Source organism: Miniopterus schreibersii (genome assembly GCF_964146895.1).
Source record: "Miniopterus schreibersii genome assembly, chromosome: 22".
Taxonomy (NCBI): domain Eukaryota; kingdom Metazoa; phylum Chordata; class Mammalia; order Chiroptera; family Miniopteridae; genus Miniopterus; species Miniopterus schreibersii.
Window position 1 is genome coordinate 10,999,309 of NC_138124.1, and position 121,896 is coordinate 11,121,204.

The following is a 121,896-nucleotide window of genomic DNA, read 5'->3' on the forward strand; positions in this document are numbered from 1 at the left end:
AATAATTTCCTTGTTCTTAGTTCATCTTGAGAATGTACCTCTGTATTTTTTTTTTTTAGGAGCTGTACATGTACCTTCCTGAGCATGGGTGCCCTAATTTTGGACCCTTCTATTCATGCTTTCTTCTAATATAAACTACCATGTTCTTAGTCCCTCTTTATCATGTATATCATTGGTCATGTAGAATATCTGAACATGTACTTTCCTGATCATGGAAGGCCTGAGTATAGACCTTGCTAAGTACATACCTTCAGACCATAGACCCCCTCTTATGAGCATGAATCTACAGTATAGTCCTTTCTGAATGCCCCTTTATAACAGAAAGCTTCTGAGAAAAAAAACTGAGTATGGACTCATGAGTGTGGAACATCCCGAACCTAAGGGCTCAATGATTATACACTCCTGAACATAGATTCCCTGGCACAGTTAGTGCTAAACAGCAGCTCAATAAGCATGGAAGCATATGATCACAGACTGCAGTAAAAATCAGCTTTCTAATCTTAGCCACTTTGGATCAGATACTCACTTGATTGTTTTACCACTGTACATGTACCGGCCTGAGAATCAAAAACTTTTTCATGGAGCCTACTGACCCTGATATGCTTCAAATTTAATCTCCCTTGAACATAGTGCCATTTGAGAATATGCCTCCTGGCTATATTTAATACTTGAACATATAACCATCTTTGCATGGAAGTGTTTGAGTAAAGGCCCACACTGTTAATGGAACACTCATGAGAATAAACAGCCTATCCATTGCTTCTCTTGTGTGAATAACTTGAGGATAAACAACGTGAACACGGAACAACCTGAACATGGAATCAATTACCACAGTGACATCTAAGCATGAATCTAAGAAGTGTGGACCCTTCTGTTCATGGAATTCTGTAAGTATGAATTTCCCTGATGGTTCTTTACCTAGAGAATGTTCTTTTGTGATTTTGTGTAACTGCTATACCTGTACTGCCCTGAGCATGAGACCACTAATTGTAGACTCTGCTGATCATGCCTTTCTTTGATGTTAATCAACCCAGTAGATAGCCCCCCTTGAGCATGTACTCTTTTGATTATATGTTTTATCTGAACATGTGATTTTCAGAGCATACAATCTGCTGAGAACAGAACCATTTATTTCGGACACACTCTGAGCATGATGCACTTCGGAGAGTGAAACCCTCAGACCTTGGACTGTTTCTGTGTGGAACATCCTGAGCTCAAACAATGTGAGCATGGAATCAAAGAACACAATGGCTTCTAAGCATGTACTGAAGAATTGTGGAGAGTTTCGTTCTTGGGATTCTGTAAGTGTAAATTTCCTGATCCTTTTTCACCTTGAGAATGTTCATTTGTTATTTAGTGTAACCCCTGTATGTACCTTCCTGGGCATAGACCCCCTAATTATGGACCCTCCTAATCATGTATTCTCTGATTACATACTATCATGATCTTAGCTGCTTTTGAGCATGTAATCCATTGATTGTGTATATTTCCTGAATATGTACTTTTCTGAGCATGGAAGACCTGAGCATAGACCTGTCTGACTATGTTCCAGCAGGCGATAGACACCATTCCCCTTGTGAGCATAAGCCATCATGAGCATGGATTGTTCTGATTTTTAATTTCCTCTGATAATGCGACTCTTCTGAGAAAGAACATGTTAGCATGCACTCCAAAGTGTGGAATATCCTGAACATAAGTGCCCTTGAAATGGACACTCCCAAACATGGAATCCCTGGGTGTAATCACTTCTAAGCAGTAACCATGTAGGTGTCGTTCTTCTTGTTTATAGACATACCTGATTTGCCAGTTTCATGATCATAGCCTTTTCTTAGGATGTACCCCCTAGATAATGTATATATGCTGAATATGCACTCTCCTGAGCAAAGATACTTTGAATGTCCACTCTCCTGAGCAAAGACCTTTTGGGTATGGTTCCAACTCTCTATGTCCCCACACTGCCCATTTCATCAACACCACTGAGTATAAATTTCACTGAGCAAGGACCACTCTGAGAGGAACACACTTCTGAGAATGCACCACACTGAGGATGAACTCTCTGTGTGAAACATACTGAGCATGAAGCTCCTGAGCTTGGAACCTCCTGAAAATGGTATCACAGAGCATGATCATTTCTATGCTTGGAATCAGTGAGGAATGCAGACACTTCTAGTTATGGAATGCCCCAACAATTAATTTCCTGATCATAGCTTATCCTGGGCATGTGCCCCCCAGATTTTGTTTAATCTCTGTATACCTGTACAATCCTGAGCATGGAACCTCTATCTGGAAACCATGCTGATCAAGGGCTCTTTGATTATAAACTACTCTGACCTTAGTGCCACTGAATCATGTACCTTATTGATCAAGATAAAAGACTGAATATGTACTTTCTGAGCACAGTAGACCTGAGTTTGGATCCAACTGACTATGTTCCCACAACCATAGAACCCCCACCGAAGCCTAGGCCAACTTGAGTATGGGCTCTTCTGAGAATGGCTACATTCAAAGAACAAAACTCCTCTGAAAGCACCCTAATGAGCATGGACAACCTGAATTTGGAACATCCTGAGCATGAATGACCTGAGCATGGACCTCCCCCGACCATAAAATCCTGGGTATAGTCACTTCTGAGCATAGACATTCCTGATCATGGCCTAGCCCAATAATCAACTTCCCTGGCCATAGCCCTGCCAAGTGGAAGCATAAACTAACCACCCTAAGAAAGTTTTAAATATTTGTAAGTTGATGACAGTGGCCGAATTTCCTTCACTGAGAAATGATTTTGCAATAGGAGGACTCTCTACCCCATGTGGGTGTGTATGCCTCTGAGCAAGTTTCCTGGGCAGATGTTGGTGCTGCACATTGCTGGGTCTGAGTTCTCAACTGACCCAGTTCTCTGGGCTCGGCTACGAGACCTTGGTGGTGTGATCGCAGAAGTTTGAGAACATCCCTATGTCATAACTCATAGCACCCTTGTGTTTGTGTATTATTTATAATAAACTCAAATAATCTTCAAAATGAAGGCATCCAGTCACCTCCAGAGACTCCCAGGTCATGGGAACCAGGGGGCTGGGCTTGGCATGGCCTTGCATCTTGAGGAACGAGGGACAGTGGCCACGTGTACCCTTGTACCCAGCTGTGTGGCATGCAATGAATTGGACCCACAATTGTTATCCCAAATAGGTGGAATCTGGTCTCAGTTTGACCCTGGTGAAGAGACAAGTGCCCCTTATTCCCCATGTACTTCTCAGAATTTAGCTTATATCACATGAGGAAATAGAAACAGGAGAAGCCCAGGCAGCGTGATTCAAGCACATGCACTCTATCTGTATTGTTTGTTACCTCTGTGCACCTCCTGTTTCCCAGATGCTTCTGTGGTAGGGGCAGAGCCCACACACATAGCCAAAGGTGCTGCCAGCTCAGGCCACAGGCTACGAGCCTTTGTGTCCTGAGGGCGGGGGACATTTGTGAAAACACAATAACCTAAAGTGGGGCTGCATTAATCTGGCACCTTCTCACTTTCTGTGGCCAGGCAGGCATGGACAGTGCCCAACCCAGGCAGTGGGCATGACACTGAATCCTGTGTGAGGCTCTTGTCCTGCCCTGCCATCAACACTCAAGTCTGGCTTCTCTCAGTGAAGCTGAGGAAGGGACACAGGTCCCAGAGCAGGGGTGGTTGAGCCCAGATCTGCCAGGGATCCCCCCAGACTTCAGGAGCCTGGGAAGAAGGTCCAAAAGGCTCTGATCATGAGCACAGGGACCCCAGTGGACATGTTGGACCTGTTCTCACAAAACATTTTTCCAAATGCCTGTCCTGCTCTGAGATGGGTCTGGAGCACCTGACCTGGATGCCTGGGGAAGCTCTGCTACCTGAACCAGCATCACTGGGGGGAGAATTGACTCAAGTACAGGCCAGGACACTTGGGTACAGGGGAGGCTCAGAGATGCAGAAGTGTGGTCCCTCTTCACACTGGTTGTGTGACAGTGAGGCTGGGATGACTCATGTTGTGGCCTCAACCCCAGGCCAGTGCACACTCCACACAACAGGTAGCAGCTCTGCTCCCACACACTTGCCCCCTCCCATGGGAACCTGCCGCCCCAACCCCTTTATGTGTTCCATGTGAAGCTGGTCCAAGGTCGGCATCCCGTTTCCTCCTCCCGGCTCAGGTACTGTGTCACCAGACTCCCCTTCACACAGCCCATGTGCTTCCACACGCTCCAGTCTGCCACCTAAACACAATTGAAATAAGACGCTGTCCTCTGATCACCATGTCTTCCTCTCTCCTCCCCTTCTCAGAAAACAAAACGAACCCTTTGAGTGTCCTGTCCTTCCTTGCATTTCCAGTTCTGTCTACACATGGCTTCCCCAGGTTTTCAGCCACAGAGCAGCTCTCGCTAAAACACCCACCACCTTCGCCTCCTCACCCAGGGCCCTTTTCAGTCCTCAAAGCACTCAGGGGTGTCGACACCTTCTTTCAAGTGCTCTATTCCATGAGCCATCACCAGGAACACCATAGTCACTTTGGGTACTTAGGGGAAATCCTCAAGGAGGGCCTTAGAGCCTTAGGAGTCAGCCCAGTAGAACCTGTGCCCAGAGATGGGTGTTAGGGAGCCCTACTGCCCTTGGGATACCAGAAGCTTACTCTCAGAAATTCACTCTCAGAAACCTACCCCCAGGTTCTCACACACAGGTTCTCACTACCAGGGACTCATCTTTAGAGAGACACCCTCAAAAGCCCACACCTAAGCACTCACCCCTGGGAGACAACCCCTAGGAAATTTCTCACATGCATCCCTTTATCTTCTCAGCCACTGTGAAGCAGATGTGATTGCATGAGGCTGAGTTGTCTGCTGGAGAGGACTATTATGTTGGCAGTAACCTGGGCTCCTGTAGAAATCAAGTTGGGTGCAAATATCTTCATGTCACAAGTGACTCAGTTCGGGCCTGCGAGGTGACCTCTACCAGATCAGCTGTTGGGAAGATTCCTGAAGATTCTGATGTCACTCTGACCCTTGATGACCACAAGTTTCTTGTCCATAGACCAGCAATTGGCAGCTCGAGGGCCTAGACTCTCACATCTGTTTTTACTTGACATTGAATTGAAATAAGCACTAAGACAAACACCATGGACTCAGAGATGAAAAACCCAGCATCTGTTTGGCAGAGCAACTGACCTTGATAACCTTGCAGCCCTGTGACTACACATCCTATCCTGAGGCATCAGAGGAGACCTAACTCCACGTGGGGCTCACAGAGAAGGTCATGGTTTTCTGAGATCAGAAGACACAGTGGAGTCAGCCAGAGGAATGCTGAGGGCTGAAGAAGGTTCTAAACACCAAATGGTGTGTGTGCTGAAGACATGGAGCAGGAGAGAGGGATGCTGTGTGGTAGTGAATACAGGGGTGCGTGCATGTGTATGTGCACCTGTACATGTAGATCTGTATAATTAAGAACTAGTTTTACATTTCTTTTGCAGAGGGTTTCTCACATCTAAAAATATAATTTATTTTTCTAAACACCTGTTGTCTCTTGGATTCTACTTTTGCAAGGGCACAGACGGGCCAGGGACATGCGCCTGTGGGGGTGGTTTCTCCTGCACTGGACACCATGGCTGCTCCCTTGGGGCTGTTACAGTGTGGGCAGGCATGTGAACATTGGCAGTGTCCTCCTCTCTCCTCCTGGTAAACTCCAGACTCATCAAGGTGGGACTTCTTACCCTCTTCAGCCCACAGCAGTGGGTCTAGAAGAGAGGAAAAAAACTAGCTCTTTGTTGTTTTGAACTGAAGTGCATCATGTGCTGCTTTAAGAACAGAATGAGCGCTGGCTGGTGTGTCTCTGTTGGTTGGTCATCCCATTACAGCAACATATACAGGAAAGTGTTGCTCTTTCAACTCCCATTGAAGGCACATGCCCAGGTTTTCGGTTCTTTTTCTGATAAAGGTGCCTGTGGGAGTCAATGGATAAATGTTTTTCTCTCACATCCATGTTTTTCTCTCTCTCTCTCTCCCTTTTTCTCTAAAAATCATTTAAAAACACAAAGCAAATCATCAGGTCACCATGGTGAACCACAATCTTTTTGTAGTGGAAGTTGGTGGTTGTGGCCATGGGGTCTTTAGTTCCCAAGTAGTTGCATGGCAGGGACCATATCTGGCCCATATCCTATGCCCATGAATAGCTGTGGTGCCCAGAAAAAGGTGCTGCATAAGGGATTCAGCAAATAGGTGTCTGCTCTCTCCACAAACTGGTATCTGCTGTGGGTTTTAGGGATAATGAGAGTTTGAAGGGTGCATGTGACCTGTTCAGGCCCCATTTCACACACACTGCAGAGGGGGAGATTTGGGTCCTAATTTCATTTGTTACAACAGTCCCAGTAGGAAAATATCGAGTGGGAAAGGCAAAGGGCAAAGCCAGGTGTTTACATCCCTCATTTCCTCCCACCAAGGGGAAGAGCACAGTGCATGCGGGTCAGGGCAGCCCCCTCAACAGGAGTGTCTGACTGCATGGGGCTGCGTAAGATACGTTCAAAGAGGCAGAACAAAAGATTGAGAGGCCTGGAGATGAAGAGACAAAGCTCAAGAGAAAGAGAGATGGGGGCAGGGAGAGAGAGTCTGAGCATCTGAGACAGAGCAAGACGCAGGTGGAAAACATACCCAGACCTAAAGGAGTCTGACGCAGACAGTCTGACGCTGTGCTGAGAACAGCCTTATCCACACCCCAGGGTGGCTGTCCCCAGGCTGGGGTCAATCATCCTGGAGCCCCAGTAGAGGAAGGTGGAGTCTGCTCAGATTCTTTCCCTCATCTTGCCTGCAGGAAAAAGGCACACAGGCACACACACACACACACACGTGTGTGTGTGTGTGTGTGTGTGTGTGTGTGTGTGTGTGTGTGTGTGTGTTACGTTTGCACCTTCCACCTTTGTGTGCTGTGCTTAGTGGGGATCTCTGCACTGAGACACAGGACCCTGGCAGACCCAGCTCAGGAAGTTCACCTGTTCTCTGATTGCTTGTTGGTCAATTTCGTCTCTGGTAGGTCCACCAAAGGGAGGAGGGACAGCAGGTGTCTGAAAGGAACCTTTTGCAGACAGAGAAAAAAGGTCAGGAAGCAAAACTTTTACCACCAGGCATCCCCAGGGGTTCCCATCCAGTACTAATCAGGCCTCAAACTGCTTAGCTCAGTCTGCCTGGGAACGCCCATGGGCCCAGCCTGACCCCAGGCTCATCAACACTGAGGACCTAGAATTGTGCTTGCACTGTCCTCTGGCCTCATGGGCCAGCCCTTTGTTTTCCACTTGACATCCCCTGTCAGGCTCCAGAGGTTGGGGATGGGGTGGCTGCCTGGCTTGGGATTCCCTCTTTAGAGAGGGGAAGATGGGGCCTTTTGCCAATTTTTCCAGGCAAGACATTTCTCTTGATATTGATGTTTTCTCCATAGCCCAGGTGGACACCTCTCCAGGCATGGAAGGAGCCTCGCTTTTAGGGTGCTGTGTTCCAACAAAGCAAGGAGGCTCACTCCCTAGGGCAGGCTGAAGAAGAAGCTTCCAGTGCACTTTTGAAAACCCCCTTATCTGACTGGAGGTCCCTTGCTTTTTCGCAGTGTGTTAGAGGAAGCTGCAGGCACTAAAATCGGAGCCACATTTCAGTTTTAGCTCCCACTTCCCCTTGTGGAGGCAGCAGCCTTTTAGCTATTCTGGAAACTCCGCCTGAGGAAGGGGTCCACAAAGCCCTTGCTGCAGGGCAGCCTCTGCACTACTTTTAAAACAACATCCCTTGGAGGGAGGGAAAACTCCTTTACCCCCAGTCCGGTGTGTGTACCTCTTACTCTACTGTGGAAACCAGGACACCAAAGGGTGTTGCCTCACACCTTACCACCCTGGGCTGGAAAAAGAGCACCTGGCTTACTTTGGAGACCTGATGCCCAAATTGGAGGCCATCCTTAATCTAGCTGGGGAGGGTCACCCCTACAAAAGAAATCCCCTTGATATGGAGGCATCGCACCCACTCCCAGGCACCAGAGACCTGGCCCCTGCAATGCTTTGAAAATATCAAGCTTTCTATCCATGTTCCCCACCCCACACCCTCTTCTATGTAGAAAATGCTGTCTTAATACCTGTGAGACTCCCTAAGCCTAAAGGAGGGGTAGCCTCATGCCCACTCAAAAGAGGAAAACCCCATGCTAGAGAACGAAACCCAGGACCCAAAAGGGGGACCTGGCTCCTCCAACCCTTGAAGAAGTCAACTTATGTGCCAGGGGAACCCCATGTTCTGGAAGGGAGATTTCAGACTTCCTCCTGGAAAGGGAAGCATCTCTGCTATGGCATAAACCCCGCACGTGGAGAGGCCCACACTTGATTTTGGAAGTGTGCCCTTTCCAATGGTGCTCTGAGAAAATCGCACCCATAACTCTTGCTCAAACACGGTCTTACACCTAATACATTCAGAAGATGCAAGAAAGCAGAAAAGGGCATTTTGCAGTGAAATTCAGACGAGCATGTACAAAAGATCATTTCTATAGGTTGCAGAGAGCTAAAGCATGAATTACTTCATGTTGTCGATGAAATCCTTACATTTCCATGTGCCCTGAAGAAGGACTTTGAAGAAAAAGATGTCTTTGTATGTCAATTTGCTTTAAGCTTCCTAAAAGAGCTCTAAGGTGTGTATTCAGTGCTAGAGAGTTACACACTCTATATATGTTAAGCAGCGTTTGTAGACCACCAACATGCTTAACAGGAGCCTGAATAATTGTGTGCATGCTCTGGGTGGCACCACTTATAGTCAGTCCCTGGAATGAAATGTAGGAAGACTGTTGGGGAAACATGTTTATGATGTAATTTTAGGAGAGACTATGATTTAAATTATGTAACTGATGGCATTTATGAGAAAAAAATGTATCTTGCATGTGGACAGGGATTAAAAGGGAACATACAAACATATAATGAATGTCACTGTTTTGGTGGTGGCTTGGATTGGAATTTATTATTAAATTTTCTATCCTTTCTGAAATCATATTTCCCCTTGCCACACACACACAAAAAGTCAAGATAGTGTGGGAAATATTAGCAAATTTAGGTGTGGAAAAGAATTTTTTGAGACCACAGGAGCCTAGAAGCAGTGCCTCAAACTTTAAGGTGCATGCCAATCACTTGGTGGGTCTGGTGGTAGATTTCTGCCTCCTCTCTGTCCCCCCCCCCCCCCCAAGATATTTTGAACCTCTAGGTCTGCAATGGGGCCATGATTTTGGATTTCCAACAGGCTCCTCAGTGTTCAGATACTGCTGTTCCTTCATCACCATTTGAGTAGCCTGGCCCTAGGGAATCATGGTTTTCGCTCCTGAGAGGTCTAAAGCATCTCCAGGTGAAGTCTCCAAGATCCCTCCTGTCCCTTGGATCTCCCAAGGACTGGTTGGGAGCTGCTTCAGATGGGCTTTTCAGGGAAGTACTTGGTATTTCTGAGGTAGGCTGCAGAGCGAAGGCCTCTGCTGGGCCCAAGACAATGCACCCTCCCCTTGCACAGAGCCTCCAGTGTAGCCTGGTCCACCGCCTTTGCCAGCTGCCCCTTTGTGTACCCCACAGGGTGGAGGGGGACAGCTGGATGTGCCCTGGAATGCTGACCAACAGCTCGGGCCTTGCTCACTCTCAGGGGTCACCTGGTGGCAATGGTGCTTTGAAAACCCATTTCCGAGGTGGCCTGGGTTGGAGTGGGACCCACACCTGGGACACAGGTGATGGGGCAAGTCTCTTCTGTCATGGACAGTGGATGTGCCTTGGAGGGATGGACTGAATGCTTTCAGAGGATTGGGATTTCAGGTGATCTTGTTTAACTTCATAGCTAGTGAGTGAGAACTGATGACAATCACAGTGACATAAATTAATAGACACCGCCTCTCTTGAGGTCAGTTTGCTGTGAGCATGGCTCTGACTGGGGGCCCTGGCTGGCAGGGTTGGCCTGTTGGAAGTGGTCCTGGGAAGGTGAGGAGAACCAAGGTTCCAGCCTCTGCAGGGGGACCCACAGCCTCGGCTCCTCCCAGCTCAGACCTGTGGCTTCTCCTGGGGTGGTGAAATCAAGAAGGGACACTAAGGTTTGCCCGTGTTCTGTCATTCCATCCTCACAACAGCCTTGTGAGGTAGATGTTATTGCCTCATTTTTCAGATGAGGAAATTGGGGCTCAGAGAGGCTGAGTTATTTGGGGTCACATAACAAGGAAGTAGAGGAGTTGGGACTTGGCACCAGGTTTGTGGGCTCTGCTCCAACTTTCCTCCTGCAAAATCATAGATGTCAGTGATGGGGCGAGAGGCGGGGGGGAGGGGGGAAGCTCGAGGAGGGGGTAGAAAGGCGCCAAGAGACTCATTAGCAATAACTTAGGCTTTACCCCCACACACACACATCTCCTTTCATTCAAAGCACCCCCTCCTATTCTTTCATTCCCACAAGGTCTATGCACAGAAAAACCCAGGCTTTTCCTCTCTGTGATAAAACGAGGGAACTGCGGCACAGAGAGGTGGAGTGACTTGTTCATGGTCACACAGCCTTGGAGAAGCTGACAGGACCAGAACCCAGGTCTCCCCATCCATCCATCCATCACTCATGTCATAGACTGTGCACTCTCAAGACGTGCCTAGGTGAAATAATTTTGTGTGAGGAAAAATCAGCAAAAGAATTAAATGTATGACCAAAGAAGATGATTATTAAATATGACCTAGCCACCTGGTGGGATTCTCTGCAGCAACCAACGGTGACAGGTGTGAAGAGAGTCTGACGGAGCGGCTATGTACACACACTGTAGTGTGAATGGTACATTTTCACGCATGCGGTGTGAATCTACATAAAAAATATGTGTAAAAAAGGCTGGGAGAATATTTCCGAATGGCAGCTTCTGGGAAGTGGGGTTCTAAGGGCTGTTTCATGCCTTTCCTTCTATTTTTCTGTATTTCCCCAAATTTCTAAAATGCACATTTATCGATAACAGGAAAAATATACCCCTCTCTATTTCAGTTTAAAAAAATACGGCTGGGAAGCAGCCTCTGTGCCTGCCCTGGGTTGCCAGGGCAGGCACCGCCACCCCCTTTCACACTGGCCCCCTGGGCGGGGCTCCAGTTCCAGTGGGATGTCTGTGCTGGAGCCAGGAAAGGTGACTGTCCCATAGTCACCATGATCCCCAGACCTGCCCACAGCCGGAACCCCCGCAGCACCCCGAGCATGTCACTCTGGAGCAGGCGAGGCTAAAGTGAGTCTTCTCCACCCCCACCCCCCGGGGACCGAGGCCCTTTCTGCGTCTGCGGGCTGGCAGGCCGGTGGCCAGGGGACATGGGGGCACATCCCAAGCAGCCCTGCGCCCTCGCCTCAGTCGTCCAGGTGCTGCTCCTCCCAGGTGGATGTGGGGATGGCGCTGTAAGGGTCCATGATGACCTTGGCACAGCGGATGATCATGACAACAAGGAAGAGGCAGAGGAAGACGAAGCAGGCCAAGGTCAGCCCCTTGTCCACATCCACGTAGACGGGCTCGGGAGTGGGCGCCTCCATCTCCGGGCGGCGGCTGCAGGCTCCTCCGGCTCCAGGCTGGCTGCTACCATCTTCCACCCCTGCGGAGAGCCACGCCAGGGACACTGCACTAATCTGGCTACTATTTAATAGGAAAGGAGGAAAGGAAGGGCTGGATGCTATAGGCATGCCATGGATGTAGCTTTGATAACTGAACATCCTCCAAGTCTGTTTTTTGTTGGTTGATAGGGGAAGGGATTGGACAATAGACACATGTCCAGCAAGGTCTGAGTAATATGGAAAAGGGACTCCCTGTCTGACAGTCACACCTGGAAACAAATTAGTGGCCAAGATAGGCGTGGCCACTGCAAGGGTGGGGAACCTGAATATTTAAACTTCTGAGCAAAGGAGTGGGCTTTTGGCTCTTGGCCTTTGGCTCTTGGCCCTCTTGGGACTCCCGTTGCAGGGAGCATGCTGTGTGGACAAATGGACTTTTAATTAGCCTGAATGCTGAACTGGACACGGCTGCAACATGGAACAGAAGCTCTGGACACGGGCAGGGAGGGTCATGCTCACTGGCCTGGGGCAGAGGCAGGGCACCTATTCCCCCTCCTTATCTGCCTCTGCCCCCTGGAGTAACAGCTGGCTGCTCCCTCTCACCCCCCACCCCCAACCCCACTCCCGGAGCCATCATCAGCACCTCCGGCCCTGAATTCTTGGAGCACTAAGCTGTATATTACCTCCCGTCCAGTTAGTTATTTGATCCTCATGACAGCCTTGGAGGCAGGTTAGCCAGGTATCAAAATGACCACTTTATGAATGTGAAAACTGAGGCCCAGGAAGGGGAAATGAGGTACCCAAAGTCCCACATCCCCAACCCCAGGCGCCTGCAGGCCTCTCCCTCCTCTGCTGGAAGCAGTGGGGATCCACCTCCCCCACCGCCTCTGCAGCTTCAGGATGATACCTGGGCAGGTCCTGGCATACCTGTAACTACAGGGGACCACGCTGTCCCCTTACCCAGGCCTTGTCTCCCTCTTCACCTGTCCCTGGAGGGCACTGACCTGCTAGTTGGAGTGGTCACCTCTTCACACTGGCCACGGGATGGGCTGGCACCCTGGGTGGGGCTGCAGCAGGAGGGACAGGCGGTGGCTGGACATCGCAGTTGGGAGCCGGTGAGAGGTGAGAGCAGTGACCTTTCACCCAGAGCACAGGGGCTGAAACAGAGCAGGACAGAAGACCAGTCACCGCCCCAGATGTCTGGCCCTGGATATGACCTGGGCTGGCAGGAAGGACTGGGCTGCACAGCTCCTCCCTGGGCACGGTAGGGGTAGCCACACACTGTATTCTAATGCTGTTTTTTTTTCTTTTAAAAATGATAACTTAAAAAAATAATTCTAGCCCAGCTGACATGGCTCAGTGGTTGAGCGTCGTCAACCCATGAACCAACAGATTGGGGTTCGATTCCCAGTCACGGCACATGCCCTGGTTGCAGGCTCAATCCCCAGGAGCTGCCTGGTGTTTCTATCTCTCCCTCTCCCTTCCTCTCTCTGAAATCAATAAAGACATATTTTTTAAAATTCTGGTAACACATGAATAACAAAATGTACCATTCTAACCATTGCTAAGTGCGTAGTTCAGTGGAATTAAGTACATCCGTATTGTGCGCCCATCACCACCATCCGTCTCTAGAACTCTCTTCATCTTGCAGAATGATTTTCAATATTGTGCATATGCATGTGATGGGGTGGGAGGGTAATGTTCTCCCTGTCAAGTCAAAGACCTGCTGCTGCTGTAATTGAGAAATTTAAGATGTAGAAAAGTACAAGCAATATTACAACAAGTGTCTGCACTTCCACTGTGCAGAATTTGCAACAATTATTTGCTTTTTTTTTTTTTTTTGCTTTTTTTTTTTTTCAGAACTATATCATCCTATTGTAGCTCCTGCCCTGCAGAGCCATTTTCTCTCACCCTGTGCTCTGCGTTTCTCACTGTGGGCATCCACACAACTTCTTGGGTTCCTTAGACCCTACTTAAAAAACACAGGCCTGGTCCCCCTCCCTCCATTTCATAGATGGAGAGACTAGAATGTTGGGGAGGAGGGGTTTTCTCAGCATCTCAGAGCTATGGCGTGGCCAAACTTGGAGTGAACCCATGTTCCTGACCCCAGCCAGGCCTGTGCCTGGGGCCCCGTGATGCTGATTCCACAGGGTTATCAGGGGCTCTCGGGGAAGGTTGAATGGGCCAGAGTTTCATGCTCCTGAGTTTCAGAGCAGGACTGGTCTGGCCTCTCAGACCCTGACTCTGAAGCCCCAGGTCCAGGGTGTGCCTTGGATTCACAGTGGGGTGTACACCTGCGCGGATTGTACAGGTCAGACCCAGAGAGGTTGCCTGGCGACTCTCCCCTGTTGTCATGGCACCAGGTTCTGGTCCTGTAACCTGGTTGCAGACCCCAGAGTGAGTTACAGTGTTTTCCAGATCCTTCCAGGCTCCAGGGTGAGTGCCAAGAATGGAAACTCGGAGAACAGACACCCCGTCCTGCGCTCCAGATGGAGTGTGCCCACTAATCTTAATCACCCGGCAGGCACAGTCCCATCCGGCTCCTTTTGAAAGTGAGGACAGGACACCGAGGAGGGAACACAGCTCTACCCTCGGCTGCCATTCCCTGGGAGCTGGGGGGCCAGCCCTGTGTTCCCCAACATAACTGCACTGTCCTTCAGCACTGAGGCTGCACAAGCCACATGTTCCATCTGCCAGCTTCTTGGGGCGCCGGACTCGAACTTCCTTCAGAATCAGGGATGCTGTTCTGGGCGAGTGAATGACCCCCAAGGGAAGTGGCCGCTGGGCAGACCCTGCAGTATTAGAGTAGGAGGGAGCAGATCCTAGCAGAAAAGGCCGCGAGTGGGAGCATGCAGCCTTTGTCACACAGGCAGGTCGTGAGCCTTGGACTTGTAAGAGATGTCATCTGTGACCACAGGCACTGCAGCTTCCATCTGCCAACACTCTGAGTCCTTTCCGCCACCTCCTCCTCACTCAGGAAAGAGGCTGTGCCAAGTGCCCTCGCCCACTTCCCTTGACCTGCCACCCTGAACAGATGTCGGTCAGCACAGCCAGCAGGGCCTGGATTTGGGAGCCTCTGGGGCCTCCTAGGTGACCTGGTTGTTGGGGGCTGTTGTAAGCTTGGTAATTGCAAAGTTGGATTTCTGCAAGGTGTTGTGGAAGTTACACTACTCCAGTGGTGCCAAGACACTTTACCACCCAGGGAATGCCCTTCGCCTACCACCACCTTGGGGTGTTCTCTGAACTGGGCCCAGGAGCCCTCCCAGGGGAGGCATGGGTGGCCGACTGAGATGTGAGTGTTAGGGGAGGGTGGTGGGACCTGCAATAGCAGTTTCTTCACAGGTTGTGTCCAACGGCTGCAGAAAATGCCTCAGACTAGAGGCCAGAGCTGTTCTCTAGGGTGAGGCAGGTAGGACACATGAACAGAATCCAGATTCTTTAGTATCATCATCTCCCTTCTTTCCTGCAAAATTCTGGGTGCAAAAATATCTGCCCTTGACCCTCAAGGGTAAATGATGCCACTGAGAGCCAGCGAGGCGAGGTAGAGCATGTGGACTAGGCCGTCTCCAACTGGGCTTAGCCCACGGGTCACCAGGGCCTTCTCCTGCTAACGGCAGTGACACTTGTCTCCCCAGGTGGTGTCTCCGGCACAGCAGTAAATATGGAAGATTCTTGTGCATGAGCAGAAAGGGCTCTACGGACAGCCCCAGGAGAGAGCAGTGGGTGTGGAGGAGAGATGCCCTGGGCCATCTGGAGCGAGGAGTCAGGGCTGCTGGAGTCGATCGAGGTGCACCAGCTGCACCACCCTGCCGTCCTCCGTCTTCTCCGCAGAGACCAGTCACTCAGCACCTGGCTGAATGTCACATCCTAGTCACCAAGGCTGTGGGGCTGGGAAGATCAATACTGTGTGATATTATTAATTACCCTTCTCTGTTTGGAGTCCTTGAAAGTGTCTGCCTGTTTTCTGCTGAGCATAAAGCCTTCCCACTCATACTCTGCTAATGCTTCCTCTCCCCTGAGCCCAGCAAGCAAGATTCAAATGAACAGATGAGGCCTGAGGATTTATGCGCACAGCCCCACACTCAGGACAGTGGGGGATGCCAGTGCCAGATGTGTCGAAACCAACAGAAGCCAGTCATCCTTTTAATCTTGATAAACAGAACCACAAGGAGGGGCTGCCTGACCCAGGGTGAACCAAGGGAGCTGGGCCTGTAGAGGTCGCTGTATGCTCCCAGGAAGACGTGCAGCCTAGTTGAAGGTCTCCGTTTCAGGAGAAGGGAAGCATCGGCCTCGTTGAAAATCAGGCAGACTCTCTCCTGAGTCTGTGCAACAAAGGTGGATGCAGGAGAAACAGTGGGCAAGGCCCTAGGTGGGGGCCATGCACAGTCCTGGCCGTGAGTCAGACCCAGATGCTGCCCTCTGCTGCTCTAGCAACCGTGACACAGTGACTAGGAATCGTGTTACTAATAGGTCTCCTGGTGGTGCTGCTGCTGCTGGTCCAGGATCTTTCCCCTCAGACAAGAGCAAGGTCAGTGCTAATGCTGTGAGGCACTGACCCCTCCAGACACACATTGTCCTCTGAGTTCTAGCCGCCTCCGCGGAGATAGTGTGTAGGTGTGAGAGGAGGGACTGGTGCCAGTCCTTGTTTTTTTGTGTGTCTTTTTTAAAAATTTATCTTTATTGTTGAGAGTATTACAGGTGTCCCATTTTTTCCCCCCACTTGACCCCCTCCACCTTGCTTCCACCCTTTCCCCAGGCCTTCACCCTGTTTTTGTCTGTGTCCATGGGTTATGCATGTATGCATATAATTTCTTTGGTTAATCTCTTCCCAACCCCCAACCCCCTTCCCTCTTCCCTCTGAAATATGACCATCTGTTGCATGTGTCATTGTCTCTGGATCTATTCAGTTTGTCAGATTCTTTTGTTCATTAGCTTCTTCTTAAAGAAGATCCTTCAACATTTCCTGTAGTGCTGGTCTGGTGGTGATGAACTCTTTTACCTTTTCCTTGTGTGCGAAGCTCTTTATCTGACCTTCAGTTCTAAATGATAGCTGTGCTGGGTAGAGCAATCTTGGTTTTAGGCTCTTGCTTTTCATCACTTTGAATATTTCTTGCCACTTCCTTCTGGCCTGCAAGGTTTCTGTTGAGAAATCAGCTGACAGTTGTGCTCCCTTGTAGGTAACTAACTGCTTTTCTCTTGTTGCTTTTAAGATTCTCTCTTTGTCTTTAACCTTTTGCATTTTAATTATGATGTGTCTTGCTGTGGGCCTCTCTGGGTTCCTCTTGTTTGGGACTCTCTGTGCTTCCTGGACTTGTAAGTCTATTTCTTTTACCAGGTAGGGGAAGTTTTCTGTCAACATTTTTTCAAATAGGTTTTCAATTCTTGCTCTCTTTGTTCCCCTCTTTCACCCCCCATAATGCAAATGTTGGGCTGCTTAAAGTTGTCCCAGAGGCTCCTTACACTATCTTCATATTTCTGGATTCTTTTTTTTCTTTTTGCTCTTCTGGTTGAGTATTTTTTGTTTCTTCATGTTCCAAATTGCTGGTTTGATTCTCAGCGTCCTCTACTGTTGATCCCCTGTATTCTTCATTTCAGTTCGTGTAGCCTTCATTTCTAATTGGTACTTTATTATGTCATCGATGGTCTCACTAGTTTCCTTAATAGTCTTACTAAGATCCTTGAGCATTCTTATAACTATAATTCTGAACTCTGTATCTAGTAGCTTGCTTCGTTCTATTTCATTTAGTTCCTTTTCTGTAGATTTCTTCTGTTCTTTCCTTTGTGACATGTTTCTTTGCCTCCGCATTTTGTCTGCTTTTGGGTGTTTGTTTCTATGTATTAGGTAGAGCTGCTATGTCTCCTGGAATTTGTCCAGTGGCTTTGTGTAGCAGGTGTCCTGTAGGATGCAGTGGCTCAGCCTCCCCAGTCACCTGAGCTGGGCCTTCTAGGTGCTCCACTCTGTGGGCTGTGTGCACTGTCCTGTTGTAGTTGAGCCTTGGTTGCTGTTGGTGTCACTGGGACAAATTCACCCCCAGGCCAGTTGGCTGCAACTACAGCCAAAGAGCTTCTGTACTGGAGACACCCCTATGGAGCAGGATTTACTTCAGGGGAGCTTTGGTGTTCACCCAGTATGCCCTTTGAGTGTGTCACTTGTGGATGTGGTAGGGTTGTAATCCAGCATGGTGGAGTCTGACCACCAGGTGCACTGTCTCTGGGGCCTCTGGGGAGGTACAAAGTCAGCTTCTTCCTGTCCCTTGCCCAGGGCCACCCAGCATGAGCTACACAGCAAACCGTAGTTGGCTGCTCCTTGTGCTGGGCTTGGCGTTGTCCAGGAGAGGCCAAGCTATGTGTCAGTGCAGCTGCCGCTAGTGCCAGGCCTGGGGCCGCTTATCAAGCTGTATGGGGCCCGCTGCTGCTTGTTTGAGAGATTTTAGGAAAGTCCTAAGCATGGGGCTCGAGAGGCCACTTGCACAGAAAAGCCCCTGGAAATGGCCTGGATGAGCTGCAGGTGGGAGGGGCGGGGCCTCTGGGAATCACGGGGCGGGGCCAAGGGTGTGGGTCAGGTGCTGGCGACTCAAACATGGCGCCTGCCTGCCGGCTGTGTGCGGGGAGGACTCGCCACAGGAGTAATGGCCTCCGCCAGCCCTTCTGCCCGGGAGGAAGCCGCTCTCCGCCTCTCGCCCTGACTTCAAGCAGGTTAGTTCCTCCCCGAGTGTCCCGGGTCCCTTCAGGCTGCTCCCGGCGCTGGGCTCAGGGGAGCGTCCGAGTGAGTCCATGCCGGGCCCTTTGAGAGGAGCTGCTGGGGCTCCCGCAGCCTCCGCGACCCTCAGCCACAGTCCCCGCTGGTTTCACAGCCCAGAGTTGTGGGGACGTCTCTTCCTGGCCTGGAGCCCTGGGCTGGGGGCCTGCTGTGGGGCTGGGACCCCCGCTTCTCCGGGAAACCCCCACTGCCGAGATTCCCTCCTGGGTTTACCCCGAGGCGCCAGGTGCGGGCCCCCGGCTGCATCTCTGGGATCCAGCCCCGCCTCGCTCTTGTCTCCGCCCCTCCTGCCGGTCTCGGTGCTGCTTCAGTTTCCTGGTTGTAGGGCTTCTGTTCAGCCAGATTTCAGGAGGCCCCGAGTGACGGCGGTTCTGTATTTTAGTTGTGATTTTGATGTGGTTGTGGGAGGCGGCGGGGCCACGGGTGCTGCGCCGCCATCTTGCTGCACAAGCGCTTGGGTCTGGGATCTGAGCCTGATCGCATTTACTAGCAAGGCAACTTGGGCAAATTGTTTACCCTCTCTGGGCCTCAGTTTCCCCACAGGTGCAATGGGGGTGACAGTGAGAGCCCCAAGATCGCAGAGTCAGGGTGGGGATTGGAGGAGGGGTGTCAATAAAGCACGAGAGCTGTCCCACGGAGGTGACGGCGCAAACCTGGTGGCTGCTGCTCTCCCCTCCGCACGCGGGGACTAGAGGCCCGGCAGCTTCAGGGACCCAGGTCTTCCCGGCTCAGACCCCAGCCAGCCCACCGGGCATGTTGCCGAGGCAATCGTGTGTTTACCTCAAGACTGAAAAGACAATTCTGGTTATTTATTCATAAACAAATCGTCGTTTTGCTCACTAATCTGGTTTAACTAGTGTGGGCTGGGTGGCTGTCACTCTCTTGGGGTCCTGACCTGCAGCTATAGTTGGCTGGTGGTCGGGGCTGAGTTTGCAGCTGGGGCTGGACAGACAGGCTGCTGAGGCACCGTCCTCTGCACATGGCGGCCTCAGGGCAGCTGACCCCTGACACGTGGGCCCAAAGGTCTCTGAGCAAGTGTCCCAGAGAGTCCAGCAATAGCCAGGTGGCCTTTCCTAACCTAGACTTGAAAGTCACGAAATGTCACTCCTGCCTCACTTTATACATTCAGGCAGCCACCAGGCTCGAGGGGAGGGGACGTGGACTCCACCTCTCAGTGAAGTGAGGGTCAAAGAATTGGGCGTATAGTTAAAAACCACCCTGGGGCTCTGACCCTGCTGCCAGGACTCCTTCCTGCCACCATGCTCTGTACCTGAAATGCCACCTGCCTACCTCTGCTGCTCCAGTTGCTTGTCCCTCCTGCCTGTCGCCACTGAACCCCATAGTCTCATGTTTGTGATCAGTTTACAGGGCTTCCTTCTCATGGGTTCCAATTACATAAACAAGCAAATAAAAACACCAAAGAGGTATGTATAGGGGGAAAAAACTGAAGGAACCACAAAAATGATTGTTACCTATAGCTGGGGTCATAGGTACTTGTCAGTTCCTTCTTTTATGTTCCTCAGTATTTTCCCCCCAACCCTCCACGAAGTACAGCTATAACTTGAACAATCAGAAAGATATTTTTTTTCCCCCAGAGCAAATACACTTAAAACTAGATGGTAAATGTTTCTTGTACTGAACCCAAATCTTAAAAACTCAGCTGTTCAGCTATTAAAGCCTTTGCCCTTCAAAGAAGCCAATTGTCTGCCACTCCAAAGTCACTCTACAAAAAGGTGAAAAAATACCGTAAGACAGATCCAAGGTGAATAGTAATACTCTCCCTGACGTACAGATTGAAACTGGAACAGTTCTAGATTTCTGTGGTCAGAGGGTCATGGGTAGAAGATGCACTTGCATCAGATGCACTTGCACAGGTCTCTCTGCTGTTTTTCCTTCTGTGATTTCCCAGGGGGTGTGTGCAATGAACATTGAGGCCACATCTGCCTGGCCAGTGGAGCTTTGGCTGCAGGCAGTGCTGCCAGCCAACTGCATTGTGACTTATGTGGAAAACAAAAATAGGGGGCACCCTTGTGTGAAGCCCATGTGGGAGTTAGCGTCTCTATCTAGGTCTAGAGGAGACAGAGGGCATGCACGCTCCCGTTCAGACAGATTGAGCTGTGGACGTTGAGAGTCAGAGTTTAAGTCAAGCCTACGTGCAGACTGTGCTCATTTCCTAAGCAGAGTCGGTGATTGTCAAACTTTATGCTCTAAGGTTTAGAGTGCCTGGTAATTTCTTTCAGAGATGCTTAAAAGTGTGCATTGCCAGCCCTGTGCAGGGAGGATCTGGTCCAGGGGTATGGGGCTGGGCCTCTGAATCTGCATTGCACACTAAGCCTCCCTGTGATCCTTCGCGGATTTCTCTGGGTCATTCACACCACATGACGATGTATGTTTTTACAGTAAGATTCACACCCCAGCCTGTTGTGTGATCATCACAGTGTTAGCTAATGTCACATAGTCTCCTCTGTGAGCTCCTCTTAAAAGTTAGGAGGTCAGTGTCCATCTCTCCATCGGACCCATGAGAAACCTAGCTCAGAGGAACCAGGTGACTTGTCGGTGGCCACACAGCTGTCAGTGGCGGAGGTAAGATCTAGAACCAGGTAGGGGGAATCTGACAGCCAAAGGCCCTGGTGCTCCTGGGAGGAATATCTCCAAGGTTCTATAATTGGTGAGGTCTTGATTCCTGGGCCACTCCCTCCACCATCCTTGTGCCATCCTGGCCACATTCCACATTAAATTGCCCCTCCTCCCCCACCACCTTGGCATCTGAGATGCCCCCAAGAGGGGTAGCTTTTGTCTGGTGAGTGGTCGCAGGGTCCCTTCTTTGGAATCCCAGGTGGCAAAAATCCTCTGGGAGGGATGTTGTCGGCACTGGGTGGGTGGGGAGCAGAGCATTAAGAGGGGAAATCAACTCTGAACAGTGGTGTGACCCCTGAAATACTGCAAATCCACCCTCCCAACACTGACCTAGATACCTGTGATCTTTCTAAGGCATTTTCTAGAAATCACAGAAACTGCTGAACGAGAAGAGGAATGAATGTTAGGAGAGTTAGACCTCATTGGGCCTGTATGCTGATTAACAATCATGCCTTTGCTCACGTGGAGATGGAACCCCCAGGGAGAGGCAGGATTTTCAAAGCTCAGTTTGCGAAAGGCGGCGATGTTTCTCTCTTCTGCAGACACTGAAGATGAATGTATTCATATTTTAACTGGGGCACAGGGAAGTAGAATACGTGCTCTGACTCTCACTGAACAGTTCTGCCTTGTGGTTGATGATGATGAAAACCAGGTCCTGGCAGTTGAGTCCAGAATATCCATGTGTCCGTCCATTGGTCCTGGGAAGAGAAGCACCCCTCCCAAACATCCGTCATTAAGAGAGAGGAACAGCCAGGCCGGGCGTGGCTCAGCAGTTAGGCATCCAGGAAATTGAGGTTTGATTCCCAGTCGGGGCACGTGCCTGGGGTTGTGGGCTCCTTGATCCCCAGTAGGTGTGCAGGAGGCAGCCAATCAATGACTCTTGTTGATGTTTCTATCCTTCTCTCTCCCTCTCCCTCTCTCTGAAATCAATAAAAATATATCTTTTTAAAAAAGAGAGAGAAAGGGACAGACTATTTCCAAGGGAAGGGTCATCTTGGAAGCTGAGCAGCCCTGCTATCGATGGAGGTTAAGATACAGGTCCATTCTTGGCCTCCAGGGACCTGGTACTGTGGCTGTTCCCAGTCATGGGGTCTCACTGCTGTGAGACCTATGGCTTAGAGGACGAGTCTGGGGGAAAGGGGAGGGGCTGTCATCATACTCCTGTGACTTAAAACTCCTCAATGTCTTCCCATTGCCTACTGTACCCAATTAAAGGACACTTCATGCCAACACCAGCTGGCTGTTGAGAGGGACTGAGGCCTCACTCTGGCTCTGTGGGGAAGGTCATGATTGATTAGCGATGTCTGCTCTGGGCAGGGAAGGGAGGCTTGACAGACGTGTGCCATCCATTTGCAGTCTTCTCACACACAGGGAGCTCCGTCTGAGCCAAGGAGAAGTCAGTGTAGCCAGAGGGAGCAGGACGTGATGATAAAGGCCATACAGTACCAGGCCACTTGTTGGCTAGCAGTGCCAACTGCTGGATGACAAACAGATGTCATCATGCCTGCTAACTGTGGTCAAGTCGTCACAGCCACCTGAGCATGAAAATTCACACCCATGGGCAGAGCATCATATTTCAATCCCCAGTGTCTGCTGTAGGCCTGGATTGTGGGAGTGGAGGCATGATTCCTTATTTTTCTGACCCTGCTGTGATCTCTTGGGGAGAACACAGGGTTCCTTTCCATCACAACACGCCAAGGACAGAAATGAACTGCCATTCTGGAGTCCCTGGGGTGCTAGGAGCCTGGCCTCCCTTCTGGGGGGCACACACACCACTGAGGGTATGGGAGTGCGGCCCAGGGTGGTGTTGCTGGTGGGCTGCCCCGCTTTGTATGAAAACAAGGATGTATTATGGGGTGGAATAACATACTTAAAAATAATGTAAACATTAAAAATGAATAATTAAAGAATAAAAATTATTAAAACTCCCACAAGCATAGAGTATAAGCTATACGTGCCTTGAGGCCAATCATTTACTGAGACTCCGGGACCACATTCCCTCTTTTGTCATGGGGTCAGCCAGTGGGCAGGACAGGAGGAGAGAGGCTCAAGCCAAAGCTGTAACCACCTGATCTCTTCCATCTGGGACATTGTCCTTCTGTGTGTCCTTTGAGATAAGTTTCCCAGGGGCTCCACCTGGAAGGCAGGCAGTGTCATTGTCCCTGGGGACACAGCAGGCACCCTCCAGGAATGTCCAGCTACAGCGACATGTATTCAGAGGAAATCTGTCCACAGTGGATGCAGGAGTGGACTATGGAGGGGGAAGTGCAGGGGGACTTTGTAAAACACCTACTGTGTGCTAAGCTCTCTTGTATGCGTCGTCAGTTGTGATTTTCCCAAAAACCCAGCCAGGAGGCAATAATTCCCTGACTTCACAAACAAGGAACCTGAGTCTCAGGAAGAGGTAGGGGCTCCCAGGCAATAACCAAATGCAGAGAGGCCAATTACCGTCCCCCATTGTGAACGATGTCACTTCATCTAATCCTCACAAAGCAGAACTGGTAATCAGTTTGGGTGCTGACTCTAAATCAGAGTGTTTTCCTCTGAGCTGCCTCATATGAGAGATGCGCACAGAGCATCAAAAGCTGATGAGCCCAGCCCAGGCTGGTGTTGCTCAGTGGTTAGAACATTGGTCTGTGCACCAAGGGTTGAGGGTTCGATTCCCAGTCGAGGGCGTATGCCTTGGTTGCAGGTTCAATCCCCGGCCCTGGTTGGGGTGCATGAGGGTGGCAACCAATAGATATGTCTCTCTCTCATTGATGTCCCTCCATCCCGCCCCCCTCCCTGCCACCCTCTCTAAAACTCAATGGAAAAAATATCCTCAGGTGAGGATTAACAAAAAAAATCCAATGAGTCCAGTTTGGAATACTCCAGCTCTCCTATCCTGAACTAACCTGGGGTAATGCAAGGTGCTTCTCTGATCATCAGGTTTCTCATTGGGAAAATGGGGATAAGAATTGTTACTTTGGGAATCACATTGATATATAAAATGCTTGGCATATAGTAAGCATTGGCTTTAAAACTGAGAGATCTGAATCTCCAAAGGGCAATTCAGTAAGGTCACCTGAGCAGTGGTAGAGCCAGGACTAAATGCTGACCTGCCACCTGGGAACACCAGGGTGCTTTCTTCCCTCTGGACACCAGATAACTGACTGTCACAGGGCTAGTCCTGTGTTGTTGGGAAACACACCCATTCCCATCACCCAGCTCTCTGATTATGGGAAGGCTGTGATGCGCTTCAGGAATATTTCCTCCCAAAACAATTCACATATTTGGAAACACTGTCACTCTTAAAATTTTAATGTGGACTTCAGTTATCTTAAAAAAAAAATTCAATGCCATGGACCAGTTCCACAGCTTTTAATGCCAAAATTCAATGCATTATGGTCTTCCTCCCCATCAGAGCTTGTTAGAAGCACTGACCTCAGAGCCTTGGAACTCTGTCAATTTTATAAACACTGTTCTCTCTATTGTGGCCAGATAGAATAATTTAAGGACAGTTCCTTGATGCCATTTCATTTTCCATTTAAATCATGGAAATAGTATTGAATTTGAATGATCCACATACCACCCAAGGACTGCAGATTTTGAGTGTGTGCTGTAAAAGTGTGGCCTGGTAGTGTAGATATTTGTTGGAGAAGGATCAGCAAGGCAGTCTAGCCTATTCAGAATGGCTACCTCTTTCATTAACTCGGTAAAGGAAATAAACTGGAAAGATATTGGGTTCTCTCCATCATAACTTATAAACTCACTGAGCAGCTTCTAGCCGAACTATATATTTTTCACAGGCTAAGTGAGCTTTCTAGTCTTTTTTTAAAAAAAAAAACCTTATTCCACCACAATCTTGTTTATTTTAAATTTACATCTTAAATATATCATGGCTAGAAATTTGCCATTATTTTCCAGACCCATTTGAGTTCAGAGACACATTAAACTCCATGCATTCATTATTTGCATTTTGTTCAGAAATTTAAAAAAAAATGCTACTGGAAAAAAGTGGTTGGGAAAGTAATCGTTCGTAACGAGACCATACAAATGTGGAGATGGCATGGAATAAATGATCAGCCAGCCCACAATTTGTCTTTTGGATAAATGTGAAGTCACTGGTCTCAGAACAGCTTTTCAAAGGTACGTTTTTGCCTGCATGGTTTTCCTTCGGATGTGCTCTCCAAGCTGGTGTGTATCTTAAGCTGAGCCATCCCTGAAAATGGGGCCTTGATCCAAATCCAATTTGTAAATCACCTCTAAGGCCTTGCTGTTTGGCTTTATGATGTCCTAAATCCGCTTTGCAAGTTGGCAAAGACCACAGACCAGAGAGGGAGGGCCCAAGGCCACCCAGGCGGTGACCTTACTGAGCATCTAGGGAGAAGGTGCATCACCTCGGTCTTTCCCTCTTGGAACTTTCCCTTGAGCAGAAGAGGTTCTTATAACATCCAGTTCTAGAATATATTCCCCAAAATAATCACCCAGAGCCATTCTCCACTTCTCCACGAATGTGGGGTGAATTATTTGAAAGGTGTGTTGGGCTTTTCTTGGCACATCAGAACAAAATCTCGCCGAGACCTGACGTTTAGAAAGACAGCCACCGACAGAACTTTTCCCTGAAGTTCCATCCACTGTGACCTTCATCGGCTACGCTGAGAAAAACTGGTTGGCTCTGTGTGACTGTCAGCCGCAAGAAGGAATTGCATTTTAGGCACTGAACTTGACAATTTCTAACTTTGACTGCCTGACAACTCACGCTGCTCAAACCCCTCGGTGGCAGAGGGGCGAGGATCCCCCCGCCCCCAGAGGAGAGGTGATGGCTCAGCAGCGCGATGGAGCCTGAACACAGCTGCACGCCCGTCAGGTGTGGAGACCCGCCTGGCGCACAGCCTGGGCCACTGCAGCGCCCGCCGGCCAGGGAGGCTCCCCGGGCCGCCCAGGGCTGCGGCGACCTGCCCGCCCACCCCCACCGGGCGCATCGGGGCGCAGCGCCCCCAGGAGGGGTCTCGGCCACACTTCGGGGACCGACCCTTCGCCTGCGGCCAGGGATCCCCGCGCCCTCCCACCCCCGCATGCGCGCGCCTCCCTCGCAGCGCCAAAGACGCTGCGCCCCAGCCCGCAGGCGACCGGCGGGTCCCCGGAGCCCCCGCATCCTTACCTGGCGAGCCCGTGCGGTGCGCCTCGGGGCCCCGGCGGACGGCTGCGGCGGCTCCGGGCGGGGTCGCGGGGCGCAGGGGGCGCTGCCAGGCCCTGCCGGTCTCGCGGCGGCCCGGCCGCGGCTGAGTCAGCGCCCCGGCGGTGCGGGCGCCCGGGCCAGCCGCCGAGAGGGGGCTCTGAGCGCGGCCGGCCTGGCATTTTAAAGGCGAGGCAGCTGGATGCCGTTCAAGCGGAAGCGCAGGAGAAAGTTCACCCGCAGCCAGGCGGGGCGTGGGCCGCGCGGAGGGGCCGGCGGGCAGGCGCAGGCACCGCCCCCGCCCCCGCCCCCGCCCGCGCCCGCGCCGCCGCCCGGCGGGGGTCCGATCCCCGCGTTCCCTTCAACTGTTTCAGTCACGGAAAAGCAGGCGCCTCGCCGCACGCCTCTGCCTCCTCATGCTGAATGTCCAGACGGGCACTGCCGCTGAACTTGGGATCGAGACCAGGAGGCCGCCGTGGAAACCCTGGGCAGCGCCCATGAGAGAAAACATGGGGCAGAAATGCTGAAGCTGTGCCTTTGTGAAACATATATAAATTATATATAGTTATAAATGTATATATAGTTATAAATATATATAGGTATATATAAATATGTGTAACTATTAAAATACATATATTTATAACTATATAAAAATATATATAAATAAAAAGTTAAAATATATAAATATATATTTTAATATACATTTATATATAAATATACATTTATATATTTATATATTATATAAATGTATATTTATATAAAAATATATAAAATATATATTTCTATATTTCTATATAAATATATATTTATATAAAAATATATATTTATATATAACATAAATATATATTAAATATATATTTATATATATTCATATGTATTTATATATATATATATTTTTTTTTTTTGCTTTTTTGGTTTTAATTGGCGAGCAGGAGAGAAACAATTACTACTTGCAGCAGATAAACACACCAAACTAGCAGTGTTCTTGTGCTTGCTGCCCACTTAAAAATGTGGATGGAAAAATCCCATTCTCGCTCATAGCAAAACCATTTGTAAATAGGAATATAAACTCATCAGGGAATATGTCCTACTGTGTATATGAAACTTCTAGTCTCTCCCCGGGGGACGCAGAAGAGGTGAATGTGTGGACACAGGATCCTTACTCTCAAACAAGGATGTCACCCTATCAGATCCTCTTTGCCTGTAAATTCAGTACAGTCTCCATCAAATTCCAAGGAGAATTTTCTTTTTGATTTGACACAATAATTCCAGGTGTCACGTGGAAAGACAACGCGAGGACAGACCACAAAACCCTGATAAAGGCGAGTGTAAGGGAAGCAGCCAGGCCGGGCATTAAAATGAAAGAAAGCACCTGAGGGTAAGTGAAGTGCAACCCCGACGGGTGCTCCTACCGAAGGAAGCGCTGTGTGTAGTAGTGCGTTTTGTCGTCCACACAGCCCTGTGATGCAAATACTAATATTGCTAACAGCGAAGGAAATGGGGCCCCAGTAGGATAAGTATCACACCCAAAGTCACACGGAGGGAAGGTGGGGTGGGCAGGAATGGCCTGCGGGCACCCTGCCTCCAGGGCCTCTGTTGCAGACACTGCCTTTATCACAGAGCAGCTGTCCCTGAAACAGTGTTACCAGCCCAGAGATGGGAAGGGTCCGAAATGATAAGAACATAAGAAACTGGTGTTTAAGGTGGCACTTCCAACATTGATAGAATAGATGGATCTTTCCCAAAAATTGATCTTGGAATAACTGAAAAGTAATTAATGGGAGCTCATTGTCTACTCACTTCCCCAGACCAAAATAAATTCCCAATCTATCCATTATTGATTGTAGAAAAGGAAAAAATGAAGCCAAAAAGTAATTATGTAGATATATCGGTATTTGTCATAAGTCTGGAATTGTGAAAGCCTTTCTAAGTATATCACAAAACCATAAAGGAAAAGACTGACAGATATGATTATGAAAATGTGAATAAATTTATTTATGAAAAAAAACACCAGAAACAGAGTTTAAAAGTAAATGACAAACTGGGAAAAAATATTTGCTATGTAATTTATAATTATATTTATTTTTAAATATTCAGAAAAATTAAAAAAAAAAAAAACACACAAAATCATGGGGAGAAATCGCTATTTTGTGAATCAACCCTTCAGCATTTTGTTATTCTAGGCTTTTCTCAAGCTTGCTTCTCCCTCTGTGTTCTCAGGGCTCAGATCGCTGGCCTGCAGGATCCTGCAAGTTCTCAGCCCCTGTGAAATCCCAGGCAGCCCTGCTCACCTCCCGCCTGCCCTCTAGCTGAACAAGGAGGACAGTGCACTGGACCCAGGGCTATCACAAAAGGTGCTGGGAATCTCGGCAAGTCCCAGCCATTCTCTTAGTCACCTTGTCAGGGGTTGAAAGGGCCTTGAAGGCCACCCACGGTGTTTCATGTAAACATTTAAGGTATACTATAATTTTCCTCAACCTATTCTGACACTATTTTACTTTTTCCATATACTGGCAACCTAAAAAAAAAAAAAAGCAATTGGTTTGAACCCCTCTCAACAATGAGAGGCCAGGCCAGCCCGGCCGGGCGTGGCTCAGCGGTTGAGCATCAACCTAGGATCCAGGCGATCAGGATTCGATTCCCGATCAGAGCACATTCCCAGGTTGCAGGCTAGGCAGCCGATCAATGACTCTCTCATCAGTGATGTTTCTATCTCTCTCCCCCTCCTTTCCTCTCTCTGAAATCAATAAAGATATATTTAAAAACAAATAAACAAACAAAAAAATGAGAGGCCATAGCAATTTCTATTAATCAGCCATCAAGTATTCAAATATTCATATAACACCCACTGGGTGCAAGTATGAACAAGACATAAATCATGCTAATTAGACATTTCAGTCATTTAAAAATAATTTCCTACCCATATGGGCCCTGTTGTTTTAAGTTTCAACAGAATGATACAACTTGTCATTGGCGGTCATGCTGTTTCCACTCCCCTGTAAGTTGCAGCAGCCAGGACTTCTTTAAAGAACAGGAAAGGTTTGGAGTCTCCATGTTGATGGGGTGGGAGTCCCTGGTTCTATCTCCTTTCTTCCTTCCATCCATCCATCCATCCACCCACCCACCCATCCACCCATCCATCCATCCATCCATCCATCCACCTATCCATCCTTTCCATCAAAACAGGGGCCAGACAGTTTCTCCTCATGGGCAGTGAGAGAAGTGGATTTGGTAAGAGATAATCTTAACTCATGTGGAGGGGCTTGTCCCAGCATCACCTGATGCTGGATTAGTGGCAACAAGGGGACTCACCCTTGGGTTCTTGCCTCCTGCACACTTTCCCATCAACATCTGAAGTCTGTGTGACTCTCATCCTGCTCACGCAGGTTTACAGATAAGATGCAGTTAGCCTTGGCCAGCTGGAATAGCTGAGGGACAGCAGTGAAAAATCTTCCTGTACTGTGCCATGAATTATCAGTAATGGATGATCCCCTGCCACACTGATTCCGCTGTATCATAAGAAGCAATTTCTGGTGTCAAATGAGGTGGAGAATGAATGTGAGTTTTCCTAAACTTTCTCCTGCAGTTTCAACCTGATACTGCGCTCAGCAGAACTGATTTATGGGAAGCGACTGGAGACATTTCCTAGTCTATGAAAGAAAGGTTAAATTTGTCAGAAAGACAAACTGAATGGGTTAGGAATTAAAAATATAAACTCAGCAGATAAAAATACGCAGCTACGTTTATCTGTGCCTTGTTGTCCGTGTGGCAAGGAAACTCTGCGTTGGAAGTTGTTAAATTCCAAGCATACCATGCTCTTCTTTGGAAACTGTTTCCATGACCAAGAAAGGCAGGCTCAACAGCCATAGAGTGACAGACAGTGACGGTCAACGGTAGTGTGGTCATTTGGCCTTTACAGCCATTCAGTCTTTTACATCTGATTTTGAACACAGAGAGGAATACTTCAAAAGCACAATACTCACTTGAGATAGGAAATAGAAAATTGAAAAGACATGATTTGTGCCCCAATAAGAGTGATTCATGGGCTGCTTTGTAGTTTTTAATTTCCAGCTAGCTTGCCCAATCTCAGCTCCAGTGCCATCGACTGAAATATTAAGTGTGATTTCATCACATTTATTCCTAGTGATATTAAATAAAACGAAAAACTCGACAGCACATTAATATGCACTCAGAGCATGGTCTGCAGCTTAATAGACCTAATTTAAGAGAACTCAGGCGTGACATTTATCTTTTAATCAAATAAGAGAACTTGGATGTATTCTCTTGAGCAAATGCATCTCATTTTAAATAAACCTGTGTGTTTCTCTCCAGCTGTGTGCTATAAAAATGCATACCTCCTAAGGCTTCTCCTTTGGTTTCTAATTCTGTGATCAATAATGTACAAACATAAAGCTCAGGTTGTCTAGATGGAAAAATCACAGGATGCCTAAATGTCAGGGACTCAGACGTCATTTCAGCCCTCCTCCATCTCACAGGCACTGTGTTCAAACAAAGGCCAGCACAAAATAGAGCTTCTCATTCAAACGCTGAAAAGGTTTGAAGATTATAGAGCAATTCAGGAGTAAGTTTCCTTTAGAAGTACATAGTTTGTTTTATTTGAGGCCATTAGTCTTCCTTCTGTAAAACTCAAGTGCGAATTTTATATCCTTACGCTGAAACAACCAGCTCCTATAAGGTGCCAAGGACAAGAAGGATGTTGCAGTCTACCAAGTCCAGTAAGATCATTAATTATTTTCCTGACCATTCTGAGTTGATTGAAAAATTATGGGCTAGAGGAAAAACAAGATGGCGGCATAGGTAAGAGCTGCACCCGCCCCCTCCCGCAACCACATCAAAATCACAACTAAAATACAGAACCACCATCACTCTGAGCCTCCTGAGATCTGGCTGAACAGAAGCCCCACAACCAGGGAGCTGAAAAAGCACCGAGGCCGGTAGGAGGGGCGCAGACATGGGCAGATCCCGGCTGGATCGCAGAGACATGGCCGCGGGCCAACCCCCGGTGCCACGGGGTAAACACGGGAGGGAATCTCGGCGGCGGAGTTTTCCAGGAGGAGGGAGGGCGTCCCAGCCCCACAGCAGGCCCCAGCCCAGGGCTCCAGGCCAGGAAGAGACGTCCCCACAACTCCGGGCTGTGAAACCAGCGGGGACTGTGGCTGAGGGTCGCGGAGGCTGCGGGAGCCCCAGGCTTTCCTCTTAAAGGGCCCGGCACGGACTCCCTCGGACGCTCCCTCTGAGCCCAGCGCCGGGAGCAGCCTGAAAGGACCCGGGACACTCGGGGGGAACTAACCTGCCTGAAATCGGGCGAGAGCTAGAGGGGCAGCTTCCTCCCAGGCAGAAGGGCTGGCGGAGGCCATGGCTCCTTTGTCGAGTCCTCCCCACACAGCCGGCGGGCAGGCGCCATGTTTGAGTCGCCAGCGCCTGACGCACACCTTTGGCCCCGCCCCGTGATTCCCGGAGGCCCCGCCCCTCCCCACCTGCAGGCTCTTCCAGGCCATTTCCAGGGGCTTTTCCAAGCCTCATGCTTAGGACTTTCCTAGAATCTCTAAAACAAGCAGCAGTGGGCCCCATATGGCTTGATAAGGGACCTCAGGCCTGGCACTAGGGCAGTCTGCACTGGCTCATAGCTGGGCCTCTCCTGGGCACCTCCAAGCCCAGCACAAGTAGCAGCCAACTATGGTTTTCTGTGTAGCTCCTGCTGGGTGGCCCTGGGCAAGGCACTGGCACAGGCTGACTTTGCACCTCCCAGGAGGCCCAGAGACAGTGCACCTGGTGGTCAGACTCGACCATGCTGGATTACAACCCTACCACATCCACGAGTGACACTCAAGGGGCACACTTGGTGAACACCAAAGCTCCACTGAAGTAAATCCTGATCCATAAGGGTGTCTCCAGCACAGCAGCTCTCTGGCTGTAGTTGCAGCTGGTCCTCACAGCTGATAGGCCTGGGGGTCAATTCCTCCCAGGGACACCAACCAAGACTCAACTACAACAGGACAGTGCACACAGCCCACACAGGGGAGCACCTAGAAGGCCCTGCTCAGGTGACTGGGAAGGCTGAGCCACTGGTCCCTACAGGACACCTACTATACAAAGCCACTCTACCAATTCCAGGAGACATAGCAGCTTTACGTAATACATAGAAACAAACACCCAAAAGCAGACAAAATGCGGAGGCAAAGAAAGATGTCACAAAGGAAAGAAGAGAAGAAATCTCTAGAAGAGGAACTAAATGAAATAGACCCAAGCAAGCTAACAGATAGAGAGTTCAGAATTTTGGTTATAAGGATGTTTAAGCAGACTGTTAGGGAAATAACTGAGAAAATCGATAACATAATAAAGTACCAATTTGAAATGAAGGCTACAGGAACTGAAATGAAGAATAATGTACAGGGAATCAACAGCAGAGTAGAGGATGCTGAGAATCAGCAATTTGGAACATGAGGAAACAAAAAACACTCAACCAGAAGAGCAAAAAGAAAAAAGAATCCAGAAATATGAAAATAGTATAAGGAGCCTCTGGGACAACTTCAAGAGGCCCAACATTTGTATTATTGGGGTGCCAGAAGGGGAAGAAAGAGACCAAGGAATTGAAAACCTATTTGAAAAAATAATTACAGAAAACTTCCCCTACCTGGGGAAAGAAACTGACTTACAAGTCCAGGAAGCACAGAGGGTCCCAAAGAAGAGGAACCCAAAGAGGCCCACAGCAAGACACATCATAATTAAAATGCCAAAGGTTAAAGACAAAGAGTGAATCTTAAAAGCAGCAAGAGAAAAGCAATTAGTTACCTACAAGGGAGCACCCATACGACTGTCAGCTGATTTCTCAACAGAAACCTTGCAGGTCGAAAGGGAGTGGCAAGAAATATTCAAAGTGATGAAAAGCATGGAACTACAACCAAGATTGCTCTACCCAGCAAAGCTATCATTTAGAATTGAAAGTCAGATCAAGAGCTTCTCAGACAAGGAAAAGCTAAAGGAGTTCATCACCACCAAACCAGCACTACAGGAAATGTTGAAGGGTCTTCTTTAAGAAGAAGCTAATGAACAAAAGAATCTGACGAACTAAATAGATCCAGAGACATTGACGCATGCAACAGGTGATCATATTTCAGAGAAAAGAGGGAAGGAGGTGGAGGGTGGGAAGAGATTAACCAAAGAAGTTATATGTATAACCCATGGACACAGTTAATAACAGGGTGAAGGCCTGGGAAAGGGGTGGGAGGGAAGTGGAGGGGATCAATCGGGGGGGGGGGGGAGGAATGGTATACCTGTAATACTCTCAACAATAAAGATAAATTTAAAAAGTAAAAAAAAAAAAAAGAGAGAGAGAAAGAAAAATTATGGGCTAAATGATGGGATCGTCAGCATGCCCTGTGTTGGGAGGGTCCATTGTTCATGTGCTGAGTGCGTCCCTAGAACTCAGAACACCTCTGCATACTTGTCCCTGGATGTCATCCCTGAGCATCTTCCCCTTGCGGTCCTTCTAGGTGCTCAGCCCCCAGGACTGTCCACACTTCTAGGATATGGACGGATCTCTCCTTGGTCTCCAGGTCACTTCCTACCTCTGGGTCTGATACTCACTTCAGACGACCTCAAACCAACTCACAGGCGAAGCCCCAGGAAACCTTTTCCTGAGAACCCCAGAAAGGGGCCCCTGTCGCTCAAGCTCCACACCCCTCCCAGCTCTGTTCCCAAACAACTGTTCTAGACAAACAGGAGCTGCCAAAGAGAACCAGCAAGGCCGGTCTTGTTTTCCTGTTTCCTGCAGTGCAGGTCTTATCAACCTCACCCTGAGATTCCTCACTGTCATAGAACAGCCCACGGATGGGACTTGAACGCCTAACACTTGGCAAGAAGCCCCCCACCTGCACCCCAGGCAACCTCAAGGCTTTTTTTTTTTTTTTTCAGAGAAAAAAAAGAAACTACCAAAGAAGAAAGGACATCTGAGTAATCACATGGATTCTCCCAGGAAGGACTCAGCCCCAAGTAGGCCCTTTTTCATTTTTGAATCAGAAGCAGCCCCCTTGGCCACAGGAGTGGACAGTGCAGGTGAGAAGCAAGTGAGCCTGTGCTGAGCCGGGAGCAGGAGCAGGTCAGTGTATTGAGCACCTATGATGTGCCAGGTGCTCTCCAACTTTCTGGAACTATGGCCATGAGACCAGGCTGGTGTCGGTCCCCAAGCTGCTTACTGTCCATTTTTAAGGAGACAGATGTGTGAATGGGCCCCTTTCGTAAATCTAGAGGAGTGTAGTGACAGGGATATGGGACTTCTGATGGCACACAGTGGGGACATCAGCTGGTCTGGGCACCCTCAGCGAGCTGTGACCTATGGATTAACTGTAACCATGGCCATCACGTGCTCTGATTCTGTCACAGTTGCTGTTCTAAATGCTTTACGTGGATGGTCCTCTTCAGCCTCTGAATGCTGCTGGCAGGAGATAGAGTCCTGTCCATTTTGCAGATGAGCAAGTGAGGCGGGGGGAGGCTGACTTGCTGTCTAAGAGCACAGGGTCAGGAGGTGGTGGAGCAGGGATCAACTTCAGGAGCATGGCCAGTTAGCTCTCTCTACCGCGTGCTCACCATGGGGACAGACAGGGGAACAGCCTGGGAGGAGGCTCAGAGGCAAAGGAGACATGAGAGGGGTTCAGAGCAGATATTGGTGACCAGGTCTGGAGAGAGGAGTTTTAAACAGAGTCCCAGGAGAGGTTTGGGAGAAAGCAACAGCCCACTCCAGTATGCTCTTCCCTGGAACCCCGCAAAGGATGGGACTCTCCTTGAGGGCAGGGAAGGTTCTAAGTCATTCTGTTACATAATCATAGAACCTTTCCTTGCCTGTCCCCCAGTTCTCGCTTCAACAGTTGCCATGTTTCCTTGTTGCCACGTTTAGGTTCAGACTGGATCCCCGGAACTGAGCTATGTCAGCGCTGACATCACACAAGACCGACCCAAAGCTTTGCAGCTCACTCAGAGCCCAGCTCTTCTGGGAGAGGCGGTGGATCCCAGCTCTCCCTGTGGGACAGCACCTGTCGGTGGCCGGTCCCAGGAATTCAGGCCTAAACCAAAGAGTCCCCAAACCAGGAGAGGCCAGGACACTACCTGAGACTGGAGGAGGGACAGAAACCCTTGGAGATCATACTTTTGGCTCACTGTTGCCCAGGCAGGAAGAGAACTTTCTCTAGGAGTCCAGGTGAGGGGTGAGGGGTGCAGGAAATGGTCTGATGGGCAGGAGTGGGGCAGGAAGGGGTCTGACTCCCCTGGACAGCTGACCAGGAGGGTGAAGGAGAAGGATTTACCGTGAGGGAAGCTGGAGAGGAGCACGGTGTGGTCATGGCCCCCAAATAGAGGTGAATACCCTGGGAGGCTCTCAGAGGGTGGTGCAGGCAATGCCTCCATCCTGGAGAGAAAGGCCACCCCCAGTGTGGCCTCTGGGTTCTGTCTTCCCTGGGCGGATCCAGGCAGGGGTGTGACCGCCCCTCCCCTTTCTGCCCTGGGTGACCACACAGCACACTGACCTGACGACCCTCCACCACCATCCACCTCTTGTCTCATCATAAGTGCTGCCTCTTGGGCAGCTACAGTCTGAGCTGCTGGGGTCCGGTCCTGGGTCTCCCTCTCAGCCGCCCCTGGCTTCGCCTCTGCGCGGTTGGTGCCATGGGAGCTGGCAATCTGGGTGGTCACAGTGGGTCACAGGGGGAAGAGGCCAGGCTCACAGTGGAAGCGCCTCCCCAACCACCAAACCCAGCCTCCTGCCTGTGGGTTCCAGTGGCCCGCGTTGGGATGGGCCTGCGCAGCCGGGTGCCACTGACGCCTGCACAGGTTACCTCCAGCAGACTCAGGAGCTGATGGGACTAGCAGAACTGGCACTATCAGAAGGCAGTGTGTACATGTGTGAGAGATCCAGCCAGGGCACCTGGATAAATGGCATCACCGCAGCCCAGCAAGAGCACCCTGGGCAAGAGCAGGTGTGGGAGGTGGGGAATGGAGGTCCCGTTTGGCCATGACAATGTGAAGATCCTCTTAGACGTACCTGAAGGCGTTCGGTGGGCAGTCGGGTTTAGAAAACTAGAGTTCAACGAGTATGCTCTTTACATATTAGCCACTTAACCCTCTCAACAAACGACGGTACTTACTCCCATTATCCCTGTTTCACAGATGAGTAAACTGAGGCACAGAGATGTTAGGTAACTTGGAACACTTCAGGCCGTCTCTGAAGGCAAGGGGACATGACTCGTAAAGGGGGCAGGTGGGAGAAGAGAGAGTTGTCCCCACCCAGTCACTGGAGACATTGGCTGGATCAGAGGAGTGACTATTTGGGATCCAACCCAGGGGGACGTAAGGCACAGGTGGCAGTTGAATTCACGTGTCCCCACCACTGACCTTTACCACCAGCATATCTTCACCACAGGTCGTGGACAGGACCTACTTCCCTGGCTGGCGGCCCAGAGGAGAAATGGTTCCAGCAGTGGGACCTTCCCCAGGGCCACCAAGCCCCAGAATGAGAGGGTTTGCTGAGATCTAGGAGCCTGAGAGACCCCCCCCCCCCAGTCTTCTTCCAGCCAGCTGTCTCTGAAGGAGTGGTAAGCTCATTAGTGAGGACCATAGTCTTCCTCGAGACCTAGGCGTCCTCTTACTTAGAAAGAAGTTGCTCCGGAATCGGAAGGAAAGGCTCCTTCCAGCAGTCTCCAGACTCCTGAGCCGGTCCCTGGCCTAAAACCACAGGAGGAAATAGTAGAAGGAATACGGCTCCCATCCTGGGGAGCTCTGAATCGCCTTTTGTGTTTCCCATAATTGTATTCACACCATTCACTGGACAACCATGGAAACCGATAGCAAAGGCATTTTTATTAAGTTCTAACTCAAAAACCTTAATCACATTTTGGCAGCTTTTCTCCACGACACAGAAGTATAAACTCTGTTCTCACCCCTTTGGCCCCTGAGGTTTGCATCTCAGGGATGTCCCTGGACAACATCGCAGCCTTGAGAAAGACACCCCGAGCTTCCTGACGCTTTGCTTGGCTGCGCTTCCACTCTTTGTGCGAACTCCAGGGCATTTTACGCTCACAGGCAGCTTCCGTGGGTCAATATCTTCCCTTTGAACCTGGAAACAATCGGGGAGAGTCCTGTGAAATGTAATTCATGAATAAAATATGTCCTGATTTCATTCATTTCTTAGGGTGCCAGGTCCTCCTGCTCATAGAAGTGAAGCTGGCAGCAAACGAGGGACCAGGAAGGTCCAGCGCAGGCCACCCCAAGCACCCCAACCCGGAGCAGGCGGTGGGGCAGAGGCCAGAGCAGAAATGGCAGAGGGTCAGAGGTGGGCCATTTCGAGAAACCCATGACACAGGGACAAGGAATATAAGGAAGAGAACAGGGCTCCAAGGAAAAATATAAAAAATCTAGCCAGTCGAGCTGCTAAACAGTGGTGCGCTGTGTCTGCTCACACCGGCCTTGGGAGCCCATTGTGAAATCCTCAGGATTCTTGTGATCTTGTTGACAGGACCCGTCCGAGGTAACCCAGCTGGTAAAAGGTGCAAGCTGGGTTTCACACACAGGCCATTTCCAGTCTTGCCTGTCACAGATCCGAGGCCAGTGAGCAGATAAAGACATTATGTCGCATAAGCTCTTTTATCATTTAAAAAAAAGCGGATTTAATTTTGAAAAAGAAGTCTCTGCATTTCTCACAAAAGCGGACTGCTGCTTTCATAAGGAAAGGCAGTGCTGTTCTAAGAGTTGCTCAAACAAGAACGGAAGGCTCCGCGTGGTCCTGTTGGCTAACCATTAATGCCACAAGCCACAGAAGAGCACTGGGCAAAGGCCCCAGCTGCACAGAGAACAGGGAATTGGAATGAGCCAGAAAACCTGCATTCAAGCCTGGCCCTGCACTTAGAGGCTGTGCATCCGTAGAAGACTCATTTTACCTCCTTAAGTTTCTGTTTCCTTCTCTACATAGTGAAAGAATCTTAGCTTGTGGGCTTATTTATAAGGAGTCAATGGTACAATTTTCAATGAGCGCTGGCCCAGCGAGGGCAGGTAGGTGAGTGGCTCCTTCGTCATCTGAGTTCAGGTGGCACTTGTTATTCCCACGCCCCTTTCTCATCCCATGGTGTCGTAATTGTATATTGCTGGACTGTTTTCCCTTCAGAGCACAAATTATTTAGGACTAGAGAAGGTGACTTCTGTTTTTCCTACGTACAGAACCCTTGGATCATGGAAGACCCTGGAGATGACTGTTCAGGGAATGAATGGATTGGGTGGGTGGGTGGGTGGGTGGGTGTTGCAAACTTCAGTGGGCCATGCACAAGGGATGAGATCTGGTGCAGCATTTAGTTAGCATCTCCCTGCAACCCGGGTTCACAAAGCCAGCCAATCCTGCACAGATTTCAAGACTTACCCTGAACCTGAAGTCTGCCGTCTTGCATTGCAACCCCAGCTGCTTTCCAGTCTTCTAATTTTTAAACTGACTGTCTCATTTCATGAATAAGACCCAACGCTCATCACCACTCCCCAGCCTGGTGGTTCTCAGAGCTGAGTAATTAGGATCCCTTGGAGAGCTTGTTAAAATGCCTGCCACCAAGACCTGGAAAGCCCTCAGATACACAGCTCTGTCTCCCCTCTCTTTTTTCCTGCCTATTTTTTTTAAAAAATATTTTTTATTTTTTAATTACCATTGACCTATAACATTGCGATTGGACATTTATATAACTTACTAAGTGATCTATTTCATTCTCATCTTTCTTCCATCAGTCTTTCTGTGTCTCCCTAGGTGCAGGACTCACAGCATTTAAATGTCTTCCTTGAACCCCAACAATTGGAGCAGAGCTGCCTCGCCGTCCACCGGTGAGGGGCGTTCTCAGGGAAAGTGACTCATGGCTTGGGAAAGGCCACCAGCACAGTCAAGTTCTAGGTTGGGACAAACATGGGAACACAGCCTTTGCCTTCAAGAAGCTCACAGTCCAGTGAGAGAAACACCTCACGTTGCACAGATGGGAAAAGAAATTGCAAAATATAAGCAGCACTGAAAGAGTGCAGATAAGGTGCTGGGGAGGCCCAAGTGACAAAGCGTGACTTCAGGCTGGGAGGGGTGGAAGAAGTAGAAAAGTACCGTGTAGGCCAGCAAAGGAAGTGGAAGGAACCCCCAAACCAAAGGGTGGAGGGACATATAAGCGATAATCAGACCACAGTCACGGAGACCAAAACCGAGATGGAATGAGGCACCAGGCGTCGACTGAGACGCAGTTCAGAACGAAAGCTGGGAATGAGCCTGTCCTGGTACTTGCTCTCCGTGATGGGCACGAGGAACTTTGTGATCCTTCAAGGGGTTTCTCAGTGTCTGTACCTTGGGTAAGTCTTCGACAAATCACCTGCATCTTAGCCCCATAGTGGCCTCCACATTTTACCAATACTGTCCCAAATGGTCCCGTGATAGAGCAATGAACTCAATGTCATTGCTTCCATTTTACATGTGAGGAGACGGAGGCTTGCAGGGGGTAAGCAAATTGTTTAGGGTCACAAGGTAAGTGACAGATGCGGGACTGAGTGATGCCAACCAACACCTGTGCTTGTTGTCCCTCTAGTGTCTGTTGTCCACGTGTTCTGTCTCTTACCTGTCAACTGCTGAACTGTCACAAACATTGCATTTTCTGCCACTAGTAATAAAATCCCCAATACTCGCAGACTGCCTCAATCGGCTGATCAGAGGCAGCTGGGGATGGTAAATCCAAATTCCCAGGAAAACTCTGGTACAAAATACAGGATGAGCTCAGCCTACAAAACTCCCGCCAGGTTTTTGTCCACTTTATGCCTTTTGGGTCCAGAGCTCTTGACATTGGCATGGCCGCCTTTTTTCATTGGGAAAACTTCTCACAATGGGGTTTATAGCTTTGGCTGTTAAAAGCACCCGAGCAGCCACACTCAGCCCAGAAGGTCGCCGAGAAACCTCTATGTTCGAAAACATGTGCTTAAACTTGACTCGTGTGAATGTGAAGATGAATTGAAGCACTTTGGTGTCAACAATTCCAACCTAATAGATTAGAAACAACTATAGTAAATGCATCTGACAGCATTTGAACCATACTTTTTTGTGTGTCTAATTATAAACTGTGGGGCTGAAACCATTGGCTTTGATTTACCTAATTTCCTGTTGTCAAGTACTATGTCCATGCGCGATGTGATGATGGTTTGATATCCCTTATTGTACATTCTGCCTTCAGCAAAAATAAGAAAGTAGCACTAGAAGTCTGTTTTCTCTGACTGTCCCGGGATAAAAAGGGACAGCACCCTTCGGAGTTGAGTTGGCTTAGACACAATTTAATTGGAATAATTGAGCGTATTTACGAGCATTCAAGCTGTGTATGTGCCTCGCCACCGCCATTGGAGCTGAAACAGCAGTACGTGTGCTTGTATGTGGGTCCCAGTGTTTTGGGGGCACACTGCGGGGAGCAGAAGCAGAATATTCTGCTTATGTCTCACCCGACGCCACCTTGAACTCGAATTTATATCTTGTTCTATTTTTTTCTCCTGACTCAACACAGACATTCTCACTATCTTGCATGTTGACGTGATATTTGATTTTTTGTTTTGAAATGCCAGGAAAAGGCCTGAGGCCCAGGTCTTGTCTCAGATCATGAGTGTTCCTTAAAAAGAGACAGAAAGAGTCCCTTGTTCCAATTTGCGAATGGTCCCATGAGTAGAAAAAAACCCGGGCACATGGGTTCCCTGTTCCCAAAGTCATTTTGACTGGCTTGAGATTATCAGGATGACTTGTACTCAGCACAGAGCCAACTGTCTGTGTGTGAGTACTCTGTGTGCATCCGGCAGCTCCGAGACAAACGACGTTGACACTGTGATGCCAAGCACAGAGCTATGAAAAGTGTGGCACAGACTGGCTAAGAGCTGGAGATACTCCCAGGATCTGGGCCCATTCACAGGTGATAGGAAGGAGCCAGGAAATACCCTTTCTAAATGAGGTTGGCAGAGGCCTACCTAAGGCTAACCAGGACTTGGCCAGGGTTTGGGCGGCAGTGCCCCGCAGATCGGACATCTAGCAGAGTCACTGGCAGAGACATGTGCTGACCTGGAGAGAAGTCTGAACCAGATGTTGCAGGGAGGCAAGAGGAAACCAAAACAGACTTATGGTACATTCAAATTCCTCGAGGATCCCCAGAGATGGGGAGGGAAAATCTTGTGAAAGACCAGACTTCCTGCTAATACCAGCCGGGAAGGTGGGTGTTTATGTTATACTTTGAGTAATGGTGATTGCTTCCCTTTCCTGCAACTTGTAACTCCCCTACCTCGCCCAGCATGCTACGAAGGCACCCATCCCTTCCATGTCTAACCCTGATTTCCTAATTGATAAGCAGGGAGATCTAGGCAGTTCCTAAGGTTTACCTCTCAATTTTGTACTAGATGGTGTTTCAAGTTCACCTCTACAATTCTGTGACCGTGTTTCAAGGAGGTAGATAGTCAAAAGCCCAAAATCTAACCCCTCGATGAGTTAGATTGCATGTTCCCCAAATAAAGGTTCCTCAACAGAAGCATGACTGGTTTGCCTTGACAGTGTGACCTACAGGAAGGGGAGGCCTGTCATCTGTCCTTTGTTAGCGGTAATTTGTATGCTAATGACTGAGCGGTCCCAGACCAGTTGGTTGGATAATGAACTTGGTCTAGCCCTGTTGTATCGGTAACCAGTGTGGACGCCAGAGGAATGTAGAATACATCTTGGAGAGAGAGATTAATCAGTAACTGACCCCATTAATTCACCCGGCATTTTTAAGCAACAATCACTTCTTTATATATAACATAAGAAAAGGCCACGGGCCCACAGTTTTAGCATTAACTGCTAAAACATCCAGAGAATTTTATTAGTCTGGGGGAAAAAAATTATTTGTGAAGGTGGTTTCCAAAATGGGTTAATACACCCAGGAACGTGGTTATCTATTAAAATCTGAATAATTTCACACCTGCGGCATTTCTTCACTAAGTAGGCCAAATCCAAAACACTCGAACCTGTGAAATAAGGGTGTTTTTGTGATTTCAAAGTCCGAAAGCGCTGCACATAGGTGAGTTGTTATAATCACTACTGAAATCTTTCTCGTGCACTTAGAGAAAATGAAGGCTTACACGTGTTGAGCAGAGTAGAAAACGTTTTTTACATAATCATTTCTCCTTCCCAGATGGTGTCCCGGTGGTGGGGGAGAGCCTGGAAAGGGGGAGAAGGGAGCCTCGGACACGTGCTCATTGCCACTCTGGGTGGCTAGAGTGGTCACTGGGCTGGTGAACTCTAAGGCATCTTCAGGAGACCTTGCCCTGGGGGGCTGAAATCTGTGGCCCTGATTTTGAACCTTTGGGCATTCAGTCCTACACTCTGAGGCCTCCTTGACCTCAGCCAGGCCTCCGTTTGTCTAGACTCTGCCAGTGCTGCTCTGTCTCCTCACCTGTGGGAATGTGAGGACCCTAGCGGACTGTGGAGAGGCCACGGGGAGCAGGACACCAATTGTGCCTGGCTCTGTGACACATCCCTCAATCCTGCATCACCACCTCTGCAGAAACCTCTGCTTTTAGCTTTTCCATCAGCTTGTTTGATATGCCTTCCCTGGGAAGTTAGACACACAGGTGGGACTGTGTCTTCCCCTCCCTCCTTTCTCTCTCAGCACTGTAGTGGAACACACCTATTACCACATTCGACTTAATCTTCACTGTCACCAGGCACAGTCAACAGACGGGGAAAGTGAGACTGAAGAGGGTGACACAGTTCCAGGGGCCAAAGAGCAAGTGACAGAGCAAAACCCCCATGCTTTGTGCTTCGAAGGCCACAGCATGCGACTTTTTTATAGAACTAAGATCGGGTTCACCTCAGATATAAGTCCATGATTCTAAGAGTAAAGGAGAGGCCTACTGAATAAGGGGGGCCTGCCCAGACAGAGAGAGGGGGTCCTTTGTCACCTGTGCTGAACTAAAGGTAAGGAGGTGGCATTGGAGATTAAATAGAGACCTACAGGCCTTTCTCTCCAGCTAAGACAAAGAGGTTAGAAAGAACGTAGGAGTGAGGGAGGGTCAAGAGGAGACAGAGTATATGGCAGAAAAAACCCCTGTGGTTAGAGCAGCCCGCTGTTTGCAGCCCCCCACCCCCACCCCGAACTTCCTAGGAAGGCCACACTTCCATGCCTGGGCTTTGCTCAAAGTTCAGGGAAAATAAAAATTCCTCACTGATTACACATCATACAAGGGAAGTCCTGTCTCTTATCAAAGGCATATGAGGTCCGGCTGGGTAGCTCAGTTGGTTAGAGCTTCCTCAGGATACGCCAAGATTATGGGTTTGATCTCCAGTCAGGGCACGTACAAGAAGCAACCAATGAATGCATAACTAAGTAAAACAACAAATCAATGTTTCCCTTTCTCTCAAATCAATAAAAATAAAAAAAAGCAGGAGGGGGGGATACGAAGCAGAGTAGAGGTGACTCCTTTCCCCCACCCCCTCTTAGTACCTTGGCTGGCAACCCCGGTCATCCCGTGCCCAGAATCACATGCTATGGGCCCAGTGGATCTGTGCTAATTTTTTTTTTTTAATGCAAATCTCAGCTTCAAACTCAATATCCTCCTTTGGAATATAAAACAGCTCTAGGTTGTTTAAAGGTTGAGTGGCATTCCTGAGCCTGTTAACTGGTCACAGTCTACTAACTCTCATAATTAGCAGGAGCCCGCTGTATTGTGTACCCGCCCTCGGTACTCAACAATGACTAACCTTGCCATTTTAGACTATTAACTTAAGAGTGGGGCTTTCATCCGCAATCGGTGTTTTGGGGTATTTATCTATTTAGCACTGAGCAACAAGAGAGAAAGTGACTGGCCCAGTCAGCCCCTCCTCCATCCCTTTGCACCCCCACCCCAGCCACCAAGTCCCAGCATCGTCGTGGGTGACCCAGTTTGAAGTCTTGCCTCGCTGCTGAGGGGTATAACCTTGGGAATGCCACCTCTCTACCCCGAGCCTCTGTTCCCTATCTGCAAACTCTGAGGGCTGAACTGGGTAGGGTCAAAGGTCCTTTGTACCTCTGAGGTGCAGTCATTGGGGGAGACAGTGAACCATCTCCTCTATTAAACTTCAGACGTGTTTATTATTTTTACTGAAAACCACAGCATGACAAACTCCAAGGAGGATATTAGAAATATATTTGGAGACAATAGACAATACCCAAATGAGCTGAATGGGGGTGGCTGATTCGTAAACACCAAGGAGAAGAACTTGCTTACTCCGGAGGGGTGTGAGAAATAGAATGGAAAGATCTCTGTAGGCGGTGGGGGCCGGGATGCCGGGTGCTGTTGTAGACCGGCAGCCAGACAACTGCCAAGGGTACAGGGCTAGAAATGGAACTGTTCTGGGGAGCGGGATCATCCCAGGTGGACTTTTACCTTCCTTAATGTGGAGGGAGTGAGTGGAGCCTCCTCTTGCAGTTACCTTAAGAAATCGTCAGGCACATCCATTGTGAATGAAGTGCATGTGGGTATTTGAGTGTGTTGCCTTTTGGGGCATGTGGGGCAGAGGCTGAGTTCTCACTTGGCTTGACGCTGGGGAAGCCAGGGCCCGTCTACATAACACAAGGATGGGGGTCCCAGTTGATTTCCATGCTGATCTGTCTCAGTCTCTTGTCTGCCTAGGCCTGGCTTATCCTGTTGCTGGATGCACACACGCTTTAGTCTTTTTTTTTTTTTTTTTATGCTTTTTAAAAAATTGATTTTAGAGGGAGAGTAAGGGAGAAAGAGTGAGAGAGAGAGAAACATTGCTATGTTGTCCCACTTATTTGTGCATTCCTATATGTGCTCTCACCAGGGATCAAACCCACCACCTTGCTGTGTCGGGACAACACTCTAACCAACTGACCTACCCGACCAGGGCCTACTTTTAGTCTTTAATTAAATGTCTTTTTCCACCTCTCCACATCCTGCTAATCTCTTCAAAGCCTAATTTTCATTTCCCCTGGTCGTGCCAACTCTGCCCTCATTCGTTCAGCAGTGACCACAGTGCCCCAAGGCAGATGTGTTCTCCTTTCAGGCCAGAATGTATCTGGCTCCTCTCCTCCCCACGCCCTGACTGGGGCGCACCCAGTGGCTTTCTTTCCCTGGTCTCCCAACATCTAGCTTGGTGCGTTGCACACAGCCTGTGCAATCGATAAACAAATGAATATCATTAAGCGCCTATTAGTCAGATCAATAATGAGAAACGCTGCCCGAAGACAATGCTTATTTGAAAATATATCCCAAGCTTTGTCCCTCTCCCCCTCCCCCACCAGTGCTGCTTTGGAAGGATTTGGGGCAGTCTGGTGGTTTTGCAAGCATGTCCACGTTAGGGGCCACCTTACCCTCCTGGGTCCCACCTGAGATGTACCCGTTCTCCCAGGTAACCTTCACGGGGCTCCCACTGCGGTGCCGGTTTCTGCCCAAGAGCCGCGGTTTCTCACAGGGATCCCCGGGCCTGGCAGGAAAAACACTCCCTCCGAGCTCCCTGCAGCCCACCTGCAGATAAAACCTTTTTACGCTGCTTTTAAAGTCTCACAACGGGGTTGTGTCGGTCAGGCAGTTGCAACAAATAGCTCAAGACAGTGCCCAAGGCGAGGGGAAGGCAGAGCCCAGCGCCCTCCTTCCTCCAGGCCCCGGCCGCTGCCTGCGCGGGGTGGTCCGGGGGCCGGGCCTCGGGGACCCCGCCCGCAGCCCCGGGGCGCGGACGCGCAGTGGGGGGCCGCCTGACCCGCGGATGCCCACGCTGCGCCCCGGCCGCGGGCGGGGAGCGGGGCGGGCAGAGCCCAGCGCGTCCGGGACGCGGACCCCGGGAGTGGGCGTGGGGCGGGCTGAGCGGCGCGTGCGCGAGGGGGCGCTGCGGTCCCTCCCGCAGCACCTGCGCCGCCCGCAGCCCGGCCCCCAGCGCGGGGAGCCCGCCGCCCGCGGCTCCAAGTCTCGCGGTGCTAAGGCCGGACGGGCGCCCCCCGGCGCGCGACAAAGGCGGGACCCGGCGAGGCGGCGGCGCGGGGCCGCGGAGCTGCCGGCCTTTGTGTGGCGCGGCCGCGCCCGCCCGGGCTCCGCGCGCAGGGCCTCCGCGTCCCTCCCGCGACATGGCCACGCCGGCGGCCGTCAACCCTCCGGGTGAGTAGCGGGGCCGGGCGCGCAGCCCCGGGCCGGGCGGCGGGCGGGGCGCTTGTCACCGGGCGCGCGCGGTCTGGGCGCCGGCGCCGCGTCTCCATCCCCGCCGCTGCCCGGCCCGGCTCGGGCGGCGACCTGGCCTCGCGTACCCGGACCCCGCGGGGCCACCCAGGACCCGCTCAGGCTCCGAAATGCCACCTTCCTCCTGGCCCGGCGCCGCTCGTCTCCTCGGGCCCGGCTTCTGTCCGCGCGCGCGGGGACCCGGGGAGGCGCCGGCTGGAGGAAAGTTTGGAGCTGGGACCCGGCAGGGTGGCCCCATTCTCCCCGCCCCGCCCCGTCCTTGGCGCCCTCAGGACCGGCCGCCCTGGGTCCCCGTCTCCTGTGCGCAGGGACCCAACCCCGCAGCGTCCCGGCGCGGCCGGGTGACACCCTCGGGCTCCTGGGTCCTGCCCTCGGATCCACAGGTCTGTGGCCGCTGCTCGTTCCCGCAGAGTTGGAGACTGGAAAGAGCTCAGGGGCGGGTGGGAACAGTCACCTGTTGCGCAGCTGTAGCCGGGAGATGCCCTGCCTGTGAGGCGGGCCGCCCAGAGGGGACCCAGAATGGGCGGGGGACGCCGCGGCTGGCTGCGCGCAGGTTTTGGGTGTTGTGCGGGGACTGCTGTGGGCATGGCTGGCGCCAGGCCCCTGGGGAGGAGGCAGGGACACTCAGAGGCCAGCCCTCGGGGGGGGTGTGGAGGAAGGGTCCCTTCCCGCTGAAGTGGTCAGCGAGGCTTTGGAGACCGCGCCTGTTGGACTGTGAAGAGCCAGGGCGGAGGGGACTTGCGGGAGGAAGGGACAGGTGAGCGCAGGTGGACCTGCTCTGAGCGGATGTCAGCCAGGGGTTGGGGCGCTGGGGATGGAAGAGGGAGCAGCTGGGTTCCACGGACGTGCGCGGCTGTGGCCGGGCTTCGGAGGGCTTTGAAGGACAGGCTCCCTCCACACGGAGTCCTCAGTGGTGCTGAAGGGAAGTCACATGGCCATGGCTCTGAAGGGTTCACCTGTCAGCGGTGTCTAGGTGAGGAAGGCCGGGGGCAGGTGCCGGCGGTGAGGCTTAGCGGCCCTGCTTGGGACAGAATAAAGAACAGCCCCGTGGGCAGGGGAGGCTCAGACTTGGCACTGCTTAGATTTGGGGTAAGGGTTAAGGGGGAGGCCAAGGGGCACGGAGGTGAGGGGTCCCGGGAGGCATGGGGCGAGGAGCCTGAGTGGTCCCAAGGAAGGAGCTTCCATAACAAACAATGAGTCTCTGCAAGAACAGACGAGGGGTTCCCCGTCCAGAACCCTGAGTGGGACCGTGGCTGGTTTGAAAACCCAGCCCTACTGGTTTGCTTGTAATTTCTTTCTTTTTGTTAATCCCCACCTGAGGATATTTTTCCCATTGCTTTTCAGAGAGAGAAAGAGAGAGAGAGTGAGAGAGAGACATTGATGTGAGAGAGATACATCAATTGATTGCCTCCCACACAAGCCCCAACTGGGGCCGGGGATCGAGCCTGCAATCGGGGTACGTGCCCTTGTCCGGAATCGAACCCGGGACCCTTCAGGCCCACACTCTAACCACTGAGCTAAACAGGCGAGGGCTGCTTGTAATTTCAACTGTAGCCTGCAATTTCAACCTTCCGGCTGCTTAAACATCAATAGGTTTAAGTGTTACGACGTTAGGAAAAAGATAAAGCAAGTTAAATGAAGATACTTTAGTCCAATATAGGTTTATGTTGGAAACAGGAATAAAGTCAGAGAGGCAGTTTACATAACATATATACACCATTCCATCTGTTCAAAGCCGTTCTGTCCACTCCGTTGCCCCTTGAGCTACGGAATAAATACAGGGCGGCTGCGGGATTGTTTTTATAATGGGTAACCCCCTGGCCCGATTCACAGACAGTGATGTCCCTGTCTTTTCTCTCTTGGCAGAGGTACCAGAGATCTTGAGCTTGGTGATAACTTCTCCAGCGAAATTCCTTGAGGTGGCACCTTTTCTCTTTCCATCATCTCTTCTTGAACCAGTCCCCTGTAGTAACACTCAGATCTGTGGGGCATGTTGTCCCTGCCCCATGCAAATCTCTTAACTTCTTGGAGAAAAGGTAGAATCTCAAGGGATACAGCTACGGGTTAGAGCCCCAGAGAGATTTCAGATTTGACTGCACACAGGGCACCCGAGCTTGTCACCAGAGCTCACTATGGTGCTGCTTCTGCAAATGCCTCCCCCTCCTGCCTCACCCCTCTCCCCAGATGTTGTGTCCCGGCAAAGAGTAAGAGCTTGGTAAACACTGGCAAATGGACTAGGAGGCACCCACATTTATTTCTGAGGCTCTTCTGTGCCCAGTGTGCAAAGGTCACAGCCTGTCACCTCTCCACCTCACCCCACCCCACCCCACCCCACCCCTGGTCCCTTTTCCCAGCTGCCTGCTACGCACCAGCAGGCTCACTTTCACTCTGGGCCTAGGTGGTGACACGTGAGATTCGAGTCCTCACACTCTCGTGTCGTTCAAGTGACATGAGCCCGGTTTACACCTCTAACCTACCCCACCTAGGTCCCCTGTTTGGGTTTTAGGTTGGGATCCTACCAGTTACCCTGGGGGAGAGGGGGTGTCTTTGGGAACAGAAGGGTTTGGCTCCCAGATGTTTTCCTCATGCCATCTTCTACAGGGTCCTGGGTGTGGGGCTCATCTCCTGTGGCCTCTGACACCCCCCTCCTTCCAGGTGCATTGGTCTCTGATACTGTGTAGTGGCTGATTTTCTCCATCCTTTCTGGACAGAGACCGCATGTGTCCTTTAGAGTAGAGAATGGAGTCCTAGCGCCTTCCGTTCCGTGTCTCTGTGTTGTTTCACCTCCGTTTTGGGTGACTGTAAGCATTTCTGATTTATATAAAACACCGAGGGTTTGAATTAGCTTGACGCGTGTAGGGGATCTGCAGCTGGAATGACACAGAGCAGGAGGGGACTGTGTTTCCAGGGCCACCTTAGTCTTTTGTGACTGAAGCATGACTAGATCAGGTACAAATGCAGACCGAGGACCATTAGGAATTGTGTGTTATCTGGGCATCCTCTGAGAAGAGTATTGGCAGAGTAATGAATTAGGCTTGCATAGTTAAAATTTCTATTGATTGATTGATTGATTGAGAGAAAAGAAAGGGGAGAGAAAGACAGAGAGAGAGAAGCATGGATTTGTTGTTCCACTTATCTATGCATCATTGGCTGATTCTTGTATGTGCCCTGACTCGGAGTTGAACCCGAAACCTTGGCATATCGGGTGATGCTCTAACCAGGGCTGGGACTGCCTTTAAAAAAGTTTTTATTGATATTGAGAGAGAGGAAGGAAGAGGGATAGAGAGATAGAAACATCGATGAGAGAAAAACATCATGGGTGTTTCAAAGGTATGTTTTAAGAGATTTAGAATTTCTCCTTTATTTCTGAAATCGGTTATTAGACTGTCTTTTTTCCCAGGTTTCTGGCCTTTGGCACATCAGTTTGGAAATGATTGTATAGTACAGGTAGGTTCTCTGGGCGAATTGCCTCGGATGGAGGGTACATTTGGGTCAGTTCAGCTAACACTAAGCACCTTTGAGGTCCCAGGGCACCTGGCAGTGTGCAGGGTGGATGCAGGCAGTGAGAAGGTGAGGAAGAATGTTGTCCTCGGGGAGATGGGAGTCAGCAGGAGAGGCGTCCGGGCTGACTGTGTAGCAGCAGGTGGAGGGAACTGGACATTGACTAGGTGTGGGCATGTGACGATGGGGACCCAGGGGAGGCCTCGCCGGGAGGTAGCTTCAGAGATTCTGGCCTGTAGAGAATTTAGGAAGGGTCATTTGCAGCTGGGGGTCGTGTGGGCAGAGTTGTGAAAGTTTGATGATCCGTCAATGGTTGCCTCCTCGCTGCACTCGGAGACTCAGACGGGCACCCCAGAACACGGGCTGGATTTAGAGCTTTGGGGAGGTGCACACTGTGCTTCCAAACCAGCTGAACACACAGGCCCGGTTTCTCCACAGACCACATTGCGTGGAATCTTCGAGCCCATCCATTGCAAGACATTGTTTTAGAGACTTCTCAGGAAAAAAAAAACTGCTGCCGATTCAACTCTGTCACAGTATCCATTATAAAATGTGCCTCCATTTCAGTGAAGCTAAAAAAAAACAACGTACGTTTAGAATCAGTGAAATACTGCGCATTAAGGAAAATCACCTTTGCTGCTTGACCACCTGTACCTAAAACATATGGTCTCCTTTCCAATAAAAAACTATATAAAGTTTTCCCTTTAGGCATGTGTAGGGAGCCCCATGGTGAACCATTTGGCTTCTGCCCAAAAAAAGCAGTGATATCTGAAAAAAGGGTTTATTTGTTTCTCGGCCAGTATTTATTGAGCAGCTACTATGGGCCAGGTACTGAGCTAGGTTCTGTGGATACAGTGGTGAGCAAAATCAGTACAGCCGCTGCCATGGTGCTGCTTACAGCCTAGCAGAGAAAAGAGTCATAAGGGATCACACACTTTCTGGGGTGGGCGGCTGGCAGAGAATGAAGGGGTGACCCTCATGACCACTATGCACTATAGGAAAGCTACATGGTGGCTTTAAAAACAAGACAAGACTTTTCAGATAATGATGAATATCCGTGACGCAAGTTAATTTAAATGTGAAATAACAGAACTGCAAGAATTTTTTTGTTCTTATTTTCGGAGCCGCGTTGATGTTTCTATCACATCAGCAGTTTGAAACGAGGCATAGTCTGGGATCACTTGCCATCATTTGATATGCTTGGTGGATTACACATCCCCCCAAAAATAAAATGCACGAATGTGATCAAAGATCACAGCTGTGTGCTCTCTTTCTGAAAGTATTTCACACCCAAAAAACTTCCAACTGGGTTCAGCCAGACTTCCCTGAGCACCCTCTAGGCCTGGCTCAGAAAGGGCGCCGCCCTCAGTGCTGGCGGGTAGCTGGGTGCTGAGTCGGATAGGCTGGCTACATGTGTGTTCAGCCTGTCTCTAACACAGACAGCGTGGGGACAACTTTATGCAGGTGACTGTCTGCTACAGAGAAGACAGCTTTGACTCCACCAGTTCCTTCTGACAGGCAGAGAAAGGGATGATTTGGGGGCAAACAGCTCATTTCAGGACAAGTCAGCCTCACAAACCATGGGTCTCCATTTCCGGCTGCCTGCCGGGCATCCGCACCCCTGTATCCCACAGATTGCGAAGCCACACCTCCGGTACTTCCTCTGTCCCCTCTGTCCTCTGTGGCAGTGAATGGCACCACTCTCCATTCATTGGCCCAAGCCAGACATTAATTATTTTAATTGCTTATCCACCTAATTAAACAAATATTAATTGAATGCCAACTGCGTGCACACAGTGGTGTGCAAAGCCGGGCGTGGTTTCTGCTTTCAGGGCGCTCACTGTGTGGCTGGAGAGTCAGCCATTTACTAAAGAATCACGTGGGCGAGGGTATCCTTGAAGTAAGTGTTGCTAAAGAAAGGCCTGAAAGAAAGGGGCCTTTGTTTCCAAATGCAACAGGACAGCCATTGAAGTGTAGCGAGCCGGGTGTGATGTGATGGGAGGAGGGTTTGGAAAAGGGCTCTGGCTGCTGAGTGAGGCTGGCCAGGCGGGGACAGTGGACCTCCAGGGCCCTGAGCTGTTGAGGGGGGAGTCCCAATGCAGCCAGCTGACAGATTGCACTTGGTAGATGAGAAGCAGGGTGGCCCCTCCCCAGTTCTGTCCCTGGGGGGTTAGAGTGCCAAGACAGAGAACACTGGGGGGGACTTGAGGGGAGGTGGCGGGGAGATCATGATGAGCCTGGTCTTAGATATGTTGAGTTTAAAGCCTCTCGAGCTCCAGATGTCCCAGTGAGATGGGGCTTTGCCAGAAACCTCTGAGCTGCTGCTTTTCTCCCAAAGCCGGGAGTGGTTTTTTGTTTTGTTTTGTTTTGTTTCCCCACTGTGGTGTCCCCAGTACCTTCAGCAAGGCCTGGCTCATCATTGGTGCTTAATAAACATTTATTGAAGGAATTAATGAAATGGACCCCGAATCCCCAAACTGCAAACCAATGAGAAGAGGCATGTCTACCACAAAGTTACTTTTTTGTTTTCGGTGACTTTTTATGCTGAAGTAATTTCAGGCTTACAGAAAAGTGGCAAGAATGTAGAAAGCTCTCTGTGGCCCCGTCGCCCGGACCCCCAGGTGTTAACATGAACACAACTGCTGCCACCACCCCAGCCCTGGGTCACCCCCCCCACTGGACTCAGGCTGCTTCCTGCTGCTCTGTTGTGACTGTCCTCACCACCTCTTCCCATTCACTAGCTTTCTGCCCCCTGAGTGCAGGCAGTGGTGTCCTGGGACCACTCCTCTGTCCCCCTGTGACCCTGGCAGAGGGGGAGCGGAAGGGCCCCATCACCCAGGGACAGTTCTCCCTCCCGGCCGCCCATCCTCTGCACAGACCAGTGGGGCCCCTGTTGATGGCCTGCATCTACGGAGATCTCGGACACTGTGCCTGGATGCCCGAACCTGCCTCTGCCGATGACAGCTCAGTGCCCCCGTCTCCTCCCCCTTCAACTGACCCTCCAGGCCTCAGGCTGAGTCCCAAGACTGAGCAGTCTGGGAGTGAGGAGATACACCACCTTTGTCCAGGTTCATTCATTCGCCTTCATCCATCCGTCCAGCAATATTTATCACCTGTCTTCCCTTCATTAATCATGGCCCTTCGTGCCGGGAATACAGTGGTTAGAAAGAACAGCGCAGGCAGCCTGCCTGTGCTTACCTGAGGGGCCGCTTCCCTGGGTCACCCTGGCTGGGACAGAGGAAGGGCTGTTAGGCCTGTTCACCACTAGGCGGCGCCCTCACACAGGCAGTTCTGCCCATCAAACCTCACCTGCACCAGAACCACCAGAAAGGGGCTCGCCCTGCCCAGAGGCTCCTTCAGTAGGTGGGATTGAAGGGGGTACAACTTGCATTTCTGACAAGTTCCCAGCTGATGGTGATGCTGCTGGTCCCTGGACCACCCTTGAGATCCACAGAGGCAGCTAAGCCAGTCTTGTGCCCACTGCCAACTCACTCACTTGGTTCAGGGCTTCTGGGCCCATGAACTCATTGAATCTTCCTAAGGGTTGGGCTTAGTAGCCCCATTTCACAGGTGAGGAAATGGAGGCTTAGATGGTTAGCAGGGGGTGAGCGGCAGAGGCCTGACCTCCCAGTTCTCACCCTGCCTGGGTCCTCATTTCCCTCATTCCACTGTCCTGGGGAGCGTGAACTAGGTGTCAATGAGGCGTTCTGGTTTCTGCAGGGACAGCTCCCTAAATGGCTGTTTCATTTGAGATCCCAGTGGGTACGGTTCTTTTCCACCATCTTCGATGAAGGTTGCTATTTCAATAGCATTTCTGTGGGATGATCTGAGGGTCCTGTTCGTATTCAGGTTCCCACGTCTGTCCACCAGGCTCAATTGAATTAAGTAACTTTTTTTTTTTTTTTTTTAGAGAGAGAGAGAGTCATTGATCGGCTGCCTCCTGCACGCCCCCTGCTGGGGATCAAGCCTGCAAACTGGGCATGTGCCCTGACCGGGAATCGAACCGCGATCTCCTGGATCCTGGGTCGATGCTCAGCCGCCGAGCCACCGCGGCCGGGCCGAATTAAGTGCTCTTTACAAATGGAGATTTTAAAACAGACAGGAATACCATGTATGGGGCATGCGGATAAAAGAGAAAAGATGCCAATGTGATGGGTTGTCTACCTCCTGTGGCTGGTTCAGGAGATTCTCCTGATCTATACTTCTTCCTGAGATAGATGTGGGTTCTTGCTAGCTCCTCAACAAGGCAGAATAAGAGATGGAAAAGGTGAGATTCCAGCAAAGAAATACTGGAGAATTAGCTGTTCAAGGTGGGGGGACCACGCCACCAGCTCCAGCCAACTGAGCCACCTGGCCAGGGCTTGACACTTTTAAATAATTGGTTTTGCACATACAGTGAAGAGCTTTTGTCATATGGCCATGGATTATCACACATTATACTCACTGCATGCACCGTGCAATGATATGTTTATGTTTATAGGTCATCTGACTGGGACAACTGAGACGTATCCTGCATACAGGACGTTTCCAATCCTAGTTCATCCAGAATTCGTGTTTACTTGGGGAAGGGAACACTCGGACTTGAGCCGTAGGATCACGCCTTGTTTGCAGGGTTGACGTTGACATACTGTAGGTGTGGGTGTGATGGTGACCGGTGGGCTCATATGGTCACTGAGCGTGGGTTCAGGGAGGCCAGAAATGATCTTTTTTATTTATTTTATTTTTAAAATCAACCTTATTGAGGTTTCATCTGCACACAGTAGAAGACTGGCAGAAAGCATCTTGAAATAGATACTCCACAGCTTGTCCTTTCCGGGGCCAGGGCACTCGATCAGACGAGGCATGTGGTAGGTTTGGGGCACATACAGACTGGGGCATAAGTAAGCTTACAGATGTTGGTGTGGAAAATAACACAATAACAAATAATAATAAAAGCATAAACTCTGTGTTTCGCATACTCACAACTGCAAACTTACTTTTGCTTCCCCCCCACCCCACCCCCCATTGCGGCTGAAACTGAACTTTGGTCCCTGGCGAAGATATGGCTGCACATGGGGTTTTGTCTCCTGCTCTGTTTCTTTGCCCTGAGTCTTTCCCCGTAACATTATTCTTTGAAATGGTGTTATTTGATGGCCGAGTGATTTTTATTGCTGGTGTTTTCCATAATTTATTAGCTTTCCTCTTCACGTCAGACGTTGTCGCTCATTTGGGACCTGTTCAATGTCAAACTGTTTGGATGGTCGACATGCCTCTGAGTCGTTCATTTCTTCCCGACTCTTCCCTCCTTGGCCACCAGCCACGGCCTCTCCCTTGTCCAGGAAGGACACTCACGTGTATGTGCGAAGTTTCATCTCTCCTCCTGCCTCAGGGACTCCTTCAAGCAGATGTATTTTGTCTCATGAGCAGGCTCTCTCCAGTGTAGCATTCGGAGCCTTTACCATCCCATGTCCCTTTTTTGTATTTTTAAAGGAGTGAAAGCAAAGCTCTGAGCCCTTTGCTAGCTGTCCCACCAGTACCCACACCGACCCTTTCCATCCTGCCGTCTCCGGGCTTCTGAGCCTGAACACTCTGGTTGATGGGACACAGCCTGGGGGCAGCTTGTCCATGGACCTGGGGGGACCAGGGGGACTCCCAGCCTGGGGGTCCTGGCCTGTCGTCTGTGTGGCTGAGACCATGTTGCTCTGATGGTCTCTGGCTGGTAGATTTGACTCCAGCATGATTCAAGTTGTAGGGGATGTCCCCCTATGTGGTTAGACATGTGGGCCTGTGTGTCACCTCTCACAGAGGGGCCAGGTCGAGTGTGGAGTTCACGCTTGTCGTCTTCCTCCAGATTAATCACTTCAGCAGTAGCCTCCCTCCGTGCCTTTCTAACATCTTCTTGCTGGCTCTATGTTTTTTTACCCATTTTATAAAGCTCTGTGCAGGGATGCTGGGACTTGAGGCAGCAAGGTGGGCTTGGACACGAGTGAGAATTTCGTGCTAAGACCCCGGCGGGCTCTGCCTAAGCTGGCGTGGTTAGCTGAGGTGGAGGCCAGCCTTGGGACTGGTCCCCGTTCCATGCAGCTGCGTCTCAGTGTCCAGGGCTGGTGGAAGCAGGACCTGGCCTCTTTCTCCTCCTGGGTCCATCGGCCACCTCTCCCCATGTCTGCCACCTCCTGCCCTGCAGAGACACCCCCCGCCCAGCCTGCCTCCTGAGGGCGCCGCCTTACAGAGGATACACAGCTGGTTAAAGTCTAGCAAGGACCTGGGGTCAGAGTTCCCTGGATCCCCATCTGATGATTTTTCTGCTCACCGTGTTACAAAAATCCCAGCCCAGGGAGAGCCTTGGGGAACCTTGTGCCCTGCCTTCCTTCCAGAAGGGGAAGAGACACCCCCCTCCCCTGTACATCAGGAGGAATCCTTTCTGATCTGTCCCCGAAATGCCTCTGTGATAATCTAGAGATTTCAAATGTATATTGTGGTTGCATTGGAAATCCAAGTCACTGATTTTTCAGAGCCTAAGCAGTTAACGTTAGGAATTTTTGCTGCAAATAAATTGATCAGTATGCAAGACAGTTGTCATGGCTGAATCATGGCCCACAGTTAAGGTAAACAGATCTGCGATGACATTTTCTGAGCAGAATACAAATGCGGCTTGTTTCCGCCCAGAGGCTCCTGACATTCCTTCTACGTGGATGACAGATCCTCCCAAGAAGGTGTTGGTCACAGGGAAGAAAGATCTCTGTTTCATCTCCCTGAAAAGGTAGGGCCGTGACATTTGATGTGCTTTCTGTGGAAAGAATTGTTGTAAGGGAGAGTGTTCTTGGGTTCCCTGCCTCCCTCTCTCCCCTCCCGCCTACGGGGGGGGGGCGGGGGGGACCTTCTGTTTGTTTTTTTTCCGTTCATTCGGATCATCATTAAAATACTATATGTTACTGCGTTGTGAAAGTTTGCATGTCATTAATTGTTGTTTTTTCCCAATGAGAAGATGAAGGGAGGCCTTTCTTATTTAGATTCATGTGAAGGAGTCTAAGGGGGTTATAAAATGTATTTTCAGTTCCTCACATGCACGTTCCTTTCATCTGTAACCCTCTCAAGTTTCACAGTCACCCCACACACACACCCCAGTTTTCGCCGCCTTTGCTGTACCCTAGGAATTCTACACAATATGTCTGCATTTGTCGTGTGAAATAGCTCTAGCCGGGAGCCGCATCATAAGTCAGATAATATTTTCTGAATTTTGGTGAAGCTTTAAAAATCCTCAGCATGTAGCGAGGTTAAAAGGAGCTGGAAACCTCATTGCAATTTTGTGTTAGACCTGCAGTTACTGGGAGACAGTGTTTCCTGGGGGTTTATTTGCATTTGGGGTCTGGCTGCTGTGGATGGAGAGATTTCTGTCTGTCTGTGCAGTTGTCACTGGTTGTGATCAGGGGCCCTGAGCTGAGATCTGTACAAGAGGGTGGCATTTGAGGTGTGCGGGATGTTTCTAGAGCTTGTAGAGTTGCAGTTGGGGGTAAAAAGCCAGAAGGTTCCAGTGACTAGATGTGAACAAGAGGATATGAAGGAGTCTACTCGGAAATTCTGGAGCCATCCAAGGAATACATTTAGGAAAAGGGCACCTTTACTATCATGGTTGGTTCCTCCCAATGCATTTCTGCATTGCACTACCAGGACAGCGTGGGGGTGGCTTCCTCCAGGAAGCCTTCCCGGATGCTCCCAGTGGTTCCCAGTCTCTCACATAGCAGGCAGCTCTCAGTATGAAATTACCCAGCTACATGTCTCCATCTCACTGAAGACTGAACCTGTCAGAGCCAGGACAGGGGCCTTTCACCTTTGACTGACTGGTTTCTAGCATAACTCCTGACTCAAAATGAGAACTTCACCAGTGTGCTTGTAATGGAAACAGAACCCCATTTTCTTAGAGCAGCCTCTGTGGGAGGAAAGAAGGCCCTGATTAGCCCCATTTCTTACTTGGAGCATAGATGGAGACACTGAGTCACATAGTGGTGAAGCCAGAACTAGCCCCAGGCTCCCTTAGCCTGCAGCCCTCTGAATAAACGGAAGGAAGACAGTATAAAATGCCCCTGCCTCTCCTCCGCCGCAGTCCCCAGGACCCAGCACATGGTGCGGCAGGTCTGATACGCAGCCGACCCAACCATACTTGTCTTCCTCCTCCAGAATTTTTTGGCCTCATGCAGTTTCAGTGTAGGAGGGTCAGGTGACCAGGCTTTTTAGAATCTTCCCTTTTCGGCTCTGACGGTGACACATGGTGTATTTGAGGCGCTGACATCATCTCTTTCTTCCCGAATGCCCTCTTTTCGGCTCTGTCATTCGGGCTCTGTCATCTTCCACCTGGATCGCTGGGACCTTCATTCATTCAGAGCGCACTACAGGTACAATACGAATGGCTAACTGGGGACCAGCCCTAGACCAGGTAGGGAAGGGGATGGTCAGGGACAGGATTCTTTGGGATGGTTATATTTGAGCTGAATCTAAGACTGTTAGGAGTTAATTTGGTGAAGAGAGGGAAGAGAGCTTGGTTGCCACAGGACATAGCATGTGCAAAGGCCCTGGGGTGGGAGGGAACGTGGCGTATCCAAGGCAGTGTAGCTGGAGCCGGAGAGGTGGGCAATAGCATGACCACACAAGAGCTGGTTGATCATGGCAGGGACTCCCCCTTTGTGCTGAGAGCAAAGAGTAGCCATAGGATATAAGCAAGGGCTGGGCTGGTCAGATCTGGCTTCTGTGTGGAGAATGGATGGGAGAGAAATAGTGGATGCAGGGAGACCAAGGAGGCCGTGAGAAGGGCCAGCACCTGAAGCCAGAGGATGGGGAGACCTCTAGGAGGCCATAGCAGGACTTGGTCCTGGGTTTGGGAATCAGCAAAGAAATGGTATTGGTGCCAAGGGCCTGGATGACATCACCGGCGCAGAGAATGGATGGAGGAGAGGCGGCTGTAAGATGCCTGAGGTCCGGTGCTGGCGGGGGAGCTGGCCAAGGGGACTCGGAGGGTGGGGATGGTCAGGGACAGGATTCTTTGGGACGGTGATGTTTGAGCTGAATCTAAAAGACTGTTAGGAGTGAATTTGGTGAAGAGAGGGAAGGTGGGTGGGAGGGAGCGGAGGAACCAGGAAAGGATGCTTGAGATGGGGCCATGGGGGGCTGAACCCACAAAGAGGGTGGCGGCAGGGAAGGGACTATTTGCCTTCACAAGAAGTGACCCCTGTGATGATGGTGGCTCCCTGGCGGGGTGATGGGACGGCAGAAGGTTGCAGGGAGAATGGGAGGTGAGGAGAGCTCGAGGTGAGACTGAGAGGGCCCCAGTGCCCTTGCCCCACAAGGCAGATGTCCTCTTGTCTGATTGAGAACCCCATACCTGTTTGGGGGATTGATTCGATGCTGATACGTGGCCTTCTCCGCAGCAGAATGGGGTCACGGTTCTGTCTCCACGAGACGCCTCACCTTTTCCCACGTGGTGGGCCCTCCACCTCATGGGGGCTCAGGGTGAGGATCGTGGACGTCACTTACCAGGGGACAGAATAAGATGCTGATGTGACCGCGAGGCTGGGCCTGGCCCTGGGCCACGCGGGCACCTGCATGTGTCACATAACCTTGTCCTTCTGCTTCCCTCCCCCTTGGAGGGCAGAATGGGGCACCCCGTGTTCCCCAACCCTCGCCCCAGAGCCACAGTGTGTGTGGAGCGTTCCTTTCTGTAACTCACATTACAAAAACAACTGAGGTCTTTGTTTTCCCCAAATAAAAATGGGCGAGTGTCTTTTTTTCCTAACTACGTATCGCCTTCCGTGGGCCATCCCCCCTCTGCGCTGGAGGGTGTTGGGGGCAGGGAAGGGGCGGCCCTTTGTAGGTTTGCATTTATGACTAGGGTCCCTTCCAGCCTGAACTCTCCTGGACTCAAAAGGCAGGAGTGAGGTAGTGGCTATAAAATACTTAAACGTGTTGCACGGTACATGAGCTGTGCAGATAATAAATTCCACACGTTTCCACGCTGAGGACCTTTACGATATGCCGGGGTCATCAGAGTTAAGGAGTGTCCTTGTCTGGAGCTCTCAGGATGTTTTTAATGGACGTTGGCATCTCCAAGAAGGGGGGCGGCTTGCTGACCACAAAACCCTTCTCTTGTAGGATCTCAAGGGCCTGGAGCTCTGTGGGACTTGTTTTGGGCCTTTTAGGAACCTAACGAACCTGACATGTTTTAGCCTCTGTTTCAGGAAAAAATACAGATTTCTTATCCAAAGGAAGCCTATGATAAGGTTACGAGGTCATCTGTTAATTGTCCAGTTGTCCAGCACTGTCATAGTCTAAAGGGGAGAAGATCGCTTTAAGAAAGGGATTTTTTTTTTTTTTAATTCAATGTGTATGTCGGTTCAAAACAACTGAAGTCACTTTCCAATTTCTGTGAACGTCACGGAGTAGCTAAATTTAGACTTTGTTTGTTGGTATTGTAAAATCCTTTACATGTTTTGAGTGGGATCGTTTAGATTGACCTTAAAATGTGTTTATTAAACTTGATGTCTTCGGGCGTGACTGCGAGTCAGCTGTCAGAGGTCCCCCCGGATTTCTCTCTAGAAGGAGGCAGAGAGCAGAGCCGAGCCCTGTGGCGTGCCCCGGGCCCCGCTTTCTGCTCATGGTGGCCCAGATGCCCGTGTTTCTCCCACACTGCCTCATCCCAAACTATTTTTGTGGACTCTTGCTTCCCTTCTGCCTCGGGTAAGAGTTGAACTAAGAAAGATCAGCACTTTGGAAAGTCCTTGCCAAGGACAACGACCAGACCCAGAGAGGCTGTTTGAATACTGATCTTGCCTTTTCAGGGTCTGAGCAAGGGTGCCCGAGTTCAGGAACCCTCCACAAAGTGGGAAGGAGACACCCTTAAACCGTGGTTGCTTAGAAAGCTCGCATGCTTAAGTGAACATTTGCCTCAACGAGCTTTCAGAAGTGTCTAACTGAGCCCTGGCTGGGTAGCTCAGTTGGTTGTAGCGTCTTCCTGCTACGTCAGGGTTGCGGGTCCACCCCCGCTCAGGACACATACAAGCAGCAACCAGTGCATGTATAAGTAGGTGGAACAACAAATCTCTCCTGCCCCCTCCCCGCCCTCCCACTCTTTAAAAAAAATCAATAAAAAATTTTTTTTGTTAAAGTGTTTAGCTAATAAAAAATTACGTATAAGATCGTGACACACAGGAGAGGTGCTTCAGCTAATACCTGACTTTCTAAATCCTTAAATTAGTAGTTATTCCCAGAAAGGCCTGGTGGTGGAGCCATTGTCGCTGGCTCACTGCGCGCCCTGAAGTGGCGCTTTTCTGGCCCCTGGACCTTCCTGCCCTCACCATGAACGCAGGGCCATGAGGGTTCTGAGTCCCAACTGAGGGTGGGGAGCAGCCTCTCTGCTTGGACACAAATGCCCAGGGTGAGGGCAGAGCACCCGTGGACGCTGCCCTGGAGACTGGCGACTTTTGGAGGGTTTGCCCATCTGGGTTGCCGGTAGTTGATACCAGGCGTGGCTCTTTCATGTGCCTGGGTTCCTGGATGTCTTATCTGCCTCCGGGTGACCAGGAGACAGGAGTCCCTCCTGAAAGCTGCTAACTCTTTTTAACCACCTGAACGAAATACTGCTTGGGGGGTATCCTTTCCAGAGGGGAGAGGCGGAGCCCAGACAGGAGGGGCTCACCTGAGTCACCTGGGTGATGGTGGTTGGGGCAGCCCCGGGACCGGCTCCTTGGGCTCCTCCCAGGTGGTGTTTTTGGTGCCATTGGGCAGCTTTCTTGCTTTTCTTGGATTGACAAAACCTCTCATTTTTGCTGAATTTCAGAAATGGCCTCAGACATCCCTGGATCGGTGACGTTGCCCGTTGCACCCATGGCGGCCGCTGGACAGGTGAGGATGGCCGGGGCCATGCCTGCCCGCGGAGGAAAGCGGCGTTCCGGGTAAGCACCCTCACCCTTGCCAGGAATTGGGCTTCATACATGTCGAGTAACACTCTTGACCTGTTAGGAAAATACTGTTTCTCCCTGTCGTGGAGATGAAGAGCTCAGCGGTTTGCACCCTGTTTAGATTTTGCAAGATCCCTAACTATGCGTGTGATTGGCTTCTAAGTGTTTGGGGTTTCAGCACCCAGCTGGGGACTTCTGTTTGCTTGTCTTTGTGGGGAGAGTGAGCTCTGGGATCCTGCTGGGCCTTGCTCAGGACATCTCTCCAAGGGAGTGGCTCCTCCATCCGCCCGCCCCTGGGCTCCCGCCAGAGGGCAGCAAGAATCTTTGCTCAGTGGCCTGCAGGAATCCTTCCTTTCCCCACATTGGAGCCTGAAGGCTGGGTGGCTCCATGGTGCGCTGCTCTGCGGGTGATGGTTGATAACGTGGTAAGTTCTAGCAGGACCAGAGAGACCTGCCCTCTTGAGTTTACAGAGCCCAAATTGCACCTACTCACGTGCCTCCTGCCTGTAGCTGTGCTCAGAGCTCAGAATCAACCCAGCCCACAGAAACCTGCAGGGGAAACAGAGCTGATGCTTGCAGATTCAGTAAATGACCCCGCCCCTTTCCCTCACTGAATCCACTTTCTTTTCATTGAAATAGTTGATAAACATTTCTCTTGAAGTGAGATCAGTATATACATTTAATGCAATTTATTTTTTTTTAAAATTGAATGTATTGGGGTGACATTGGTTCACATAGCGCAGGGCCCTCCAGTGATAGCAGACGATACCTGTCAGGCCCAAGGCCTGCAGGGCGGGTGGGGTGGGGAAGCTATATGTGGAGATCTGGAATGGAGTTTGTTAGGATGACAAAGCATACTTGGCATTGCAATTTTAGATTGTTAAAAATGTGATGTGTATGTGGTGCGTTTGTCCAAGGAGGGGTTAAGATTCTGATGGTGATTTTGAGCAGGGCGTGGGGTGGGGGGCAAACAAGGCTGAGAAACTGAACATCGTGGTTGCATGGGTTTTCCCTGAGTCAGTGAGCACCCTCCCAGGGCTCTGAGGCTACCCCATTCTCCACCCACTGTGACCCATATTTTCACAGGGACCCAGCAGAGCTGTAGTGAGCAGGTGGGTGCCTGGGGCAAGTCCCCAGATCTACTGTGTCATCAGAAGCAGCCCTCCTGCCCCTGGGGCCAACCGCAAACACAGCCATTGCATTTAACTAACGACTCCTGCCAGCTGGGCGCTGAGCTCAGTGGAGTCCAGGTTGCTGTCAACGTATCAACTTACTGATTTTAAAAAAAGATTCCAGGTCTTTTAAAATCGTTTTAAATGCTCCCCAGCTTCTCTCCATCCCCCTTGGGACAGAGCCTGATGGAGTGAGTGCTCAGTTCTCTTTAAGAAGAGGCCAGCAGTAGGGGGCTCTTTGATGAGGGAGGTGGGCTGGGTTAGGGTTAGGGTTCCTGAGATGCTCAGGCCCAGCCCCAAATGTGCAGGGTGTAGGGAGTCGGCTCTGAGCCTCTGCCAGCAGCTCCTGCCGCACCTCCCGCAGGCGTGTTCGGGTCTGTGCCCTGCTCAGGGCGAGGCTGCAGGGGTGAGGCCGCTTCCCTCCTGGCCTCTGTGTTCCTGACCCCTGCCTGGCCTCCAGACCCTGACTCCTGCTGGCTCGTTGAGCTGACGATTGAACCATGGGCTCGGTCTCCTTACTGCCAAGTCCTCCCAGCTGTCCCTTTCTGTACTGATCACAGCATGACACTGGCTGCAGAGGGGACTGGAGGGGCTGAGACAGAGCCAAGGAAGCAAAAGACCAAAAAAAGAAATGAGAGATTCTAGAACTGGAAGAGCAACAGAGGACATGCTCCCCACCCGGAGTATGCGGTGTGGGCCCTTTAAACAGATGCGCCCTTTATACAGATGCTCATGCCGACCCCCTCCTGGGGGCTCTTCCTCAGCTGGCCTCCTTCTTGGGGCCCACGTGCCTGCTCCCTTTTCCCCATCAGAGGAGGGAGCCACCCAGCGACCGTGAGAGTGATGCGGGGACGTCTCCTCTGTGTCTAAGCACAGAAACCTCCGTTTTTCCCGGGCTGTTTCCATAGTAATTCTTGCAGCTGGTATTTCTGCATGTTTTGCTGGGATCCTGTGATTGAGGCCACCGCTGTTCTAGAGCTCGACAAGCTCCCCTGACCACAGCCTGCACACTCCGCTGAGAACACAGGAGGCCCCGACAGAGGTCACAGGCATCAAAACGCCGGTGACCCCACTCAGGGCCCCGCTTCTGCACCCTGGCTCAGTCCCTGCCATCTCCCATGCTGCATGGTGTTCTCCCACCCCCTTCTCTCTGAGAATGTGGGCATGGTTGGAGGGACATGGTGGCGGGGAGAGAAAGGGGTGTGGAGGGTGGGACGGGGCATGGCAACAGGCAGGGGCTTCTTCCCACCCCTATTCCTTGCCTGGTCCTTGCACTCTGACCTGTTATTCTGGTGGAGGGAAGTGTCCCAGATTCCCAGGGCATCCACCCATCATCCTCCCAGTGCAAGCCTCGCCCAGTGCTGGGGATGCTTTGGGCCTAACACTCTCCCTTTCCCTGCGGGCATCTCAGCAAGCTGCGGACAGGACGCTGCCAGCTGTGGGGACATAAGGTGAAAGTTCACGTTTCGGATTCTTTGAGAAGCGATTCCACATGTGGAGACATGAGCAGAAGCAGGTCACCTGAGCTGTGTTTTTGCAGAGACCTCCCTGAGTTTGTCGATGGGGTGGCAAGGGGTGGTGGCTTTCGCAGGGGTGTACTCGGTGCTGCTGAGTCAGGGGGGAGGGGCAGTGATTAGAAGTCTGTCCCCACCCCTGAGCCAACCTTTTAGTGACGGAGGGTGGAGGCCACAGGCAAGGCCGTACCAGGCCCTTCCCACTGCCTTGGAGTCCTGTGCCAGCCTTCTGAGGAAAACTATTTCTGAATTGTCTGCAACCTATTACACCAGCGTCCCACCCCACAGCTGCTGGGCCCTGGTCAAGTAAGAGGCGTGTTTCCGTAAGCAGATCCCGCACTCGGTAACTCAGAGTTTATGCGCTGGCATCGCGGGAGCCCCGGCCTGTCCAGGTCTGAAGGAGGAGCATTCGCTGGTGCTCCTGTCACGTCACCTTTGTTCGAAGGAGCCTCAGGTTGCCCAGGGTGGCTCCGAGGCTCCCCTTCCAGGTCCAGCCCTACTGTCATGGCCTCTTCTAAGAGCATAAGTGAACTCTGTTTGGTGACTCATTTTTGATGAAGTGGCATTATTATTACACAATCCCTGTTAGGGAGAATCACACTCCTCACTCTTAGCTAAGTGCAGGCTCAGAAATAAATGCCTTTCACGGCTCTTTATCGAGGTAAGACTGCGCTGATTGACAGGAAGAGCAAGGTGACATGCGTCCGCGGCCCACGTTTCGAAGACGGCTTACGTCATCCACTCCTTGCACCGAATTCTTTCGAGTGAATACTTAAAAGTCACATTTAGCACTTAGAAGTCATATTTTTGTTTCTCTTTGATTATCCAGGTGCTTCCATGTAATAGAGACGATAAAAGACGTAAGAAAATGGGTGATTTCATTAGAGTTTTCATAGCAGAAGAAATAAGCATAGCTCTTGTGGTCCTGTTTAAAGTGGAAGGTACTGTGTCCTCTGGGCTTGCGTTTTTTTCCTGTGTGGCCGATAAGCATTGAGACTTGTGGGGCCATGGGTCTTCCTGAGGACATGAACAGCCATCTGTGTCCTGCTGTCTCTCCTGGGTTCCCCCCACATTATGTGGTTCCGATGACTAAATCCGATCGCTGCCCACGTGTGATCATATGCACAGGTGGGAGGCACAGCCTCGTGGTCCCTTATTTCCCGTAGACAAATCCTGGTTGCCACATTCCCAGGGGCCTTGAGAAACCCCGGGCGCTGTTCCTTTCTCTGCCAAATTGGGTGGACCTGGCCCACACTGAGGCCATGTGGGGGTCACGGCCACCGTGTGGCTCACTTCCCCAGTTGTCTGCTCTGCGGTGGTCTAGGCAAAGGACAGAGCTATCTCTATGAAAACTAGGGTGACCAGCCATGGCCCGGGACTGCCCCAGTTTTAGCACTGAGGCACTGCACCCCAGGAATCCTCTCAGTCCAGGAAAATCAGGCTGGCTGGACACCCTGAATCTCCCAAAAGGTCATGCAGGATGATGAATTGCATCTCACAGGAGCTGGTGATCTCACTCATCTCAGCTAGAGCTCAAAGGCATCTTAAAGATAACCGTGCCTCCCACACCCACTTGCAGTTCGGTCCAATGCTTGCCTGAATTCATCCTTTGAGGCGTTTTGAAAATGCGATCTTCTTCTGAACCCTGAAATGTTTTTGACAGTCCAGGGGCGGTCGGTAACCCTCATGCGCTATGAACACCAGGTGGCAGTGTGGCTCCGCGGCTGTGGGGAACCCAGATGTAACAACTGCCAGGACAGGGAAGTGGTGGCTTAGTTACCCGCAGAGCACTGGTGGCTTTGCTTCACTTAGAAAGTCATGCACTCGGGCCTCATTTCCCCATGCCATAGACTCTGCAGCTGCTGGTTGGTGCCTGGATGCCCCAGCTGTGTTGTCGGGGGCACGTCTGTCCCTGCTGCCTCCCCCTCTCTGGGCAGGTATTTTGGTGACCATGACTGTCCTCCCTCCCAGGTATTTGACTCCTTTATTTTTTTATTCCCAGCAGCCGATGCAGCCCTGTGTCTGGAAACCAGGGGGTCCTCTCAGGTTCATCCCAAACAGACTGAAGCCCAGATGAGAACCCTGGACCCATTGCACACAGAACAAAACAAAAGCAAACCCGTGATACCATTTTAAATAAGAAAATGCTCCTCTGCCCTGTCTAATCTCCTACGTCCCCCAGTTACCCCCAAACCTAGAGAATCCGATTAATCTCATTAGGAATGTGTTTGTGCAGAATGGCTCTTCCTGCGCGGCCTGGCTATTTCCTGGGGGCCTGGGGGGCCTGTGCCTCCCCTGGTCACCATTACACACCGAGCCCCATTTTTAGGACCTGGGGTGGGGATTGTGTCCCTGTGAGGCCAGCGGCTCTGCACCTGGAGCTGTGGTCTTTCACACACACCCCATTATTTTGCCGAGCTGCTCCAACAAGGACCTTCTCTGTCCCGGCTGCCAGGCCCCCTGGCCTGCCTTCTGCTCGGGATTAGGGATTTGTGGGGACTGTGCCTCAGTTGGTCCCTCAGTCGCGGGGAGTGCGGCGGCTCTGAGACATTTATCCCCAGGGAGCTCCCCTCCTCCCCTCCATGTCCCCGAGAGCCAAGACATCTGAACTCATTCTTATTTTGTTCCCAAAGATGCCGAGTGCTCTTTATACTAATTAAGTCCCCCTCGCCCTTGACATCTTCAGCATCAACTCAGAGGACACCAGAGCGGACTGGGCTCTTGCAGAGTTTGGGATATTATTTAAACAAATATCCATCAAGACTTTTTGTTTTATGTTTATGCTGAGAGGCCCAGCAAAGTGGGGATCTTTGTGTTTACTTAGTGAGTTTCAACAAGCAGACAGCCACGTCGAGTGGCTGCGGCTCCAAACGATCATTTCTCCCTCCACATCCATTTATTTGGGCCCAGACTTCATAGCAGAATGGCCCCAAATGTCCTTTTCACGTGGACTCGCCACGTGGCGCAGACAGCAGTAGGTCTTCTTTTCCTCAGCATCCCTTTATCGCCCTTAAAACTTCCTGTTTTCAAAACCCCTTGAGTTTTTTTACTCTGTTAATGTGCCACAAAATTAAGTAAAAGGGAAGTCTTCCTGCAGAGTAAGTGATGTGGGGGGAGCAGTATCCCCACGATGGGGGGAGACCAGGGGCGTGGAGCCTTCCAGCACAGCTTGAGGGATCCCTTGTAGGATTCTAGTTGAAGTTTCAGCACTTTTGCAAACGTTCCCAACCATACAATTAATGCTGCTCCCACGGCCTTTTCTAGTCCCAAATGTGTTTGATGACCAGAGGTACCCTTTCCTGCTCGGCCGAGGGTGGGGACAGTTGGACAGCTGTCTCACCAAATGTAGCTCCCTCTGTGCCAGCTGCTTCTGTCCCCAGTTAAATGTCCACCTGTAATGATGCTGACCTGTGACCTTGACTTTTCAGAATGGACTTTGACGATGAAGACGGCGAAGGTCCCAGCAAATTTTCTAGGTGAGTTCGTGTTCCTTAAAGAAGCCAGTAGCCAGCCATCTGCTTCTTGGGATACGCACAGATGCAGATGTCTTTTGTCCCTGACAAAGCCACTGCCTGTGGTTTGACCCCCGTGCCTGTCCCTTGTTCTGGGCCAGTGACAGGAAAGGGGTAGCAGCCCTGCCACATCCCAGCCTGTACTGTCAGCGGTCAAGTAGCAAGTTAGTCACTCTGTTGGCTTTTTCAAAACAGTGACTGCTGATGTTAATGGGTTTCTTTTTAAAAGACAGACTTAGAGTTCAAGGTTAAATAAACAGTCAATATAAAGGCCTTTTTTTCTACCACTGAAGATAAAGAGAAATATAAGAAACCTGGGTGGTTCTGTGCTGGATACAGAATGTAGAATTGGACTCTGAGTTCCTAGGAGCTGTGTGATTCACTGGCCACGTGACAGGCTCCACCTTGAGTACTGGCCACTTTACAGACAGGACACTGGCTCACAGGTGCCAGAGCTGTTCCATACGTTACAGCTGCAAAGGAGAAGGCTGGCCTCGCCCCACGGCTCACTCTTTTTAATTTTTTCTGATTTCGTTTTGTAAGTTATAGTAGGAAGTTTGGCGGTATTGCGAGAAAGGCACCAACCATTCCAGCAGTCTCAGCAATATCCCCATCCGGACTCAGTTTACTTATGGAAGGGCCTGGGTGCTTGTCCCTGTCATCCGCACACTCCTAATTCTGGGCTGTGGATGGACTTGCAAACCTGCCCCAGGTGACAGGGACCTTCCTCCGGCACCCACGCCCACAGTTTGGATCGACAGCCTCAGAAATTTCTCAAACATTTGTAGAAGAACAGTGTCCATGTGAAGCCCTGGACGCCCTAATCCCCCCAGTTGGCTCGTCCCCATGGCAGTTACTTTGGTTGTGGTTCCTTTGACCTGTGTCATGGGTGTGGATTGGGCAGACTTTCCCTGAACCCAAGAGGAACGTGCCTCTTGGTATAATCCCAGGGCTTCCCGGGTGTCCAGTCCACTATAAACATCTCGTCATTGGACAGACTTCGCTCCCTGAGCATCCCCTCTGCCCTTCCACTCTGGCTCTGGGGGGGGCACAGGATGGAGAGCACTGGCCCTGTGATGATGCCCGAGTTTCTAACCCAGACAAATCACAGATTTAATGACAGAAATGTGGCTTCTTTCTCCCTCGCTGCAGGCACAACCCCAGCCTGGACGCTCACCTGTTCTCTAGGGCACATTGTCTTAGCAGGGAGCTCTCTGCTGTCAACATGGACCTCACCCTGGAATGAGGGCACCTCTCTCCCTGTCCCTGTCCCCCGGTCCCTGAGGGCTCTCACCTCACACAGCCTCCCTCGATGAGGAAACAGTGGCTTTTGATGTCTCTGGGTCAAAATCCCCCTTGAGATAACAACATTCCATAGCATGTTGACTCAGGAAATGCTGGCTCCTGGGGTCTCGGAACAGAAAGCGGAAGAGATGAGAGGAATGATGTTGGTTTGACCTTGAGGGTCACTGTCAGTGATGAAATAACCACGCAGGGCGACAAAGAGCTTGCTGCGTTAGGTCCCATCGTGAGAAACAGACACCGTAGACTCCCTGCCACGGTCTCCTAAGCCCCTCAGTCAGTTTTGACGTAGAGTTCAGGCCTGCGCTTCTGCCTTTCCCCACTCATTAAAGATAAGAGACAGGCTTCCCCTAGGTTGAGTTTGTAGGAGCTGGGGCCACCTGATTCCACCGCATAGGGTAGCTGACGGAGCTGCTCCGAGTTGGGGACATGCCTGAGGCTGCCCCCCACCCGCTGGCCTTGCCGGTGACTGTGGCTGCTGTCCAGGGAGGGATGTGGAGTCAGCTTCAGGTTGTCTCCTGCCAACGGAAGGAAGGGGAATGTTTGGATTCTTGATCTTATTACAAAGTCCCCAGGTTCGTGGGAACCGTGGGGAGATTTCAGGACGTTTAGATGAGACTGAGGCACCCGCAGAAGCCTGTGTCCCCCACACACAGACCGAGGCTCGCTCGGACTCGGGGAGCCGCTCTGCCCTGTGCGTGTGCAGCGCGCCCAGCCGTCGCGAGCAGCTCGCTGCTCGCTGCTCCTCGGTCACTTGGTGCTGCCAACGTGCCGCTTGGGGCCGTTGGCCGGTAACCCCGGTCTGATGCTTCTCTTTCCCTCTCCTCCTGACCGCGTGCTTCCGGGAAGAGAGAACCACAGTGAGATTGAGCGGCGCAGGCGGAACAAGATGACACAGTACATCACCGAGCTCTCCGACATGGTCCCCACCTGCAGCGCGCTGGCCCGCAAGCCGGACAAGCTGACCATCCTGCGCATGGCCGTGTCGCACATGAAGTCCATGCGGGGCACGGGGAACAAGTCCACCGACGGCGCCTACAAGCCTTCCTTCCTCACAGAGCAGGTACCTGTCCCCCCCTTGTCGTCATGGTGGGGTCACCAGATGAGCTGTGTGGGGAAGCGGGGCCCAGGGTTAAGGCATTCTGTCCTTACTGTCTACCAGGAAACTCCCGTCAACGGGGTGTGGTTCCAAGCTTTGCATCCCCTGCTTTCACGTCTCCTGTGGACCTTAATAAGGCATCACTCAAAAGGCATAGCCCTGGCTGGGTGGCTCAGTGGGTTGGAGCGCCGTCCCGTGCAACAGAAGGTCATGGGTTTGATTCCGGGTCAGGGCACATATCTAGGTTGTGGGATCAGTACCCACTCAGGGCATGTGCAGGAGGCAATTGATTGATAAGTCTGTCAGTGTGTTGGTTTAACTGAGAATGGAAGCAAAGGCCGGTTCTGATTTCCAGGAACAGGACCTTGGTAGCGGGTGACGTGCTCTCGGAAGACAGAAATGAGGAAGAGGGTGGTAAGAGAAGGGATCTGTGATGAGCGTGAGGCTCTGTTCCCTAAGACCTTCCCACAGTGCAGCAAACTGGGTGACCCTGTGAAAACATAAATGAACTCATCAGCCTCTGCCTCCTCTCCCCCAGTGACAGAATCCTCCGCTTTCCCAGACATCCTGTGCCATTTCCACAGTCCTTCCCGTCGAGAGGATGTTCGCAATACTGAAAATAAAAGTGCTGACCCAGTCCTTGAGATCAGTAAGCGTCTAGGACACACACAAAGCAGAAGTGCAGAGCAAGAGAAACGCACAAAGTAAACCTTTCCTTCAAAGCCCACCGCCCTCGTTTCCCAGGCAGAAGGTGTTAGAATTCGGACCCAGTCAGAGAACCTTACAAAGCTCCCCAGGTTCCGCTCCCCAGCGGGTCCACATATTCTAGTCTTTGGGGACAGACATCGGTCAGGGCCACATGCAGAGGGCCCTTCCTCTGTGTTGCAGAGGCTTTCACGTAAGATTATCTTGGAACAAAGGATTCCCACCAAGAGCACTTGCCAACCACTGGCCCAGAAGGATGGCTCTGATCCCTGGGGCCTGGTCGGTGTGCAAGGTGGTGGGAGGCGCACCTGTGGACTCGAGTGCAGGGAGCAGAGTTAGTTCCTCAGCCCCGGCAGGGACGGAGCCCGTGTCCTGAGCAGGAAAGGGCTCCTTGGCTTGGTGTGAGAATGACATGGGTAGGCAGCTACTCTTGAGCTGCCTTCAGGCACCACAGAGAAAAGACATCTCACGTTAACCGAGTTGATTTGGCTCCATCCACGGCCCTTTCGGGCTGATGGCTTCCTGCTGCCCATTCTCTGATCCCAAGCAGCTTCCTTCCTGCCTTCACTGCCAGTCATGATCCGGGCGAGTCAGTGTGGCCCCAGGGCTGGCACACTAACCCTCTTCTCTGGGTAAAGTGACAGGGACAATGCTGGACGGCCTGCCACTTCCTGGGGTTACGCTGAGAATCTCTCGAGATGTCAGCTGTCAGATTGTTCTGGAAGTTTGGCAGACACGCAGACGTAAGGGGACACTCTTATACCCAGTGCCAACATTCAGCTCAGAAAGTACAGGAAGAGAGAGGACGGGGTGCCCTGGCAGGGTGGTGCATGGCTAGTGGGGAGTCACCTGGCCCCTGTCTTTCGGTGGTCTCACTTTCCTATTGTCATTCCCTTCCTTCCTTCCTTCTGCTCCAGTGACATCCCTGCAGTTTGAATATATAGGTGAGGCCACTCACACCTGTGACAGCCCAGCACTGTCTCGCGGTCACTCCTTGTTCTCTTATCCCCGAGTGCCGAGGGCAGTTTCCTCTCTCCCTGAGGAAGACTAGTTATGACAGGACTAACTGTGTTTAGAGTCGCTGTATCTCAGGGCTAGTATGGCTCCTTGCATTTTTTTATTTTTATGTTTTTGGTTTATTTTTCCCTTTTTCATTTTTTTGCTCTGTGCATGTTAAAAAATTCATTTTCCAATAAAAAAAGTGACCAAGCCCTGGCTGGGTCACTCGGTTGGTTAGAGCATTGTCCCAGTATGCCCAAGTTGCAGGTTTGATCCCTGGGCCGGGCATATACAAGAATCAACCAGTGATGCATCGGGAAGTGGAATAGCCAATCCATGCATGTTTTCTCTCTCTCTCTCTTCCTCTGTTTCTCTAAAATCAGTAAATAAATTTTTTTTTTTAAATAAATGCTTAAAAAAGTAATCAAACTTTCCAAAACTATGTGCGTTATCACAGGTATCTGAATGAAAGTCAAAGGTTGCCAATAAGAGAACTGAACTGCCTGGGGTCTGCTTTTTTCTAATGACCAACTTTTCTTCCCAGGAGCTGAAGCATCTCATCTTGGAGGCGGCCGATGGGTTTCTGTTTGTCGTGGCGGCTGAGACAGGGCGTGTGATCTATGTGTCTGACTCTGTCACTCCTGTTCTGAACCAGCCCCAGTCGGAGTGGTTTGGGAGCACCCTGTATGAACAGGTGCATCCTGATGACGTGGAGAAGCTGAGAGAGCAGCTGTGCACCTCAGAAAACTCCATGACAGGTCAGTGTGGCTCCCCCCTCTGGGACTGTTTGACCGGAGACAAATTGCTTTTAGTAAACGAGTCAGGAAGCTGCAGGTAATAAGCTGCCTGGAGGTGAGGGGGTATATTTGACTTGGCTCATGTAACGGCTTCATTTATCCTATCATGTTGTAAAAATTCATTTTTATTTCATCACTTCTTTCCCTCCCTGTATTTTACCTGCAATTAGAGAGATTGCCACAGGGAGGTGCTGTTGATAGATCAGCCTGAACGACATGCTCTAATGAGGTTTATGGCTCATGTTTGTGACTATTTGTGATCCTGGTCAGAGGCATTTATTACCCAGGCCTTAGTTACCTAAGATGAGGTTCCCTATTGAAACAGTTAAATGCATACAGTTCTGCTATAACAACATACACGCTATTAAAAAAAAAAACAACCACACACACCAAAAAACTTTGCAGTGTACAAAACTGAAGTGAAAACCACAGGGCTTATGGGGAAAAGTGGGTTAGCAGCACAACACTCCCATATTTGTGAGTGACAGATAAAAACAGGAACCAAATAAAAATGGGAGCACAGCTTTATTTAACCTTAATTGCTTCTGTAAAGAAAGGCCCTGGGTCCAAGAACAGTCCCGTTCTGAGGTCCTGCAGGTTAGAGCATCAGCATGTGGATTTGGGGGGACATACTCCAGCCCATCGCTCTTATGGTAAGACTAAGTCAGATGTGGTTGAACGCAGCCGATGTACAGGTGTTTCTGAACGATAGTGGTGACGTTCTCAGTGTTGGTATAAAAGGGAGGGAGAGGGGGCTTTGTCTCATCTCCGTGTGTCCTGTGTCAGTGATGTGACCTGGCCCTTAGCTCCAGGTGCGTGTAAAACTGACACTAAAACATCTCAGAGATGTGCCCTGGGCTGCGCCCGAGAAGCCCACGTAGACGTCCTGAGGACCATACCTTATCAAGTTAGCTGTATGGGAGGGATGGGAAAGGGAAGTTAGATCATCCAGGGACTGTTGGCTCGTGCCCCACTTTCTGTATTTGACCACAGGATGTGGGTTTTTGAAACCAGATCAGGAGACCAAGCTGGGGCAGGTGGCCGGGGGAGTGATGGTCAAGGGCTCCGGCCAGGGGCTTAGCTAAGTGGCTCAAAGAGTTGGGTGGACACTTCCATCCGTGGGAAGTCTCCATGTGTCTGGCAGAGTTTAAAGGGGCAGTGCAGCCCACATGTGGACAGAAGTGGACAGTAGATGGATGGTGGCCTTGGCAGCCAGAGCTAGTATAGTGGAGAGAAGAGCCAGTGGACAGTGAACAGTGAACAGACAGGCCTCTGAGCTATCCTTCTGGCTGGGCTCCTCATATGAGAACAAGATGGACTGGAGAAGTGGGTCTGTGTCCTTGGGGTTGAGGAGATGACTAGGCCTCTCTCGGGCTTGTCAAGATGTGGTGTGGTTCCCCCAGCAGCAGGGCTGCCTCTAGGACAGCCCTCGGGGTTTTGTTGGTGCTCAGAACAGGGCTTCATAACCAGCCAAAGTGTAATAAAAACATGTAATAAAAACTTGTATAATAAAAAGATGTAATAAAAACTTGTAATAAAAACCTTCAGGAATGACTTGAAGCCTTTGATTGTGGGACTAGGGTTTCTCAAACCCTCCTGTCCCTGGGCATGTTTTCCTTCAGGTCCAGAAAGAGGGGGTGCAACCCACCATAGTCAAGGGAAAAACAGAGCCATCGCTTCCAAAAATGTCCTTGTGTTTTTTTGTGGCTTTTTTTTTCTGTCCCTTCCTTCCTCTCTTTTTTGTGGTAAGAACATGAGGTCTGTCTTCTTAACACATTTAAAGTGTACGTTACTGAATTGTTAACTGTAGGCACAGTGCTGTAGCTCAGTCTCTAGGACTTATTCATCCTGATAATGAACTTGATACTTTTTAAGCACCAACCTTCCAGTCCCTGCACCTACCGTTCTGCTCTCCACTCCTGTGAGTTTGACTGCTTTCGGTCCCTCATGTAACTGGAATCACGTAGTATTGGTCCTTCTGTGACTGGCTCACTTCACTGAACATAGTGGCATCTAAGTTCATCAATATCGTCACAAATGACAGGATTTCTTTCTTTTTCAGGGCTGAGTAATATTCCATCGTGCACGTGTACCACCCTTTCTTTAGCTGTTCCTCTGTCAGTGGGCACTAGGGTTTTCCAATGTCTTGGCTGCTGTAAATAATGCTGCAGTGAATGGGGGGGGGGGGGGGCAGGTATCTCTTTGAGGCCCTCCTTTCAGTTCTTTAGGGTGCACACTGCACCCTCCCGGGCAGGGCTCTCCTCATGACAACAAGGGTTTATTAGCAGCTCTGGGCTTATATTTACAGCAGGAACAGACTGCCTTCCCCTGTGGTTCCAGCAAGTATCCCAGGATGGGCTCCCCTGGCTCCCTCAGGGCACCTGCCCAGCCCAGTTCCAGTGCCAGGCCATCTGAGCATGTGTGAAGGCAGCCTCCACACAGGGCACATGAACCCACAGGCTGGGGAGAGGTGCTCCCCCAGAGGCAGTCGGGTGCTGTCACTAAGAGGAGGAAGGTTTGCCCTGGCTGACTGGCTGGGGAAGCAGCCTCGGTGGTCTGAGAGGTGGTCCTTACGGGACAGGGTGGGTGTGCTCCTGCCCCGGAATGCCAGCGATATTGAGTGGAAAACGGAGCAGTGTCAGGTACAAAGGAGGCCAGGGATCGGATCAGGGTGTGGTGGGGAGAGAGGCTGCAGAAATAATTTTTGTGGATCTTGGAGTGAACTGAGCCCAGCTCACTGTGGGGAAAGAGGGAGCCGAGGAGACACCCTTGGCTTTCCAGGTGATGGCAGAACCTCTGCCTATAACTGGATACGCCCAAGGCGTGGGGATCAGAGGGCTAGCATTGCAGCCGGCCCCCCAAGGAAGCACGGAGGAGTGAGTTCTCTGTGTCTTCATGGCGTCTCCAAGCCCCACCTATGGCTGCTGACCTCTGGAAAGCCTTGACCCCAGTGAGGAGAACTGGAGATGCTTGTCAGTGACCACAGGCACCGCACAGCGCAGGAGGTGCCCAGGTGCCCTCGCTGGGACACGGGTGTGGAAAAGGTGAATCCTCAGATACTTCCACACAAGGTTTCTGGGCCCGCTCCCCCTGCACTGCAGTTCTGTGGCTCTGTTTCTGCTCAACGCTTCCTCCCTGCGGAGAATTGGGGCAGCATTTTGATTCAGTGTTGGGGAGAAGTCTGCAGTAGAAAGGATTCGAGCTGGGGCTGACTCCTCACTGCCCCCCTTCCATCTCATCCGTTATCCACTCAGTATTTCAGTTAATCATTCATTCATCTGTTCCACAAATACCTGTATGGCCACAGGGAGGTCAGCTGGGATATACCGTTCCCTTCCCTTATCACTGACAGGCGTTCCCGGCTGTCACTGAATGAACCGACCTCATTTCCTAATGGGTTCCAGCCCAGATTCTTTGTGATAATTTGGGGGAGAGCCCGAGCCAGGTCAGTCCCCGAGGGCCGTGGCCAGAAAGCCCCCCCATGCATGACTCACATGGCCCAGTCTGCTGTGGTCAGCTCCACCAGCTCCCCGAGCACTTCGCCCAAGTCCAGAGATACTTTGGGCCTTGGATCACAGGGTTTGGCTGGGCCGAGGTCTGGGCACAGAGAGCCGTTGTTCACAAGAGCAGGCCACCAGGGAGCCGGTCCAGCCAGCTCTGCTCATCACATCAAGGAACGAGTGTGCCCGGGAAAGAGCTGATGGTTGTCACCATTCAGTCCCAGCCCACCCGAGGCAGCTGGTCTCTACCTAACACTTAGCACAAGGGCGCAAGGACACTTGTCCTGAGCTCAGCCGTGCCACTGAGTCCTTCAGTAGAAGAATGTCGGGCAGGTGACCGATCCCGCCGGGGTCCTATGAACTGTGCTGTTCCCCCCTGTGGTATCAGTGCTGGAAAAAGATGATCTGTTCCCACTCTACAGTCATGACAGTAACTTCATGAAAACTGTACTTGCAGGTCCATAGCTTATTTCCCTTGGAGTGCCCGAGCGCAGCCTTTGGGCTGATGCCAGAAGCTGGGAGCCCAAGTCACTCAGCAGTCCATTTCTTGCCATATTAGGTAACAGGTCAACATGGCCAAAAAAAAAAAAAAAAGCTGATTTTATCTGAGTCAACTATTATAACATTGTTATTGGGTTTCTGCTGTTTGAAATATAAATAAAGTGTTTAGTGGCAAGAAAAGCATGTTTATGTGATTTAGGCCCCTTGGAAATGGCGCGATCATGTAGTAAATACTTAGGCATGAGAAAGACCGTGTAGTGTGGGGCTCAGTGAGAGCGTGTGAGAGTGAAACCCGAGCGTCGAGGGCTCGTTATTTTCCGTATCTTCCCTGTGACTTTTCTGCTGGAAACCGCAGCCTACATAGATCTTGTTGTTATTCCAGATGTTTCTCTGGCGCCCGTTCAGATCCCGTGGAAATATTTAGACAACCTGCCTTGTTTTGCCTCGCTCCACGCATAGCACGCTCGTGCCGCCGAGTGGTGTATGTTCTTCTCTCGTGGTTTATGTTGAAAGATATTTCATGAATGTGGACAGATTTCCAGCCCCGGCTGCTGGGTTCATTATCGCTGTGGGTGCCAGCAGATAAAGGAGCCTGCGCAGTCGTTTCCGCACACGTGGCAGATGCTGGCTGCAGGGCGGGCTTCTCTGCTGAAATTTCTCTTCTGTGCATGCGTGTGTGTGTGTGTGTGCGCGCGCGCGCGCGTGTGTGTGTGTGTGTGTGTGTGTGTGTGTGTATGTGCCCCTGCACTTGGAGTCAGAAGGACCAGGTGACAGTTACAGTCTGTGAGCCCTCTCTACCTTGGATATACGACTTGACCTCCCCCTGGCCTCAGTTTCCCCTTGTGTAAATGCAGTCATGCACCCCCTACAGGACTGCATCAAAACCCAAGATGACATACGGGATCATATTAATAACTGTGTTTGGGAATTGTAAAGATTTTTTTTACTTTTTTTTAATCATTGAAAGGTGTGTGTCAGCATTGGTATAGATAGTGGGTTTCCTGACTGTCCATCTTGCTCTGCTTTATTTCCACTGAGACGTGTCTTAGGATGTGGGCCCTGTTGACAGGGGAAGGCCTTTCATGTTTTGCGGTGACAGGGACCTGGCCGGCTCAGGTGCAGAATCAGTCTCCAGGTGTAGGACTCTGATGGTTGGAGCTAGTCCCTGAACCTGCATTTCCAGAGGCCTGTTCTGTTGTTGGACCCCTCTTCCCTCACCATCCGCTTTCTCATCTGTCCTTGCCCACCATGTGTGAGGACCTATCCTGTGACGTCCACAGTAACAACTTCTTGGGGAAGGGGCTATAACTGAAGCGTCCCCAGGCTTGGTAAGGCTTGCAGAGATGATGCCCAGTCATGGCACCGGGTATGGTTGTTCCCTCGGTGTGGGCATCCTCCTGGGAGACAAGTAACTGAGATGCATGCAGCCTCCACCACAGAAGGGCTTCCCGGGGTCAGGGAGGCACCACCACTGTGAGTCCTGTGCTCACTGCATTAATGCACAACCAGCTGGACTCCCCCCTTGGGCTACACAACAGGCCTCTTCGTAAGAGGGTAAGAGGAGGGAGCCCTGCAGCCTCTGCCCAGCTGAGCTGTTGCTGAGTCAGAGAGCACATTTGAAAAGCTGGGAGCAGGGCCCCCCGCGTGGAGAACAGTCTTTCCCAGACCCTGAGAGCAGTGGGCCTGTCCTGGTAACGGGAGAAAACGAGCTTTAAGTTCTCTTGAGTTGATGCACATACATGTTTTCCATCCCCTTAGAAATGCGAGTTAGACGTGAGAACTCTGATTCTTGCTTTAAACCCATATACCCGTGTAAAAGAGCCGTGAGAGTGTTTCTTTGTCATGCTAACAATCCCCTCCAAAGATCCGTTCTCTGCATTCTCATTTTTCGTATCCCGGCTTTTCTTAAATGAGGAACATCCAAGGGGCACTTCAAAAACAGCAGCTTTGTGAATAAGTTTTAAAAATTCCCGGCCTGTCCAATTTGGTGGGATATGAAGCTTATATAATTGGGAGTCCTTTTTTTTTTTTTAAGAAAAAGAATAAAATGTTAAGTATAAAATAGATAAAAGCGCAGTCCCTGAAACAGTGCGGTGCACACGAGACTGTTAATGGATCTTAAAAAAATGCTGATGCTGGGGCTCCTGCCCGTTTCTCTGAATTTCATAATGTTGTGGTGAAGCCCAGGAATCTGTACATTTAATTTTTATTTCTAAAATTAATTTTAGAGCAAGGGAGGGAGGGAAGGAGAAGGAGAGAGAGAGATCAATCAATTTGTTATTCCACTCACTTATGCATTCATGGGTTGCTTCCTGTATGTGCCAACTGGGAATCAGACTGGAATCGTGGGCGTAACGGGACAACATTCCAACCAACTGAGCTACCCGGCCAGGACCAGGCATCTGTATTTTTTGAAAGCAACCCTGGCGATTCGAGTGTGATTCAGTGGCTGAGAATGACTGCATCTCGATAAAATAGCACAGCCCCATCAGTTGAGGCCAGGAGAGAAATTTCAGCAAGATCAAAATAAAAAAGAAACAAAAATGTTAAAAATGTAATCAGCTAGCAACACGGTGGAAAAATGAGCAGCTACAGCCTATTAAGCCCTTTTTGCAACAGTCGTGATTTCTTAATCTCTTGTCCTAACTTTGATGCTGAAGACGTAAACAGTCCTTTTTCTACATCTATAAAAAGCAACTGTAACAAAAATAACCTAGTAGTGGTGTTTTTAGGCAGATACTAATTCTTTGGGGTACTTTAGAACATTTCCAAAGACAAGTCAAGTCGTTCAAGTCATCTCTTCCTGCTGGTGTGATTTGGGTTTCAGGAATATTCTCACGTGATGGTCATATTTTGTAATGCTTTGGTTAAAAATAACTTGATTGCAAAAACCTCAGCATGATCAGGGAAATTAAAATAGTTTCCTTTAGTTTCACTAAAAAAAGACACATTTTTTTTCTGAAATGTCATGACTCATGCCAAATGGTTAAATGAAAATGCATGCAAAGCACCGATCTTTCCTGTTTATTGCTTTCTCAGTGGAAGCTAATTGAGCAAAACATGTGCATTCAGTTTTTCCGTTATTTCTGCGGATTCTTTTATTATACTCAGGCGCGCGGCCTGGCCTGCAGCCGTTCACTAGGGCAGCGGTCTGATGATGGGGTTAGCTTTCCTGTCTGTGGTGACAGCATTTATTACTCTCCAGTGAGCTATTTGCAGTGTCATCCTTTGACCTTGAGTGCACGTATTCTGAGGACCGAGAGTAACAAGAGCTCCACATTGTGGGGACCTCAGAAGTGACCCAGGCCAGCCCTTCTCAGTCATGCAGCCCCCTCCACAACCCTAGAAAGTGGGTGTGTGGCTCCTTTCTGAACATCCGAAGGGCAGACGGGCTGCGTCCACATTCATTAAAGGTGATGTCCTTGTGCTTAGTGGGGAGGCCCTGTCTGGGTCACCCTGCCACTGTTTTTAAGCAGCACAGCTGACATTGTTGGATAGGACTGGGAATCTGCTCACACACACACAACACACACATGCACACGTTCACATGCACACGTTCACATGCATGCACACACGCGAACTCGTTCACGGCCAGGTGGCGGTGGGTTTAGAGCGTGGACTTTGCAGAGTCAGGAAGCCCCTGGGCAGATGATGACCCTCAGGCCTGCCCACAAGAGCAGCTAAGGTCTGTCCAACACTGGCTGGCAAAGCAAATGTCCGGGGCCCCAGGGCCAGGCCGGACCTTCCACTGCCCGTCTCCCAGGACTGGCAGCAGCCTGGCCCACGACTGAGGCAGCTCCAGGGCTTTGACCACCAAGTCTCCATGGAGGCAGATTGCACGGCTTCGCCTGATCCAGCCGCTGTGCACTCAGCGCATGTCGCTGTGCAGGCACCTGAGGCTGCAGCTGTGTTCTACCAGGTCATACGGGGGGGGGGGGGGGACTGCGGGAGCTCATCTGGTTTGTTTCCCATCTCAGGAATCATTGTCCTTCACTGTCTGATGTCCAGTGTTGTGAGCACTATTGTTCCATATCCTTTGTGGGTTGATTTGATTATTTAAGAAGGGACTTGAAGTCTGGCCCCTGCTGCTCCTTCTTGGTTGGGAGCAGACGTCCCTGTAGCATTTCTGTGCCCGCCTGTCCCGCGTCTCCTCTGTCCGCTCTGTTCTGCAGCCCCCAGTGATGGATCCCCTGGCTCCGTTCTCCTGGAATGTGAGCTGTGTGCTTATCACACTCACCTCCTTGCTCTTTTTCTGTGATTTCTGGGATAATTTCTTCAGGGTTTCTCCTGACTCGGCGACGGAGCTTTCAGCGGCGTCACTATTTACTGCCTTCGCTGGGTTTTCAATTCCGAAGTCATGTTTTTCATCTAAAAGCAATCTTTCCTGGTCTCAGGTGATTCTGTTTTCACTTATGAAAGATCCTCTCAAATATCGCTGAGATGGGGTATTTCAGATATCGCCGTCTTTCTCGGAATGTGTTTCACGGAGTGGGGTGGTATCTGTTCTGATGTTTCAGGTGACTTTCTTCTGATGTAAACTGAATCTCCTGGTGCACTAAGCTAACCTCCCCCCTCCCTCACTTTTTTATTCAATCTGAGTCCCTAACATTTTATAAAGATTTGAGATGGTTTGGGTCCAAGTGTAATTTCTTTGAAATGTAATTTTTTTTTTTTAGATTGGGGGTCCAGTTGCCTGGGGGGGAGCTGTGAGGTTGCTGCAGGCCGCACTGGGCCTGTGCACTGGGCATGGCAGCCTTAGGTTGGCAGGGACATGACCCACTGCTCTAACTGGAACCCTACCCCCCACCCCCAGAAGCAGCCTTTCTCCTTCACCCAGCAGGTTGGCTGCTGTAAGTCAAAGTGACCTGAGAGCTGTGCCTCTGGCCTCTGCGTATCCAGACCTTGGGCCACTTCTCTGCTTCCTGACTCCCTGGTCTCCTTCTTGCTTGCAGTTCTGGAGGCTTCTGTTAGGGATCCTGTCACTTCCTTCCCAGGCAGGCCATTCCTGTGTATTTGCTGAACCGTAGGACAGCTCATATACACTTGCATCCCACCCCCGATGCACTGTTTCTTGCAGAAATCCCTCAGTATTTCTGATCTGTGCAAGCCCCTTCCACTATTTTTCTGCATGGATGTAGATTATTCCTGCTACTTTTGTATTTTTTGGTCATTTCATTACCTGTTTGCAGGCGAGGCAAGGCATGGCCCCAGATTGCCTTCTTGAACTCCATGTCCGTCTGGCCCCTTTCCATTAGAAGGGGGAGTGGGGGGAGGAAGGTTAATCGGTTACCGTTAAACTGAAAGCCCTCAGGCCTGCATTGCTTGCATTCTTGTAGCATGATCCCCGAAGAGGAATGTATTTCTTTAAATCACACTCCAACATATTCTAAACAGGATGGAGAATTTGTACTTTTGTCTACAGATTAAATAGCAGGAGAGGTGCCGGCCTGGGGGCGGGGAACGATTGTGGGGTGACGACTTTTTAATGAATAGCAGAGCAGCAGGCTCGGCACGCGGCGCTCCCGTGACTCTGTGTCACGTTTGGAATGTGAGTGCTGGAGAGAGCTGTGGCGAGCGGTGGGGGCCCAGTAGTTGGGGTGGGAAGGGTGATGCCGCCTGTCACCCATGTTGGGCTCTCTGCCCTTGGCTTCCCCCCACACGTCGCAGTCTTGGTCTTGTAATCGCGCCTGAGATGATTATCTCCGATGCTCTGTGCAGCTTCGGGCTCCTCCTCGCCTCGTTAGCTTCTCATTAGCACCTTCCCCAGATGGCAGGGTGGGGAGACAAAGGGTTGACATGCAAACCAGACTGCTAGGTAGAAAGGCTCCTTCTGAGTGTCTGTTGGGCAGTTGGCCATCCTGCTCAATGCCTCCTGCCAGCCCTAGTCAGGGGCCATGAGCCTTTGGTTTCTTTTGTTATTGCCTGGATGTCACCAGCCTTTTCTTGCCTGGATAACCATACAGAACCGGGAAAGAGATATGTTAGTGGATTGGGGCCCAGGCTGCTAGAGGAGACGTGCATGTACTGCCTCTCGGTTGTTGAGAAGACGTCAGGAGGTTGGCTTCCGGTAGCTGCTCAGGGTTCCTGCTGCCCAGGGAAGATGCTCTGTTAGGCTCAAGGCTGCAGGGGGCAAGGGGTGCTTACGGAGAGAAGCCCTAGTCCTACATTGTCATTGTAATTTGGCCACCAGGCAGTCCTGACAGCTTAACCTCCACAGCAGGTGGTTGGGATTCAGGGCAGAGCTGTTGGACACCCCCTGTGCGGGAGGCACCCTGGCCTGGGGTACATGGGCGGGCTCAAGCCACAGCCAGCTGTGTGCACAGAATTTGTAATCTTGGAAGAGAGGCAGGTCACCTGCTCAGGTGGCAGCAATGTCAGGGACCATGTGGTCAATATATTTCAAGGTCCCCCCCCATTACTCAGTCAAACAAGAATCTAGGTTCTTCTGGGAAGGGATTTTACTAATGTGATTAAAGCCCCAAGTCAGTTGACCTTAAAATTTTGATATTATCCAAGTAGGTCTGACCCGATCAGATAATCCATTTAAAAGCAAAGAATTTCATCTGGTGATGGAAGGGAAAGTCAGAGAGATTCAAAGCACAGAGACCCAGTCACTGTGGACGGAGGGGAGATGAGGCACTACGATTTGCCCAGCTTGTGCCAGGCGCCCAACCCTCAACCAATCACTACGGCCTGGGAGGGGGGGACCTTGTAAGAAGGTGGCAGCCCCTTTTTTGACTTTCATCAAAAAGAAATACAGGAGCATGTGGTGGGGAGGGGGAGGTTCTGGGCAGGTAGAGCAACAGACATCCCTAGGGAACTCTACCGCCCATCCAGGGCCCTCCTCTTCTGGTTTGAGAACAAAATAGGCTACAATTTGAGAATTGGTGTACTCGTACCTTAGCCATGTCCAAACACCTGCCAGAGATAAGGGAACCTGGAGAGCATGCGCCTACCCTCCCCAGCTGAAGGCCTGTTCTCTCCCAGGCTCTGTGGACGCAGTGCGAGCTCTGGACTTTGTTCAGCCGTGGGCCTCATGTGCACGGCGTGGATTCCTGTGCCGTGGGGGGCGGGTGTTCCTGTGTGCACAGCTGTTCAAATGGCTGGGGTCAGCCTTTGGGAAATGAGAACACTTTGTCACTGGAACAGCAACCAGAGTCTCTTCCCACCTCTGGGCCCACGTTTCGGGGGGCCACACATTTTTGGAACAACATCAGATATTGTCCATCTCTGGGACCATCACTTGGCTTTTGTTGTTAATCGTTTTCTCCTGTTTTCATCCCTTGCTATCTTGTTTTTCCTCCTTTTTAAAACCAAGATAAAATGTTTCCTGTTTTCTCAAGGATTCCTTTGATGAAATAATTCTAATTTCTATTTGTATTTCTGTGGTAGCCTGGGGAGCCGTTTTAGGAGCACAGAGCCTTCCTTGATGATTTTATCCAAGACAAACTTCTGATTCTTCTTTAAAAAAAAAAAAAAATTAGTACCAAAATAATACTTAAAAACCAGCTTACTGCCAGGCCAGAGTGTCAACCTAGGATCCAGGAGGTCGCGGTTCGATTCCCAGTCAGGGCACATGCCCGGGTTGCAGGCTCCTTGATCTCCAGCAGGGGGCGCGCAGGAGGCAGCCAGTCAATGACTCTCATCACTGATGTTTCTCTCTCTCTCTCTCCCTCTCCCTTCCTCTCTCTGAAATCAATAGAAATATTAAAAAAAAAAAAAAAAAACCCCACCTTACTGAGAGCAGTTACAGGGGGACCCTCTAGATATGCTCTGTCACTATCGGAATCTTTATAATCATTCGTCTAATGTATGAGTCAGCAGAAGCTTTCTGTAAAGGGCCAGATAGTAAATGCCTTTGGCTTTGGGGACTGTACCTTCTTCTGCACACTGACCCAGCTCTGTGGTGTGAGAGTAGCCACAGACAGTAAGTAAACGAATGGCCAGAGTTGCGTTCCATACACATATTTAAAGAACTTAGTGAGCCAGGCCAGGCCCATCTGTCATCTTTTGCCAATTCCTGTTCTAAAGCATTTCATGCTTCTCAGCGGTCTTCCAAAAGGTGTAGTTAAAACCCCTGAAGATGTGTTACAATTCTGTCCCTTTCGTGGAGCGGAAACACTGAATATTGGTCAGTGTGTTGAGTGCCACTTAAGAATGTTATTCTCGTTGGATGCAGTAATTCCATTTTGGGGAATCTATCCTAAGATGGTGTGGATATTTTTTTCTACACCGTTATTTGCCTCCGCATTATTTGCCATCTGAAAACCTGGGAAGAGCCAGCCATCAACAGTAAATTGTCTGCTCAGAATAATAGTGCAGATGCTGTGAGCGTGGAAGGAGCTGGGGTATATGAGAGAGGGACTGGCCGGGAAGGGCCCCGGGGTGAGGACCGTGGGCCCCTGACCCTGGCACGTGGGATGTGGGAGGAAGAGCTTCCTCCCCGAAGAGCTGTAGGTCTGGCTGGTGTGTTAGCTCAGGGAATTCCTGTAAGGAGCTGAGGGTGGAGGAGTTTGTTTATCCCAGAGTGGACGTTCCAGAGGGCACACTAGGAAGGACAGGAGCGGGGGGCTAAGAGGACAGAGCAGAGGTGACCAGGGTGGCACTCGTTTTGGCCCTAGCCAAAAAGAGCAGGATGGAATTCGTGGTGGGACCAGTCCAGTGACAAAACTGGAGACGAATGCATCCCCTCAACCCAGCGGACAAGGTGGGTGTGGGGAGTCTCTGGAGGAGTCTGCATCGGCCTCAGTCGATGGTGCGTCTCGGAGTGCCCTGGGAACCAGCCCTAGGAACCCAGACCCCGGGCTCTGTGGTGTCAGTAACAACACCTCTGTACTTCTCTACCCGAAGCCCCATCGTAAGTACACCCAACACCCAGTGGATAGAGAGTGACTCCTGGCCAATCACACCGGGACTCACCGCCGGGGCCTTCACACATTCTGCTGCTGCCAGATTTGTCAGAAATCCAGTTTGCACACAGCCTTCTGGGAGCACACGTGCTGTAGAAAGCTAAGCGTGCCTTCCTTCCCGAGGAGCCTGGAAGGGGTTCACTCAGCCCAAGGAAACTGGAGGAGCACTCGGAGAAGGGAAGCTGAAGCCCTGGCCCCTGGGGTCACAGCCACAGATGGCAGAAACCTGCTTTTCCATGTCCATGTTCTGCAGCTCATGTGCTCCGCAGTTATGACTTTGTCTTCAGGGCACGCTGTGAATTTGACAAACTCTGCCCCGTCATAGCTGAAACCCTTTGCCATCCTATCAAGGATAAAGCAAGTGACAGTTTACACTAAAGGGGCTGTGAAAGGGAGCCGTCTGTGAGAGAGACAGACAGGTGTCAAAGCTGGGGCAGCAGGGCTCCTCCCCCTCAGCCCACCCATGCCGAGCTCCCTGCAGACTGAGCATTGGGCCTCTCAGTGGAGTTGATCCTGGTGCACATGTCTTTTTTAAAGGCGTGCGATCAGTCGTGAGCACGTCCTGGTTAAAGATGTCGTGAGCATGATGGTGGCTCTGTTGTTTGTACAGCGCCCTGCAGAGCCCTGGGCCACGACGTGGGAGGGGCAGGCTGCTGCTGTGGTTGCTGAGGCGACAGCTGGAAGGGCAGTGGGTGCAGAGAGAGCCAGGCTCAGGAAGCAGGGAGCTGCAGGAGTGGAGGCAGGGAGGTGGCCACCTGCGCGGCACACCTGCTCTCTCTGCTCCCTCCCCTGCATTTGGAGCCCTAGGAGCTGGGGCTTGGGAACAGGCCTTCTTCAAGACCCTTTGCATTTCAAATGATAGAAACCCATTCAACTACTTATTGCAAAGGGGCGGGTCTCTGGCCACTGTCTTCATCTGCTTTATTTTTGTGCCTGGAACGTACCTCCACCTGACCACGCATCCGCCTGACCACGCATCCGCCTGACCACGCATCCACCTGACCATGCATTCTCTCCCAGCCTTTGGTTCTTGTTACCTGCTCACCAGCTGGAATATAATGGCCTTTGGTGCCTTTTTAGCTTTTTGTGCTTAGATCAGTGGCGAGCATATTGTGGGTGCTTAATAAATATTTATGAAATGATGGCAAGGTGACACCTTGGGTCCCTTGTGACAATAAGGAGTTATTCAGGCAGAGGGAAGGGTTGCCCAAGGCAGAGGGAGCTGCGGGGGAGGAGGCAAGAGCGGCCCCCGGGGAAAGATGAGCTGTGGACTGAAGGTAAGGGATGCTGGAGGTTGGGAGCTGGCGGGTCCCCGTTGGGGAGAGGCAAGTGGGCAGCGATGACCGAGACAGGAGAGATGGGGAGACAGAGACTGAGTGTGCAGGAGGTGAGGGAGAGGACGGCTCTGAGATGACGTCTGGAATTCTGGCCCCGGCTCCCTGAGGATGAAGCTACCTCTGCTGGTACCCGGGAGGAGCCATTGGGGTGTACAATCAGCGGCTGGCGGGTTAGGTCTGGGCCTGAGGAGGTGGAGGGGTTGGTGCTGGAGGTGAAGATGGAGGGTCCTTAGCACCCAGAGGTGACCCTCGAAACCTTACGTGGATAAAGTCACATAGGAGACGCTGAGGATGAGACGAGAAGTTGGCCAAGCGAGGCTCTGGGGCATGAGGGGTAGATGGGAGGCTCGGCAAAGCCGTCGGGGAAAACAGAGAGGCAACGTGTTTCAGATTTAGCGCTGAGGAAGTTGTTGGTGACCTTGGCGGTCTCCGGCATGCCGTGAAGTAGTGGGGAGAAGGCCGTCGAAGGGGCTTGAGGTGAGGCGGCGAGTGTAGACTGCCCTTTGAAGGAAACAGGCGTTTAGGATTGTACAGATTTCATCGCCCCGGGTGTTTCCTGCCAAAGAATGTTGGGAATTCCAAGAAACAAGCAGTTTGCGCGGCCCTGCTTGGGCTTTTCTGCTGAGCATTTGCAGAAAGCTCCCCCCCCCCTGCACCTGCACCCTCCCCCCCCAGTCAGAGGCAGAGGCTTATGTGTGTGTCCTGCTTTCTCTGTTAGGCCGGATCTTGGACCTGAAGACCGGGACGGTCAAGAAGGAAGGGCAGCAGTCGTCCATGCGGATGTGCATGGGCTCGCGGAGGTCCTTCATCTGCAGGATGAGGTCTGTCTGGGCGAGCGGTGGGCCACCCGGTGGCTGTGGTGGGCTTACCCCCTTCTGGTCTGCCAGGGAGACTCTCAGTGGGCTCAGCTACGGTCACTCACGCCACCTCGGGTTCACCCGGGTGACTCTCTTTTTGACTGCAGCACATGAGCCTGCGACTCCTTGGTCTGTCCTGGAAGGACCACCTCCTTCCTTCTCCCATTTTAAGCTGTCTCATTCCCCACATTCCTGGATTTACCTGTGAAGTGAGCGGCACTGCCGTCTGCTGGGGGATGACCTTCCCCTGCAACTGAAGCAGCTCAGTGTCAGCAAGACACTGGGCACAGTCGGGCAGAGGGCCACGCCAGCATCCTGGGCAGCAGGTCATAGATGGCCCCTGCCATCCGTGACCGCCACGCTAGTGCTGGCAGCTGTCCCAGGTCTCAGAGCATAATTAACTCGTCTCTTTGCTGTGTTGAACATTAAGATGGCCAGGGCACCACTCGTCATATAGTTGGGACGTGGAAAGGCACGTACCCTGTGGCCACACCGAGCAGCCATCAGAGCCGGGATGCTGAGCGGGTCATTGAAAAGCGAGGCAGAAAGGGTCCTAGCAGAGCGGGCGGTGGGACACCCCCGCATCCCCGAGGAGGGTCCACAGGAAGATCTGATTCTGTTCCGGTCGCTCCCTGTGTCCCCACTCTGTCTTCTGCCGTCAGCAGGCTTGCGGCTGTCTGGTTAGTCCTGGTGCCAGGACGTTGCAGGCGACGGGTGTTTCCCCAGCTGTGAACTAAAGCCCAGGAAGATACTTCTGTTCATCAGCTGGCAGCATCTGCTTTGCATAGATGTGTCTGCTCAGGCCTGAAGAGACACGGCTGCTATCATCACCCCCTCCCCCTGCTTCCTGAAAGCCACCCGGCTTCACGGCAGGACCGAGTTTGCCCAGCATCTCCATGAGTCTTTCTGTAGATCCCTAGCTTCTGGGCTGGGCCCTGAAACCATTTCCATGCACCTTGCCAACGGGGTCCCACTCTCCTTTCCTGCAGTGACCGTGTGACCTCAGAGCCATGCGCGCCTGCTTCTGCACTTTGGAAGGAAATCGGCTTAGGGCTCGCCCAGATACATGTGTTAGCATCAGATAAGGCCTGTCTCCTGGTCTGTAGCCTGTATGTTTTATTAATTCACCAGTGGCCTTCACTTACTCTAATGTATTTGTCGACTCTTAGGTGTGGAAATGCTCCGTTGGACCACCTCCCTCTGAGCAGATTAACCACCATGAGGAAAAGGTTCAGGTCAGTAGGGCTTTCCGATGGGTGTTTCTGGGCTGTGCTGGCAGGTAGCTGAGTGCACTAAGCTGAGGAGTAGCTGAACTTGTAGAGGGGCTGAGTGTAGAGAGGACCAGGAGACCCCATACATCAGGTTTCCGGGGCTGAGATGAGAAAGGGAGTTGGGTGGAATTTATTTTGGACTTTCAGACCATGTGGAAAGAGGAGAAACAGGGTAGTGGGAAGTCAAGATTTGAAACCACCAGGCGAACAAGTGACCCTAGTAGCTTAGATATGGAAGGAGCCGTCGGTGTCCTTGCCTCACCTCAGGGGCTGAAAGCAATTTCACAGATGTTCTACCTGTAGGAATGGCCTTGGCCCTGTGAAAGAGGGGGAAGCCCAGTATGCTGTGGTCCACTGCACGGGATATATCAAGGCCTGGCCTCCAGCAGGTAAGCAGAACCTGTGTACGTGTGTGTTCCAGGGAACTGAACACCCCTGCGAGCCGTTTCTGTGGTCTGTCACCCACAGCACTCTGCAGAATCCAAGTGACATTTAAAATGATAGTTTTGTCCAGGTCATTAGAGAAAACGCAAATCAGAACCTCAACAAGGTACCTCTTATATTCACTCGGATGGTTAAAATAGACCATAGCAAGTGTTGGCGAGGACCTGGAGTGATTGGAACCCTCATATGTTGCTGGTGGGAATGTAAAGTGGTGCAGCTGCTTTGGAAAACAGTCTGAGTTGCTCCAGATGTTAAGCACAGAGTGACCATATGATGGACCCAGCAGCTTCACTCCTAGATATGTACCTAAGAAAGTCGAAAACACAAGAAGAAATATGTATGTGGATGTTCATAACAGCATTATTCGTATTGGCCAAAAATGGAAACAGCCCAGATGTGCCCATCAACTGATGAATGGATAAATGAAACGTCATCTCTCCCTGCAATGAAATACAGCTCAGCAATAAAAAGGAGTGAAGTATTGTTTCGTGTTATCATGTGGGTGAACCTTGAAAACACCCTACGTGAAGGAAACCAGACTCAAAAGGCCACATTATTTGACTTTATTTGTCAAAACATCCAGAATAGGGAAATCCACCGAGACAGAAAGTAGGTTTGTGGTTTCCAGGTGAAAAATGGAGTATGACTGCTCATATGGACTGTGTTTCTTTTTGAGGTGACAAAAATGTTCTAAAATTTGCTGGTGATGATACTTGCACAACTCTGCAACTAAAAACCACTGAACTGTACACATTAAGATGGCAGATTTTGCCCTGGCTGGGTAGCTCAGTTGGTTAGAGCGTTGTCCCCGCCAAGCCACAGTTGCCAGGTGTTGGGCAAGGCTGTCGGGCACCAGATGTAGGCCAATCCCTTGTGTTCACAAGGGCGTGTGGGTGGGGCACCAGCAGGTACACAGGTGACTGCAGGAGTGTATGAGGCAGTCAGCACTGGGGACAGAGGGAAGAGTCCCTACCTGCCCCCAGGTCCAAGGAGGCCCCCGACCAGGCTGTATTGGCACTGCCTATTGGGACCCCGTTCCAAGATAACCGTCTCCTTCTTAATGCTTTCCTCATTCGAATTAATCACTGTCATTACACCAGGCAAGTTCCTCTTCCTGTTTCTGGCCTTGATGTGCTCTCTTTCTTACCACTTTATTTGGGCTCCACGCCTAGAACATCCCACGAGCAATTCTGCGATCATGGTAAGACTAAGTCATAGCGTCCTGTGGGTGAGCAGGAGGAGGCCGGGCCCAGGGTGCAGGCAGGGGCGACATCCACAGAGTCTGCAGAGGTGGCTCGGGGTAGGTCTCCGGAAGTCGCACGGGGTTCTGCACACTGTCGCGTGGACAGGGCGGCAGGGCCGTGGGACTTATTACGCATTAGGTCTTCAACAGCCGCCCTGGAAACTTGGCCTCAAGAGGAATGGTAGAAAGAGCCGGGGGTGTTTATCTTGGAGAAAGAGAGACATGAGTTCTGTCTTTAAGTATTTGAGGGGGTGTCACATGAAGGAGGAATTCATCTTACTTAGGTTAACTCCAGGAGGCACAATTTGGACAATTTGAACCAAAAGAGGAAAGTGGCCAAAACATAGATTTTAACTCCATGGGGAAAATTAAGCAAAGGATATGAAAAGGGTATTAAAGTGTGCGTGTATGTATATTATAATACACACACACATACAGGGTGTCCCAAAAAAATGTGTACACACTTGAATAATTTTAAAGGCAGTGTTTATTAAAATATATTTCGTTTTCAAAATGTAAGAGCTATCAGCTGTTAAAGTGTATATAGATTTTTTGGGACACCCTGTATATAAACACACACACTAAGCATTTGGGAACAACCCAGTCTCCTATTACGCATAACTACAAATTAAAATAATTTGATGCCATCTCCTCTTACCTATCCAAAAGCAAAAAGTAAAAAGACAAAATACACGGTGTTGGTAAGGCTCAGAAAAATGGACACTTTTATGTACTGTTGGTGGGACTGACTATAAGTCAGCATCAACCTTCTGTCAAATAGTTTTCTTGTGTGTATTAAATGCCTTAAGATGTGCATTCCTTAATATACAGGAATTCCATTTCTAGGAATTTATTCTAAGGAAAACTGAATTCACCTAAACTTTAATGATAGAAAACTGGTTCGAAGTAGCCTGGAACCATCTATTTCTAGAACTCCGGACAACCATTAGATAAGCTTGCTTCAGCGCCCACTTAGGAATGAGGCAAAGTACCAAGAAGTGTTAAAAACAGTAGCAGGCTATACAACATAAACACCAGGACACCAATTTTATTTTTTATTTATTTATTTTTTTAAACATATCTTTATTAATTTCAGAGAGAGGAAAGGAGGGGGACAGAGAGAGATAGAAACATCAACGATGAGAGAGTCATTGATCGGCTGCCTCCTGCTCGTCCCCTACTGGGGATTGAGGAACCCGCAAACCGGGCATGTGCCCTGACTAGGAATCGAACCCCGATCTCCTGGATCCTAGGTCAATGCTCAACCGCTGAGCCAGGCCCAGCCGGACACCAATTTTATTTTTAAATTATAAATGAATAGTGGGTCTACACACTAACATTGTATATAGAATATTCATCATTGTTATTTCTGTGTAGTAGATTATTGGTTCCTTTTTTCTAGACTATTCCTGCGTTTTCCAAATTCTTACATGAGTTTCATAGTCAGAGACAATGACATTTGTGTGAAATCAACCTAAGTTTTCTGGAGAGCATTCCAGACAATTGGATGGAGAGGTTTGCCCTGAATTTAGAAATTGTGGTTGGGGGACGAGTTGTTTGTTTCTTGGTTTCATTTTGTTGCGTTTAGTTGTTGCGTTTTATAAAGGTGGAGGTTCTGGAAAACAAGCCTATCTCCACACAGGATGCCCCTGGCAGGGTCGGAGCTCAGGCTCCCTGTTAATTCTGTTTCTTGATTGGCAAGTGCGTTCTTCGCACACGGAACACTCTCTGTGCTGATCATATAGACCTTCGTGCTTCGTGAATTTTCTCGGCCCAGTGCTTAGCTTGACCCGGCACCTAGTATGTGTTTTATGAAGACCGGAGGGATGGACGGATGGAGGGGTGAAATAAAGGAAAGAAGGAAGGGGCTCTTGCCTAGACAGAAGAAACAGTTGACCTAGGGGGATAGATCAGTGAAAGAATTTCTTGCCAGAATCTCCAAAGGCATTTATAGGATCCACTTTCCCGGAGATCTTTTAGGATGGTAGAGAGACCGTCCTCCGGCCGCAATGCGGGGGCTGAAATGAGGTCATTGGCACTCTTGCCCTACCATAAGGTCATGGGATTTGGAGCACTTGGGCCGTAACTCCCTTAATGCCTCAACGAAGGCTTGTAAAAGTCCATGAGGAATGCCATCCCGGCTTGCTCATGAGCTCAGGATCCTTAATTATAAACAATGACTTGCTTAGGAAGCATGAAGTTTCCCAAGCACCAGAGTTGCTAAAAATATCTGCAGGCGACCTTGGACATTTCTAAAGGTGACTAAAAGAGGCAGGCTTTATGGAGCAAGCAAGGGCCTTGTAAAAAGATTATTTGACAACCCACCTGCAGCACGCGTGCGCATTCCTGAGTCTGATAGCAGAGCGGACTGCACGTTAAAAGTAAACATCACGGAGTATTCCGATATATTCCAGAAGCCCGTCCTGTCACACTGTGGCCTCCCAGTTAGCCTCACAGCATTTTATTTTATTTTATTTTTAAATATTTTTTTATTGATTTTAGAGAGAAGGGAAGGGAGAGGGAGAGATAACCGTCAATGAGAGAGAAACATCGGTGAGCTTCCTCCTGCACGCCCCCCACTGGAGATTGAGCCCACAGCCTGGGCATGTGCCCCGACCGGGAATCGAACCCTTGACCTCACGGTGCATGGGATGCCGCTCAGCCAACTGAGCCACACCAGCCAGGGCAGCCTCACAGCATTTTATGGGGTTCATTACATAGGTTTCCTTCTAAGCATGTGGGGGTGTGAGTAAAAGAGGAGCCCCAAGGAGAGTTCATTCCCTTGTCTAACCCTTAATGGGTTTAGTTTGAAGAAATAAATACCTTATGTTTAGCATACTAGAGAAGACATCACCCGTGACCGGCTGTGTTTTATACTTCGTGAGGTGTGTGTTCAGTCCCCAGGAGACTCTGATGTTCTGAAGATGTTAGTGGCCTCCGGCCCATAGTCATTGCCCAGCACCTTGCACTTCACAGGCTGACGTTCAGCTTCGAGCCGGAAGTCGCTCCCATGACAGAGGCCTCTTTTCAAGTAACCACCATCTGATCCGCTTGGATCATCCGCTAAACATCCGTGGAAAATCTCTGGTTAACTGGCGATGGGTCTGCCCAGGACAGCCAGCAGCTGACCCAGGGGAGTGGCGCTGAGCCAGGAGCATGTTACCTCCCACGGGCACCATCTGGGTCAGGAAGGGGCCCGGTTGGTGGCGCCCTCGTGTCCCTTCTCGTTGGTGAGCCTGCTGCTTTTCTTCCCTTTGCTGCTCCAGTGCGCCAGAGGCCAAACTGCGGGGTTTGGGCTAGAATCGGCAGTGGCCAAGCCAGCACTCCTAATTCACCAGACAGCTCAGTCCTGCCATGAGCTCATCCAGAGTGGCTTGTCGAACATCGTGTGTTTGTTTTTCCTTCATCTGAAAATCTCCAAAAGCTGCTTGTCTGTGTGGAGGCCACCAACCCACAAGCCGTGCCTGGAGCCCTGCTGTCTCCAGCCCTTGGCCCACGATGCCTGCGCACAGCAGGCCTCGTTTCCCGCTCAGGGCCCCGCTGCGATGTCCTGGGGAGACACCGAAATCATGACCTTAGCTTCTGAGGTGGAGAAGGGAGGTGGGCAGGGTTCTGGCCTCCTTGGTCTGGGGCAGGGTGACGCCATTCTGATGTTTCCTCCAGTCAACACCTCTGAGCACCTGCCACGGCCCAGGTACTCTGCTGGGCTCTAGGGATCCTAGGGCGAGTCCCGCCTGGTGCCTGCCCGTGAGCTCACCGTTCACTGGAGGGGACAGGTAGATGAGCGGGTCATTGCCGAGCCCCGGGTCAGAGGTCGTAACAGAGGCACACACTCGGGGAGCACGTAGGAGGGAGACTCCAGCTGCTGGGAGTGTCAAGATTGGCGTCCGTATCGCTCGCTCTGGCCAACCCTCACTGACAGCCTAACAGGCACTGAGAGTAACATTCGAGCTGAAACATAAATGTAGAAAAGAGGAAGGAAGCCTGGCCGGTGTGGCTCAGGGGTTAGAGCATTGACCCACATACCAAAGGGTCACGGGTTCGATTCTGGGCCAAGGGCGCGTACCTGGGTTGCAGGTTTGATCCCCGGCTCCAGTAGGGCCTCCAGTGTGGAGGCAACCGGCCAACGTTTCTCTCTCTCTCCCTCCCTCCCTCCATCTCTCTCTAAAAGTCAATGGAAAAAATACCCTCGAGTAAGGATTAACCAAAAAAGAGGTAGGAATTTTGGTTGAAAAAATGCTTCAGAGGCATAGGGAATGGTGTGAGGAGAACAAGGGAGGTGTGAGAGTGACTGGTCTTCATTTGTGCCTGTTCGCCCTGTGTGGGCTCCACCACAGGTCCTTCACGCGCCTCACGCTGTAGGGTCCTCAGCCCTAACGAGGTGCAGGCACTGGCCGTAGCCCCACGCGTCCTCCACATCTTAGCTCATGTCTCAGCACCAGGGTGACCCCTTAAATAATTCCTTTCGGGAAGGGTGAGTGGGTGCTGACCTCATGTCCCCTGAATGTGTGACGGGCTCCCCCTGCGGCACTCGTAGGGCTGCAGGAGAGCCCTCGGGCCAGGGGTTCTCCGCCGGACTGCGGGGACGCAGCTCCGCCGCCTCTAGAAGCCCGTGCGGTGGAGCCGAGACCAGCTTTCCTTCTTTTCTCCCACGATGACTCATGTAGGTCGTTTTGGGTTTAGCCGTGGGATTCAGATGTTCACTCAGGTACGTCGAGGGTGGGGAATTTGTCCAGATTTTTCCAAGTGGCAGCTGCTTCCCAGCCTGCTCCGCTGACACCCGGGAAGCTCCATCTCAGTTTCTTGGATCTGTTCTCCCTGCCCCGGAGAGTTTGTCTCTTAATTTCTTCCAAATCCTTGGGGAGATTCTCAATCCCAATCTTCCAATCACAGTTCCGATGTCATTCTTTTGGCAATGACACTTTTCATCCGGACTCATTCCTTGCTGGATTAAGGTTGTGCCTTTTTCGTAAATATTGTCTCCATGCTAAGTAGTTGAATTTAGCCAATTTTTTTCTTTTTAGCTTTTTTGAACAGGGAAGGTTGCTATGATTCCTTAACTCACTCGTCTCTTTCTCACATGCTCGTGATTTTTTCCACATGGTTCACCTTAGAGAGGTCACCCTGTGGCTGTCCCTTGTCGAGAGTTGAGGACGGTTTCATCATTGACCACTTGGGTTCTCGTAAGGTCTTTCAGGCCATAACAGGGCAGAAGCGGAATGTTTGGCTTTACTGTTACCTGAGCAAGGTAACATTCACCTGCCTGGACCCAAGGGCCAGGGGTGAGGTGGGGAGGTGACTGAGGTCACAAGGAACTCGATAGGATGCACAGGCATTCTGCCACCAAACCCCTCCTGGGCGATGGAGGTTTGCTCTGCCTGGTGACTTGCCCACATTCTGTGCTAATCTCAGGCCACAGTAGCTCTAAGCTCATCAGGAGGTCCTGCTGGGGACCCTTCCACACAGGTCCCCTTCCTTCAGACACACGGAGTTGCGGCCCAGCGGCTTTTCCTCGATCCCATGTTGCCCAAACCCTACACCTGAGTATTTCCTCGCCGTTGCTGCCCTGTTAGTGGTAACCCATCCTGCTCTGGGACTCACCTGTACTTATCTCAGGCCATCATTGCTGCAGTGATTCATGGGGACAGGTACTTACTCAGGTGGTCTCCGTAGGCTCTTTTGAGCCAAAAGAACCTTTTGTACTTCAGAGCTCTGCTTTGGGGACCCGTTTCTTCTGGAGTCACCCGCAGAAACCCTGCAATGCAAGATACCTGCAGGCAGCATTTCCCCAAATATCTCCCGGGATCACAGCTCCCCAGAGATGCACCATGAGGAGGATCCCACGGTCAGCAATGTGGGGAATGTTGCCGTCTGGATTCCCCTGCTGGAGAACCCTGCTCCCAAGTCACAAGTTCAGTCAATTCTCTGCAGAGACCTCTGGTGATGAAACCTCTTTATCTTTGTTTTACCTACGTTTCCCAAATGTGTTTGGCCAAAGAAATATATATATATTTTGGTGCCTAAAACTTATTAGTATTCCTCGGGGAGGGCTTTGGAAGTGTGCTGTGAACGAGTGGCCCGAATCCCTCGTAGCAGAAGGCGGTGTTTTTTTCCCCTCTCCGCCTACATTTGGCGGAATGCAGAAAAATATATCTTCATTCACATGTGAGGATGTGAGTCCCAGGTCAGACTCCACCCAGCACGGCTGGACCAGGACCTTCCCTGCGGGTTTGCGCAGGGTGAACGTGAACCCCCCTCCTCCTGCCCCCCGCCATGAAGCACGAAGAAGCATGTCCAGCCAGTGCTGAGCTTCCTCCCAAACAGCAGTTTCTAGTTGCACTTGGTGTGCGTGTTGTTTCTGTTACTCGGGTTTCTTCAGACCCGGCTGGGAAGAGTGCTCCCAAAGAAAAGGTAATTGAAGGAAGGGCCAATGAGCTTGTGAAACCGGTCAGGGAATTGTTGAAATCTTGCTAAAATGGCTGGAATTATCCTGTCCCTATTAAAAATCACTTCGATAAATGTTGCTGTCCCTGCCAGGAAGCGTCCCCTCCCGGCCCTGGCGTCCAGCCCTGGCCGAGTGCCCCTCCCCGGCCCTAACACTAACCATATGGCACTATGACAGTCCTTCCCCCACCAGCTGCGAACACCGTGAGAGAAGCAGCCTGGTCCCTTTCAGGAAGTCAGGCGCTTAGTAGGTGCTCAGAAACTATGTCCCACTTGGCCGATCTCACGGCCAGGCTCTGACCTGGTGCTGGGACCCTCGGAATGTCAGAGTGAGAGAGCATGGCACCTTCCTTCGGGCCAGCCCCTCCTCTCCGTAGAGGACAACCTGAGCCCTATAGGACTCCGCATCTCGCTGACCCCTGCCCTGGACCACAGCCCAGACCCCACACAGCAGCCTGTGGCCAGGTGGAGCTCTGCGGCCACAGGAGGCCAACTCGGCAGTGCGGTGACGCCACCTGTCTCGACCAGGGCCCTGGACGCACTTTTAGCATCACGGTGAACACAGCCGCACGTGCCAGGCCCGTGCTGGAGGCCTAGCAGATACTTTCTTGTCTCGTGCAGCCTTACGGGGTGGGGCGACCGCTGTTCCCATGTCACAGCTCAACACTGTCCTGATTCCCGTCTCCCGAAGCTCACGGAGGCTGAGGCTTTGCGGTCGGTCGGTGGTGGCGTCGGGATTTCTCAGTCGGGCCTCCTCTGGTCATTTCACAGCCGAGCCCCTTTGTCACTGTCCAGCCACCCTGTCCCCACAGACTGTCCTCTCTCAGTGCTGGTTTCAGACATGATAATGCTTCCCCTGGAAAGCACTCTTTCCTGGAACCGGAGAAATCTTGTCACCGCTGTTTCCAATAGAAAGAAAAGTCCTCTGTGAGGTGCCCACAGCGCTCAGCTGGCGTGGTCAGGAAAATCCTCTCCGTGGCTCCGTGTGGTTAGGCCACAAGCCATGTTTTAAAAGGGCCCCGTGGCTGTCAGTGTGCTGTAGGGAGAGATGGGCGGGAGTGCTCAGGGACCTGGAACAGAAAGTTATTTTATTCTTGTATCCACACGCATTCTTTGTGTCCTGTATCCCTTCCTCACTGGATGAGCTGCTCACCAAAATGGGTTCTGAGATGCGCTTCGCAGCAAGAATTCACTAGTCTCAGACAGAATGAACGGCCCTGAAGTTGGTGACCGGGGGGAGCCTTTGAGGGTTTTTGAAAAGGGGCTCAAATGTGGCCAAGGCCGTGCTTTGGCGAGATGAAAGCAGTGACAATGTAGAATGCTGGTCCGAGGAGGGGAAAGAGTGGTGGGCGTGGGCGTGGGGAGGTGACACCGTGAGCGCCAGGAGCAGCAGGCTGTGCAGACAGAGGCAGCACTGGGGAGGGGACCAGGGGTCGGTGACCAGGGGCCTTCGAGACAGGAGCAGCCGGAACACAGAGCCCACAAGAGGTAGCCGATGGCCAAGGGCATGGGTCTTCGTCTGCAAACAGTGCAGTTCCCAAGGGCTGAGTAGAAGGAGCTCAGCTGGGAACTGGTCAGCCTGAGGTGGCGAGGGCAGGTGGAGGCGCACCCTGAAGAGCAGAGCGGAGAGGAGCCAGGTGCGATGCTGGTGAGAGCCCAGGGCCACCCAGGGCCAGGCTATGGTGAGTGACGAGTGACACGGGAAGTCCTGGAGGAGCTATAGGTGCCAGCCAGCCCGCAGGCGCCCCAGGTGCCCCCAGGTGCTCCTAAGTCCCCAGGTGTCCCAGGCAAAAGTACTGTGATGGGAAGTTGGAAGTAGTGGTGTCGCCCCAAAGCCCCAAAGCAGGGGTAGGTGATAGGTGGATCTGCAGACACAGCCCTACCTTCTGGGTGCCCGCTGTGCACACGTGAGGATTTGGCTTCTAGAAGCTGGAAACGGGGGGGGGGGGTGTGTGAAACCAGCCAATGGGGCATGTCATTGTACCTCTGGACTTTTTGTCCCTGAAAGCTGAAAATAGCAATGCAATAGCTAAGGCACAGAGAGGGTTAGAGGATCTGTGTTCTGTTGTTTCCCTTGGAGAACCGCCCGCGGCTTTCCATGGAGAGGCACCCGCCCCTGTCAGGGAAGGTGACTCGGCCTCAGCCCGGCAGTGGCCCCCTCCTCTCATCACCAGGGTGAGGGGGGGCTGTCCCACTCCCTCGGTCCTTCCCGACATCCGTCTGCTCCTCGGTGCGGCTCTCCTGTTACAGCCCCTTCGCCGACTCTGTGTACCGATGACGATTTACTGGAAACGAAGCGCTATCTTCCAAGTCCAAGTTTACACAGAAAATGCTCATTTACAACTTCAGGAAAGAGGAGGCGCATGTTAATTTTCGTGATTTAGTGGCTGTTTATTTGGAAAGGCTTATTGCATCCCTGCCAGACGTTTTAGGATCCAGCCTCTCTTGCCATCGGGTGCATTTTCTCTCCGTTTGCAGCTCGGGGCAGAGTTCTGAAGCCTGAGTTGTCCAGCAATGCCAGCGTGTCCCTGGCATCCTGAGACAATTCCCCAGGTGCGGGGAGCCCACCTTTTATAAGTGCCACAGCATCGTGCACCCCTTTTTATCATCATCATCATTGTTACACAAAATCCATCCTCAGAAATGTAGAAGATCTATACAATCTTGAAAAATGAAATAAGATTAACCCATGAACCCATTATTCATGTTTTTAAAATTTATTGATTGATTTGAGACGCGGGGGGAGGGGCACATCGATCTGTTGTTCCACTTAGTTGGGCATTCCTTGGCTGCTGCTTTTATGTGCCCTGACTGGAGATCGAACCCGCAACCTTGCCATATCGGGATGATGCTCTAACCAACGGAGCCACCCAGCCAGGGCCCATAAACCCATTTTAAAAAATTTTGAAGTATATTGTGATGAACTAAAAAAGGCAAGGGTCCCTTCCTACCCCAGTCCTGTCTCCAAGAACCAGTTGGTAACAGCACAGTGATTGTTATGGTCTTTATTTGTCTCTTTGTTGACAGGTGAGTGCAATATGTACATAACCTGCAATGCCCACCCACAGTTCTTACTGAAATTTCTTTTACAATGAAATCTTTTGGCCACATTTTACAAATGCATGACCGAATCATTTACATTTCGTCTTCCTTAAATTCCTCTGCCTCGCCCACACATGCAGGTGACTAATGCACCATGAAATTATCAAAAGACATCCGGCAGAGAGAGGGGTAGGAGGGGGGCTGGTTCCTTGGCCCACATCCCAGACCCAAGGGGTCAACGGTGGATCTGTTTTTCCGATCACCTGAGTAAGATCACGGTCACCTTCACCCCTTTTCCACTCGTCATGGGCATGCTGTGCGTGACACTGGCATTTCTCATTTCAGGAATGACTATACCCGAAGAGGACGCCGATGTGGGACAAGGCAGTAAATACTGCCTGGTGGCAATCGGGAGACTGCAGGTGAGAAACCTCGTGGCCTTTTCAATCTCAGCGAGGTCTCAGCATGACCACGAGCAGCCTGCAGGTTTGGGCACCTCTTCTGCCCTGTGCGCTCAGTGCGGGCTCCGTGTCTCACTCTGGGATAAGGTGAGGCTGGATCTGGGAGCAGAGATGGGGCTGGGAGCTGGGAGCTGGGAGCTGCAGACTTCTCGCCTCGCCGCAGCCCCAATCAGTCTGTCCCCCATTCTTGTGCCACTTACTGCAAAGTTGAACCCTGCTGACATCATACCTGTTGAGTCACCTTGGATGTTTCCTCGTGGTCTGCAGGACAAAACGAGCTCCTCGTACCACCTCACCACTCCCATCCCCGCCCCCGCCCTGCCCTGTTCCCAGGCCACACCGCCCCCTCTCACAGCCCAGGGTGCACATCCCCACCTCTGCCCCCGTGCACAAGCTCTTCTACCCCGCCTCTCCTGTTCCCTTTCTTCTTTCAAAATCCTTTTTACTTCCTGTTTACTCCTTTGAAATCCAGCTAAAATGACTCCTCTGTTTCAGTCAAAATTCACATTCTCTCCCCCTGCACTCCTGGCATAGGGTTCATTCTCTGTGGTTGTTTACTGAGAGTCAGTTCCAAGTGCCTGCCCCTTCCCACAGCTCCTAAAGGGCAGCGAGTGTGTCTTTTTAATCTTGTAGAAACACTAAATATGCTGAATAATATGTCTGAAGGGCCCTGACTCAGTGTCTGGCTCACAGTCACGGCTCCGTCAGCGCAGCTCTCGCTGTCCCCGTGACACTGAGCGCCTCCCCTTATGGGAGGGGGGCGCGGTGCACAGGACCCTTGCTGTTCACGTCCCAGTTCCCCAGGTCTCACCATTTTCAGACAGATGAATAAGCCATGTTGATCACGTATGATAAACATGGGTTATTCCTTGCAGATGGGTGAAGAAAGGCTACTTGGATAAATTCCGTCCGCAGATGTTGACTTTCTAAATATTTTGACCAGTTGCTTGGACTCCTTTGCCACCCTTGGTAAAGGGCAGGTGGGAAGAGGGGAGGGTGTTGACGTTTCTCAGCACAGGCCATGTGCTGGTGTTTAACCTGCAGGCTCTTTGGAGCCTCACAACCACCCCGTGAGAGTACAGGCTCCCTTGTTCCCACGGAATGATCAGGAAACTGAGGCTCAGAGATGGAAGGGACATTGTGGCCTCTGTCACTGTTCATCTAAGGGGTGATCCGGGCTATCAGCTCATTTTAGACTCATGGTGCTAACACCGTGGAAGGATCTGTGAACCTCAGTCCATGTGGACTACACCCATTCTCTGTCTGTCACAACCTGCTCTGCATGGGTTTCCCTCTCCAGGTGACCAGCTCTCCCGTGTGCATGGACATGAGTGGGATGTCGGTACCCACGGAATTCCTGTCCCGGCACAACGCGGACGGGATCATCACCTTTGTGGATCCGAGATGCATCAGTGTGATCGGCTACCAACCCCAGGTAGGTCCTTCTGAGCTCACAGCCATTGGTAAAAGATCGAACTTCCTCAAAAAGTCCTCATTTCCTTTGTTGGACATACGACACGGTCACGGTGTAGAGCACACGGCACAGAAGCCCGTGTCCCTGCCTGGATGGAGCATCGTTCTTCCAAAGCAGGGCCGGATGTCGGAGGCAGCTGCTCCCCTTAAAGCTGACCCCCCACTCTTTGCCCTGGCCACTCTCTTATCTACCCGATTCCCACAAAGCAGAGTGATGGTGCTCCGTGCGCAGGGGTTCATTGCGATCAACACCGCACAGGAAATTTCCTTCTTGGAAGCATATGAACGTGAAAGACTGAAAGGTCTTGAGGTCAAGGTTCCACTTTGTTCTGCCTAAGCCCCTGTTTCTCACAGGCATTTAGAACCTGCTTTTTTTTTTTTTTTTTTTTTTTTTTTTAATATATCTTCATTGATTTCAGAGAGAGGAAGAGAGAGGGAGAGACAGAGACAGAAGCATCAGTGATGAGAGAGTCATTGATGGGCTGCCTCCTGCACGCCCCCGACTGGGGATCAAGCCCGCAACCTGGGCATGTGCCCTGACTGGGAATTGAACTGTGATCTCCTGGATCGGCCACGCCGGCCAGGCTGGAACCCGATTTTATAGGGGGCATGTTCTCAGGTCTTTGTTCTAGACCTTTCAAAAAAAAGAAGAAAAAAAGTCGGTGTCATGAGAAACACACAAGACAGGAGAGATTGTTCCAGATTAAGATAAAGCAGAGATGTAAAGTAACAATATGCGATGGGAGAGCCCTCATTGGTCCTCAGCATGGAGACAAGTGGGTGTCACCCACATGTGGGAGGCAACTGAGGAGACGTTCATGTGCGTGGACCATTGGGTGATTTTATTGAAACTCTAGGTATAACATAGCATATTATGGTTTTGTAAGATAGTCTCACTTTTATGAGATACGTGCTTTTCTGTCTCAATTTAAAATTCCCAATAAAAAGCATTTAAACAAAAGAGAAAGAAAAAGGTCTTTGTTCTGAGGAGCAAAGTGTAGGACACATCCATCGGGGTCTTTTAATTACATGTATATTTTAGAACTAGAAACCGTCCAAGCTGAAATAGTGGAACCATTCGTGTAGTTCTAAGATCTCTAGATTCATGAGGGTCTTGGATGGAATGACAGAGACAACTCTGTTTAAAAATTTGCCATGACCTTTGATGGTGGTGCTTGTCCAGCCCGATCTGTCTACCCACTGGCACCTCCCACAAGCATCTAGATGGTTCTTGGCACAGAGATGAGACTTCCTGCCCACAGTCACTGTCAGCCCCACCCGCCCACCCCCGGGTCACTTGCCGATTGGGTCCAGATCAAGGAGTTAGTTTAGGTCCTTGGCCTGTTTCAGACACTTCCAACTGGACCACTTTCCAGAAACATTAGAAGTTTCCTTTTGGTGGTTTATCTTATTGTGGTTGGTGTCCTTTCGAAAGACACTTTTGTTTTGGGTTAATGCGAGGTCCTTTGAATAAAACACAGACGGCCAGTGAAGGGAGATAGTAAACAGGCATTTAACCAGCACAGTTATTTTATGACTGCAGCGTCTCTCCAGCCGCAGGAGGGCTACAGTTTCCACGTTTAAACAATTTTGGTTTTCCTGGGCCACACATCTGCTCTCTTGCTATTGCCTCGTTCCTGTGTTTATTGACATATCTTCATTGCCATTTGCGTCTCCAAGGCAAAGAAAAATAAAATCTCATTCTGACGCTGCAGACCTGGGCCTTACCAGAGTTAGACGTTGGAGCTGACGATGCCAAAGGGGCTTGGGCTTCGGTCCAGCCGCCAGCTCCATGGTGGCGCCAGGGGGAAGTTTTCATCTACTTTTCCCCCTCTTAGGATGGGGTGAGCTAGAGACGAGAGTGGAAATGAACAATGTTGTCTAACAGCAATATGTAAATTATGAAAGTGGGGTGTGGGATTATTAAAGCGCCTTTCTTTCTGTAGGATCTTCTAGGGAAGGACATTTTGGAATTCTGCCACTCCGAGGATCAGAGCCATCTTCGCGAGAGCTTTCAGCAGGTACCGCCGATGCCATTGACGGGGTGTGTAGGAGCTGGGTCCCCGTGGACGTGGCCAGCAGGGTGTCGGCCCCACGATGTGCCGGGCAGTCAGGGCGTTGCCGTGAAGGAGCTTGAAGCCTTGTGGGGAGAACAGACCCGTGAGGAAGGAATTACAAAGTCATAGAGAAGAACAGGGGATGGAGGGGGTCACATAGAGGCAGGCCAGGCTCCTGGGGGCGGGGTGGGGGCGTGGGGATGGTTCCTGATGAATGAGTGTGGAAGAAATCATAGGACATCTGGACTGAAGGGCAGCACCACACACACAAAAGAACGTGGTGTGTTGGGAGAGTGATAAGTGTTTGCTGATGGCCAGCTCGTGGGGAGGGTATCGGTGGTGGTCAAGTGGAACTGGTGTGGCCGGGCTCTCATGGACCTCAGATGCCAAAGAGTTTAAATTCTCTCTGAGTCACTTCAGTGAGGATCCCTTGAGTTTAAGTGGAGCAGTGTTTTCGAGAAACAATTTTGGCCGCCCAGGTGTGCAGAAGGGATAAATGTGGGAGGTCACAGGAACAAGACCTATTGGGGGTTGTTCTGATTGCGCAGTGAGGGGTGCTGAGGCCGGAGGTTGGCAGAAGCGGGGGCATCGCAGGAGGAGGCAGCGTGAGGAGGCCGTTGTTGTCTTAGCGACGCTTTGGGGAGAGAATTGAGGGTGACGGTGAAAGTCTCAGCGGAAGCCCTTCCCCTGTGACTGCATTGTGATCATCGTTATTATTAGCTGCTGTTTACTGAGCACCTACTATGTGTCAGCACGATGGAAAACCCTTCTGCATAAACTGCCCTGGATCTTCGGAGCACCTGGTACCTCCCGAGCCCAGGTCAACTGTGATGAGAGAGACAGCAGATTCCTCAGAGGGCCCCGGCGTCCCCCTTGGCCCCAGGAAAGAAAAGAACCGATGCCGTCAGAACCTGGTTGGTTTTGAAAAGGAAAGGAAGGAATTTGACATCTGATCTCTCCTGGCATCCAGCTTCAGTAACTCCTGCGCTGTGAGCGGCCACCCCATCCCTCAGGTGGGAGGCGAAGGCCAAGCAGCAACTCCCAGAGCCGAGACCTGGCCGGTGTCGCAGGATCAGCGGGCCGCGGCCCAGCAGCCGTGGGACATCCCAGAGTGCGCTGGCCTGGGCCCCGAGCCTGTGTTCTCTGGGCTCCAGCCACCGGCAGCAGGGTGGGCAACAATGTTGATAAAGGGAAGTGGCTTATTTTTACAAAATCGCGGAGGGAACTGGGTCGGCCCTTGAACTCTGGATGTAAACAAAAGCACTGAATGGCCCAGATCAAGTGCGTGCGGAATGTGAGTTTGGTGGTGACCACACGCCCGCCTGGGACCCGGAAACCTGAGTCCAACTTCCAGATCCCTGTCACGGTTTACCTAGAAGTCAGACGGAAGAGGGTCCCTCCCATCCCTTTGTGCTCAGATGCCTTCCATCACCGTGGAGAGCGTGCGAGGCCAGGCTTCAGCCTCGCCTTTGCTGTCTCAGATCTTAAGTCACCCCTGAACTAGCTCCAGCCTGCTCTTGAGGCCTGGATGTGATACCTGTGATACCATTGTAATAACCTGCTCCTTATTAACAGGAAAGGAGTAAAAGGAAGACTAAGTAATATAGGCGTGCCATTTTTACAGATTTGCTAATTTAACACTCTTAGGTCTATTCCCCGCTGATCAATGGGGGAAGGAACTGGACAAAGGCAATGTGGACGAATGCCCAGTAAGGTCTGAGTGGCATGGGAAGGTGCCTACCTGTCTGTCAGTCAGTCACACCTGGGAGCAAGTCAGTGGCCAGAATAGGCATGGTCACTGCAAGGGTGCAAAACCTAAATATTTAAACTTTTAAAGAAAGGAAGTTTCCTCTTCTGGTTTTTACTCTCTCGGCTCTTGGCCTTTGGCCCTCTGGCTCTCTTGGGGCTCTCATGAGTGCATCCCCTGCATTTGGCCACATGGCCCACAGCCATGTGGGACCCACCCAATGGGCTGATGGACTTTAATTAGCCTGACCACTGAACTGGACCCAGCTGCAATATGGAACAGAAGCTCTGAACACTGGCCTTCCTTTTGGCTCTACTGGAACCCCAGCTGCACTTTTTCAAGACTGATTTAAGGGGCAGGAAACTTTGCAACCTGAGGAATGTAACTCTGCGCAAATAAAGCTTTTTACCACATCTCATGTGACGGCATCTTACCCGCCTGCTCTACTGCATGTCCAGACCCCACCTCCCTCAAGGACCCCCCCTATATCCCAAGGACAGGCTGTGTCCGACTTACAGTTTTCCTGAGCTGATTGGTAAAAGCTAAAAAGCCCTGATATAAAACAGACATTGTCTTGGCTTCCCAGTGGTGGCAGAAGGACCCATGTGCAGTGTCCCAGCGATGCCTGGTCCTGAGCTCCTGCTGACCTTCGCAGCGACCACCCACCTGGGGTGGCCTCGGGCCTTCTGTCTGGCACCATCCTTCCTCCTGCTGACTTCTGTCTCTGGATATTTTCGCAGGTGGTGAAGCTGAAAGGCCAGGTGCTGTCGGTCATGTATCGGTTCCGCACCAAGAACCGGGAGTGGCTGCTGATCCGCACCAGCAGCTTCACCTTCCAGAACCCCTACTCGGACGAGATCGAGTACCTCATCTGCACCAACACCAACGTCAAGTACGTGCCTTCTTCCCCGCAGCCGCTCCCCCGGCAGGCACTGAGCAGGGACTGTGGTCCCCTCACTGCTCCCTCCCTTCCCCCTCCTCATCACCTGGTCCATAGACCCTGGGCCAGGTGAAGACCCCTCAGCACAGTTGGCCCCAGGTGCCCTGGTTCCCGTTCCTCCTCCCATGTCCTGAGTCTTGTGCCTGGGTTCTTGGTCCCACTAAGCCCGGGCAGAGGAGTGAGAGTCTAGGGCCTGGGGGTGGGCACCTCGAGGACACGTGGTCTCTCCACTGCCCAGTGGCTGACACATTCCTCCCCGGGTCCCTGCTGCTTCCCATGGCCAGCCGTGCGCACAGACCAGGCTCAGCCTTGGCTCCTATGTCCTGGCTGTGGAATGGGGTGAGGCCTCCCGTGTAGGGCTGCTGGGAAGATGAAATAGGTCCACTCGTAGCCACGGGCGGGTCATGCCTCCTGTCTGCAGTTATTCTTGAGGAAATACAGGCCCAAGGAGCAGCACAAACAAAGTCAAAGTGATGCTCAAGGGTGCAGAGCATTTGGACCTGAGCCCAGGGTGTTGGGGGCTGCAGCCTGTGGGGGCCTGAGAACTGTCCTGACCCCCCATACTGGTCATTGGCACCGCCATCTTCCGTGTTCCCAGAGACTGGTCTTTTCTCACCCGCCACATGCCCCTCGTATCTGCAGGCAGTGTCCCTGTAACTGGAGCCTGGAGTCTGCAGGTGGTCGCTCTGCCTCCTGGCTGCCATAGCCCAACCCCTTGGGTGGCAAGCTTCCCTCTGGGCCCCACAAAGCAACCTCCTTTCCACCCTCTGAGTTTTGACCTTGGCCCTGGTCCTGGCCTCAGAGCACAGACTGGACAGACAGGTCCACATGGGGTCTCTCAGACTACAGGTGACCTGGGTGTCAGTCCCAGCTTCCTGCTGGGCAAGACCCCTTCCCTTTCTCAGCCTCACCACCTCCCCTGTGACCATGGAGGGACAGAGCCTTGCCTTCACATACTGCGGGTGGATGGTGCGTGGGAAGGAGGGTCTGTCGGGTCAGTGCTGGCACAGTGGCACTTGCCACCCGCCACAGCTGCTGGGTAGTGTCTTGGTTGAGTAGTCCCTTACAGGCTGCCCCAGGTCTCTCTTGAGCTCCCGAAGTGCACTGCCCAGCTTTCTTCTAACTCTGGGTGGGTCCAGTGAACTGAGAAGCCGGTGTGGACCTCCTCCTGTTCATGAGAGTGTCCATCTCAGTCCCCTCCTGTCCTCCTTTGCCATGACTCCTTGCAGGGGCAGGGCCGCTCCCTCCGGGGCTTCGGGTGCTCGCTGACCTGTGGAGCCAGGTGTGGGGAGGGGGCCCCAGAAGGGAGGCCGCAGTGAGAGGGGGGAAGGGCTGGTCCATGTGCTGAGCACCTGTCCAGGCCACAGCGCGTCCCCAGGCTCGTGCCACCTGTCACAGCCCCTGGTTGGCCACGGCAGTTGCCCTTGCCAGAGCCGTGGAAATGGGCAAGCACGTCGTCTCCCATTCATAGCCATGGGCACTATTCTAGAACTTTCCCTCTTTGATGCCAGCAATTTGGGTGTTAGTGAGAGCTGCCTCCTCTCATGATCCTGCCCGTTTTCTCCTGTGCACCCCACCCGCCTCGCTTCCTCCCTCCCGTCCATGCTCCTGAACCTGTGCCTGATGCCCGACAGGAGAGAAGGGCTCAGGGTGTCCTGGGGACAGCCTGCGCCCTGTTCCCAAAGGGCTCCTGGCTGGAAAGATGGGAGGTGTTCGCTGCGGACAGCAGAGGGCAGTCACAGCGCGAGTGCTGCGCTCCGGCCCTTTCTCAGCCGCGACTGACCTTCCCCAGCAGTAGGCAGCCTCCTTATGGAAAGTGGGGAGGTAATTCAAGCCCCCACCCCCACCCCCACCCCCACCCCCACCCCGCATTCAGTCAACTGAAGGAAACGTCCGAAGAAGTGAAGTGTTTAGTGGTTGGCATTTGTGGGAAGCTGCTGAGTGGAAGGATTCTTCATTCCCGAGTGACCAGAGCAGGGAGGTGGGACGAAGCCCAGGAAACAACAGACTCCCGTGTCCCATGCTGGCTTTGAAGTGTGCCCATATTGGGGGGTCCGCACCCTTAAAGGGATAAATCGGTGGGCTGTTCCTGACGGGAACAGCATTTTTACACTGGCCCCACCTGAGGGCTGTGCTCTGTGCCGGGCTGGACACGTCGGGTTTGTCACTCTCAGCTCCCTTGTCCCAGCTCATGGGGGGCAGCACTTGGCTGCGGTGGGAACCAGGTTCCCCTGTCGGTCAGCTTTCTCCCGAGCTGCGTGTTTCTCCCTCAGTGGAATTTGCAAGCCCACCAAGGTTTATTTTTATTCGGTTGCCATGAAATGCCAGAGAAACCTCTTCTGGCCTCTTCCCAGAACAGGGTGGCCGCAGGTCAGCACTTGCTCACATGCGCTCATCACGGCCACGGAACCGAGGGCTGTGGGATGGAGATGCTGGTGTCAGACACAGGGTTTGCAGCGGAGCCCGTGACCTGTTTTCTGCTCCCCGACGGAAGGGGCTTCGTCTGCTGGATGAGAGCAGACTCCCGCCCCGACGGCTCCAGCCTTTACCACACCTGCCTCACAGCAGAAGCACCTCTTAGTTTTAATGTGGGTGGAAGTCACCACGGCGGAGCTCCATGGGGAGGTCAGATGAGCTCATGTAAACTAGCAATTTACAGGCAAATGTTCGCTCAGCATTAAACCCAACTGCCTTTCTGCATTTTGCCTGAGCTCTTTTCCCCTTTTTTAAAGTGTCTTTCTGCCCTGCATAAAACAAAGTCGGAACTCAGAACTTATTTCCTATGTAGCAGCAGCCTAAACTTACAATTCAGGGTGTGTAGTCTTGATTCGGAGCATTTCAATGAAAAATTAAATTAAATAAATAAAAATTGAAAACAACGCAGAGACCCACAGGGGTTGCCCACCGTGTTTGGGGACAGCAGGTCTGGTTCGGCCCTGTCATGGTGACTGTTGACTTCGTGTCCCACAGGCAGCTCCAGCAGCAGCAGGCTGAGTTGGAAGTGCACCAGAGAGACGGGCTGTCTTCATACGATTTATCACAGGTGAGTTTCTGGAACTGTCTCCAACCCAGGGGACTGGGGACTAAATCCAGCCATTAGCTTGAGCCCCTCAGCCCAGCAGGTACAATCACTCCATTCACCCACACCGTGCAGAGATTTGGGTCCCCCAGGGACCTGTCACTCCTTCATGCACAGCTGAGCCACAGTGGTTAGAGCATCGTCCCGATATGACAGGGTTGCAGGTTTGATCCCTGGTCAGGGCACATACAAGAATCAACCAGTTATGCATAAATGAGTGGAACAACAAATCAATGTTTCTCTCTCTCCTCCTTTCCCTTCCTCTCTCTCAAATCAATGAGAAAAATTAAACTCTAAGTTCACGTTTCCCAATATTTAGAGTATGTTGATTATTTTATTTCTGTGAGTCATCTGTGTGACTCTGTTTCTGTGATCTCTGGCTCACACCCCACCCTGTTTGTTCCTGGTTTTCGTGTGTAGAAAAGCTCCCCACCCCACACTCTGGTCAGCCTGCCAGGCCAGGGTTCCAGAGGGAGGGAGAAAGGAGTGGGGGGGGGCTGCTGCAGGCATATGGTCAGAGCCTCACACGTGGGGTGCTGTTGCGTCTTAATGTGCAAACAGGTTCCTGTCCCCAACCTGCCTGCTGGTGTGCATGAGGCTGGGAAGTCTGTGGAAAAGGCAGATGCAATCTTTTCCCAGGAGAGGGACCCCCGGTTTGCTGAGATGTTTGCAGGGATCGGAGCATGTAAGTGTCTGGATGAGCCGAGGTGGTGCATGTGGGGTTAACAGTCACTGTCTGGCCCTTGAAAGATAGCCACCTGTGGGGACAGGGCCAAGGACAGTAAGTGCTCACTAACTGCTGCCGGGTGGGGTTCAGGGGGCGGGTCCTGTTTACTCCTGGCCTGGCCTTGTCCTTATCAGTCACCTGGGACCTCTGACATCTCATCATCAAAACTGGAACTTTTGGGATAAACGAGCTCCCATAGCAAGCTTTCATTTCGTTAAGCAGAAGGCATGCCCTTGTGCAAAAAAATAAAAATAAAATCTCTACTTAATCCCTAACATAGAGAAGACCACATTTTGAAACAAAAATATGCATTAAAAAGGGAAATAAAAATGATCCACTACCCCACCACCTGCATAGAATCGTTTTTAAAAGTGTGTCTCTCAAATCAATAAATAAAAAAGCCACAATCCAATCAATTCAACAAGACCCAGGCACATTTTGGACTCATGCTACTAAACCAAAATTTTTCATCATCAGTGTACACTGATGTATCTCTGACGTTTGCAGAGAAATATCACCTCCAGGGTGTTTAAGCATAACCACTAAAGGGTAAGAGAAAAGGAGAGTAGTCTGCCTTCCAAGTCACTTCCAAGAAAAGACAAGGAAATTGTTAGCAAATTGCAAAGTATTCAGAAGGAGAAGTGAGCTATCGAGAGCGATCAAGTAAGTTGATGTTCAAGGACTCCTGATTGATAACAGCCCGAATGGGATGGAACCCAAACAGAGCGAAGTGAAATCAAAGTAATAAAGATGTGAAAGATTCATTTTTATACATCCTTAGCTACACCCCTGGCAAGCAGGCTTCAAGCCCAGGAGCTGAGCGTCAGAGCCCACGGTCCTCATCACTGCTCTGCACGGGGCTCCCCCTCCTCGGGGTGGGAAGGATTTGGCAGAATAGTGTCTGAGGAAGAACTTCATTAATTCTTTTCATCTCCCCAATTCCCAAAAGGGCCTGCCTTCCCGGGAGTTTTTGTCCTGGCTCAGGCCAGTGCCTGTGTCCTGGCCCAGGTGATGGCCCGTGTCCTGGCCCGGGTGATGGCCCGTGTCCTGGCCCGGGTGATGGCCTGTGTCCTGGCCCAGGAGGTGGACAGCTTGAAGCTGTCAGGTGCAGGAAGGCCCCAAGGATGACTGCTCGGCCGAGTGCCCCCTGCTGGTGCCTGCCTAGGTGCACCCACCGCCTATGTGGTCTGCAGGGTGGGGAACCCTTGCATCATGTGACCCTTGCTCTGCTCTCCCCAGCGGAGAAGAAGATGATGAGCTCGGCCTCTGCAGCAGGAAGCCAGCAGATCTACTCCCAAGGAAGCCCGTTCCCCGCCGGACACTCGGGCAAGGCCTTCAGGTACGTGCCAGGCAGGGGCCAAGGGGCCAAGGATGCCCCCTCCCATCTCAGAGCTGGGCTCTGTGTGCGGTCCACAGTTCCTGACTGCAGGCCCTGGGCTGAGGACTCTGGTGACTCTGGTTCTGCCCTGCACCCTCCGTGGGTCGCCATGGATATGTGGTGTCAGTTACTCTCTTGGGTGTGAAAGGCGCCAGGGAGAAGGGACTGAGTTGGCCTCCAGCCAGGAGCTGGATGGGTCGGAGCTGTCAACACCTGACAAGGCAGCAGGAAGTGCCCTGTCCCCTGGTTCCCAGAAGTCACAGCCTCATCCTAGGAAGAGAGGACAACTGGCCCGTCATGCCTGGGGTCTCAGCCTGAAGGGCCACTTGGGCACAGACAGGGTGTCAGATTTCCCAGGCTTGGTTCTTGGCCTCCAGGGCCTCTTTAGGTCACTGAGGAAGTCTGGCTCCAGGACCCGCTGAGGAAACAGGAGCATGGCCTGGAGAGGTCACCAGAAGGCTGAGCAAAGTCCAAGAGATGGTTATGATGTCGTGACGTTTTGGGTCCTCCCTATTTTAATATGAATCCATAGATAGAAAAAAATATTGTAGTACAATGAATAACACTGTGCCCGCTCTCCTCTGGGGTCAGTAACCTGCCTTTCTTCAAACCTGGCTGAAGACCCACCTCCTCCAGCACCTTCCGTGACTGGCCCCCTCCCCCTCCCACTTGCCTGGCTCACAGGCGCCCCCCACGCTGCCCTGTAGGGCTGTCAGGGAGGTGGGAGGGACGGCCTGAGCCAACACAGAAGCCTTCCCCCACCATCCCATCTGTGATGAGCTTGTTAATACAGTGAGCATAGCTGGGAAATCTCAGGCAGGATGTGCCCAGGGTGCAGATGCCGTGTGCCCAGGGGCAAGACAGCGGCTAGAGGCTGAGCCTGCCAGAGGACGTGCAGGGAGCACTGGTGACACACTTTGGGTGCCTAATAAAGACTCATTGGATTAAATCGAAAGTCCACAGAAGGGAGGCAAAGAGGTGACCAGCGGTGTGCTTAGGTTTAGGCCCGTCCGTCTTCTATTCACAGGCTTGTCTTTCTGTTTAAAGTGAACAGACTGACAGCCCTCGGCCTATTTCCTGAATCCTTAAGCCCTGCAGGCGTCCCAAAGGAACAGATTAACCAGAGCACAAAGCAGCGAGTTAGAACCGGGCTGATTTTTATTCTAAGAGGCTTCTCAGTTTCTGGATGTCATGGGGGGGGTGGGGAGGCAGAGAAGGAGGTGTTCCAGGCGGGGTATGTGCTGGGCGGGGTCTCAGGGCAAATGTATTTTCTTCCAGCTCTTCAGTGGTTCATGTGCCCGGAGTGAACGATATACAGTCATCCTCTTCGACGAGCCAGAACATGTCCCAAATCTCCCGGCAGCTAAACCAGAGTCAGGTGGCATGGACAGGGAGTCGGCCACCCTTTCCCGGACAGGTACGGGCCTCGGTGAGGGCACTGCTAACGGCTGCCAGGAGGGCAGAGCACCTGCATGTGGTGTCTTCACGTCCTGGCTCTGAGCTGGAGCTGACCATTCTGAGCACAGCCGGGTGCCCAGGACCACGAGCCAAGGCAGTATTCAAGGAGTTGAGGCCCTGGAACCAGAAGCCAGAGGACCCGGGTGTCTGTAGTACTGGGGGTGACTTTGACCTGCCCCAAAGATCCAGGGCTCAAGTCCTGCAGTTCTTGGGCCCGTACTTGTTGGTCTGATCCCAGGCTTATGCCCAGCTGGCCAGAGAGCCATGGGGGTCCTGTCATCCCAGAACAGGTACTTGCCACGGCTACCATATCTTCAGGTGGTAGTGACTAACCTGGGGCACAGGGCGGGGACCTGCCATCGATGCGTCCCATCTCTTCGCTTTGTCCTGATTGTAGCAAATGCCCTCTCAGTCCAGCAAGACGCAGTCGTCCCCCTTTGGGATTGGAACGAGCCACACCTACCCAGCTGACCCCTCCTCCTACAGCCCGCTCTCCAGCCCGGCCACCTCCTCGCCCAGTGGGAATGCCTACTCCAGTCTGGCCAACAGGACTCCGGGGTTCGGTAGGTGGCGAATGGGGGCAAGAATTTCTGGGAGAGTGCGCAAAAATGTCTTCTGAACATCCCGAGTTTGGAGAGCTGAGCCCACGCTCCCAGCATCCTGGCACCGGATCTGAAGGTTTCTAAACACCTCTTCTCTCTGGCTCTGAGGAGCCCAGTGGTTGCCTAAGAGACTGGCTGCTTAGACCTGGGCTTTGTGGGTTGAGGCTACCAGGTTCACGGCCTTGCATTGATGTCATCTAAATTCTACTTTAACCCTTGTGGCCCTTCACGAGGACTTTCAGGACCCCCAGGTCACAAATCCTATAGTATTATTTTGAAAAACTAGAGAATAGTTGTGTAAATAGTAAATATTCTAGAGCTCTCTCTCTTTTTAATATTAAAAGAGGGATCCTGTCCCGTGTAAGTTCATCTTTCCTAACTCTGTTAACAAAACCTCAGGCCATAAAGGGCTAAGTAACCACCTTCTGCTTCGTGTCCCAGGAGCAGGAACCCTTGCTGTTTCACTCCTCATTTAAAAAAAAATTAATTTTACAGAGAGAAAGGAAGGGGGAGGGAGGGAAGGAGAGAGAGAGACAGAGACAGAAACATCGATTTGCTGTTCCACTTAGTTATGCATCATTGGTTGATTCTTGTATGTGCCCTGACCGGGGATTGAACCCACAACCCTGGTGTATCAGGACGAAGCTCTAAGCAGCTGAGCTCCCCGGCCAGGGCTATTGCTCACTCCTCTTGTTTCATGAGACCCTTGAGCACATCTCCCTGCCGAGGGTCCATTCCACATAGGAGAGGCTGAGGGACCTGTTCTCTGGCAAGAAGCCTGAGCTGGTTCCACCTTCTCCGAGGGCTAACACCAGGTGACATCCAAGAGTGGGGCTCAGGGGGCATATCCTGGGGAGTAGGGAGCTGAGCCCAAACACCCAAGCTCCCCCCAACCCCAGAGCAGCATTCTGCCCCCTCAACCCGAGGTCCTGGGCTGCAGCATTTTCTGACCCCTGTCTGTCCCTCCATAGGACTCAGCTGTCCCTCCAGCATCCACTGGGGCTTTTTCCAGGAAGAGGCTTGTGGGTGCAGCTTGTGGGGTAGGCCACTTGCGTCCCCTGTTCGGTGCAGGTCAGTCCGGGCTGAGGACCCACAATGCTCTGCATCCAGGAGAGATTATGTTGTGCTGATGGCCCACTATTTAGTCAGAGAGGTCACGAATGCAGGTCAGAAAGAAAGTAGCTCAGTCGCAGGGGCTGGAAGGAGGGCTTTCCCCTGGCACTCTTCCATCGAGCAGCCAGTGAACTCACCTGTCATTGGGCATAACTTCTTCCAGGAGACTTCAGTTAGGTCCCGTTGCCCAGTCTTCCCAGGCCCAGGTTCTGGGCTTGATCCCTGGTAGGGGGCATGCAGGAGACAGCCAATCAATGTTTCTCTCTCTCCCTCCCTCTCTCTCTACAAAATCAGTGAACTATTCCTTAAAAAAAAAAAAAATTGAAATGGCAATTTCACACACACACATTTATGTGTAGATTTCTTGAGATATTTGAGCCCAAGTTTCCTCATCTGAAAAGTGGGCAATGGACCCATCTCTTAGAGTCGGAGTGAAGAGAAAATGAAATAATATATAGAAAGAAGCTAGCATGGTGCCCGCACATAGTGCTCAAAAATACTAAGGCCTTTCCTCCTTCCTTGACTAGTTTATGCCATTTCTAAAGCCACCCAGTTAATTGCACACATGGAAAAAGAGCATTTTCCTTCCCAGGCATTTAAGAATTCTTACTCTGCAATTTTGTATCTGTAATTAATAGACTCAGGGACCCCCCCAGAGTAAAATAGAGGGCTGAGTTTCCTCTGATCTCCACCCGCTCCCCACCCCTGTCCCTGCTGCCACAGAGGAAGACAGATGAGAGAATGTGTGTGTTTGTTGCCTCCATGTCTTATCTGCTGATAAAAGGCAAGGCCTGGCTCTGAGCCCTGCTTTTAGCGTATGTGCAGGTTCAAAGACACACATAAGAACCAGGGGGCAGCCGAGGAGGTTGTGGGGCCACAATCTCAGATGTCATCCTAGAAGTCAGGGCAGTTGCAAAGAGACGGTGGTCAGCAGTGCGGATGCCCAGGAGAAATTGGGATGAGAGCCCCAGATACCTGCTGGGCTGGGCTTGGACATGCAGGCTGGGCTGTGGAGTGATGGCAGGGAAGGTTGAAAGGCAAGAAATTGCTGTGTTCGATGGCTTTACACGCTTGATGGGAAAGGGAGGCAGAGATGGACATGGAGCTCGAGGGGACTGCATTAGTTTGCTGGGACTGCACAGACTGGATACCTAAACAGCCAGCACTACTTCCCCACAGTCCTGGAGGCTGGAAGTCCGAGATCAGGGTGTCGGCAGGGTGGGGGCCTCCTGAGGCCTCTCTCCTTGGCAGGTAGATGGCTGTTCTCTCTCTGTGTCCTCACATGGTTGTCCCTCTGTGTCTGTCTGTGTCCTAATCTCTTCTTTTAAGGACGTCCTATTGGCTTAGAGTCCACCCTTGTTACCTCATTTTACCTTAATCACCTTTTTAAAATTCCTAACCCCAGCCTGGCCGGGCGTGGCTCAGCGGTTGAGCGTCGACCTAGGATCCAGGAGACCGGGGTTCGATTCCTGGTCAGGGCACATGCCCGGGTTGCGGGCTCCATCCCCAGTCGGGGGCGTGCAGGAGGCAGCCGATCCATGACTCTCTCATCATTGATGTTTCTCTCTCTCTCTCCCTCTCCCTTCCTCTCTCTAAAATCAATAAAGATATATTTAAAAAAATAAAATAATAAAAAAATAAAATAAAATAAAATTCCTAACCCGAAATACAGTTACATTCTGACATCCTGGGGGTTACGGCTTCAGCATGTGAACCTGGGGGGCACGATCCAGGCCCCAGCAGGAAGGGAGGGGCTTAGGAAGCTCCCCCACGGTGGTGATGGTGTCCTGTCCCTCGGCTCTTCCAGCTGAAAGTGGACAAGGTAGCGGGCAGTTCCAAGGGCGGCCCTCGGAAGTCTGGTCGCAGTGGCAGAGCCAGCACCACGGCCAGCAGAGCGGTGAGCAGCACGCGCACCAGCAGCCCGGTCAGACTGAAGTGTTCCAGGTAAATCCAGCGACCGCCGCCTTCTCGTAGGTACCCGCGCCTTCTCTCTGCTTCCTTTCCCCCGGGGCACTGCTGCTGTGGCCGCCCTGAGTTCTCGCCCCAGTCGTGGCCCTGACGAGAGGGTCGAGGGCGGAAGGCTCGGGTCTTCCCGGTTGAAGAAACCTGGGCACCTTGCAGCCTCCGTTGTTTAAGATGTTCCTGGCCCGCCCCTGGTGTCAGGCAGGTGCTGTGCACCTGCAGTGGACATGGCCAGCAGCCTGCAGAGCAGGACCCCGCCCCCGTGGGGTCTTCTTGGCTCCATGGTTAGCCAGAAAAGCTCCCAAAGGGACAAGGCTCCAAATGGGGGCCTGAATCCACTGTCTGCCCCCAGCCAAGTCTGCCTGAGGGAGAAGCACCTCCTAGCAGGCCAGGTGCCCCTGCCATGCCCAGAGCCCCAGGCCTGCCCTGTAAAGCAGGGATGGGGCAGGAGGCACATGGTGGGAGGGGTTGAGATGCCCAGGATCCTAATCCCCTTTCTCAAGGTCCAGCTGTTGATCAACCCCACCTTGATCCCACGCTCTTTCCACCAGGTCAAGCAGTATCTTCATAGACAAAGGTCTAGAACCCAGATGTTATGCCAGATCTCCAAAGGACAGAATCCTTTTAAATATGCAGAGAAGCACTTTGCCTGGGCCTGAGTCTGGCCTCCCCTGGCCTGCAGTGATCGCCCCTTTCCTCCCTCTGTAAAGCTCAGCCTTGCCCATCCTTACTGCCTCCCAGTAGCCGTGCAGGACGGAATTCCCAGACCTGGCTCTTCATGGTCATGATGCTAAAAGGAATTCTTGGTCCAGTAAGTTTGTGAAACACTGGTTAAACAGTGACTCAGTTTCTGGACTGCAGGACTTATCAGAGCCTTTATACTAATGAGGACTAAGGATTTTTAGGAGGAACGTAAAGTATGCCTTGTTTCCAAAACTTATTTGTCCATAGAATTCTTTTCTCCTAGAGTATGGCCTGAGAAGTCAACAGAACTTGCTTTGGATAATTTGCCATAAGGGGTTAAAATGTAGCCACTCCCATTGTCTCGATGGGTAGTCTGAGGCCTAGAGAACTTGAAGGACTTGTTAAAAGGGAAGTCTAACCCTGTTGGACTTTGGCCCCACCGTCCCCACACACAGGGCCTTGACCCACAAAGGCCTCCTCTGCCCCTCCCTTTATTGTATTCCTCCTGCATTTTGACCATGGACTGTGCTTACTTGGTGGGAGCCAGGCTGGGCTCTCCCTCCAGTGAGGCCCTTGTCTACTCTGTGTCCTGGCTCAGCCTTAAACAGACAAAGGCTGTAACCTACAGTCGTGTTTACCTGTGGGAATGACGGCTCCCAGGAGAGAGCAGCTTCCCAGGGTCTCAGACGTCGAGGAGCCCTGCAGAGTGTCCCTGGGGGTGGGGATATTCCCGGGCCTCCCCCATTAGAGACGCGACCGTGAGGGTGAGTGGGACGTGCAGGTGCCCAACTCCCCTGCGGCTTCCTTGTATGTTTCCTGCAGGACATGCTGCCCATGCCAGGAGACCCGACCCAGGGGACGGGCAACTACAACATCGAAGACTTCGCCGACCTGGGCATGTTCCCGCCGTTTTCTGAGTAGCCTCAGGCAGAGCGAGGCTTCCGCAGCACGGTGCCACCCAGGCTGTGACAAGGAGGCCCATGTGAGTGGGGCTGAGCCTCGCCCCCCTCGCCCTGCCGCAGGACTGCCCAGCAGAAAGCACCTCGCCCCCCACATGCCCCCAGGCACAGCATCGCTCAGCTCTAACCCGCAGCCACGGCTGCTCAGCCGCAGACTGGAGCCCTGGTAGACGCTGGGGGTCAGTTGTATTTATTGTGTCGTATCTGTGTGTCCTTGGGAGGCGAGGCCACTGCGTCCTTAAAACCTGGTTGTGTATAATCTCATCATAGACAATTTTCACTTATAAAATGTTCAGTTACAGCCCAGAGTGCCCAAGCACCCCCACCCCAGGCCTGCCCAGGAAGCTGGGACCAGGTTTTTTCTCGCCTTTGTCTTTTGTGGGTGGGGCTCAGAGGGGAGCAGGAAGCACAGCCTGTGTCCTGTGAGCTGGAGGCGAGGGGCATGGGAACGGGTGGACGCAGACCCTTTGCCTCAGCTCAGCAGGCCTGTGTGCCTCATGTATGTGGGACGTGTACTGTGTGCAGTGTGACGTGGGCTGTGTTGTGCCCATGTCTGCTGTGTGTGGACAGGGTGAGTATCTCCAGTCCAGGGTATGTTGTGAGCCCCAATGTGTGGCCCCCACCCCCTCCTGCCCAGCAGCACCCTGACTTCAGGAAGCTTGGCCAAGGGTCTGGGCACCAGGCTGGAGGGCTTGTGTTTCTCCTTCCTCCATTGGTGAGAGTGGACCTTATGCAGCCCAGAGCCTGCAGGAGGCTTGCCTAGGAGTCACAGAGGCCCTTGTGTGGAGCTGTGAGTGGGAAGGGGGGTGTTGAGGCCTCTTGTCCTGTGCTGCTGGTGGCTTCCAGGACCAGCCTGGGGGTGGGGGGGTGCAGTGCATTCTGCTCAGTGGCTCTGGAGATAGTCTAGGGGGTGAGCCCCATGCCAGCCCTGTCCGGCAACCCCTGGGCCCAGCTTGCTTGGGGAGCTGCACCTGTAAAGTCCACCATTGGTGGGTGGGATGCCCTTGGTCAGCAGCACCTTTGCATGACTCAGAATTAACCCTGACTTTAGTTTGCAGGGCGTCTTGGCTTTCATCCTTTGTAAATGGGGCTAAGTGGTCCTAGTTCAGATGTAGGTGGCGTCCCATCTCCCTCAGTAGCCTTTGGCTTGGGGGGAGGTGGCAGGAGGCAGAAATTCCACCCACCCTGGCAGTACCAGACCCAGGAGAGCTTCCCTGTGCCGCCCGGCCGGGCCCCCTCTGCCTCACCTCCTGCAGCTGGCCCAGCCAAGTGGGCGTAATTATTTCCAAAAAAGGCACGAAACCAGACTGTGGCCTTTAGCCTGTAAGTTGGGAAGTTCAGGGGCTTTTGCATTTGTTTTTCCGTTTTTTGGAGGGTACTTGGGGGTTTTCTGAGGTGGCTCATGAGGTTGACCCGTTGGCCATGGGCTGCCGCGTGCCTGTCTCTGTGCTGGGCACTGGGGGCGGTGAAGTGAAGAGGAGACGGTCTGCTCCCGGGACCTTTCATCTCTTCCTCTCACTGAAACTCAGCCCAACTCAAGCATTGGTCCTGGGAGGTGAAGGTTTGTGGGCGACTGAAAGCCAGGCGTCTTTATTTGTGACCATAAAGAGGCTGTGTGTTCCCCAGATTAGCACCCCTGCCACTCTCAGAGCTCCTGTTCGCCTTGGCCAAGAGAGGAGGCCCCGGGCATCGAGTGATGTGCTCGTTCATGTCAGCACTCGGGCTGGGACAGGACAGTGGATTCTCACCCACCTGCTCGCTAACAGTGACAGCGAGGACCTGTCCCATTAGCAAGGCCAAGCCGGTTACTTAACAGCTGTAGGCAGTAACAGGTCATGGTAGAAACACTGTTTGTTTTACCAAGTAATATGGGTTTATCATTAGGTCACTGTGTCCTGACTGGCCGGGGGTCTTCCCCACTCCCCTTCTTCTACCCAAACTCGGTCTAGTGTCCGAAGGGGCCTCCTGCTGTCCTCACTTCCTCCACTGCCTGGGTCCCTGGCGGCGTGAAGGGGTCCCTGTCACATGTGCCTGGGGCTCGTGGCCAGAGCTGGGTGCTGACTGGGAAGGTGGCCGTAACAGGACGACTGCTTCTTGTAACAATCTCATTTTCCTCCCGAGACTCGAGATTCCACGGACGAGCTTCAGTGGACGGTCTCGGCTCTTAATCATCTCTCTGCTCAGTTTTCTTCCCCTGCTTGTGAACTGTGCCGTGGATCATTCCTCGTTTGTATTTCTTGAATGTTCTCGATGACTAACGGTTATTAAGTCGGTTGTGTATATGTGTAACGAATGTAACGGCCTTTTAAAACTTCATTGCAGTAAAAATGACTTTGCTTTGAACAGTGACTAGCCCAGGCCAACTTTGTAACTGAATGGGCCCTACCTTTGGAGTTGGGGTAGGTCTTGGAGAAAAGTGGAGCATTCGGCAGGCACTTGGGAGCCATACAATTAAAAGTGCAGTGAGAGGGAAGTAGGCCTACATGTAGGACCAGCGACAGCAGAGACCCTAGAAATACACCTTCAGAAAGGAGATTGTTACTTGGTGCCAGGGGAAAGCACATAGGATAAAAAGCAACTTTGTCCTGAACTTACACAATATGCAGAATACAATATACAAGAGGGGAAAATCCCATGTGGATGGAAACAGCTGAATGTTAAAAAGCCGTATCTGTAAAACATTTAGAAAAAAAAAACCTAGGAAAATGGATTCGTGAAATCAAGTTAGGGAGGAATTTCTTAAACGAGGCACCCAGAGCACAAAAGATGAAATACAATACCGATATGTTCAAACTCACTAAAAAAAAACTGGCTTAAAGAAACAGAAAAGACAACCCCTAAAGTGGCAGAAAGTGTTT

At 51.4% G+C, this 121,896-nt stretch overlaps 2 protein-coding genes across 5 annotated transcripts; one reads left to right on the forward strand and one right to left on the reverse strand.

Annotated features, from left to right (window-relative positions):
* Positions 1-8,955: 8,955 nt before the first annotated feature.
* Positions 8,956-11,520, reverse strand: CTXND1 (cortexin domain containing 1). Its single transcript, XM_081124634.1, has one exon. It carries the CDS (start codon positions 11,515-11,517, stop codon positions 11,338-11,340), a length of 180 nt encoding a protein of 59 aa, XP_080980760.1. The 5' UTR covers positions 11,518-11,520; the 3' UTR covers positions 8,956-11,337.
* Positions 11,521-46,069: 34,549 nt separating this feature from the next.
* ARNT2 (aryl hydrocarbon receptor nuclear translocator 2) lies at positions 46,070-121,381 on the forward strand. 4 transcript variants are annotated; one of them, XM_081124658.1, is made up of 19 exons: positions 46,070-46,244; positions 61,630-61,744; positions 67,865-67,912; positions 70,100-70,313; positions 72,598-72,811; positions 87,816-87,918; positions 89,124-89,189; positions 89,529-89,614; positions 100,744-100,820; positions 102,160-102,294; positions 104,279-104,353; positions 106,877-107,028; positions 110,047-110,119; positions 110,717-110,840; positions 112,122-112,221; positions 113,539-113,677; positions 114,131-114,281; positions 117,241-117,377; positions 118,902-121,381. In XM_081124658.1, the coding sequence occupies exons 1-19, from the start codon at positions 46,214-46,216 to the stop codon at positions 118,998-119,000; spliced, it is 2,139 nt and encodes a 712-aa protein (XP_080980784.1). In that variant the 5' UTR covers positions 46,070-46,213; the 3' UTR covers positions 119,001-121,381. The 4 variants fall into 4 exon arrangements, with proteins under 4 accessions (XP_080980784.1, XP_080980782.1, XP_080980783.1 ...); XM_081124656.1 differs by having other exon boundaries at positions 46,086-46,244; positions 114,116-114,281; XM_081124657.1 differs by having other exon boundaries at positions 46,099-46,244; positions 70,112-70,313; positions 114,116-114,281.
* Positions 121,382-121,896: the final 515 nt, after the last annotated feature.

Bases quoted from the DNA above. Each gene is read 5' to 3' on its own strand.
- CTXND1 (XM_081124634.1), bottom strand. From the start codon at position 11,517: ATGGAGGCGCCCACTCCCGAGCCCGTCTACGTGGATGTGGACAAGGGG.
- ARNT2 (XM_081124656.1), top strand. From the start codon at position 46,214: ATGGCCACGCCGGCGGCCGTCAACCCTCCGG. The intron at 104,354-106,876 runs GTACCGCCGATG...ATATTTTCGCAG, and splicing joins TTCGCGAGAGCTTTCAGCAG to GTGGTGAAGCTGAAAGGCCA. The intron at 113,678-114,115 runs GTACGGGCCTCG...TCCTGATTGTAG, and splicing joins GGCCACCCTTTCCCGGACAG to CAAATGCCCTCTCAGTCCAG.